Raw genomic sequence first — 144179 nt, forward strand, 5'->3', positions numbered from 1 at the left:
GTAGCCATGGCAATGAGAAGATTTTCCCTCTGCCTTCCCCCCCCGGTTGTCAAGCAGCAGTTAGCCAATGAGGAGAGTCAGTGAGCGTGTGTGTATGTGAATATACAGGTCAGGTAGTGATTGTTCTGAATGATTTAAGGCAGAGGGTTCTCAAAGTCTGGGACTGAGGGCCAACCCTCAGACAAAGCTTGGAAAAAGGTGCTTCCTTACACCCAGCCCACTATTTATTAGTTAGTTAATTTATTAGTTTATTTGCTTAGTTTTGCTCAGTTCCTGGATATCTGTGGGACCATGGTTGATAATGATTGTTATTGATCCAGGATTTTGGTTCTGAAACCAGTGCTATGCATGGAGCCCATTATATCTAGCCTCTAACACTTCCCCACCAGCAAGGTGATGTTCAACATCTCTAGGTCCAGTCTGTGGAGCTTGGTAAAAGCACGCCCAGGTCCCTGCCTTTGCCTGTCGTCTGGCTGATGAGGCACCCAACCTTTTGTGCCTATCCTCGCAAAGGAGTTCAAGTATCTTGGGGTCTTGTTCACAAGTGATGGGAAAATGGGGTGTGAGATGGACTGGTGGGTTGGTTCAACATCTGCAGTATTGCATTGTGGAGAAGAGGGAGCTGAGCTGGATGAATGAGATTGCGGATACAAGTGGCCAAAATGAGTTTCCTCCACAGAGTGGCCGCACTCAGCCTTAGAGACAGGGTGAGGAGTTTGAGGGACATCCAAAGGGAGCTTGAAGTAGAGCCACTGCTGCTTTATGTCGAAAGCATCCAGCTGAGGTAGTTCGGGTATCTGATTAGAATGGCCCCCAGGCGCCTCCCTTTGAAGGTGTTTTGGGCAAGTCTAACTGGGTGGCAACACCGCGGCAGATCCAGAACCCACTGTAGGAACTATACATATCCCATTTGGCCTGGGAACACCTCAGGATACTCCAGAAAGACCTGGAATGTGTTGCTCAGGAGAAGGACGTCTGGAAGAACCTGCTAAACCTGCTGCCACCACGACACGACCCTGGATAAGTGGAAGAAAAAGAACAACCATTTACTGAAAATCCCCTGAATTCTGCCCCCCTCTGATTTCAGGTATGGCCTTAAGCTGCAGGTTTCAGGCTTCAGTCACGTTAGGCTATTTACCCTTCAAAAGCTACATGTCCTGAATCAATGGAGACATGAACATCTTATGAATTTGTAATGAACTTTTTATTGAATTAAATCAAATCCTGCAGCGTTGACATTGAAAATATTTGTGGGTTTAGCTCAGTGGGATTCCAATCTTCAGGATTTTTCTTTTTTTAACTTTTAATTTGTCAAAAGTTCCATCTCGCATGCTCCACTTGAGAGGACCAGCCATCCATGATTGCATGCATCAAGTGCTCAGGTACACCACAGTAATCAAACACGAATGGTATCTAAGGGACATTCATGGTCTAGAAGTGCAGAGCCAATAGAGAAAAAGACTTTCTGATGTACTGAATGAAGAGATGGCTCTATTTCACATGTTTCAGTTTTTCAATAAGAGTAATGTTTGTTGAGTCGAAACTCAATAGAACCAGGAAAAACTGAAGGTGCCTGGCTTTGTTCAATAATTGAATTTCTATAACATCTGAACGAATGTGTTTGTGGCCCATGAACACCAATCAACACAATTAGTTTGAAAGCTGCTGTGTGTGTGTGTTTCTTTCCTAAGTAGGTGTAGTCACTGTGAAAGTCCTGAGTTATTGTGCAGCTTTTGTGTCTCTGTTGAATAACTGGCAGTACAGAGACAACACATAGAAGCTTTTGCCTTGTTCCCAGTGATGTTCAATATAAAATTGCCAAAAATGAAAATCCTTTCAGAGCTTTCAATAAAACACACAGGCATTCTGAGAAATATGGTTACTCAGAGTCTGATGAAGACATGAGTTTAATCTCTGTGTATTCAGTAGAGAGATGGGACAATGTCAAATACAAATTGATGTTGCTGTCTGTGAGATTTTGTTTGACAAGTCAGGAAGAATCATCTCTGTAGACTTCACCCCCTCCAACAGTGTAAACTAGAACTCAGGAGCTCAGGAGCTGCTCGCTGGAATCACTATAAATGTGTACTATCATGTGTACTTGAAGAACATGTCCCTCCAAGACTATGAGCACCAATCTGCTGCTAAAACAGTCTACACTGTCTTTAGGAACACTCCAAGACTAAATTATGAGTGAACAAATACTATATTTATTGACATGTGCACAATAAATACAAGAAATGTGAGTCTTTGGTGGTTAGACTCCATTGTGACGCCATTATATTCTAGTGTTTGTGCTATAGTCACTAACATAGAAAGGAGTCTTGGATTGGAGTCTAAGGCCCTGGTGATGGTGGTGGTGGTGAACGGGTTGAAGAGAAGGCTGAAGATCATGGATGGAGTGGACATCTGATCAGCTCAACCTGTGTCCTGGATATGATGAAGGTGAATAAGGTGGAGGGCAGAAAATGGCAGCTGACAGCAGCAATGAAAAGAACAGATTTAAAGTTTGAGAGCAGCAACATGATTGGCTGATTGGCAACATGTTGGGTGATAGGGCTAACAACAGAAACGGTGGTGCACAAAGGTACATATGAAGACAAGGGCATCCTGTAGTCTGGGCCATGAGCTGACTTTTGCCGATCATAGGAATGATTTCACATTTAAAAGTCCAGTGTGTAAGACTGGGGGCCTCTATATCTAGGCAGACATTAAATATAATATTCATAACTATGATTTCATTCATGTATAATGACCTGAAAATAAAAATCTTTTTGTTTTTTTTACTTAAAAAGTGGGTCCTCTTCCACGGAGGCCACCATGTTGAAGCCCGGAACAGTCAAACTAAATACTGACTCTAGACAGGGCCTTCGTTTCTTCTTTACACTAGGTAGGTGAGGGTGATAACACCACTACATGCAACTAAATCCTACACACTGGACCTTTAAGCTATTTTGCTTAAGACATTGGAAGCTATTGTGACAGTTGAGAGCAGTTTTACACTCATGACCTGCTGTATATCAGCATGCTTGTTCTGCCTGTGATCATCTTGCACCACTTCAGGTCACATTGATTTTTGTTTTTGTTCTCCACGGTAATCTCTCACACTCTCCCCATGTGTGCCGTCCTCTTCATCCTCCGCTTTCATATCTGTCAACTGCTCTGCTGTTTATGGATTGAATAGCAATGAATATGAGGGCAAACAATTTGCGACAACGCACTTGAAAAGGATTATGTGATGCTTGACTTTTGTGTGTGTGTGTGTGTGTGTCTGTGGTGTGTGTGTGTGTGTGTACATGCACACGCCCATGTGGATCAGAAGGTGTCCTGGTGGTCCTCTGTTTTCGGTTGGATCCTCTAATCCCTTTAAATCAGCTTTGTTAATCCCACTTTCTTCTCACAGCTGCTGTGGCTCCATGCAGGCACATACAAGCGTTCTCACTGCTGTGCATACAGGCTCATGAGTGAACCCATTTTTTTTGTCACTTCAGTGTCCTATGAGCTGTAGAATTTGAGGGAAATATATACATCTGGTATTGCAAAAGTCACTGCAGGCTGTGCAGTGTTGTGAGGGGGTGCTGGAGGCATGGGTGTGTTTAGTTGCAATGAACGTTACCGCCATGAAACAATCAGAAAATAACCTTTTATTTCTCTGATTCACCAGCTTTCTTGCTGTCGGTGCTCCCTCACTGTCATTCACTGTCTTTGTCACCCAGTCACAGCTGTTTCTCTCTCGAACCATCGGACACAAAACAAATGAAACTTCTTCTTCGTGTCAGTATTTTGCAGCGTAAACTGAGAGCCAGACACAGATGTAGAAGCTTGGTTCATGAAATAAACCAAGCAAGAACACAACCACATATAGCGCTCAGTTTCAAAGACATTTCAAGCTGACTGTGGAGGGTTGACCCATCTGTTGTCTGGTTGGCCACCGCAGACTGATGTCGAGTTGTGTTTCTCCAAAAGATAAATCGTGCTCTTACATCACCACCGCAAAAAAGTAAAAATAAATGCAATACCCCCCATTTAAATGAATGGGGACTCTCAAGACTATCAACTCTATTAGGATCAACTCCAGGAGAGAGAAAGAAAGAAAGAAAAAACAAAAAAAACTACAAGTTGGTAGAAAAAAAGTTGAGTCTGTTGCTCTTCAGCTAATCTGTAGGATCAATGTCAGGAACTGAGATGCAACAAAGCTCCAGACTTCATGTTGCGGTTAATGATCTCAAGCCCTGAGCCACAGAGGCACATCAGAAAAACTATTTCTGTGTGTGGTGTCACCTCACTTTAAAGTCCGTGAGACAAGCCAGGGGGGGGGGTCCAGGAAAAAGTTTTTTTTGACGTATGGGCTGTAGAACATGCAATGAATGGGAACCACCTTATAATCCATTACGTAGTTCTCAGAATACATCCTTGTGTGTTACTCTCCTTCTGTTTCAAAGTGTCTTTGAAACCTATGCATATATTTAGCCATTTTTTGTCCATTAGCATGCAACAACATTGATATCCAAAAGGAATCAGACTGTAGTATATCAAACTATACCTACATTGTACGCCTTAGACTTAAGCAAACAGCATGTGGTAGCAGGAACAGCATCAAAAAGAAAGGCTCGTTCTGATTTTTGATTATTAAAAATGGAAAAATTGAACTTGAACGTGTCTTTAATAATGTATAGATGGATGTAAATAGGTTGATTTTTACTGTCTCACATGTAAAATTCTTAAATGTGCAAACAAAACTGATTCAAACTGGTAGAAATGTAACAGAAATGGAGAGAAAAGGAAGGAGAAGTGGATGCGAGATACAAAGCCAACACAGCCACTCCCCTGTGCTATCAATGGGATTTCTTTTGCAGCTTTGCCCTTTTTCTCCTTCACCTAATCTCTCTCAAAAAATTCTCTCCAGCTCTCCCACCCCCTCCTCCCATCCCCAAGATCTGTTTATGGAGACAGAGTCTTTGAACCCCAGCAGTCTTTATAGTTCAGAGGCTGCAAGGTGGCAGCTGCTAATGTCAATGCTAATGACGCTTCCCCGACCTGGTGAACACTCAGAACACATCTGCACTGCTGGAGCACAGAGGCCAAGGTGCCAGCAGTCTTGAATTTTCATTTCAGAGAAGTCAGATGGGGGTGAAAGTGTGAGGGTGATGCTACCAAAAAAGTGAGGGGCTTCATTAAGAAAAACAAAGACGGGTGAGACAAACAGCCCAGAGTTGCTAAGCTTTCGAGATGCAGAAGCGCCAAGAGAGACTGCATTCTTCAGCATGTCAACACCAAATTAGCATGTGGAAGCCCCAGGGACAGAAAGACTGGGAAGCCCCCTTTTCCCCGCTAAAGAGAAAACCTGAGGAGTGACACAAAGCTGCAGGGAGAAAGAGACAGATCATAATGAGGACTGCTCTTATACAGAGCATCTGCAGCTGTGTCCTACTTCAGGCTCCTCCACCTGCAAAGGATGCAGCCTGTCCTTAAGAGGGCTGAAGGTCGGCGAGCAGAGCCTGCACGTTCTTCCAAATTAAACAGTCCATAGAGAATTCATCGTCATCAACAGTTCATGCCTTGGGCCCTCTAAACATAATCAGCCATATGAGCGGTGCTCTCTACATGGTGGGGCGCAGAACACAGAGCGGAGGTGGTGCAGAGCAGGTATATGTCATCAGTGCTCTCTGGGTTAGCAGGAAAGCATCACTGTTTAGTATTTGCCTAATCACAAAGCAGGTAGCTCTGTTTAACTGCTGACATTCAAGATCGCGGTGTGATTTTAGGGCAGTTTTGTTCAGCAGAAACACCAAAGAATGAGCCTTTTGATTTTCTGGGGACAAATTCAGGATACATCACACTGATGCAAGTTCAACTACAAACAAATTCAAATGTGAAGATGGTAGAATCGATGAGGTGTAAAGTTTGAATAGCTTCATTCTCTGCATAACATAAACATCGGCTTACGCCAGCACAATTCTAAACATGTGTACAGAGCTTCATGATGCCACTGCTGTTGCGGCACAGGTATGGCTGGTAAAACAATTTTCTTGTTAGATATAGGTGATTCAATTACTAGTAAATGTTCTAGCTATACCAGCTACTAACAAGTCCCAACATATGCTGAATGCCTTGGTTGCTGATGTCAGAAAAAGGATGGAGGCACTGATCCACTGTGCTGGTTAAGAAAGAATGTAGACAGAAACTAAATCAAAACACTTTAGGGATAATGATCATCATTCATTGTTCATCATAGTCTCATCAAAACAGTCTCTTTCTATCAGCAGCACACCAACTCTCCTCTCTTTTTTTTCTCTACCTTTCACTTCTTCATTTATCTCTCACATTAGAGTAGACCTGAGACCAATTCCTGACATAGAACAACATCCAAATCATAGTTTCAAATTTATGAAAAGGCAAATCAATATTAGTGACTTTCTGTACGTCAGCCAAATCAAAATCTACCACTCTCATCGGAAGGTCTTAATGGTCTTATAGCTCCAACTAGAAACTAGCAGAAAATAACTGCTCACATGCCTCTTTGAACATTGGTGAAATGTTTGGCTTTCAGTCAGTTGAACAAAAATGCAAACAAATGCAGTACATTTGTATAATTAATCAAAGGGATGTTTTAATACTGCCACTTATTGGCTATTGTAAATGTCTAAAAATGGGCTTATTGTTCTTTTATAGGGTAAGATGCTGTTAAGGTGTTTTCCAGTACTGACATTGCGACCTGTGATCGATGAATAACTGAGCATGTACAAATAAACAAAGTCTTTTCTTGGTTCAAGCAACATCTTTGAAGAGCATGTGTGATGATTCCTCCGTGAAATATGCACAATTAAACCGATTTTCTTGCCTTATGATGGCAGCACCAACAGGTTATGGGCCTAGAAAGGAACTTGAAAGGCCATGACGCCGGTTATGTTTCAACAGAGATGAAAAGTATTATGAATTATAGAGGACAAAGTTCTTGGGCCATGTGGGGTTCAAGAAAAACCATATTGAACAAGCCAGAGCCCAGTGAGGAGTAAGAGAACAGGAATATTAAGAAAAATGAAGAATCCTGCAGAGCTGATCCACAGGACTTTGTATCTTTCCCTGATTATGTGTGATCACACAGAGCTAACATCTCTCCATAGAACCACCAATGAAAGCGTAGAGGGCTACATCATTTGCCCAGCAATGGCTGTTGTAGCACTGAGAAATGCTGAAGAGGCTCTTAGCGATGGGCAGTTGGGGATGATTCAGAAAGGTTCATTTCAGCTGTCTGCCATCAACATAAGGCAGGATGAGGAGAGGCGATAACTTTGAGTGAGTTTAAAACCAAGCTGTGGAACTACGAGAAGTTAAATGTCAACTTCAATGATGACATGATGAAGGCAAGTGGCTCAACCACGAGAGAGATGGGGAGAGATAAAGTAGACTTAGAGATAACCTGCTACCGCACTGCAGCCAGAACAAACATAAGGCCTGGTAATGTATGTCAGGGAGAAAAGCCCAATCTCAAAGACAAATATATTTCAATGGATCTGTTATCCATAGAAACAGGTCAAAAAAGGTAGACCAAAAGTGAAAAGTTGGTTGGGTATGACGGAAACAGCCTATCATACTGTACATACAAGGTCTACTATCCAGACAGTGATAGAGAGTCCTTAAAGTTGGTGAAGTTTGTTGCAAAAAGTGTAGTTGAATGTTTAACACATCTGGAAATCTGTGATGATGTGATGATCTTCACAGGAAGAGAGTTGTATCCCCCATGCCAAAATGGAGAAGATAATTAGATTACACACAATCCAAAAAATGTGAGAAAATTCCCTAAATGACTTAGTGTAAAGTAGAGTGTGATGACCACACTATGTTGACGTCAGCTACAGAGTCATGTGTCATGAACCACAAACCTTCAAGGCAGCCATGAGTTCATCAAAATCAGAAATGTGGGTTTGTGCTTCAAAGGACGAAATGGATTCTCTTAGTGAAGATGATACATTCACATTGACCGCACCGCCAGAGGGCAAAATGCAGTGGAGGCAGATGGGACTATGCGATTAAAGAGAATTCTGATGAGACTGAAGCGTACAAGGCCAGATATGTAGCAAAAGGTTATAGTCAAGTGGTAAGAATAGACGATAAGTGAAAATATGACAGTATGTAGCATGATGCAACTGGCAGATCAGTATGACTCAGACTCACACTCGATGAATATTAATCCAGTTTATCTACATGTTTCAGTTGACTGTTAGGTGTGTATGAAGCAACCTGAAGGATCTGAAGTTCACTCACATGTTGCATGATCATCTGCAGTGAAAATGCTTTTCAAATAATCCAAGGATAATTCTCATAATTTGGATTGTTGATTGTTAAAAATCACTGCAAGTGATAGCCAGTTACTCAGTCAGGTGAAGAAAAATGGAAACATTTAATTTATTTTATGCAGAGAGAGAAGGAGAAATAAGGATGAACCAAAAAGGATACATAACAAAGCTACTGGGGAGGTTTGGTTTGTTCTGACTAGACATTTAGAAAGGTTACTGGCACATGTGGCAAGAGCCAAATGTAATCTTTCTTTACACTGTTGGGTTTGTTGCGTGTTCTGTAATACCCTTTGGGCTCAGAAATTCTCCTACAACATTTTAGCGCTTTGTAAACAAGGTGTTGGCTGGTGTGACAAGGTAGCCTATCTGGATGATGTTATATGGTAGTGTGATACATGGGAAGCTCATATTCAGCAATGTTTGACCGGGTGGCAGAAAATGTACCTGTCAACCTTGAAAAGTTGGAAGTCTGCGAAAGCGGTTTGTGTCATAACTTTTCAACTAACGTCTTGATCACTCATGTACAAAAGTTGATCTGTTCTGCTCTTGTCCCTGCAGCTCCTGATTTTGACAAACCTGTAGAGACACAGGTGGATGGAGGTAAAATTGGTGCTGGCGCTGTCCTTCTACAGGTGGGGAAAGTATTGAACATCCTCAATGTCCATGACATTGATGTCACAAAGACCCTGTTAGTGGGGGTCCTCGAAGGCTGGTGCATTTCAGCCAACCGCTTTGGTTCTGTTGGGTTTTTAATTGTGCTCAATTAAGCCTTTGTTCATGGTACACATTGTTTAAGTTAGCACCAACATTTCCATATTACCATACTTTGTTATTTTCCCTAATGTGTCAGGCAAAACATTAAAACAAGATCAACCCATGTGAACAGAAGCAAAACTTTGATGGTCATGGTGAATCCGTTAATCCAAAAAAGATATCATGCAGTGGTAGGCAGTGTGATGTATGTAATGTCGTGTTAAAGACATGATCTTAGTTGGTTTGTGGGAAAACTAGCAGAGCCAAATTCACTGCGCTGGATAACTGCCAAACACTTGTTGAGGTACTTAAAGCAGGGCCGGTCCTAGCTATGGGCAATGTGGGCGGCCGCCCAGGGCGCATTCTCCGTGGGGGGCGCACGAACGCCCGAAAAAGCAAAAAACCTCGGTAATTTTCGATACCGGTCATTAAGTTAGCGTAGCGGGCGCCCCGGGAGTGGGGTGTTGACAAGGCAGAGGGGGGCGTCGGACAGACCGATGGGGGCGCACGCATCCCGGGGCGCACAGCGCATCCAGGGGCGCACGGGCGGCCGTTAGGGCGCACGAGAAAATGTTCGCCTCGAGGGGGGGGGGGGGGGGGTTTTCGCCCAGGGCGCAAATGTGGCCAGGAGCGGCGCTGACTTAAAGGATACAATAAACCAGGAGATGTGTTAAAAGAAAAAACATTTGAGTTCTAGTATAGCATTATATTTCAGGCATTTAGTGATGCCGACTGGGAGAGTTTATGTTTTATTTTAACTGGAAATGTATCAGTTATTTGATGGATGTTTGAAACAGTCAGCTGTAGTTTTATCTACATGTGAAGTAGAGTTCAGGGTACTGGCTGCAACTACACAGTCTATCTTGTACAGATTTTGAATTGGATGGATAGTGAGTACAAATATACATGATTGGGTAAGATCTGTGTGGAATGGTAAATAGACTTGCATTATATAACACCTCTCATCCAATGACCACTCAAGAAGCTTTTACAACACATTCATACATTGATGGCACAGGCTGCCATGCAAGGTGCCAACTGCTCATCCGGAGTGATGCGGCGCTTCATATCCACAGCGCTCATGCTGATACTAAGCTTACCCATCCACACACCAACGTCATCAGAGCTCTCTGGGGTCCGGTATGTTGCTCAAGGACATTTGACTGGACTGGGGGAAGCCGGGAATGGAGCCAGCAACCCTCTGATACAAATGACCCACTCTTGCACATGATCCACAGCCTGTGCCTCTTTGTACCAGAAAACAGTCATCAGAGATATAAACATGACAATTCCATTACCTGCTCTTGGATATAGTAAAAATAATTGTTCAGCCTGGAAGTTGAAGGTGGAAAAATGTGTGTGTATATGTTTGAAATGTGAACGTGTGACATGAGTGAGTGGGGGTGTTAATTATGGCCTAAGAGCTGTTAAGGTGTGCTCTTGCACTGACCTGTGGATTGATGCATAACTGAGCAAATCATTCGGTTCAAGCGACATTAATGAGGAGTGCGTTTGATTATTCCTCGGTGAAATATGCGCAATTAAACCGGCTATCCACCTTTATGATGGTGCACCACAATCATATTAAATTCCACTGTTGTGTCGTCTTGTCTGTAAACCTCATAGCTATACACATTTACCTATTGTTATCCTTTCTGTGTCATCTCACTGAATGTTTCATTTAGTGAGTCATTCTTCTGATGACTCATAGTGATCAACCTATGCGCTTATGTTCACTCTTGAATGTCAAGAGTTTCCCGTTAAAACTTTTCCGTTATAACTGCTGTTTTAGTTCATTTCATTAATTTTTTTAGTCGTTCTGAACTCAGCTCAACCAGCCTGAGTGCATCTCTGAATCATATTATCTTCATTCAATTTATGCCGTGATTTAACCTAGTTTTCTATTCCCCAGCACCACTGTTCTTCACAATTAGTGTCCAACACTAACTGGCTCTTAGTTAGCAATTAGCGCTCTCCCACAATAAAGCACTTCAGTAATAACTGCAGGTCTCTCTCCTCTCTCCCATTTGAAAAAAAACAAAAAACAAAAACATAAACACATCAAAGCGATTCAATTATATGCCCACAAAACACAAAACAGAGATTATATATTAAGCAGACGAGGACGCAATGAGCGGTCTGGTCCTCAGACAATTAATTAGGAACAATCGCATTTCATAAAGATCTGCCACAAGAGGGCGCTGACTACGCATGGTTGCATGGTTTTTTGTAGCATTTTAGGTTGGGATTATTATCCCTTAGTAGAATCGTTGGTTGTAATGGAAATGTAAGAATACACTCAACAGTCTGAATCCACAAGGGGAACACAATCATCGCCATACGCCTTAACTAATGTATCCACAAGTGTGAAATCACGTAATGATGGATTTATGTTTTTGTAACCTTTTTAAAAAAGAGTACAGCAAATGGGTGAAACTTAATTGTGTGGGGGAATTCAGACAGAAGACCTCCACAGCCCAGAGTCATCACCTGGCGTGTGGAAGATGGTCAAAGTTGAAATAAAGTTGAACATGGTAGGGGCGGGGGTGAGCACATGCTGTGTCAGCGATGTGATATATGCTATGTAGCAGGTTTAGAAAACCCAGCCCAAATAATTTTGGATGAACTAGAGAATTATGTCATTTTGATTCTATTATTTTATTGAAGGGGAATAAAATGGGTGGTACCAAGTTGCGATTATACCATTGCTGAAAAGCGCTTTGTATTTTCTGTGAAGAAAATAAAACCTCTACTGCACTCAACTCTGACGCCTCCGGAGCCTTCCTTGAAGGTAAGATTGAATTCATGAACAAAATGTTGCAATAGTCAGGCTCTAACTCAAGATCCAGACTTCTGACACACAACAATACACATCAGTTTAATTGTAGTTTAATTTTCACTATGAAATGTTTGGAAGAGATTGATCTTTTTTTTTTTTCATTTTGAATAATAATATAGGCCTACATGGTCCTAAAGGTGCCTTCCTCTGTATAGAGATGTTTGAATTCAGTGTATCTCAGTTAAACACATTCTGTAGGTCTTTGAGGACTGTTTTTTTTTTGTTTTTTTAAGCGCAGGAGTGGAAAAGACGGTACAAACCATGCGTATTGTTGTTATCATGGGGGATGTAAGATCTCTCGCAAAAAGATGGAGAAGCTAACATTATTTATTTTTCCTATCACCTTGTAACTGTGACAAGTGGATTCCTCAGCATGGGATCAATAAAGTCTCTCTTATCCTATCTTTAACAGTTTGTGTATTCGTGTTAAACGTGTTGTCATGGTATGGGGGGTCCAATGCCAGACCATTATGTAAAAGCAGATTGGTGCTCAGCTACAACAGTAATGAAGCAAAAGTTGTGGATGAAACAAGGATGGTGGTCCGCTTTGCTGCACTGTTTTTTGTTTTCACCTTGATTCAATCAGGGGAATTTTGCTGAGAGCAGAGAGAACACTGGAGCAGTTGGGGTTAAGGGCCTTGCTCAAGGGCACCTCAGTGGTGGTAATGAGGGAGGATCAAGTACACAGGTAACTGTGTGCAACAACTCTTTAAAAAACAGAGTGGACTGACTTGAGTCAATGTGGAAATTCAAATGAACCCTGAAGCTAACTGGAAAATGGTTAAGAGCAGCAAGACCAAACATGAGATCCAGGACTTGTTTTGGACCTGGGTTAGTGTAGACTAGCTGGGACCAATGAGCGAATTCAGTTTGATCATGGAATGTTTTTTTCCAAATGGTTAGGAAATTAGACGTCCCTAATTTTATGACTCAAACAGCAGTTTTACACAAATTCAGGGACTCTTTGAGAGGCCACAGTAGGCACATGTATACTGCTCATTCATCCCAGAGGCCAAATAGTTTTCAGACAGCATCACTTTAATGTGTCCACCACTCATCAGCCAGAGGGGTATGACGCTCCCAAAAAAATAAAAAAAGTTATGGGTTATTAGAGTGTCAAAGGCTGTTTGACTAAGAGGGAAAATGCCATCAGATCACAGCCTAAAGGCAGAAAAACCAATCAAGAGCCACCATCTTTTTTACCTCCAGTGTTAAACTCAAAGGCTGAAGAGTTGGCAGTTGCAAAGCAATTAGGGCTCAGATAAATCAATACCTCTCAGGATATGACACGTGAAAGGCTTCCTGTCACACTAGCAATAAGTATAAAAAATATATATAATATATATAATATATATACACAGTGAAGGGGGGATGGGATGAAGACAAGAGCTCAGGCGTGGTTATCATGATGTATAGGCAGCCCAGAGAATCAATGATCAGTGTTCAGGAGCAGAATACTGTTTATGTAGCATGTGAGGCAATAAATGCATCCTGCATCTACTGCACTGATTATTGTTGGATTTATTTTTGAATTATTTAACCATGACAACGGCCACTTCACCGTAAAAAGGCCTTCTTTAATAGATACATTCAAAAACAGTTTTAAGTCCATTATTTTGAGGTTTCATTCAGTGAGTGAAATCTTCTGATGACATTCTTTTTCATTACCGAGGGAGGTTCATTAGACAGACTGGAAATCTGAGTTGGTTTAGTAATGGAACAGAAATTCCTGTCTTTGGCTGAAGGGTTTAATCCTTCAACCCTAAAAATATTCAGGTCATTTAAATTCTACACTGTAACTAATTCTATTGCCTTTTTAATCAAATATGAGTCATTTGAGTTTAATTCAGTGTTCTACCTTTTGGCAGATTTGTCATCCAAATATTAGATTTATTGGACTCGTTTGTCCAGCACATCCCATAAAAGCGCAATTGAATCGAGATCTGGATGCTATACAAGAAAACATGATTCATCAGACCAGGCCACCCTCTTCCATTGCTCTGTGGTCCAGTTTTGATGTTTCCATTGTTGTCTCTTTCAGCATGGACACCCTGACTGGTCTCCATACACAACAAACTGTGATGCACTGTGTGTTCTGACCTTTCTATCAGTATCAGGATTAACTTATTCAGCAATTTGAGGTACAGCCTTCACTCCCTTGCATCTATGAACCATGGCCACCCTCATTCCTAATTTGTTACATGTGCACGTTTCATAATTTGTATAAACATTAATTAACTTTCATAATTTGTTTTTTCTTGAGTGCAGTCATTTGTTCAGTTAATTGATATTATGTTTAGTGCTGTGTGGATTTTTACTTCAGGTAACAAGTCTGATTCTTTCTGACCACCTGCTGAAATCACTGCAGGGCATGGTGGAGATCAACACATTGCACTTGAAAAACACATTCAGTAAAACTTGAGTATAATAGCAGTATGACATCAATTAGTGGCAGCAGATTAATGTGTATAAATATATTTTATATAATCATACTGCCCATAAAAGAAGCAGCAACCTTGAAGCCAACAGAAATGTTAATATGAAAATAATTTGCAAAAGCAACTAAGTTCACTGGCAACATTTACTGAAGACATTCACCATTCATAAAGTTCCATATGAATGTCATTTTAGAATATGAACTTAAAACACATGATGGAGCCATTAGGTTCCCTCCTGAATCAACTCTGTAACTAAAGAGACTGTCCAATGACTGCAGCTCCATGTCCTCCACATGTCACCCATCGCAGCTGTTAATTATTTGACACATAATATCATATCAGAATGTATTTCTGTGCACTCCTACAATTTGTTTGATTAATAAGAATAAGAATAAGAATAGAAAATGTAATAAATAACAATGCTTTTTATGTAGGTATGTAAGTCATATAAAAGATTAGTTCAAATTGAACGATACATTAATGAACGACACACCACTAGTGCCCGGTGGGGTCCAGGATTATAAAAACTTAGTGTATTTGGATGTGAAGTCAGGTGACCTTTGTCATCATGGCAACAATAAAAAAAACATGTAGTTCAAGTTGTGAAATGGTTGCAGTTTGGTGTGTTTTCAGAAGTCTTTGGAGTAAATGAGCTCAGAGATAAGCTACATCATGCTTTGGCTGCTCTCACAGGATGAAGTCATTGTCGGTTTTAGTCTTTTTATGGGATTTGTTGACAATGAGACTTTTTGACTTGAGCACCACCAACTACAACATGAAAATACTGTCTGATACAATCCATTAACAGAAACTATTCTTCACAATGAGTACTTTAACAGTGATACTAAAACTTTTGAGTTTCAGAGTTTGACCGGACGTCCTTTACTTGTGTATTTTTGCTCTGTGATGTTGCTACTTTTAGCTGAGTGAAAGAAGCGAACGCTTGTTCAGCCTCAGCAAACAGTTTTTAATACACAGGTGAGGTGCACAGCAAAGGTCTGAAAATAATGATCACCCTCTCAATATAGGCCACATTAGCATCACATTAACCTTTGGAAAGTGTGTGCGTGCCGGTGTGTATGTGTGTGAGCCAAGGTTAGAGGAGAAAAGGGTCAAATGTTTTTCTTTCCTCCCTCCATTTCTTTCTTTCTCTGCCTCTGCAATTCTGTCATCTCCCGCCCTCTCCTTCTTCTTCTATATGTCTATCTTCAAGCCTTTGCCTCAAGATAAACACACAAAAACACAAAATGACACTAAGAAGGACTTTCTCTCCTCTTTTCTGTCCTTTTTTCTCCCCCTTCTTTCATTTTTTATAAGGCCAAAGGCTACCAACATTTAAAAAATCGGTTGTTTTCAGAGGTGCCTGTTACCACCTAAAATCTTCATATAATTCTGATGTATTATTTGGTATCACTGGTGGTGAAGTATGCAAATAATTTTAATCCAAAAGTGGCATCTTTGAAGTGTGATTGCCATGTTGGCTCATACATGAGGATGAGGAGGAGGCTTTGGCAAAGATTAGCTCATCCCTTGTGTGGGCATACAGAACAGCTACAACAACCAAACCTCACACAACCGCCCATTAAAGATCTTTCAGTACCTCACTGCAGTGAAATATATATGTGCATATAAACAGACAAAATGGTTTCACCAACTATAGCAAAACCTAATTAATCAAAAAACAGACATACAGTTTGATAAATTGCTCCCTTCAAAACATGGTGGAACCAGGAAGTACAAACACATCTTTTCGCCTCAGGACCAGAAAACACGTGTCAGCAGTCTTGTATTTGTACGTAGCTTTGTTCGTGTGCTTAGCATACGATCAAACAGTTGGTGTGTCAGTTTGTGAAGCCTTACTGCTCTTTTATGTTTCCTGCTATGAGCTTACAAATCCTTCAATGTTGTACAAGTACAAACATTAACACACACATAAATGCAACATCATAACCGAGGATTTTGTTACAGTGATGAAGTCGTTTTTTTTTCTTCCTCCACTCCTTCCTCCCTCCTTTCCAAGTGTTATTTCAAAAGTTTTCTACCTCAGTTCTTTAGTTCAGGGTTTTTTTTTACCAGTTTTTGAAAGGCCGTTTGAAAATCGGATGTCATGAGAAAAGGTTGTGTGAACATTTTGTAGTTTTACTTTTGTAAATATTTTTTCTTTTGGAAAGATTCTGAGCTCCTCACCATGAGGGGACCAGGCTCCTCTTGACTGGTTTGCATCCTACTTCTCAGACAGGAGTTTCTCGGCTGCCATTGATCACTAGGTTTTGTCAAGTGGTGTGCCGCAGGGTTCAACACTTGGCCCCTTTCTTTTTTCACTGTACATGCTTTGACTTCTTAATTAGTTTAACTTTGAGTGGCACATAAGAATTGTTTTTGAGATTTTTGAGCATTTGAGATTTTGTTTCCTTCTATCCTACTACTGAAATTTACTGCTCACCCTGAGTTGTTAACTAAGACATGCTGTAGGTCACATTACACCAGTGGTGGCTTCATTGGTTACCAGTTTCATGTAGAATTAATTTTAAAATACCATTATTCATCAATAAAGCACTACAAGGACTGGCTCTACTATATATTTCTGGAGTGGATAGTTTTAAGAAGCTGCTAAAAACTCACCTGTTTCATAAGAAATGTGTATTATTGCATGTTTTTTTTTTTACTGTTTTTTTTTATTTCATTTCCAGTTCTTTAACTTAGTTACACAGTTTTATTGTTTTTATATTATTTATTTTATTTCTCTAATGTTTATATTATACAGTGCCTTGTAACTCGAGTTTTGAAAGGTGCTTCATAAATAAAGTTTACTTATTATTTATTTACACTGTCAACATGTAACATATATTTGATTTAGGTGCCATATTTCTTTAAGAAAGACTATGAATGCATTTTCAAAAACTAATCTGGGGTTTGGTGGTTTAAAAAAAAAAAGAAGCATTAAATATGTCTGTGCTGCTGCTCCATCTCACTTCTCTCCCTTTGAAATATGTAGACGGTGATTACACCTCCCCTCTCTCATCAGACTCAGACTACAGTAACACACAGTCTCATACGTTCAGACACACACACACACACACACACACAGTCAGCAGGGGATGTCAGGGTGTCTCTAATGGTGTGATGAACTGTCCTTGTGTGTCTGACTGACAGTTTCCTCGCTGTCAGTAAATATGGGATTTATGGAGTACAGTAACTGGCCTGAGGCACTGCAGTGTACTGTATATATTTATGTGTGTGTGCTACTTTCTTCACACTTTGGCTGCCTATTTTATGGACTGACTGGATTACAGTTCAACCAGCTATGGGTGATTAGAAAGCAGAGGCAGAGTCTGACAGTTGAAGAAATATTTAAAGGAACACGCCGGCAAATCTGGGGAAACAAGCTTTTTGTCTTTTCTTACCCAAAGACGGGATGGATATTATTTTCATCTGTTTGATCTGCACAGAGAGATCCAGGATGTGTTTAGACAAAACGCAACTTCAGAAGCAAGCGTTGGTCGGTCTGGCAGGGAATACAATAGCCTACAGCGGTGGTTTCCTTGTCACCTTTGGCTCCTGGCATCATGAGGCTGGTTCAGTTTAGTTAGCTGGAAAGTCAGGAAAGTCTGTTAATCGCCTCAATAGTGTATCCCTGTTGGTCTCTGCGGCTGTGTTTTGTGTCCCCAGCCACCAAGGCAGACTACTGTATTATCTGTCAGACTGGCCAATGCTAGTTCACTGGAAATTCTAACCCCAAAACCCCATCGGGCACGTTTCTGTCATGTCGTAGCTCGCCAGACTTTGTTTACTTGCTCAGATTTAGTCATTTTCCTGGTTTATGTGCTTCCAAATATGCTTCTACATGTGTAGAATATCGACCGGATTCTCTATACTATTTCTGAGTTTGGCTCCCACCAGCTTGAGTATTTGCGTATTCAACTCGCTTCTGGGACACTTCTGAACCAGACCACAGGGGAGTCAGTGGGGTTTGTAACATTTTCTAGAACGGCTGCATATCACAGCAGTAGTGCTGTAACACACACTGCCAATTGGCTACTGTAAACGCCAATCGATATTCATGAGAAGCCCCTCTGTATCTGCCTGTTTTTACAGGAAACATAAAAATGAGGAAACAAACAGCACTCTACTTCCTGCTTGATGGAATAGTAATGTGGTAGATAGTTATTTATAAGTCAAATATTTAAACTTTCCAGTTGTAGACATGTAACCTGAGCCTTAATTGCAATGTTTCCTTGTGCTAAATCTTGTTCAATGCCATATTACCAACTCTGTAGAGTAGCTCATGTCACTTGCGAGTTTCCTTGTTGTACCACTAGGTTTGCACTGCTACAGTCTTAACAAATCTTAACTAATCTCTTCACATTATGACATGATATGTGTTGCTCCTGGCACATTCGATCAGTGTGTTGTCCATTACCTGCAAACACAGTACAGCTCAACTGCAGTGAGGTCCAACTGCTCTAATGTTATTTTTAAGCTCTATCTAAGTAGAATATACAACGTGCCTGTGTGTGTGTGTGTGTCTCCATCGTCCCTCCTCTCTCCTCCCTCCCAGTTTTAAGCCCAGCGCTGAGCCTCTAATGGAGGACAAGCCTGTTAGAGCAACACGCCACGCTTTACTAGCAGCACACCAGGGACACACACAGACCCAAAAACTCACACATGAACACACACACACAGATACACACACAGACAGAAAAAAGGAATAAGACACACAGGAAAATGCACCAAAGTCAGAACTCGTACACACAGATGAATACACGGGGAAACAACAAGCATTCATCCCTCACAAACACTGAACACACCCTCATACACATCCCAGTAGAGCACACCACCATAGCAACGGCTTGCAAACAGCTAATCTTTTCAGTGATGAAGCAGTCGTCTCTCAGCGTGAGCACAGCCTCCAATTATACCTTCATTTGTTTCTCACTTGTTTTGAAGTCAACATGAAAACCAGATAAAGGGCAGATCTGCAGTACGGAGAGGCTTCAGACCTCAGCACCACTTCATACAACATTTATTCTTTGGAAAGTGCATCAGGACAGAAGGACAATATGAATCCTCGTCACCATCATCAGACTCTGTGATATCGGCTTTGGCACAGATTGTCGCTCATATTTTGAAAATTCTAAATAAATAAACAATTCCAATATAAAAAAACAAGATGTCTTATTTTCATAAAAATGGTGTGTACAACGTCACATCTAGCAGTGCGTCTTCCATCAGGTCATGTCATATTCTAGTTGGTTAGTTTTGACATGCTCATAACAGTCACATTGAGAAAAACTGTTAGCTTGCGATCTGTTTGAACGCTTTATTTGTCGCCTCTGGCAACCTTGAGAACCGGAGGGAGTTAGTGCCAGACCTGCTGTCATGTGATGTTCAGTTTGACGGAGGCACAATGCCCGATGACCAATGATTTGGCTGCTAGCTGAACAGATTTATATCTATTAAGTATATCATAAGTTTTCAGATGTCTTGCACTTTCACTTTGTCCATAAGGTTTTTACAGTACTGTATACATTTTTGTCTCCTTGTTAGAGCTCGGCTTGAGCAAAGGAATATTTCCTGTGAACACGTCTGCCTTCTTTTAATAAAACTTATAAAAGCTGGAGGTCGATTTGGTTGATTAAAACATGCAGTGACGGATAAAAACGTTCCTAGCTTTACTGAACTCACATCAAATTCAGTCTCATAAATATCCAACTCATTCATCTCTTTGGGCTTCTGTTGTATTTGACACTTTTAAAATTTGTTTTATCTTTTCTTTTTGCTGCATTTTATTTTTCTCATGTTCAATTTTCTTATGCAAGTCTGACTGAAAATCACATCAGCACGTACTGATGGGGATCTCATTAACAACAAACAATAAAAATAACAAAGAATGCTTTTTCATCCAAAATGAGTCCATTCATTAACACAATAATTAACAATAATTTTGATAATAAAAAAATGTTGTTCAGTAAAGTTTTACTAATTTCAAACAGAGGACAGACAACTTTGTGCGGCAGGCTGTAAACATGTTTATTTCTGCTGTGAAATTTCTGCTAAGACATTTTAACATGGGGGCTTATGGAGACTGACTCGTGCTGTAGCCAGCCTCAAGTGGACGTTTGAGGGACTGCAGTTTTTTTTTTTTTTTTTTTTTTTGAAAAAATGTATGTACATGGTTTATTTAAATCTACATAAAATAATGTGGTACCATAACCAGAAAGAGATGGATAATTTGGATAATTTCTTCCTTCTGTAAAAACATATGTCAGCTTCAAGTTGAAAAAAAAAAGAAAGTTTTTTGAAAGCATGAACAAAAAGTAGCTCTTTTCCATTTTTTTCACACAGCAGTGGTTTGGAGTCTCACCACACTGATATCACTCACTTAGGAAGCGAAGAGAAAAAGGAGAGAAGGAAGAGGATGTGAGGAAGGAGGGAGGGAGGGTTTCAGAGACACAGCAGTGTGTTAACGGGAGCCAAGCATGGCAAATTGGACTGAATTTTCCGCCTGTGCGATTTCAATACACAAACGCAAGCATACATAACCATGCTTAATAAGTGCCGGGCTAATGCATTGTATAATCTCCTCTAAATTAATATGTTAGACACAATTGCCTGGTAATTAATTCCTGTCACAGCATATCCAAATGAGGAGATTTATTCGGTTGTGTCAATCATAAAACTCTGGAGCCTGAGGCTGATTATTTCCCCTCACGTCGTGGCCGTGTAAGGATGATGATGTGGTTATGTGCGGTAGTATATGTCTGCTATGTATAAACATCCATTACCCGGACCTTTAAAGGGCCGGTCATCAAACGAAGGTCATTGTGATGACGGGACCAAGGGAAAGGCAGCAGCCTTTTGTTTTACGGCTTCATAAAGAACATAATGTCTCCGCGGGCTCTTCAACCGACCAACATCCACCCACCATTCAGTTTCATGGCTTTTCCTTTCCCACACTTGCCTCTCACCCTTATTGTTTCTTTGGATTCCCTTTAGGTGTGACTGCAACTATTACAACCCACACAAAGATTTTTTATTTCTACAATTTAAGTCTGTGTGCTCTAGCACCAGTAAGTGTAAAATAGTGACTAATGACTGGGGATAAATGAAATTTACACATCCACTCATCAATTTGAGAAGCGTACAAACCCTGATATGGGCAGTTTTTGAATAAATAAAGAACAAATTTTCCAGAACATCTTAATAATTAGTTGTATTTCCACTTTATGTATGTACTGTGTGTGTATATATATATATATATATATATATATCCTACTTGTACAGTGGACACATGAATTGGTTATGTGGTGGTCTGACGTATTTGATGTATTTAATGACACAAAGATCAGTAGTAAAGAAAATCACCATCACCATCAAGTAATGCATGTTGACTACATGGCAATTCTTTTTACTTCTAAACCTTTTAAAAAATTTGACAGCAGATTTTTCAGTTCTTTGTTTAGACAAAGAGAATATCAGAGGTTCCTGTTAAAAGGCTTTGTGACAAAGATATGCAAGAAAACGGCGTCACGAGAGATAAAAAATAGGATCAGAACCAATCGACATCCTTCATGGCTATGAAGTGGAGGTGTCAAAAACTGCAGTTCCTCAAACCTCCACTTGAGGCTCGTTCCAGAACGAGTCAGTCTCCATAAGTCCCCACATTTAAATGTTTAACTTCACAGCAGAAATAAACATGTTTACAGCCTGGTACAAAAACAGTTTTGGTCTTTTTTTCCCCCTGTTTATGGCAACTGTACTAAGGGTGAACTTTTAAAGAACTCACTCATAATTAACAGCCTGGCCACTTTCATTAAAAGGTTGATGCTGTTACAGGTGGCTAGTTTGAGCAACTGGGCTTCATTCAGCCCGCCTCACCTTCATACAAGATCCACAGCGTCACCCAATTTTAGATCAGTCCCTCTGGAGACGGCAGTGGCATGACTGATGGCGACAGCCAGAGCCACCACACTCTAAACTTAACAACAACTCTTCAGAAAGCTGTGAGTGATATCATAGATACAGCATCATTGTTTTATATTATCTATGATTAGAACAACCATCAAGGGACCAATGATGATGGGTTAAACAGACGTTGCTTCATCTTAAGCGATTACAAGCCAAAATGGTTTGAAAACCACCGGACTAGAATACTGCAGTCCCATCCACACCACACCGTCCTTCTGGCTCATTTACGATCCAAAACCAAGGTTTAATGTTAAAACTATATGTTTTTAACAAGTAACTACAACATAATATAAACCTGAACTCTTACCAACATGAGTTAGCAAACCATCTCAGAGTCATTACTGTGGAAACAAGGCCAGAATCCTAAAATTTGGGTTAATCAATGCCTCATTGGGATTTTAATAATTGATTAGTTGAAGTGCTGAAACCATTAAATAAATTAATCAATACATTGATAAAGAAAATGATTTGTTGAAATGTTGCTGCTTCTTAAATCAGTTTAAAAATAGTGAAAAGACAAGTTCAGGATTCATTTGTCACTTTTAGGTTTCACATTTCATAGTAACTAAGTCAGACAGCAGAAACAGACAACTCTTCCCTGAATGCTATAAACTGATAGTCACTGCTCCTGCTGGGACTATTACACACTTATCGCACAGTGTCTGCACACACGGAACCACAACATATTTTATTTTTCAACTATTTGCTCATAATTGATGCTGCTTTGAAGAAACATGAGACGCGGGCCTGCAGGCGTGTGGTTTTTCTTTATTAAAAACCAGAATGCACAATTAGCGGCGGAATACGCTTAACCCTGTATCGCTCCCCGAGCTCGAGGATATATTGCTTCTTCCCCTCCATTATTAAAAATATCTCAGACCTGAGAGGAGGAGGGGAGCAGACAGGAAATATCACAGCTTCACGTTTAGCAAGTGGAGGTTGGTGAAAGTGTTCTAAGAAGGAAGGCAGGTGTCACTTTCTGTGCGTGTGCGAACGGTAGACTGAATGCATCTCTATGCTGTGTGTGTGTGTTTGGAATGTTGTGGAGGTGGTGTGAAATATGACAGCACCTGTCCCTCGATGACTGCCCGGATTAGCATGTTACATCGTCAAGCCTGACAGTAGATGAACAAGGTTCTAAGCAGGACACATAGCAGAAAACAAACCACGAGCATAGTGGTGATCCACAGAGGACGGCCAGGTCGTCCAGAGGTCCTGTAGGCAGGACTGATTGGTTGTATCAGTAGACAGGTGTGCTGGTCGCCGATGATGTGCAGGTGTGTAGAGAGCAGAGCGACAAACACAACCAGGACATCTACTGTTTAATAACGTTCATATACTGTTATGGTCATATTTCAACGTCAAAAACAAAAAGCTTAAAGTTCATTTTATGTCAAATTTGTCAATACATAATCATATGCTTTGTTATTTTGTTAATTAATGTTTTAATAAACTTTAATCAGTGTCTGTAAATCAGTGAGGCAAGTGAAAAATGTTTTAAAACAACATTGTGTAACTTTTCTAACATTAAAATTTAAATCATGTTGATGCTACACTGACTTGTAACCAGGTGAATGGTGTCTGTAACTCATGCATCTGTTCTTGCACGATATAACGTTGTGCTCCGGATACAATCACCTATGAGAAGTCACACTACCAACTATTTGACTGATTTTAGTGAAACTGGATCACATTTTTGGAGAAATTTTTTTCTGGTTTTCCCTCCGCCTGCTCCTAAAGGACAGTAAGGTAAACTGCTGCCAACTGTAGCTGCTGTTAGTTAATGTTAGCTCAGTTTAATAGCCGGGCTGCCCAAACTGTGAGCTCAGAGCCCCAGAGAACTGTTAGTTTTGGACCACTGGAAAGATGAGGTTTTCAAGCCTGGGTGTGGGCTAATGCTGACAGGGAGCAGAGCCGATGTCGTGCCAGAACCAAAGCTGGGCAAGTGGGCGATGTAACTAGGCTCAGGAGCCTCTATGGAGATAATGTCAGAGGCAAAAGACCGAGCAAGAAGCCACCAGTCAAGAGTAAATCTGGGACTTTTAGTGGTTGGTGAAAGCTTGGTGAAATAAAAGGCTGAAAGACAGACGCCGAGCTGGCCTGACTGCTGTTGGACTAGTCAGTACAGTCGTCCCTCGCTATATCGCGGTTCACTTTTCGCGGACTCGCTGTTTCGCGGATTTTTATCAGTGTAATTTTGCATGCTTTTTTTTTACAGCGTACTGTACAGTATGAGCGCGCATTGTGTTCTGCGTCCTAAATTGGCTAAGGGAGCGTCCTGATTAAGGAAGTACTGTACAAAATGTGTGTAAAAAGGTGTGTGGTTAGGGGTTTTACGACCTTAAAACATGTATAATAATTGTAAAACTTACTTCGCGGATTTCGTTTATTGCGGGCTATTTTTAGAACGTATCCCCCGCTATAAACGAGGGACCACTGTAACATTAGCTGGCTGCTATGCCTGCTGTTGTTGACCTTGCTTGATGTTCGGCTGTTACCAAAGTTGTGACCAACACAGTGAAGTCTGGCCCCAATTTAACCAATAAGTGAAGGTGTTCGCTCTCACCACGCTGTATGCAGAGTTGTGCCTGTGTTATTCCCTGACCTGTAGGTCCACCATGTCGTCACGGTTCACAGCTTGTGGTTTCACCCCTGTGTCTCTTGGTCGGGCAGAAATGTTCTGCTGCAGCCTGATGTGCAGTTCAGCCATCCAGCTGTGAGTCACACAGCAGCAGAACACGGTGTCTGTGTCGCCTCCCTCTGTTAGGTCCAGGGAGACTGAGACAGGTTGTGTGTTGTCCACCTTGACTTAAGGGTTCGTGCCCTCCTCAATGTGCAGAGGAGCCCTTTGTGTTTGTGATGTAGTTCTCTGGAGACGGGAGAGTGCTCAGGTCTCAGGAATGCCTCAGGGTCCCACCCAGTTACTCCAGTTTTTGCATCTGAAATTAAAGTTGAACCCTGACCTGGATTCTTCTCATTATTGAGTGTATTTGCACTATTGCTCGTTTGTTCAGATGTTTAACAGTCAGATAATCATTCAGCAGAAGATTTATTCAATTTTTAACTGTAATTTGAGTCTGAGTATCAAATAGCAACCAAACTGTAATCAGTAAAGTCCTGTGATGTCAGTTTTATTATTCAGGTTTCACTGCAGCTGAAGATCTCCAGACTATAGCCTTGCTATAGCCCTTGTTATCCCCGTGTCTCCATCCACCATCATGCATTCGATATCCTCCAATAACCTGCCACCATCCTGACTGCAAAACGCCCGGAAAAGGCTCAGATCTCTCCAGTCAGCCGCTCACATATTGTCTCTAAACACCCTTTCCTCCAACTGTTCGTTTTCTCGAGATAGAAATAATTAAAATAGAGTGTGAGCTTTCTAAATGAAACATTCACACAGCCCGGGGGCTCTGCACCAACCAAGAAGTGAAGAAGGCTGCGTGTGCACTGATACTTCCTGAACATTAAAAAACACTGATACAGATACTGCAGCAGGTTAGCTGGTTATATTTTGAACCATGTGCTCATATTTATGGTGATGTCTTCCTTATTGACCACACAAAAGAGAAAAAAGAGAAGAGAAACAACCAGAAATTTCATCCCAATTTCCATCTTTCCATTCCATAAAAATTTGTCTCCTCTCCTCTCCTCTCCTCTCCTCTCCTCTCCTCTCCTCTCCTCCTCGTGCTCTCCCTCCAGTCCTGCTCGTTGCCAAACCAACACAATAATAAGATTACACCACTGATGTGTGTGGAGCTGGACAGCAGGGCACAGATTTTAAAAGGTTGTGTGTGTGTGTGTGTGTGTGTGTGTGTGTGTGTGTGTGTGTGTGTGTGTGTGTGTGCGGCTTTTATATTTTGTCCTATTATGGTGTTTAGTAGTTTTAGCCTTGAAACCAAAAAAATGGAATTACACTGAGCATCCATTTTACTGTGAACTGTTTTCTCCCCGTGTCTTTCCCTTTCTCTTAATCCTCCCCGTGTATTCCCCTCAATCTTTATTTTGGAACAACGGAGGAGGCAAAGAAAGAGAAACGGCAGGCCGAGAGTAAAAGAGAAACAAAGAGAAGGAGGAGAATGAGTTGGAGGATGAGTAGTACAAGTAAGACTAGTAGCAAGAGTAGTAGCTGGAGGAGGTCTACCAGGAGGAGTAGGAGTAAGGGTAGTAGAATAATAATAGAAGCAGTCTTATGCACTGGGCCAAGAGGATTTCTACTCATACCTACAGATCCAACATTTAATATGAAATGAAGATCCCGGATTCTGTTGAGCCCTCAAGAATAACCCAGATACTTAATGATGCTTAGAATTTAATAAAACACTAAAGGCATCACAGGCAAAGTATACAAAGGCTTCAAATCAATGAAGAAAAATTCAACAAATTATATAAGACAGCGCTTGGAAAAGGAATCTAGCATGGCAAGTTTGGGAAAGTCTATGAACTCCCTGTTTTGGACGTATTTCTGCTGGAAGAAACTTTGTTATTACCCCCATCCAGAAATCATGCTCACATTTTTCTGGTCATGCCCACATGTTAAGCCTTCCTGGAAAAGTGTGAGTGTGCCATTTGAGATCCTAGACCTGAAATCTGATTTATCCTCTACCTCTTTGTACTTTGGAAATATTCTCTAACATCTGGGGGCTAATCTAAAAATCAGCCAAGACGTGGATCATTAGCAGACTTGACACCGGATGAATGACGCCTGGGTGCTCATCAAGCCATCTGTAACAGGACCCATCTGTCAATCAAAGCATCCACGCTGTTAATTCTGCAAATTTAAGTCTTAATATAATTTGGTGAGTTGTATATAAGTTCACCCTCAGTACAGTTGTCATGAACGGGGAAATTAGCTACAGAGACCAAAACTGTTTTTTGTACCAGGCTGTAAACATGTTTATTTCTGCTGTGAAGTTGGACATTTGAACATGGGGACCTATGGAGACTGACTTGTTCTGTATCCAGCCTCAAGTGGATGTTTCGAGGCCTCTTGTGGTCCACGAGCTGTACCTGCTGTTAAGAAATGGTGGTCTTAGGTAGCAGTTAAGATAGTAGTAGTAAGAGTAATGGTGGAGGTGGTACTGCAGATATCAGTAGTGGTGTTAATAATAGGTGTAGTACTAGTGGTGACTGACCTGGCCTTATAATGTAAGAATAAAGCATGTTAATGATTCTTTCACATTGTTTCATATCTCACAGAGACAATGCATGTGAATGTCTTCAGCCTCTTATAGACAATCAGTGATCGTATTGATCCACACTCCTCCAACCACCCCAACCCCCACGACACACACTTACACTTACACCATCTCCTTCACTCCAGCTCCCTCCTCCTTCCCTCTGTTCCTCCAGCAGCAGACTGTAAAAATCAATGGGGAAAATGTCCTGGAAAACAGCAGATCTAGAAGCCATCTGGCCCCTGTTGTCCTCGGAGACCAACAGCATGTCCCCTGAGGGACGAGACACAGAGAAGAAGCTGCAAGAGAGAGAGAGAGAGAGAGGAAGAAGAAGAAGCGAGAGAACACAAGAACACAAAGCAAGCGTTAACTCAATAATGCATACGTTGTCAATGTGAGCTTAACATCACGTGGCTGTTACACAAAAGACAGGAGAAAGACAGACTTCCAAAATTTAAAAACTACTATTTCAACATTTGATCTGATCCTTCAATCATCCGCTGTGTGACGTATAGCAGTCTAATTTATCATATATATATATATATATTTTTTACATGTAACCAGCCCTGCAACAACCAAAGAACAAAACCAACGCTCCAAAAAAACATGTTAACATATTCTTACCTCAACCTTTGCCATACTTGGACTGGAGGTGGAGCACTTTTACGCCTCTCAGGTGACATTTTGACCTTTAATAACACCTCCATCGCCTCCATCAGTAGTCAAGCTCTCTGTTCGATGCTGAAGCAAAAAGTGGGAGAACGCACCACAGTTCAGATTCTGTCAAAATTAGACAGGTGTCGTCTGAGATGTCACATTTGAGTTTTAAATTTCGACCTTTAATTATTGCATCCTCATTAGTCCAATTAATGCGCTTTGTAAGAGCAGCTGGGTGTGTTAGTGTCAGTCACGCTGTGGCTGTGAGTGTGTCAGAGGTTACAGCAGAAGCAGGGAAAGAAAGGGCAGATAAAGGAAAACTGAAGAAAGGAAGAGTGAAAGTGAAGGCGTAGGGAAAGAAAAAAAGGAAACGTCGCCACAGTAAATTGTAAAGGCTGACAGAATGAAAGAAAGAAAATACAAGAAAGGGGAAAGAAAAGATGAAAACAGGAGAAAGAAAGATGAGGATGGAGGATGAGAAAGAAGGAGAAAGTGAGAAAAGATGCAAGAAGACGGAAGATGAGAAGAATGTGAATTATGTGTTTGTGACAGTGAACAGCAAAGGAGCTTCAAACCTAATCATCATGTAAGAATTCACCAAAATGGGTTTAACACAACTCAACAGCCACAAACGTTTTGAAAGCCTGGAAATTATTTCTGACATCTGATCCTTTAAAAGGCTTTATGATTGTCTGACAAACCAGAGGAGGCATCCTGTCTGTCTGTCTGTCTGTCTGTCTGTCTGTCTGTCTGTCCATCCGTCCGTCCTCGGGGCTCAGGTCAGGAATCAAATAAAAACATCATATATGATACATCATATCAAATATCAGCGATCAATAAACAGGCATTGTTGAATTAACCTCCAACAGCTGATGTTCAGCACACACTTTCACCTGGAAAGCTTCGGGTCAGTTGTTGTGTGTCAGCTAAACTATGTTGCAGCTCATACAGCAGGCGTCATCGTCACGGTGAACACAGAAGCCACAAGAGTCTCTGATGTCACTTAAAAGAGCTAGTAAGTCATCAGTGAGTTAAGTGACTACAAAAGAAGAAGGGATATAAATACTGAGAAAAACTAGATTGTTTCAACCATGAAGACTTTTAATATTTTCATTTATTCTGTCTAGACCTCTTGTGGCCAGACCTGCACCTGCTGTTAAGTACTGGTGGTCTTAGATGATAGCAGTACCAGTAGGAGTGGTACAGTAGTTACAAACATTTGCAACTGCATCACCCACATGTGTGGAGCTGTCATGAGCTGCAGAGCTGCGTAAAGGTGGGGTCAGTCAAACTGGAGTTAGACAGTTGATTTCTGAGTTCATTCAAGGACATCAGACCTGATGACGATGGGACTCAACAGTGGACTTTGAAGTGAGTCTTAGGTGATAAATCAACTGTAGAAGCGAATGTGAAAACCTTCACCTGGTCTCCAGGAACACTTTTCACAGTAAATGGAAAAATGTTTTAATCTGTGTCTCTGTTCTAACCAAGATGTATCAAACATGGATTCTGTGCACTATGAGACTGCTATACACAAACCATCATATTCTATCATATGATGGTCAATAACATCTCAAAAATATATATATATATTTCTGCTATTTGTGAATTTCCACATTCTAAACTGGCTTTAGACGAAGGAAACTCTATTAATCTCTCAATGGAGAAATTCTTTTTTCACTCATATTTCACACACACACACACACACACACACACACACACACACACACACAAGATGGGTTGCCACACAGCACTCCTGGGAGCAGTCAAGGTTTGGTGGAGCTGGACTTGAATCAGCCACCTTCTGGTTCCCAAACCAAGTTCCTACAGACTTTCACAAGTCACCGTTTGCACAGTATGTCCTGTAATATGTGTGATATTCATAAATTATTCATTTTTTATGACTGAATTATTGTTTGTTTGTTTTTAAAATAGTGCACTGTCATCATCAGCCGTGGTGGAAAGTAATTAGGTACATTCACTCCAACAGGATTTGATGTTATTTTTATTTCTTACAGTGTAAGTACGTGAACTCTTCTACAGACTGTTTTCACAGTGACACTCAGCAGCAGTCGTAACGTGTCAACAGAAAGGGAACGTGGATTTATTCGAGCTCCTAAAATGGACAAAAGGGGGAGAGAAAGTCTCGCAGAGTGAGTGAACAGGTGGGAGGATCGTGTCGAGCTCTTCCCTCCACTGCGTCCCTGCTCTCCAGCATGGACATCCACCGCCACATGGGGAAGCACGTGGAGGAGCCTGTGTGTGTGGTTTTTGGGTGAAGCCATCTCACCTCACAAACACACGAAAACACACCATCTCATCATCTCCAACATCTCTGCTGCTGCTGCTTCTTTTTCTGCACATTCACAGTGCGTGTTTGTGTTTTTTTAGTTTCCCCGGCAGCGCTCGTGGTTTCTCTCCTCTCTGCCTGTGCAGCCTGTAATGACTGAGAGAGGAATGCTGCTGGTTTTATATAGGCCTCTAAAAATAACTCACCCCCTCACTGCCATGTACGGCCGACTGACAGCCCGCTGCAGCCAATAGCGGCTCAAAGCTCCACCCACTCCCTCGGTCTCAGCGCCTCCTTAATTGGACGTCAGTGACATCATCAACCCTATTTACCTTATTAGGTCACGCATGAAATTGACTGACAGCTGGCTCCTCCCCCTTACCTCCCTCCCCTTCTCGCGCCGGTCGCCTGGTTTGCAGCGGGGTCCAGTCTGCTGCTGGAGGAGCAAACCTGGCAACCTGGCATGCTTGCACGGAGCCCGATTGGCAATCTGGCAATGCGGAAATAGATCTGGCACCCCCGGAGCCCGGATTGAGGAGAGAGGCGTGACAGAGCGAGCAGAGAGGAGAGGGGATTGAATTGACAAAGATAAAATAATCAACTTTCTTTCCCTCCAAGCTTTTTCTTTTCTTTTTTTTTTTTTTTTTGAATTAAAGCGCTCAGGTGCGCTCCTCTGCACCAGCTGGGAATTTTTTTCTCTCCAGCGTTTGTTTTTTATTTTATTTCACAAGTCAGAGAAGAGCGGAGAAGAAGTGCGTCTTTTTGAACCGTTTGGACTTCTTTACTGAGTTTTCCTGCTTTTTGCATCAAGCATGGATGTGTTGGCGAATTACAGTATTTTCCAGGAACTCCAACTCGTTCATGACACTGGTTATTTCTCTGCGATGCCTTCCCTGGAGGAGAACTGGCAGCAGGTCAGATATGATGCGTTTTCTCTTCCTTTCCGGGAAATTGAAGGGGTTTTAAAAAGAAAAACAGGGATGAAATATCATGTGTGCACTGGTTTTGCTGGTTTGCTCTGTGTGTTTGGAGTGTTTCGCATCATTAGAGCGCTCCGGAGCGGCGGCAGCAGCCAGCCCCGTGTAGTTGCGTCTTTTTTTCCCCCCCCTTTCCTCTCGCTCACATGGAGCACGGCGAGGTCCGCTGACAGGAGAAAACACACACACACGCATGCACACACATAGATAGATAGATATGGGTGAGATAGGGGTGAGAAAGGGGGAGGAGAAGGGAGAGGATACAGACAGCTTTACGCACTAATAGATCATTTTAAAATGCGTAAAAACGTCTTTACCTTTACGCACACGCCCCTTCCCATCAACGATCCTTAAATATATCTTAAAGCATACTTAAGGCTTAATTAATGCTTAATCAGTATTGTAAAAGCAGGAGCATGACGCTGTTGTCCCGTGAACCCCCTCCATGGTGATGCTCAGATTTGAACTAAAGCCTAAAAAAAAGAAAGGATTGAAAGAAAACTGCATAACGCAGGTGGTGGAGCAGAAAATGTTGCTTTTTCTCAAAGATTTGGGGATGAGAGCTTCAAACTGAGCTGTTTTATCATTTATTCACCCCATGCATGTTTCCCTTAGTGATAAGAAGAAACCCTGATGGATGAAACTGAGACAAAAAATACTGTTCACCTTCGAACTTGACATTCTGGCTCCACGTTGATCGGATGAGAATCTAATTCAGCGTGAAGTTTCTTATATAATTCATATTTTACTCAATATGAATATGAAAATCTGAGGTTGGCTTAAAAACTAATTATTTCCCTTAACTTTCCATTGAGGTGTGTGTGTGTGTGTGTGTGTGTGTGTGTGTTTTCTTTTTTTTCCCTTTTTTTTTGTCCTGTTACATTGAAGCAGTGACTGTGGAGCTGCTTTCTAGTGTGACTGATCTGATCGATAGACCAGCCTGTCAGCCTGATATGTTTGGATCATCACACACACACACACACACACACACACACACACACACACACAGACACCAGGCCATGGAAGATGGACACATGCCTAATAACTAGTGACGTGTCCTTAAATAATATATCCGCATCTGCCACTGTTTGTTTGCACATAATCCTGCTGAATTATGCATTATCACTCACTATAGATTCACCAGACTCTGCATAAGAGCCCACAGACGCTCTTATGACGGCCGTCTGAGGTGTAAATCTTTACAGTGCCTGTATTCAAACACATTAAAGGGAAATGAGGGTGATTTCCTGTGAACGACACACCTGTGCCGAGAGAAAACATTGATATTGCACAAATAGAGTAAAGGTGTCAACATGAGACTGAGATTTAGACTGTGATATATAGTGCCTGTGATAAATCTAAGAGGATTTAATAATTGAGAGTCAGGTGATCAAGTTTCTGCCCTTGAACTTGAAAAATGGAAGCTGTTAATTGGAAGCCATTTTCAGCCTCATGTGTGATTGTATTGAGTGTGCCACATGCTCACCCAAAGTCCTCCAAACGGTCCCCTGCATGGGACAACGTCTACTCAGCGGTGCTGGTTTTGTCCATCGTGTGTGTCTGAAGAGGTCTGACCGTGTGTGTGTGTGTGTGTGTGTGTGTGCGTGTGTGTGTGCGTGTGCGTGTGTGCGTGTGTGTGTGTGTGCGTGTGTTTATGTTAGTCCTGAATGAAGGCCAGACTGCGTTTCTCCTCTACGACTGTCTTACTGACACAAATTCACACCGCCTCGTCCTATTTTTAGTCCAAACAGCAGATAGTTTCGTCCCCTGTAACCTATTTTTTTTTCTGTCTGTAAGCATATTGTTAATTGATTGAGAGCTTTCATGCAATTTCAGGCTTTGATGTCGTGTCTCATTTTTCCACTGAATGGCTGGAAAAACTGTTCAAATTGGCGCCTGGAGACAGGAATGTAGACCTGGGGGAAAAGTAATTCCACTCAGTTTATCAGTGCTTTTATTTCAGAAAGTAGTTTGACATATTTCAGCCTGAGACAGGGAGCTTTAAATTTGACAGCAGAGCTCGTCCCACTTACCTGAAGGGAATGATAGCACCTGTTTCAGGTGAGTGGGTAAACTGACATGACGTGGGCAGTCTCAGAGTTTGTTGCTTATTTGGATCCCCAGTTCTTGTTACCTTGGCAACAACTAGTGTCAATGAACGGCAGCTGAAAGCTGAAGATTAGCCTAGCTTAGCAGAAACACTTGAAGCGGAGGAAACTGCTAGCCGAACTCTGTCCACCCACTTCAAAGCTGCTATATTTATATGTTGTTTTATGTGCTTTTTATATAAATGAATCACATAAGTGCATTAACCACCAACTCTGAGGTTTTTGAGCCTCTTTTAGCTTGTTTTGACAGGATGTTTACTGTGTGGTGCAGCTGTGATAGCAGCTAACAAGCTAATGTATGCGCTGTGATAACACTGTACCTGCCCAGCACCCAACAGGCAGGCAGGCAGACACAGTTAATGACTTGCTGGTGAAGAAGCGTCCAGCAGCTAAGGAGGCAGACTGTTCGTGTTGGAGTCGGCCAAAGCAGAACAGTGTGTTCATCAGGACAGAAACACTGCTAATGAATGCTAATGTTGCTTCAGGCCCGCTAACACTTGTAGCAAGGAACTATTTTCTAATAGCTTAGCCTTAATCATTTACAAAGGCGTGATTTGTCAAGGTGTGTGTCTGTCTGCCTCATGTGGTGTTCTTTTAGCGCCCCAAAACAAATAATGAATTCTGCTGAGAATCCTGCTTTAATACGCAAAGAGCTCAGTTAAATAGAGCTGGTATTTGTTAAACCTTCGACAGTTTGCTTTAACAAACCCAAGTGATCCTTGGATGTCTCGGTGCCTGCTTGCTAAAAAGCTGATGGAAGAATATATTTTTCCTTCTTTTTGGTGAAAGCTAGCAGTTTCCTCCTGCTCCCAGCTAAGCCAGGTTAAAAACATCCTGGATCTGGACTCCGTATTGAATGCACAGAGATGAAACTGATACCAATATTCTCATCTGACCTCTGGTAGGACATCAAAGCGGCGCACAAAATGTCAGAATATCATTTCAACCGGACTCCTTCGTGGACGTATTTCATCATGATCATCAATTCCACTCATACAACTGCTAATATTTCCATATAAACTCAGATTTTCAGTGGTTTGTCGTGGTTAAAAGGCCCAAAACTAAGAGTGTCTTCTCAAATTTATCAGAGAGGAGAGAGACAAACACACACACACACACACACACACACACACACACACACACACTGGGACCAGGCACACCCACATTTTTTCCACTCTTGTTCCTTCTGTCTTCCTCCATCCCCTCATTCACTCCATCACACACACACACACACACACACACACACACACACATGCTTGGCTGGCATGCACTAATGGAAAGCTATGGTCTGGCAGGACTCATCCCGCCACTTTCGACAGTAATTGGCCGTTTGCTGTCAGACGGACAGAAACACACACACACACACACACACACACACACACACACACACACACACAAAACAACCAGATTTGTGTGTGTCATATATCTTTCCTGTCTGTCCCTGCATCATGCTCCTGGTCTTTGTTTTCTCATACAGGCTTCTTTTATCCACTGCTTTGCATCATGGCTAAACATGTAGAAAACACACACAGACTCTCTCTCTCTCTCTCTCTCTCTCTCTCTCTCTCTCTCTCTCTCTTTCGCCTGTCTATCAGCCTTGTTGCCTCTGACAGTACGAGCCCATGTTCTGCATATAATTGCTGCATCTTTGCAGGTTTGGAATGATGTGATGGGCTTTAGGGATTTGTGTGTAAGTGTGTACGTGTGGAGTGTCCAAGGATAAAATGGCAAATCCAGACTTCCCAATTAGATATAATCCATTTAGTTCAAAGCAGAGCCCTGCCAAAGTCTGATGGGAAAAATGGAGAGAGTGAAAACAAAGGGGTTGATGGAGGTGAAAGCTGAGCAGAGGTGGTTGTCATGTGGTTGTTGTGAATACAGATCTGCATTTACTGAGTAAACACACACTCCAGGCAGGTAACCAGCTTTTTTTAGAAGCTTTAAATCGTCTCCTCCTCTCACAGCCTCTTTCTCATCTTGTCTCTTAATTTACGTACTCTGTGTGTGTGTACTTCTTTTCAAGCTGATTGATTTATTTGCCGTGGTGTCGTTACAGCACTATGCTAGAGCAACCAGCTCTGTGTTACTGATATACAGTGTCTCCATTAGGCCTGGCAAGCCCGCAGCCCTGCAGCCCTGCATCTTTCTCAGGAGTTCATTCTGTCGCTATTGTACCTGCAGCAGTTTATGATCGAGCAGATTCAACCATTGTACGCGCTTCTGCAAAAGAAATGTTCACCAATCACTGCTGTATGTGCACATTTAGTCATCCAGAATGGGTCGTTCTTTCCCTTCAATTCGTCTTGTCAGGCAAGCCTCACCATCCTCCATCATTTCAACTGGCTGTTAACCATTTCTAACGCTGCTGTGTCTGAACTCAGTCATCAATAGCACAGTCTGAGCATTTGACTTATGGAGATTGTTGGACATGTTCCACATTTTGAGAGGAAATAAAGCCATGTAAAGTTCAATTTAAATAATTCCCTCCCCTCCTTTTGTGCACCAAACATTCTGACTGGAACCAGTTTTTAATTATTATCAACGATTCATCCAAATTTTCAACTGACTGACTCTTAGTTTCCTCCATCAACATCCCCCTCTGCCTTTTCGTCTCTGTCATTATGTCCATGGAGGCTGCTGAGCCCAGCTCCTGTTCCGGCACAACACCAAGAGAGAGATAAACCAAGATATCGATCATAGCATTAATAACATCAGGCTGTGCAGCATCTCATGTGCAGGGTCTATGTCCTACTTCCTCTCTTCTCTTTAGTGACCTGTTAACCTAATGCAGGGACCACTGGATCAACTGGGCTTCCTCTCTCTCTCTCTGTCTCTCTCTCTCTGTCTCTGTCTCTCCATGGCTTGAGGCCGGCCCTGGGAAATTTGACAAGATAATGAATTGCCATGCATGCTGCAGTTTTTCACATTTCACAGCCCAGTAACTCTGTATGTAGGCATGGAGGGAAGGGTGGAGGTGGTGGGAGGATAAGTGGAGGAAAGGATGAGACAGAAAGAAATCACCAGTAGACACAATACATGAGGTAAGATGAATATATGCAGGTGAAAGTTAGACCTTTTTTCCATGTTTTTCCTTCTTTTTGTCTCCCTCGCCATCCGTTCTGTTACCACAGACGCACAGACAGAGTTATGTAATTGTCTGTGGTGCACAGCTGCTTCCTCACAGTGGCAGCAGATGAAAAAAAAGAGGAAGACGAAGGAGATGAATGAAGGAAAGGAAAGGAGGAAAAAGACAGCAGAAAAGTGAGAGTGATACACAGAAAGACAGAGACATCAACAGGAACTTATATTCCTATTATATTCCTATTACAGTATTACAACATATTTATCGAGAGAAAACAGTAAAATTATGTAGAAATTGCCAAAGTTTCAGAGTGCAATATCACTGTGGTAAATATGGACATCTGTACACGTGAACTTCACTTCCTCCTTCAACGTCCCCTTCGCTGTTGTTGCCTCTGTCATCATGTTTACGAAAGCCACTGAGCTGGGCTTACATTGCCCGCTTGCCCAGCTCCGGTTCTAGCACGACACATCAGCATTCACCATTCCCTGTGCCTGAAAACCTCCTCTTCTTCTTCCCGGTGGTCCAAAACTCCTGTGGTACAAACACCAACACTCCCCCGGTGCACTGAGTTCACAGTCTGGGCAGCCCGGCTAACAAACTGAGCTAACAATAACTAACAGCAGCTACAGTTGGCAGCAGTTTATTGTCCATCAGGAAACTCTGTTAATCACACAGAGTTGATGTGAAGCACATCAGAGAGAAAACCAGGAAGATTTTCATAGAAAATATGATCCTGTTTCACCACATTATCTGCCAGGTAATCACAGTTTTACAGCCGTTTTCACACTGTCATTGTCAGAAATGTTCCATATCCATAACTTGAAAGTACAACAAAAGGCTGACATGCTTTTTACCTTGCATCTGCTTGTAATTTTATGTTTGACTCAACCTGGCCATAGGTTCATTAGCAGTCTGGTGTCAGCTCTGTGATTGACTGGCGTCCTGTCCAGGGTGACCTGACTCTTGCCCACTGCATGCTGGGACTAACTACAGCCTACTGTGACCCTGAACAGGACAAGCTTTGTAAAAAAATGGATGGATTATGATTTCCAATGCACATCATTATGAGGCACGGTGCCTTCAGTCATGACTGGGAGATACAAAAAGATGGAAAAAACATTTGAATCTATAAAAGAAGTCAGGTCTGTAAAAACAGAAGCCTTCAGTCACAACAAGCTTTTTCACTTCTTACAGTGTGGAGACTGGTGCCAATATTCTCCTCAATATGAGCCACTCTAATCACTGCATTCATTCATTTTTTATTTTTTTTATCATTCTCCCAAACACACACAGTTATTGTCTATTCCTCATAATTTGAAATCACTCGAGTCGAACACACGCACGCACCCGCCCGAGAACCCATAATTCAGTAAGTGAATAAGGCATTCAGTCTACGGCGGCAGAGATTAGATAAGAAAGTGAGCAGTCAGACTGCTGCGGCAGGAAAGCAGAACAAATGAACTGCACTCGTGATGGAGAGAGCTTATACTGTGAAAGCCATAGCCCTGATCGTTCAAGATGAGTGCTTTTCTATGGAGGGCAACTCTCCAGCACTATTCACCATGGAGCCTGATTACTACAGTTTACAAGGAGATTTACGCATTCATCTCTTCATGCTTCAAGCACACTGTGGATATCAACTATTGTGTAGTGAATCATCCTATTGTGCATCATGTGTTCCATATATATTGACCCCCCCTTGTTTGTTAAAGGAAAAGTCCAACCTTGTAGGAAATGTACTTGTTTGCTGTATTACACGCTGTCAGATGAGAAAACTGATATCAGTTTCATCTCTGCGGCTTTGGTGGAGGAAGGTGTGAAGCTTAGCTTAGAAAAGACAGGAGAAACTGCTGTCACAGCTCGGACCAAAGGGAAGCTTCAACAACTGCAGGAGCTGTCGACTTCGCATGACGTAGGTTCTGAGGTAGCACCTCCAAGAATCAGCCACCTGGATCCAGAGAAACCAGATCATTTTGCAGCTAATGCTAGTGTTTCCAACAGGTTAACTCCTGACAGTCATAGCACTGAGCTAAGATAAGCTATCATGAGCTTATTGGATCTGTTTGAATGGAAATGCTGCAATCACTGGATTTTCTTGCAGAAGCTTGCGTAAAAAGTTCAACTTTGGTAAACCAAAGAGCCTCGATAATTAGCTGATAATCGATAAGCCGTTTAAGTCGTTTTATCGTCTGTTTCAGATGTGAACTTTGCTGCGCTTCTGTCACATTTCAAGCAGGGAACACAAGAGAAAAACCTGAACGCAGACACAAAGGCTGAACAGGTGCAGATCAGTGGTTATTAGCTAAGTAAATGTATAAGTTAAAAACCAGGTAAGGCAGTCCAAACAAGCAAACACGACAGTTTCCATTTCATTTATTTATAAAAAATGTAACATCTATCAAGTTTTTGGCTGTGAACTAATTAATGGAGGGAAAAATCAGCAGATGAATAAATAATGAAAACAGTTCTGACCAATTCCAAAACTGTCCGAAGAAAAGGGAAAATGAGTTTCACTTTCAGTTTTATATAAGCTGCTCTGCAGTGAGCGTAGACTGCTTCACAAAGAACATGCAACCCAGCCTGCAGTCAGTCAGAGGCTGATGGTGTGAAGAAGAACCCCTTGACTGCGTCACCAAGTTTCCATCACCATCTTTCATGTATCGGATGCACAAAAGACTTGAGCTGCATCTCTTTCTTGTGTGACTTAGAGCACGTAGAGAAGTCATCTGCTGCATGTTAATGCACAATTTTCCATCCATTTAAAATACAAGGCTGCTAACACAGATTCTCTATCAGGGAAGCTCTGAACACCAAACAGCAGTATTTTTGACGGAGTGTGTTCCTGAGGCTCTACGATGCGGTATCCCTACATTAGGAATCTGCAGTATTTATTTATTTATAACGTCTCTGTCTTCTGTGATGAGGTTGGCTGTGCTGGTCAAACACTCTTGTATTTGGGAAGTGTTTTCAGACTAGAACAGCAGAGAGTGTTTGATTTGATTCTTTTTTTTATTAAGAGAAATCCTCCTGGTCATCACAGCCTGACCGGTGTTGACATACACACATACAGGTGTGTTGTGTGTGTGTTTGTGTCTCTACATCCTGCTGAGCCAGTGTTTGCAGACCGATCAGGGATAAAGCCTTGTGACCTGGCATCCATCCAACCCTCCCATTCTCTCCTCACCCAGCTCTCTCTCTGCCTTTTCTTCTCTCTCCCTCCTCCTCCCCTCCCTCTGCTTCTCTCTGCCCCCTGCTCACTCCCCAACATCCCTTTGTTTATGAATTTGAACGTTTAGAAAAACTCAATGGAAAGGATAGAAATATGGAGAAAAATAACCTAAATATACCAAAAAATCTTTGCTCTGTTCTGAGGTGGGAAAGTTGACGTGTCAGCAAAGAGAAGATGCAATAAAGGCTGATGGAAACACATTTTCCAAATAAACAAAGACATTGCATGGCCTGCTTCCTCTTCCTCTTCTTCTTCTTCGTCTTCTTTATTACTGCGAGGGCAGAGAGTTGTCAGAATTCCCCAAAAAATAGAAAAGGGAGGCTGACAAAATCATGCTGTGTTCGGCCAGAGGAGACAAAATAATTCATGAAAATAAGTACCAGCAGCTTGGAGAAGTCATGATGTACTGCCGCTTTTTTTTTTAAGAATGTTGTCATGATCTCTTGAGAATATGTCCACAGCTTGAGTTACTAAAACACACTTGATTCATATTTTGTTTTATATCGTCACACCTGGCCGGAAACACACCATCCTCCTGTGTCTTTAATTCTGTAAAAAAAAAAACACACACACAAAAAAAAAACAGCCATCAGGACACTTGTATGTACTGTGTGTTAGTAATGACATCATTCATAGTGTGCAGAGGATGTTGACAGTGGCAGAGGAAGTGGGTGTGTATGTGTGTGTGTGTGTGTGTGTGTGTGTGTGTGTGTGTGTGTATTAGCTTGGCAAGGCCTACAGTTGGCAGTACACCATCCAGGATATGAGCACACACATATTTGCCGCTAGTTTCACAAAGATCTAAAAGACCAGTGTGTAAGATCAGATCATGCTCAGCTTAGATGTTAGGCTAAAGTAAGTCAGACAGAGACACAAGAATGAGGTTCACCAGCCAGTGTCACCTTCTGACACCCTGCAAAAAGATGGACACATGGTTCCATCTGTGGTTTGGTAGTCGTGTTGATCTTTGGAAATGGTGATTTTTTTTTTGTAACTTTCCTAATTACTATAATTCTAACTTACTATATTTTGGTGGACTTGTGCCTTGTGAAATCGTTTCTGTCTTGGTGTTGACTCGGTCTCACCCTGCCTTAGTCTTTGTTTTTACTTTATCTCCACCCCTCAAAGTTTTGGTCTTCTCTCGGTCTTGATACACTTGGTCTGGACTTGGTTTCGGTCTAGCTTGAACATAGCAATAACTTCAGCCAAGCGGTTAACATTGTTTAATTTACCCAGAATTCTTACAAAAGTCAAGAATCATCTTGTTTGTCGGATCAGAGCTATGGATGGAAATGAGACTGAGCGATTCAGAGTGTAGACTGATGTAGCTCAATGTAATAATATTGAACTCATCGAGCTCTCCTCAGTGTCCCAGTCAAAGTGTGTCTCTATGAAGCCACCACCTGCTAAAGAGTTTCATCGGGGATGTCACATTGTTTCAGGGTATTTGAGCATAATTACTGTGTGTGTGTGTGAGTGAGTGTGTGTGTGTTAAGACAGAACAAGAGACAGAGTTGCAGTGAGGACGGAGCGTGCCAGCGTTCCAATGCGCCTTTATGCATGCATGGTTGGTTGTGCGAGTACTGTGTCTGTGTGTGTGTGTGCAGAGTGGGACACAGTAAATGGGTCATATGCAGGGGAGGAGGATGACCTTGGGAATTTGTCCTGTTTTTCTTCACAAGTCTGCCGACGCAGTTCTTTGTCTCAGACAGAGAGAGAGGTAGAAATACGACAGAGGACTGTCAACAGATACCCAAAGATGGATTTGTTGAGAAAATGAAAAAGTCTTCCCCAAACTGTTGAAGCACAATGTTTGAAATAACAGAGTATGATAAAGCATTAAGAGTTCCATTCAAGGTTCCTTGTGGAGTTTTAGACCTCCACTTGGAGGATGGAGCAGGTGGGTGTGAGGTGGGTCCCTGTTTTGTTCATCTGGTGCACAAGAAGAAGAGCTCGCCTGTAAAAACGGATGCCAACAATGCTGGAATTAAAATAATCGGCTTTGCGGATGTTTTATGGGGAAGGAAATGCATTCAACACATTTGTTAGAACTGGAACACAAAATATAAATATAACTTTTGTTTGTTTGCAGTAAAACTCCACAGGGCACCTTCAGTGGAACTAAGGAAACGCTGGAAAACAAACCCAGACCAGAAGTCCACCAAAGTCTGTGTACAGGACTGTCACACATTCCCTCTAATGTTTCCACGTCTCCTCTCACCAGCTGTCTTTGATGTCATGTGTGTGTAATGTCCAACACGAGCCTGTTCAACTTCCACCAGTCCTGCATGCGAATAACAGCTTAGTTATTCTAAAACTTTTACTTTTTGTGACTTCAAAAATTCAGCTTCGCTGTTATGTTTCCTCCAGCTCTCATTGGCTGGATCCACCTGATTCGATCGTGGGATATCAAACGAAACATGAAAACATCTGCAGGGCCAGAAATGTTAAACGTCTGAGTCACTAACTGAATCCACATTATGTCATTACCTCTAATGTGTTTCCTACTGCAGCTTTTGGTGAACTGACTCATTGTTCCGGATGAGACTGAAGTTTCATCGGATTGGATCATTCCTTTTTTTTACTTGCATTTTTCATCTTTTATCCAACTATAATCTCTTACCCCTAAATTCCACCAGGCATGACTGCGATGCTGATTGCAGTTATTCTAGACAATGGTTGTGATTCCACCAGAAGCACGGAAAACTGTTCTCTGCTCTGCTCTGCAGATAACACTCAGCTGTTTGTCTATTTTTGACAGATGCCATGACCAGCCACATGAAGCAGCACAGAGTAAATCAAGCTGGCTGGAAGTCAGACACCAAAACAACAAATCGTGTTGATTTTCAAAATAATACACCCGGTGGAAACTCCCATCATAAAGATGGACAAAATATTTAACTGCTTAACATATTTACTCATGGCAGAAGGAAAATGACCAAATCTAAGCAAGTTAACAACATCCGTTGGGCAAAACACTCACAGCGTCTGAGACCATGTAGAAAACCAAAATGGCGTCTCAGCTGTGCTGTCATAGCGTCGTCTCCAGTGGAATTTAGGGGTTATAAATTTCTAGAAGTTTCTCCTTCTTGTCGTCTAACTTTTCCAAATACCACCCAAAATTAATGCAGACAATAAAAATAGGCTCATCAGGTCGCCATTTTTCAATATTTGTCATAATTGCAGGTTTTGCAAGTCTTTCTAAATCAGGCCAGCAGCGTGCTGCTGCTGCTGCTGCATGTGGACAAATGGTTGTGGTGTCTGGCCCAGCAGTGCCATCTATGCCTTGCTTTAGTGGGATATGTGGGTCGTCAGCTATTTTAATCCACAATGTTGCCAGGAATACCTGAGGGAACAGACCAGTGCTGCTGCAGTGTGTGTATTTATGTGCTCCATATGTACATGCTCACAGACATGAACAAAGTGGAGTGTCTGAGAAAAACACAGGGAATTAGAAGGTGTGTCCGCAATAATGCCAAGTTCATTTGGAAACGTTGTTTACGTGTCAAACAGGGTTGTCGTTTTGTAAAATGGTAGAGAAACTGATGGACGGATAAATCTCTTCATTTTTTTAAGTCAGACTTCAGCTTCACACTCTTCCTCCTGCTGATATCTGATCAAACAGTACAGGTGAGGGAATGTTGACACAGTGTATTTTTATGTTGGTTTTATCGCTAGATGACTGCACAAATAAAAAAACAATGATTAGATTGGAGCTCATAAATGCTGCCAATGATGATGGATGGTGACGATATCAGTGACTGTATCTCAAAAGACAGCATATTTACTGCGGGACCAGATGTATCTGCATACAGGTTTAACCATTTTGGGGAGATCTGTGAACATTGCTGATCAAATATCAATGAAGTAAAGCTGTACTGTAAATACATCATTTGAATACTCCTCACCACTTACTGCTGTTACTACTACCACTTCCTACCTACTGAACAGTGTGTATCCTCCTTCTTTGTGGATGGATTCTACTTCTTTGCTGTTGTTGGTAGTGTTGGAGAGGAGGTCCTCTCTGAAGAGCTGGAGGTCTTCAGGAGGTTTTTGAAGGTAGAGAGGGACGCCCCTGATCTGGTAGGACGTTCTGCCAACGGGGAACAACAGATGAGAAAAGTTTGGATTGCCCTGAGCGTGCGGGTGGCAGAGCCAGGCGTTAGGGGTTTGAATTTAGGTAGCCAGTGGAGCTCGATGAGCTCATCTACAATGATAATCGACCATTTCAATCCATTTTTAAGCAAACACTCGCTGACTTCAGCTTTTCCAAATGTGGGAATTTCCTGCTTGTCTCTGTTTCATGTCATTGTGGACTTGGTTGGTTGGATAGAAATTTGAGGAGAACACCTTGAACGCTAGTACTGTACAGCATGTTCCTTCATAGACAAAAGGATTAAAAGATGAGTAAAGGAAATAATCGATGAGTGAGACAATGATAGTGTGGTTGAAGCTCTGTTTTAAATCACTCACTTTGCTGTGGAGTGTGTCCCCGTCCACGTTACAACATGAGAGAAGAGAAGCCCAGAGCAGCTTTAGACAAAATGCGTGCTTATTCAGATTTATACACATCAGTGTGCACATGGCCTCAGTTTCCAGCTGGATGAAAAGCAAACTTCACTTTGATGCCAATTGTAGACACTGTGTGTGTGTGTGTGTGTGTGTGTGTGTGTGTGTGTGTGTGTGTGTGGGTAGGTGTGTGTTTGTATGTGTGTGTCTCGGGGGAAGAGGGGAGACATCTGAATTATTTAAGGTTGAACTGCAGGACACAGCAAAGTGGAGAAAGAGAGGGTGTTTCTCTTTTACCCGCAAGACAACTTTCTGATGCAGAGAGGGTTTCATCAGACACACACACACACACACACACACACACAGTGGTATGCGTGAGTCATGTGTCCACCTGCTTTGCTCTCCAGCAAGGCCAATGAGATCAGTGGCTTCCTCAAAATACAAAGCCCTCTGGAGGTAAAAGAGAGAGAGACAGAGAAAGGGAGAGAGACCCTGGTGTAAAAAAAAGGTGTGATAACAGTAGAGGCTCCCCTGGAGTCATGCACACACACACACACACACACACACACACACACACACACACACACACTCACACTCACACACACATGCACCATCTTGTTCATCTATCCTATTAAGGGCTCTTCAGTGACTGCGATGAATCCATCCGTCACGCTTCATGTTAACCTGCAGTAATTCTAACATTTTCATTTCACGCCATCTTTTGCCAGTGAAGTTGCTGTTGAAGTTTTCTTAAGTGTTTTAGTTTCTGAAGATATGAGGAGGGATTTTTTTTTTTTTTTTACGATATTTTATTTAGTTAATTTCACAACATGCAAACAGGAAACACGACATGAAAGAAAAAACATGAAGATGTCATTTCATGCAGGACAAAAGCATTTACTTGATCATAAAACAATAAGGAAGATATCATTTGTAAGAAGAAAGCCTCACATGTATGTCTGAATGATCAAAGCATGTTCTCTCTGTCTTTATGCAAGTGAGGCCTGATCATGAAAGATACAGACACAACAATACAAAACTAGTCCAACAGGCCAAGTCAGTGAAACAAACAATGATGTTGTACAACAGCGTCTGTCCATCTCTGTCAGAGCCGGCGTGGGACGTCATGTGTGTGTGTTCTTGGACGAGACTCCGCTCAGGATGTTGTGATGGGCGTAAATCCCTCGGTGTGATGAAGATGTTTTGGCACGTTCAGTCTGTGATGGCGACATGTTACAGAATATAATAACTCACTTAATAATCCTGATGTCACCTGGCTCTCTCTGATGAATTTACATCAGTCTATTACAGCCAATGAATGAATGAATTTAAACGAGCCGAACATAAAGGAAGGGATCAGCTGCTGTTGTGTCTTAATGGATTGACCCTTTCTGTACGTGTGTGTGTGTGTGTGTGTGTGTGTGTGTGTGTGTGTGTGTGTGTGTGTGTAAAACAAAGAGAGTTGGGATGAATGATGACTTCATTCGTTATGCATTTATTTATGATCATTGTTACACCTCAAGCAGTGTGTGTGTGTGTGTGTGTGTGTGTGTGCGTGTGTGTTTCTTTGCTTGAAGGGAAAACACAGAAAAGAACATTTTATTTTCTGCTTTGTTGCAGTGATTTTAGACCATAAAGTCATAAATAAGTATGACTATAGTACAAATGCATATTTGGATAATGTTTGTGAATTCTCTAATAAAGGAACAGTCCAACATTTCTGGGAAATTGCTGTCAGATGAGACAATGGATCTCTGTCGTCCACACTCTGCAGCGTTATTAGTGTTAACTTGACTCGTGTCCATAAACTCAATCCAATCTGCTTATAAAAACCCAGTGTAATCATGATGCAATGAGGCGGGGATTTATTTAAACATTGATAACTCACAGCTTCATGAAAAGTGATTCAAAATGAGTCCTACATCTCAACTCCATTACTGACTCGATGCTTCACAGGGTTCATAACACAGTCAAAACCACAGATCCAAAACGTAATGTTAGCACCAGCCTCCTCCACACCTCCTTCTGTGTCTCATGATGTTGCCATCACCTGTCATGAACTTTATTCCAAACATAACCTTTGCCTTTTGTACTATTCCACATAGACTTTACACGTAAATAATATTAGAACATAAATAACATCTGATACCAAATAAAGATATGTGTGTGTCACAGGTGCGTTCAATGAGTGGACCTGAATGCAGACAAGGAGGTGTGTGAACGAACATAAATAACTTAGGCAGGGATGCAAACACGAAAACAACTAAAGGCTGCTCATAGTCCAGGCAAAAATACAAACTGTTTAAAAATCCAAAATGATCCAGGAAGGTCCAATAAACAAAATCTGACGAACTAACGAGGGACACGTGAAACAAATCACGGTGGAACAGAATCAAAAACTGGCAGGTAAACACAAAGGCAGGAAGTAGAAATACACAAGATGACCTACAAAATAAAACAGGAAACACAAAACAAACTCAAAACCATGACAGCATGCAGGACTGTACAGGACATGACTGGAAATTCATCACCATCCAGTGAGTCGAGTATGAGGCTTCATTCATTATAATGTACCCCAATATGTCCAGTAGTGACACCAGCTGTGTAAAGTCGAGGTTATTAGGGTACAATGTCGTTACATGGCTTATTGTTAAATGTATCCATGGCAACCTTCATTGACCTTAATTCAAAATGAGATATCTCTGGTCTACACACATGAAACATCTGACAAACTTCAAAACTGAAGTTACATACAAACATGAAGTCTATGGAGGTTCTCAGTCATCTTTCTTCAAGAAGGGATCAATCTGGGGCAACTGGACTTGAACTGAAGGCGCTTCTTGGATGAGAGGCGAAACGTCTTTGTGGACCTACAACCAAGTCTAGTTGCCGAAGATTTAAGCCTTCTTGAATTCATACACACATTTTACAGCCTTCAGAAATGTCTCACACACATTCATTGTGTGAACAGCTTCATCTGCAGTCAGTGTAATCCCGGGCTGTAAAACATTATCACATGATATATAAAGGTTTCATCTTTTATTAGCAGTGACATAAGTTTCTGATGCATTTTATCAACATGTAATTATGTGGAACCAGAGTGGGAAGTCTGTCTGTTATTAGACACATGTCTGCCAGGTGATGTTGTGCAATAAGGCCCTGGTCGGAGTCAGGACCCAGATGTGTGCACAGATGTGCTTTGATGAGTGAAAATAAGCGACAGTTTAGCATAGATTTGCACAAACTGAAACCTGTGGAAAAAGTGAGTGGATGTGACACTCGAGTGACTTTTCTCTCCTTGTTTTTCTTGAAATGATGAACTGCACTGAGATCAGCTGAGTGGCTCCTGATGAGATAAGAGTGCCGTGTTTGGAAGTCATCCACTCGGCTCACTTCAGCTGAGCTCTAAACCAGGACTTTTCTCAAGTGTTGATATAAAGCCTCTCTGAGTGCTTCTCTTTGGTCTGTAAACAATTCACCAAACAGCATCAGCTGCCGGTCAGCGTTGTTGTTGACTCTGTGCCTCTGATACACATCAGCAGATCCTCTGCACACTCTCCCTGTTAGCTCTGCGTTTTTTTAAAGTGCAGGGAAAGTTCCAGCGAGCAATCGCAGCAAAAAATAGTGTTGGGGAAGAGGTTCTGCAAAGAACCACAGTGACTCAAAGGACCCTCAAACCCCCTCAGAGAAATGAGCAATGAAAGCATCTGGAGGATCAACTGAGCAACTGAGCCCAGTACAAGCCAATCAGTGAGGGGGATTGCTGGGTTGCTCTCATTCACTGCCTATGTCTTTCGACCAAAGCTCGCGCTCTCTCTCAAACCATCAGACACAAATCAAATGAAACTTCTTTGTGTCACTATTTTTTAGCATAAACAGACACAGATCCAGAAGCTGGTTCATGAAATAAAGTAAGAACACAACAGGTAGAGTATCAGAGTTTAGTCCATGAATCCATGAGGATAGCCTCAGCTTCAGAGACATTTCAGGCTGTCACGCTGCAGCTGTGTCGGCTGCAGGCCGCACCGTTGCAGCCAAAACACACTCACCTCCCTCTAATGAATGGAAAAACATGTGTTTTTTTTGCCACAGCACCGGATTTGGTCTGGTCTGAAACTGGCCTAACTGCTCCCAGGGTGCCGCTATGTGGCAACCCATCACTCCCAACATCCCTGCACATTTGCATGTCTATAAGCCCTTTGTGAGCGTGTGTGTGTGCATGTATTTTAAGATTATGATGTGTAAAAATGACTTCCCGATTGAGGGATTAAATACATCTAATCTAATCTAATCTAATCTAATCTAATCTAATCAGTGGTTGTGGACAGACGAGTCTACAGAGTGTGGACAGGTGCATTCTAAATTATGTTTTTGCAACTGACATTGACGTGAATCCTCCTGAACTGTTGCAGAGACTCGTGTCTGTGTGTTTTTGTAAAAAATATGTGACTGAGTCTAACACTTTTTTATATTTTCTATAGTGTGAGCTTTAAATCATGATGTTCTAGTTTTCTGACAGGGCACACACACACACACACACACACACACACACACACACACTAACAGAGCTGTGATGTGACCTCACACAGGGGAAAGGTGGCGATCCTCTACTGCTACACTGTTATTGCTGAGTGGGTGCATCTAACTCTATTATTATCCGAGTGTGTATGTGTGTGTGTGTCTTTTGTTCAGCCCTTGTCTCTTGTCACGTATTTGTCTCAGTGCTTTTGGCCCTCTCATCGCTCTGAGCAGTGAAGATTAGCTTGGCACTAAGGACACACACACACACACACACACACACAAAATCCAGCGTCTTATAACAAGCTGTTAACCCCTATTTATAAGTGCGCTCTTTGAATCAGCTCGGTGAAAGGGAGTGTAATCCCTGCTGGACGATTTAATGGTAATCTCCATATCCTGATTAGATTACAAAAACACACACGCGTGCGCACTCACACACACACACACACACACACACACACACAAACACATGTCGTCTGCAATACGTCTGCAGGACTTTATCTTTCATTCAGTTACTCTCCGCTTTGCTCTATGTTTTTTTTATATTTGCATTTTATTTGCTTTGGTAACTGAACACAGAGTGACAGGAAACATGTAAGTCTTTGTCACCACAAGTGTTGTAGAGATGCATCAGTGCCTTTTTCTGATATATTCATTTTTATCTTTAACAGTTTACACCTTTTGCAGTCTGCGTCATGTGCAGCTCAAACTGTAACTGCCAGTAAATGTATGAACACATCAGTGTAGGAAGACGCCTCCACTTTTAGAGTGCGATACCACAATATAGACGGCTGTACTCGTGTATTTGTTATGATGGTAAATGGTAAATGGACTGTACTTATATAGCGCCTTTCTAGTCTTCCGACCACTCAAAGCGCTCTACACTACATATCTCATTCACCCCATTCACACACATTCATACACTGATGGCATTGGCTACCATGCAAGGTGCCAACTGCTCATCAGTTTGTGGAGCTAACCATTCATACACATTCACACACCGATGGCACAGCCTTCGGGAGCAATTTGGGGTTCAGTGTCTTGCCCAAGGACACTTCGACATGCAGACCGCAGGAGCCGGGGATCGAACCGCCGATCATCTGATTAGTGGACGACCCGCTCTGCCTGTGAGCCACAGCCGCCCCATGATCACTTATGATCAAAAACTAGCCAGTCGACAACTTTGCTAACAGCATCAGTCAAGGTCAACAACACAAGACATAACAGCCAGCTAATATTACTAAATAGTCCAACAGCAGTCAGCCCAGCTCGGCATCTGTCTTTCAGCCTTTATTGTGTGCATACAGGGGGCTGAGCCCTTCTACATTGCCCACTTGTCCAGCTCCGGTTCTGGCACGACACCAGATTTACTTTAAGTTTTGTTAGTCACTCTCTCTTTTTCTCCTCTTAGCTTCCTCCATCAATGTCCTCTTCAGTCTTTTTGCCTGTGTCATTATGTCCACAGCTGCTGCTGAGCCTGGTTACATTGCCCCCTTGCTCCAGCTCCAGTTCTGGCACGACACTGGCTTCGCTGAGTTCATAGACCAGGCAGCCAAACTGCTAGATGAGTTTACATTAGCTAACAGCAGCTACAGTTTGCAGCAGTTTACTTTACTGTACATCAGGAAACTCTGTAAATCACAGAGTCGATACACAGTCCCTGGAGAACTTTAGAGGCAAAACCAGAAAACATTTTCCCCATAAAATATGATCCAGTTTCACCAAAATCAGTCAAATAGTTAGTGCTCTGTGCTTACAGCTTACTGCTGTAAAGCGTTACGTACTTCTCCCAACCTGGAGCAGATGCAGTGTGAGAGCAGATGCATGAAAGAGACACCACTCACCTTATTATAAGTCAGTGTAGCATCAACATGATTTAAAACTATTTTATGGTAGAAAAATGACACAATGTTTAATTTTTACAATCTAAACAGACTGACTTCCACAACTTGTTCAAATCATTTCAGTGTCAACATCCCAAATGTTAATTGTCGGGTCACGTCTGTGGTTAAAGGTAAACAGATGCGCTGTTATTATTTCACTTTATTTATCTGCTGTGTTTATGAAATTTAATCTACTCCATCTGTTCTCGATAAAATATATGATCACAAAAGTTTTGTGCTGTGACCTCCACGCCTGGATCTCCTGACTCCAGTGTTGTTTGCACACGAACTGGCTGCTGATGCACACATGCACACACACACACACACACACACAAACACACACACACACACACACACACACGCACACACACACACACACACACACACACACACACATACACCCAGCAATCATTAAATGAATGTATTCTTCAGACTGCAGGCTGTCAGCAATATACCAGGAATACATCAGGGGGTAAAAGTCAGCATGTGTGCTGTAGTACGCTGTCTGTCCTTATACATACACACTCATGCACACGCATACACACTCATGCACACACACACACACACACACACACACACACACACACAAAGCACCATGGCGCTGACATCATATATAAACACCATCATCATGCAGAACATCATTTAACAGCTTGTGGTGTCTGCCTGTGTTCAGACTGATGTGCGGGTGATAAAATATCGCTTGTTGTTCTGAGCTGCAGACACTAAAACTAAATGATCGTCACCAACAAAAACCTTGTTTAACCCGATGAGAAATGTTCTCTTAATAACTGCCGGGTGAGCTTATGAGCTCTGCAGCGTGGCGATGAAAACACCTAAAAGGTGCTGTGAATATTTGTGGTCCTCAGAGGATGATCCCTGGTGATTCTAACACTCGAAAACAGCTAAATCATCTAACTTTGTTCCATGCTTTCATTTCTTGCCATGCTTTTTCAAAAGGTGCAGCTTCTAGAGGCCATGAGCAGAGCTTTAGACTTTTAGTTTAGTCTATCTCTAGAGACAATAACAGTCTGAGTACCATGTGAAGTCAATCCTGCATTTTTTTTGTGCAAGATTACCAAAATGAAATAAAGTACAATGAATTTACTGTAACAAATTCATTTTCACAGTGCAGGTCAGTTTTTTCAACAGAAACTGTACATTTTTAAATATTTTTAAAAAAATGTGATATTTACATTTACACTATACACACATACACAAGACTTCCTACTGCATCTGCAGCGTTTTTAAGGTTAATAACATTAGCATTAAGAGTGAAAATACAGGCTTTCATCACTGTTTAAATTCATATATTAAAAATTATTTATTAAACCCATTCATACCATAAGTTAGGGTGTGAACATTTACAGGGTGTTTATTTAAAACATTACTTACAGGCTTATATATTACACTCTCTTTATTGTTAATTTCCCCTTTTTTATATAAGTTTGCTTTTATTTTGGGAAGAACTTTAGAAAGAAATCTTCCGATATTCTGTTCTGCCCAACTTTATTTCTGTGATACAAATGATCCAACAGTTGGATGACAGGTTGAATCCAGTGGGTACCAGCGCTCTAAATCCACAAAGTCAGCAACTCTCTTAGCAGCAGGCTGGTACGGTCATAGTATTATGATAACAATGTTAGGCTTTGTTATATGTAACTCTGGGTCAACAGCATTGGCAGGCTTTCACTTTTTTTTTCCGTGACACCAACGCGACCGAAAAAATGTCCGTGAACTCGGTCACGCAATGCAGACCGCCCTCCAGGACCCACCATAGAGGGGTGGGATGGAAGGCCACACTCAACACAGCTTGACTGACCTTAAACAGGCTTGTACTTCATCAAATACGCTCTCTCTCTCTCTCTCTCTCTCCCACACACACACACACACAGTTATAGATGGGTTGTCATATTGTCACACGCTGTAGAAAATGGAGCAGAAATATCAGCATTTTCCAAAGCAGGATTCAAAGCGGTGCTACCTGCTGACAGCAGCTGATACTGAACTAAAACTCACCTCACTCCACAAAGCACAAGTATAAAAGTAATCAAATGTAAATTTGCATACTTATCATGATTGGACCAGCTGCCGTGCACACGCCGCGGTATGTCTTTCATACACCTAAATAAAGCCAGACACCCAACCCCCCGCCTGTGGATTTGAAAGATATAATGTGTGTGTGCGTAAGTGTGAAGAGTGTGCGTGCATACATTCACATGCATGCTATCTCCTCTCTGGCTAGTTGGCAGGAATGCCAAGGAATATCTCAGCATTAACATAATGTTCTACCTCAGTGGGTTCATTGGGTTCAGTGCAGTGTTGTTCAGCGAGGCTGGAGGATACAGAGACGATCTCTGTAGGACACGATATTTCTTCTTGAAAATTTGTTTATTTCATGTACAGACAGTATGCACTGAAAATATTATTACCATATACTGTATGTGCATTAAAGAAAAGACTGCTACACTGCAGCAGCAGCTTTATTCTCTTAAATGTATATAGTTTTTCTTCAGTAATGCACTTTTACAAAGTTAAAATGCTACCGCCTCTATATTTGCCTTTAGCAGAAGTATTTAGTTATTTTTCTGTGCCTTTAACAGCACAAACCCTGATTTCCCCCCTCAGAGTTCCACTGTATATTGTTTGCTGTATGTACTGTATATTGTATATGTTACATCCAAACAGTATTGTATAAACAGTATATGCTGCATTTGATACAGTATACATACAAGGAGAAAGAAGAAGAGTATATCTGCATGATCAATACTTGGTTGAAGTGATGTGTCTGTTATACTGCTTCATAGCTGCAGCATTTCTTCACATAGAAAAACTCCAGCTGTCTTGTGCATCATTTTATACAGTTTTCCCCAAAACTCAACCTGACATGTTTGACATGTTGGAGAATTCGGGCTTCCTTGTGGGATATAAACACATAGTGGATTTGAACAATTCTTGCAGTTTGTACAGTAAGAACAACAACATGTCTGCTGTTGTTACAAAGTTCATCTGTCACTGTCAGTGCTGACTCCAGGTCATTTTCAATTTAGGATGACAACAACAGCATATGTACCTGCACTAAGGCTGGTCAGGTTTTATCTGGAATAGTTCTGAATGGACACTTTCTAGGAAGACTACTCATAAACACACACAATGTGTTCTGATGCACTATGTTAACAGTCGCAAAACATTATAGATGTGACTTATGATGAATTTGAACTTCAAGTCTCTTATGGATGCTATAACACTTTATGACTACCTATACACACCCCTCAAAATCACCTGTAGTAAGAACTCATAGTATGCAGTGTCATAAGTTATAGCATATGTGATGATGCATCTATAATAAATCATGCTTCATTGTTTGTGCTAAATATAGTTGAATGTACTTTTATACATCTAAAAGAATCTATGTTGCCTGGACTGTTATAGCACACTATGTGAATGATATAATAATATGTTAACATCTAGTTTATAACCAGTCAAGAGCAGATATGTGAAGTTATGATTCATTATTAGTCGTTATTATAAGTCATTATGCATGTAGTCATGAAGCATCATAAATGCATTATAATTCACTATGAATGACCTATAATGCACAGCAATGTTTTACAAGGCTCGGTCTCTCTGTCATGACATTTAGAAGACCTTACTGTAGACATTTAAAACCACTAACCACTTAATCTACATCAAAACTGTGCAAAGTAGTCCAGCTATTCCAAATAAACTGTTTCCTTTTTGCTTCTCATTATATTCAGCTTTGAGACATTTCCCAAAGCGATATTGTTGAACCTGTTAACGAACGGTGGAACTGCACAGATTGATCCAGAATAAAGCAGAGCCAGAGGGCAGATTTCAGACCTGGTCCCAGAGTGTCTCGGCCCTGACAGACACAGGAGGGGACAAATGAGACAGTGTCAATATTGAAACAGGCTAATGGGCTAATGAATGTGGAGAGTTCTGCCTAATGTTCCCAACAGAGCTCCTAGCAAAACCATTAAAGCACTTTTATATGACTAGACAGGCACAATGCAGTAACTCGATTTATGGGGTACTTTCATGGTCAATTAGGAAGGAAGAGAGAGGACAGAGGCCTCATATGGGAGGTTAGTGTGTGTGTGTGGATGTGTGTGTGTGATATGAGCTTATTAGCTTTAGACAGGCTTATGCCTGTTTTTGTCAATATTGTCTTGAGCGACACGACTTTTGATTGTGTCATTCTGATCAGCATGTAAGACAAACCGAACCGCCGCACAATAAAAACGTCAGTCAAGCATCATCACATTTGCCCCGACACAAGGTGGACAGACTGGACATTTTGAGTAAAAGCCTGAACTAATATCAGTTCAGGTGGTCACCCGGGAATCCTCCAGACCTCCGTATGTCAGACTGAATAATAAAGTTTGACATTATTTTTATGAAAGCAGAAGCTCCCCATGGAACCATCTTATTACCTTCTTGATTATATTTTACACACTTGACTGCAGGTGTGGCCAAATGTCCTTTCATCTTCCAATATTTCTAGATGACTCCACTGTGGAGGGTCATATATCAAATGACGAAGACCAGACCTGCTGAGATGAAGTTCAAACTGAACTCAAGTCAAATATGTGTTTCGATTTAAATATTGATCTGAAAGGACCAATACAACCATACTGAGACTCTTTAGACCGTTTAACACCTATAGTTTGTTGCTGTCAGTTAATGAGCTCAGTTTTCCTTGTCCTGTGTTCTGGACTAGTCCATATTTGTAAGAGAGAAACATAGTTATACAATCTGACATGGAGCAATGGTATGATAATCATCTGGCCATTATTACAGCAAAGCTGTGCCGGCAGAATGCTTGAAAATACCTTCGGATACATCCCAGAATGCAAAGAACACCTGCTTCAGGAGCCATTTAACTCAAACTTGGCTTGTCTTAGTTTATCTGGTAGTTGGGTTGGATCGAGGTTGGATCATGTTCTGTTGAGTTACTTTGGGACTGGACCAAGACCACCTCTCCTCAAAACGCTCAGTGTTTTGATTCGTACTTGATTGCAGTTACTGTGGTTGCAAATGCCCAAACAAATCGCGGCAATAGGAAAAAGAGTCTGACTAACCAGATAAAATAATGCAGGTGTACAGTATAAAACACCCTTAGAGGTGAATTCTGGGTTGTTTATGGTGGGGATACAATCCAACTTCACATAGAAACCAGCTCACTGACTGAGTTGGGATCAGAGCAAACAAACATAGGTCCAAAACGCAACTGATGACGCACTTTGATGGCAGAATCTTGAATGTAGTACCTGGTCATGTTAAAAAGTCATGCAGCAAAATTCATTCTCAGACTGAAATAGGTGGTGCTGGAAGCTTGTTGAGGTAGTGACTAAGTGTGCCCTTGTTTTCCAGCTGGACATTCAGTTGATAGAGCTGATGAGAGTCAATGTGTTTATACCATCCACTGGTGACTGATGCTTGACTGCCGACCGTGCTACATTTCTTTTATTGAGCGGGGCATGCAGGCTTATATAAAATAGCATGTTGAGATGCAACTTTCATCACTCCTCACTCTCTGGTTTTCCATCCCCTACAAGGTCAGTGCAGGTGAACTCTATACGAAAGCTCAATTCAGATTTATTTTGCCTCCACCGGCCAAATCCACCAATCAGTTTTCGGTCCGAAATTTCCCTTTTAACACATAACTGCTGGTGCTGGAACCTTTTCCTGTGATCTATCAGGGTAACAGAATTTCAGACAGATTGGTTCTATAATTGGCATGACTCCTAATCTGACAAACTGTTTTGGAGGTACAAGAAAGAGACTGTGCTAGGCAAAAACATGTTTATGACTGCACAGATAACTGGATGCTCCACAGAATGCTTCTCCAGAGAATCCTTTGTACCCTCAGTTGTGACACTTGTGAATGAATTGCGATGTCGGACGTATTTTGACATTTGAATCTGAGGTGTTCGATGAGATATGCATGTAAATTGTATTTGGTCTTGTTCAGTTGCATCACATGTCCCTTCATTGATGGTATTTTTCTGCATTCAGCCATGATAGAGAGAGATTCATGGTTCGTGAGACCAAAATCACGAGATCTTGCGTGCATTTCTTTTCATTGTAGCTGATAAGAGCCTCAAACGCTGACAGCTACTGACAGCTTCAACCCAAAAGTGTTGCACACCTTTCACACGCAAACCTCTCCTCTAAGTCAAACTGTACATACTGTTTCACACACACTCCACCTCTCCACTCTCTGTTGCATTACTGTAGTTTTCCTTAGAGGGTTGTTGCGGCAGGCAGCGGAGGATATTTTTAGTTTGCAACAAAACAAATCATGTAGTACAGTTTCTCTTCTCTCTTTCTTGTGATGCATTCAGAGACAAAAGGGTTCAAATGAAGAGGTTTAGTGGTTCGAGAAGCAGTTCAGTGTGTAGCCCTAATGACTCAATAAACCATGAGGTGTAAATGGTAACTGTCATTTCATGCAGGTAACATAGATTTAGTTTTTGGGCTAGCTAGTAGATCTTTTGGTTTGTTGGTCTAGTAGATGCTTGGTGTGTTGGTCCTCAGTGGTATTGGAGCACTCGCAATGATTTCATGGTATCATCTGATGTAATGTTAATAGAAAAATGCTGTTTAATGCATTTTTAACTCACCAAACCTTGAAGCAGCAGCATATTTGTTAAACCTTTTTCAAAAGGCAACAAACATCTCTCTTCTTAAGGCACATTTCTGTGTTTCACTTGTTACATAAATTATGAAAACATTAAGTATTTACAATATCAAACTGCAAAGTTGTTATGGTTGAAAATATGACTTTCCCCAGGAGGCAATACTAACAAGCATATTTCTCCTACCAGCGTGTTAATGATGTGTTCAATGCTTGTGTGTGCCGTGTGGAGGCAAACTTTCATTTATTCATAACATCTTGAGTCAAGTGTTTAATTTTTTTTTGTTTTGTTTTAAAAGGCTGCGCTCTGTGTGGGTTGAACGTTTCATGTTTATATTTTTTCAAGAGCTGTGAATGCACAGTCAAAAACTCATCAAGAATCCACAACAGGCCGTGACATTTTTAAATGAAACCTCAGAAAACATGTTTTTTTTACAAAGCAATGTGTGAAAGCAGCATAAGTGTTTTTCTAGCTAAAACTAGGATCTCTGTCGTTCTTTAATAAAGCCTGTTTATGGCAATATGTCATGGTAATATGGTAATATAGGAGATGGACAGGCCTGGAATCATGTCCCAGGCCCAGTCCCTGTTTTCTAAATGTATGTTAGGCCTCTGCACTAATTCAAAATGGCTATTTATTGACTTTCAGGATTGCCTGATAGATTAATTTATCTATACATTAACTTCTGTATAGTTGTAGGTTGTCCAGAAAAAGTATTTCTTGGTACAAATCAAAATCCAACATTCAACATTCCAATTCTGGACCATATATTATATATTATATTCTTCCATCCATTTTCAATAACCACTCATCCTCATCAGGGTCATGTTGGGGCTGGAACCAATCCCAGTTGACTTTGAGCTATAGTACTCCAGTTCATCACAGGGCACATTCACACCTACAGCCAATTCAGAGTCACAGTTAACCTGTTAAGTGTCTTTGGACTGTGGGAGCAAGCCGGTGAGAACCCACGTAGACACGGGAAGAACATGCAAACTCCACACAGAAAGGTTCCAGCCGAGGTTCAAACCAGGAACCTTCTTGCTGTGAGGCGACAGTGATGAGACCTTTAACGAAAAACTGCAGCTGTAACACTCATTCCCTTCAGGTGGCCTTCAAGTACTGTAGCTATTATTTTGTTTGCCTGTAGATGGAGACATCAGTGACTGAACCTGTAGATGTATAACGTGTTGGTCTTACTTTTGACATGAAATAGTATGTAAACACAGGGGTTACCAATGATACTAATTAAGGTTCGGTTCCATTCAGGTCAGACAGAGTCACCTTCATTAGTATCATTGGTAACCCCTGTGTTTACATACTATTTCATGTCAAAATGGCTGCTGGGAAAAAGGTCTATTGACAGGTTATGTAGAAGTGGTGACAGTGACAGAACAGCTTCCCCTCACAGAGCCTGCAAAATGTGAACGAGTGACTTTGTGAATTATAAAACTCCACGCGGAACGCCATCATGTCGTTTATCTTCATGTCATTCTTTGTCCTCTGTCAGGAACCGCACAGAGCTTTTAACAAACCACTTGGCACAAGTGTCTCTTTACCTCTCACACTGACTCTTATTTAAGTTTGGGAGTCAATGGTTTTCCTCTAGTCGAGTGTTTAACGTTCACTTTTAGTCCGTGGCTCCGAAACTGATGTGAAGAGAACAAAAGCACTCAGTGCTTCGAGTATCTCCGCTTCACTGCGGCTGATAAAAAAACATGAGAAGAGAAACATTGATGAGATTTATTCAAACACTTTATCCGCAAATTAGATAAGAGCAAGTTTTAATGATCCCTGTGGGGAAATAGAGTCACTGCAGCAGAATACTGAAATGAGACACAGCAAAGAGCTATAAAATATAAATAAGAAACTAGTTAATGGGCAGATTAATATCACATTAAACCATCTCAGCAAGAGAACATGTTAAATCGACATCGTTCATTATAGTAACAGTGTTTGCACAATAACAAAGTTGGAAAAAGGAAAAAAAAGAAAATGTTTAATGAAAATACAATTCTCGCAAGCAAAAGATTAAATCTACATGAAAGAAAAGAGGACAAAGAACTCAAACATTAGTTGGCCTATTATAGTATGAGGGCACAGTGTTTATACTGGAAGCAGTACTGATACAATACCAAGCGGCAACTTCTGTGGCTGGGAAATGAATCTGCAGTTCCTCAAACGGCCACTTGAGGCTGGCTCCAAAGTGAGTCAGTCTCCGTAAGTCCCAATGTTCAAATGTCCAACTTCACAGCAGAAATAAACATGTTTACAGCCTGGTACAAAAAACTGTTTTGGTCTCTATAGCTAATTTCCCCGTTCATGACAACTGTACTGAGGGTTAATTTATATACAACTCACCTGTTCACATTATATTAAGACTTAAAGTTATGCAGAGTTAACAGCTTGCTAACAGATTGCAGTTCAGTGCAACTGCCCTGCAATAAACCCTACCTGTCATATACCTGTTCTAATGTTCAATTTATGATCAAGCATCTAGAGTTGATATGCAGCTGTGACAGATACAGAAGAAAACTGTGAAAAATATGACTTGCACTGAGCCTCAGATGGTTGGGTCTAAAAATGTTTTGCAAAAAAATTACGTCGAATATAATAGTTCAAAGAACAAGTGCTACTAAAGAGGCCATTCATGTACAAGATGACTTAAAGGTTAGACATTATGTGAGTGTTTCTGTGTGTGTCGGTGTGTGTGTGTGTGTGTATGCACTGTCTGGATTTGATGTGTGGACAGCAAGCCCATCATTTTTCCAGGCTGGACAAATGCCTCATGGTGGAGGACAGGCCGTCCGACATGACAAATGACCTGCAGAGAGAGAGAGAGAGAGAGAGAGAAAGAGAGAGAGAGAGAGAGAGAGAGAGAGAGAGAGGAGCTTCATTAACAGAAAGCACAACAGACAGAGGAACAGATGATTCTGCCACAGATTTCAATCACTCCATCTCAGCCAGTTAATGAAATAGCCAGGACACACACATGCACACACACACACATACAGCAAGAGAGAGACAGGGACAAAGAGAGAGAGAAGGGCCATAAGCCTGGTTAAGCAGTATTAAATTATTCTTCAAATTAAAAGGCCGTACCTGCCTTGTCCTTTTAGAGCTCTGTGTGTGTGTGTGTGCATGTGAGTGATTAAGCTGTTAATTAATTTTATGTCCTTGTATTTAATAACCGTGGACAGTGAAAATGGAGTGTGTGCTTGTGTGTGTGTTTGAAAGAGAGAGAGGGAGAGAGAGGGAGAGAAGGATGGGCGAGTGTGTTCTGGATAATGTCTTGTTGTAACAGTGTCTGGAGGAGCTCTGAACGGTTTCTGGGAAGTTGTTGAATCATCCGTGCCTGAAAAAGTTCCACTGTGAACCATTTGTTTCACCCGTACTGCCGATTGCCCTGAAATGGCAGCGTGGCGATGTGTTGATTTTTTTCCCCGTTGTGATTTATTATAAATCTGATTTAGAAACAAAAAGCAGAAAACACAGCAGCAGATGGAGTTTGCCTCTTCCTTTTGCAGGAGGCGACACCTACAGACTCTTCTCGCTGTCGTTTCACGGCTTCTAGAGAGGTTCTGCTAACTGGATCGCAGTGACTCCACTGGGACACGCTGAGTTCCCAGCAATGTCTTGGCGGTGATCCTTAGTCAGGTCACCCACTCTCTAGGTAGTGCAAAAGTCTTAGAAACTGCCACGAGAATAGCTGTCAGTAAACAGGAAGCTGCTGTGCACGTTGATCTTGAACCGTGGAGCCGGCGAGGAGCTCTTTTTTTTTTTTTACTTTTATAAGTTACTACCTGAATAAGGCTGAAAACCTCACTGACCGCTTGACATTACTCTCAAAATTACTCAATGGATCTAACGTCACAACATCTGTAGGCTGTCAAATACTAACGCTCCACTGTAGCATCAAGTTCAAAGGTCCATTTTAATACATAACAAATGTTTGGCTTGTTTCTGTTCTTTATTTCATTGGGTGTTGATTTTATTTCCATTGTCTGTGCAGCCAGTGAATCAGCGTCAATTCCTGAAGAGAGACGATGTTCTGTTAGGCTGTAAAATGGCTCCTGTAGTTTAACATGCCGCGAGGTTGAGATGCTTCAGCTGTTTCACTAAGAAACCGGAGGATGGGATGCGAAGAGACGAAGAGGAAAAGTGATGAGAAGGTGGGAAAAGGAAAGGTGAGAAAGAGAAGGAGACCTTTGCTTTGTGAATGAGGAAGGAGGAAATGAAATGTGTGCGATGAAGAGGAAAGAAAGAAGGAGGGAGGAGGTGTTTATAGAGGTGAGAGGAGGGAGGAGTAGGAGAAGGAGGAGGGGGGGGGGGGGGGGTGCTCAAAAGCATGAAAAGATGGAGAGACAAGAGAGAATATGGAGAAAGAGGGAGAGAGAGAGCAGTTACACAGCAGGAGAGTCTGAGTGCTCCTCCATCAGAGACTGTTGATTAAAATTTCATTGGCTGAGGCTGGAGGTCGGAGGTGATGCTCTGTGTGTGTGTGTGTGTGTGTGTGTGTGTGTGTGCAATAAAAACTCAGAGCCTCCTCTCTCCGTGCACTCACTCACTCCTGTCCTCTCCCTCTCATTGGCTAATCATCTTTCTTTGTCTCTCGTTCTCTTGAGCTCACTGCTTTCTAATTGTCTCTCGACAGTTTCACTCTTTCCGTTTCTCGACGTCTTATGGTGAGATTAAAAGCTCTGATTTATGCAGTCTTATGTCTTATTATGTACTAATCAGTATTTTGGTTAGTGTGTGCATGATAGCTGCCCCTGTGTGTACTGTTTTTACTTTCTGTCCTCAGACATGAAGCATCTCTGACACACAGTGAAGCACAGTCAGTCAGTGCTTCGGGATTGTTTTTTTTTTTTTAATTATAATTATTCACATTAAAATGTTCTAACAAAGTCCAAAAATGCCCTTCTTGTTCCTTCAGAACAGAAGAAAAACAGTAAACAAGTATTATGGATATATTTATGGATATTTCTCTACCTTAATATTTCAGTAAATCCAGGTTATTATGACCCATAAACAACCAGTTTGATACAGTCAATGAGACTGATTCATACCTGGAGATTCTGACTAAACTATTTCTCATTTAGTAATAAATGAATGAATGAATAAAGATGAATCAATGGAAATTGCTAATTGACCAAATGAATTAGGTACCCAGTAAAAATGTTGATTCCTAATTGTAAAGATTTACCACTTTTCTCAGGTTAATTTGAATAATTTATTCTGTATATTTGTTGTTGCTTACAAATTCAGAGATACTCTTTTAACTATGTGTTTAAAAGTGTCAGGAAGTCTTAAAACGCGCAAGAAATATTGGAAGAAAAAAATATGGAGCAAGCAGTAGTTTTAAGAAGACCGTTCATCGTTGGCGTGAGCTGGAAAATAAAGACAGGTCGGGTTTGTAATCTTCTCTCGAGCAGTAGACTACGACAGGCTGTTAGCAAAGGTTACACCACTCATCACAGGGACTGCATCTCTCATTTACCACTAATACTGATCATGTGTGAGCTGCGCTGCTATGAATACGTGTACTGTATGCGTACCGTTGGGGTAACTGTCCGTTTGAAGGAATGGCAAACTTCATCAAACAAAGAACAAACATGGATTGAACATGACCAAACATCTCCAAACAAGGACAGACAGCTGCAGACAAACATCTGTGTTTGTTGGAGAGTGTTTGGTTTCTTGGGATGTGCCACGACCTTCAGTCAGATTTCTGAGTGAAAAAGCTTTTTGCAGACATTTCTGTGGGCTCTGCTCACTTGTAGTTGGTATCTATCCATAAATGATTAATTAGTTCATTGAAAAAAAAAACACAGATAAATTAATTAGTGATGACAATATAGATTTGTTGGAGCTCCAGACTGAGCCGTGCTGACTCTTCAAAGATTCCAGCGATGTCACCTCGTTCTTCCGTCGGGTCTCGTCTCCATTAACCTTTTTTATTGAAGCCTCGTCCTGCTTTTCACATCAGACCCCGCAGGGCTCGCCTCTGTTTGCGGCGCCGCTTTTTCAATTAAGGGAAGAGTGAGAGGATACCTGCACACGCTGACGGCACACACAAACACAGCGTCGGCCCCCGTCGGTCACTGTAGCATGGTTGTGTTGTGTCAGCGTCTTCATCACTGCTGTGAGGGTCACCCAGTGACTGATCCTAATGTCTTTGTCTGTCAGCGTGTCGGCATAGTCAGGCGAACCTGGACATATTGTTATTGCTCGGTAGTGTCGTGTATTTGATGATGTAAGATAAGACAAGGTAGACTTTATTGATTCCACGCTGGGGAAATTTGCTTGTTACAGCCGCTCAAGTTACACAAGACAGACAAAATAGACAACAAAAAATGAAAACTACACCAGAAACAGAAGATAAAAGAAGAGTTCTATACATTATAAACTTCTTCGAGCACACAGGTATGCATGATGGATCATTTCACAGAAGTTATTACACAGATTATTGAATACACACATGGTGTGTAGAAATATCACCTCAACAGATAGATGAGTTTGCACAAAAAGCAGCAGGAGGTAACTGCACAGCAGTATTATTTAAATAAAATGTGTGTTGACTGATGGGGCTTATGACACATTATGACTACCTATACACACTGATACACACACAGCTCAACAATCAACTGTAGTAAGAACTCATAGTGTGCTATAACAGTCCATACAGGGTCATAAGTCACCATTTAAAATAATAGGTAAGTATATGTAATCATAATCATAGTCATAAGCAGTCGACCTCTAGTTTATAACTAATCAAGAGCATCCAGGTTATAATTCATTATAAGTCACATCTATAATGCTTTATGACTGTTAATATAGAGCATATTGTTTTTATGAGTGTAGTCATAAAGCATTATGAATGCATTATAATTCACTATGAGTGATGTAGTCTCCATAGACAGTGTTGCCAGTATGATAATATGTCATGAAAGAAAATTTACAATCTTACATTTCAGAGAAAATATGAAGATAGATTAAAAATATGTCAAAATAACATAATATAATAATAATAACAGAATATGAATTAATTGTATTAATAAAAGCTAAAGTGATGTTTCTGTGAACATTTTGGAAACCAGATAAAGATAAAAGTCTGTGTTTGTTCTGTTGGAACATAGAATACTGTTTAATGTCAAGTATATGTTCTCATTACAGAAACATCACAAGTTCAATTTAAAGTCGGTTTAGGTGATTCAAAGCTGTCTGTCTGCAGTTTGGTGATGATGAAATCACCCTTCACTTAACTCTGTGAGTCAGCTGGTTGTTCTGAGTCACACACACTCCTTCCACCAGAAAAGAGGTCTGATCATTGATGAGATTAGCTGCTGGAGTTTCTCTGAAAAAAAAGGGGGTTTTCACCAAACAGCAGTTTATGTTAGTGATTTGTACCTTTTTAATCAGACTGAAAAAAGAATATTGTGTGCTCGTATCTTCTGTTTCAGTTTCCCTGCAGCGCCGCCTGCTATTGAACTGTAGAACATTTCTACATAAAACACTAAGATAGAGGAAAACAAATCTATAAATAGCCAAATGAAGTATAGCAAAGAATAGCAATGAAAATTCTTGAGCAGTGAAACAAAACCACACTAGTAACTTACTCAACTCTCCTTTCTTTGTGATGTTGTTTTTAGGATATTGATCAACTCAAACACAGAAGACTTGCTTTATTTAGACTTGCCGTGAAGTTTTTGCTGCTAATTGCTTACTGTTTGGGATATAAATATTTCAGATGGATTTCAGTGATATTGGAAGGAGAGGCAGGGTGTGCTGGGTGGTGACCATGTCAAACCATGGTCACCACCCAGCACAATGATACTGGCTCATGACTGCAGTTCTCTCTGGAACCAGTGCAGTGTAGCCATGAGGAAACTGGTGTCTCCAAAATGGCAGCTGTCCATAAACAAGCTGAGGCGATGGTTTATCTACTGTATGCTGCTGCACTATGCTACAGGGTCAAATGTATTTGGACACCACTGTCCATACAGTAATATTTTTCGCAGGTTGGTGCTGAAGAATCTGACTGTCCTGCACATAATCCTCAACTCAACCTCATCCAACACTTCTGGAATGAACTGGAACTCTGACCTGATCAACCGACATCAGTGTCGGACCTGGCTTATGCTTTAAATGGGAGCAAATCCCTGATGGTGGAAACAAGATTTTACAATCCAGAGGTGGAATGTTCAGGTTTCCACGTACATTTAGACCTTGCAGTGTATTTGGGCTCAGAAGATGCTTGTGATCTTCGGTTTGCTCTGTCTGGAAAATTTCAACACTCACCTTAATCTAGAAACCTGTTAGTTGAGTGCTTAATCTCCTTTTCCAAAGGTGTTTTCCAAGACATTCACTTCCTCATTAAAGTAAAGGTCAAGAGCAAAGTCACCACTTCCTAGTCATATGTTCAACATCCTGAAGTGATCTGCTTTTAAAACAAAGAGGCAGTAACAAAGAAAATGATGCTGGTAAGACTTAATCTACTTCGGGTGACTGTTAATGCATCCTATTTTGATGCAGTTAAGTCAATGTGATCAGCACAACACTGCAGTAAGTCAGACGCTTCGAGCTTGTTCACACAAACTGCTCAAGAGTCTGTAACAAAGCACCAAACACACTCTGCAGCACTGATGCCTGCTCCAACATAAAGGAAGCAGCTTGTTGCCAATAGCACCCATTTGATATTGTACACACTGCCGAGCATGAGGTATTACATATTCACACATCAGTTAAAAGTCATTATGCTCTTCTCACTCTTACAAACACACACAACCGCCATGTACACAGCCGCATCAGCAAATTAGCTGAATAAAGAGCCTCTTTTTGCCTTTTCTTTTGAGTGGCTAATTAGCCATCAGAGCCCGCTGTGTGGAGAGAGCGAGAGCCATCAAGAGGTAGAGCTTCAAAGAGCAGTTTATGGAAGCCAAAGCACTTTAATTAGGACCTATTTGTACGAGAAAGCGAAGAGAAAAACATCATTTGAAGCCAAATGCTGTATAATGCAGAGGGAAAATAAACACTCTAATGCACACACAGATAAAGCGAAACAGGAAGAAACTAAAAAGGATTAGACTGGAGGAGACGAGATCCTGGGGCGGCTGTCTACGGCGGTTTGAAGGAAACTGACTCCAAATACTAGAACATCAGTTTTCTGTTGGATTTAGAGAGGAGGTATATTTAAGATGTGAGTAAATCAAGTGGTTCTTCATGTGCATGACTTTAATTGCAGTAACATGTAGATACAGGAATGTTGATGCAATTAACAGAGACCTGTCATGAGCTGTCCACACTTTAGTCTTGTTAAGGAACGTGAGACCAATTTTGCCTCTTTGTACCAATTATCTACAGATTACATACTGTAAAGCCCCAATTGCATAACTTTCCTGCTTTCTACTTTACTGTGCCTCAACCTTCTGTGAGTTTCCTGATGGACAGTAAAGTAAACTGCTGCCAACTGTAGCTGCTGTTAGCTAATGTTAGCCAGGCTGCCCAAACTGTAAGCTCAGAGCCCCGGGGCAGGGTTAGTGTTTGTACCACAGGTGTTTTAGACCACAAGGATAAGGAGGTTTTCAGGCCCAGGGTACTTACAAGGGAGGAAAGTTGGTGTCGTTCCAGAACCGGAGCTGGGCAAGTGGGCAATGTAACCGGGCTCAGCAGTCTGTATGCACAATAAAGGCTAAAAGACAAGAGTGACCTTGGTGAAATAAAAGGCTGAAAGACAGACGCCGAGCTGGGTTTCTCGCTGTTGGACTATTTAGTAATATTAGCTGGATGTTATGTCTTGTGTTGTTGACCTTGCTTGATGTTCGGCTGTGAGCAAAGCTGTCGCCTCGCTAGTTTTTGATCATAAGTAATATAATCATAACAAATACAGAGTACAGCTGTCCATATTTACCACAGTGGGATTAAACTGGGTAACACAACACACGCTATGTGACAAAAATACCAATTTCTATGTAATGTTGCTTTAAATGACTGATGACCACTTCCTGGAACTACAGAATTCTTCTGATTTTTATTGAAAAACATTGTGAACTGTGAAATATTATTTTTACATCCTCAGCTTTACCATGTTATAATCCAAATATTGGATGACTGGTGTTGGACATATTCTCTTTGTGCTAAATCACTTCTTCACTGAATGTAGAATCCAAAAGCTGTTGATGTCCTCCATGTTTTTCAATCAGTGTTTATGGGAAAATAACATGTGAAGCAGAACATTATAAGAAGTGTCACTTCACAGAATCACGTCAAATGGCTTAATTTCGCAATTGTCCTAATGGAAATGTTGGTAGCAGCCGCATAACTGCGTGCATGCAAGCACAGACGGAGCATCTCCTGCTGAATCCACTTCAGTCTGTTTGCCGAGGTTCGTCCTCGGTGATCTTTTGTCTGTCAAAAGCTCTTAGCGTTTCCATCCAGAGCCCTCTGCTCTCTGCATTCATTATTAATGGACCTCAGCAGGCTGAGAACACACACACATACATGCACACACACACACAGGCAGAACCTGCGTGTCACTGGTAGCTTTTTTAGCCCTGATATTAACTCAAACACTCAAAATATAAAATTGGGGGGGGACACACATTTATTGAGGGAACAGGACAAAATGAATAGTTCCCATTGTTTTGAGCCTCGGCTCTGTGAATGAAATATATCCACAAATAAACAAAATATATTGCTTCTATACAAACGTTTGAAGCTATCAAATATGCTGCAGACAAACACAGATGACCTTTACTTAAGCAGTGACACTGCATTTGAGTTTGACCTTGTTTGACCAACACAACAGAATTGTCTTTAGATTTACTTCTGCTCAGTGTCTCATTGTTTGTGCTGTTGATTCGACCAGGACATTTTTTATAGTGAAAGGCTTCAACAGTCGGTCAAAAACTGAAAAGGAGTGCGCTGTGTGTGTGTGTGTGTGTGTGTGTGTGTGTGTGTGTGTGTTTTTCGATGTGACCTTTCTCCATATGGTGTGGGACTGAGCAGGGGGACATGAGGTGAGCCCCACACATGCTATCAGTCTGAGCTGTTATCCAGCAGCTGACACACACACACACACACACACAGACACACACACACACACACACACACACACACACGCTGCAGGCCATACATGTCATTGTTACCTGATATTCATGGTGTGTAGGAGAAACAGACCAAGGAGAAGGTCATTTTTGTGATGTCAGAGGAGGTGCGTTCACTGCCAGCCGTGGGTTTGATTGCCGCTTGCTCCTCTTCCAGAGCCTCGGGCTCACTCTACCCTCTGTCCTCCCCGCCCACCTCTCACAATCCTCAGCATCAGTCCAGCCCCCGACAGGAGACACACATACCTTTCTATTTTTGATTTCTAGTCCAAGTGAAAACAATGATAGAGTACGGCGTCAGAAATCACTAACAGAGCCTGTATTTACTGCATTAGACACAGCTAATATTCATGCTGCTGTAGTTGTGTCTGGGGATGATGAATAATGTATATAACACGTAGTGGCAAAAATATAATTCTACAGAGGAAGGATAAATGATGTTTTAGATATGAGAAAATCCTGTTTTGAGTTTTCTTTCAAAACAGAAATATTTCAATGATGGTACAAAACAATGGCAACTTCTTGATTGTATTATTGTAATTTTTTTCACACACATCAGTTACAATAAACATTCACGTAACAGCTTAATTGTTGACATATGACTAAGCAATAACACAACTCTCTTAAATTCATGTCAGATTTATGCCATATTAGCTGTAAACATCAAGACAAAATATATTTCATTATCTGTGATAAATTATTCTAAAGCCCAGGTTCACTTGAAACAGATTTTTAAAATATATTTTTGGCATAGACAGGAAATTCATGGGCATATAGAGAGGGGATGACATGCAGCGAGGAACCAAGGCTGGAACTGAATCTGGGTCGCGGTGGTAACGAATTTAGCCCTTATATATGGGGCGCACGCTCTACCAGGTGAGCTACCATTGTGCTGTACCAGGTGAGCTACCAAGGCGCCCCAAAATTTTTCAAGTTTTCAAATGTATCTAATGACCTTCTTCAGGTGTCATCACATGCCAACAGGTGTTTTTTGTGGGATCAGACTGAAAACTCGACTGATAAAGACAAGGTCTAGATTGACTCTAGTTTATATGTGCTGCCATTAATGACTCTTAATTCTTAACTACTGTTGCTATGGTTACATGCAGATTTATATATCTTACACATTGAGACCTTAATGCTTTCTGTAAACCCCTGATTGTAAGGGAACATTTAAAATCTTCATCCTGACTTAAAAACCTTAATTCCCTGGGATTTACTCCTTGGCTGAACACTAAACGCGGTTCTTTCATAATGAGGTGCATAACATCATAACTTTCATTGTATTAAGTTTAGAATTGTTATGTGTGTTGGTTGGGTGCGTGTTGCTCTCAGACTCTTGTTCAGTCTATTCAATTGTTGTCGCCAGATCTCGGCGCAAAGCTCTTGGCTGTGTAAGTTCCTCTCTGGCTAACCTGATGTCTGTTTGATAATCTCCAGTATTGCTTTCCAGATGCATTAGCAATGACTGATCTAATTTAAACAGAGATATAATAGCCTCCTTTAGCATGCTTGGCTAGGTATTGTATTACACAAGGCAATTACTGAAAGGAATACCGGTGCTAACAAATCATAGCGACAATCCTGACAAAAGGCTAACCAGAAGGTTTTCCTCACAACACTGCTATCAGCTTTGTAAAAGACATTGTTACTAGGCGTCTTCTGAGCTTTTGTACATGCATGCTTTTCTTTTTCAAGTTTCCTTATGAAGCAGTGTAACCCCCCTAAGAGATACCTTTGATTTATATTCACATGCAAATGAGCATTCTTGGGGAAAAAAAGACATTCTTTTAAATGGAAGAAGAAAGAGAGAAAGGAGAGAGAGGGGAAGTTCAGCTTATCACCACTCAACAGATGTTCAGACTAAATGTGTTGGTTTGTCTGTCTCGTCACCGAGGCTGAGCAGAGCAAAGCTCCAGCGCTGGCCTGTCTGAATGGACCAAGTCAACCAGCTACAGCCAAGAAAAAACATTTCTATAGTGGCTGTAATTTGCTCCGATGGCAGAGGTGGAAAGAGCCAGAGGATCAGGATGAGAAGCTTCAGCTGCCAAAGACCTTTGGCCAAACAGAGGAAATCCATTTTCCAAGTATACAGTAAAGACACTGTGCTGCAGGGTAGTGCTGGAACCAGGTAGCTTGCAAAGAAAGTGCTGAGTGAACTGTTACAAAGCTGTGGCCTGCTGTCTTTTTCCTCTTTCTCTCTTTCTCTCAACAAAAAAAGAGGACAAATGTTGCAAACACAGGATTTGTTTATTCCCTTGATTTTAAAATCTATAACTTGTAAAAGCTATAACAGCAACATGTGTCTTTTTTGCCCTGTGGGATGATGCAGACGGAATTTCGATAAAAACGAGTGTTGCAGGTGTGAGAGATCAAAGCAGAAGCTGGATCGACTAAACAGTCCCATGTTAGACCTCAAAAGTGCAGTTGGTAGTTGTAGGTAAAGAGTGGTAGGGAATTACAGAAAACATAAAAGTTTCCAGAGGAGAGGTGTAGCCTTTAGGTTAGAAAAGTAGGTTAGGGACCTAAAGGTTTCTGGCTCACACCTCTCTGGGTAGTATAGCAGGTGTCCTTGACCAAGGCACAGAAGGCCAGCGGAGCAAACACTGTAGTGATGTTGCTCCACTGCCAAAATCTGGAAGTGTATAGCACAAATGTCTGTGTAATCTCTGGATAAAGGTTAAATAAAACAATTCTAGATATACTCGCTTATTTTTCTTTGTCTCTCTCTCTCCTTATCTCCCTTCCCTCTCCTTTGTTTCTTTGTTTGACTTTCCCCCCGTCATCCCGCTCTGCTTCCTTCCTCTATCTTGTAATATAACTTCCATGGCTGGTTGATTTGGGTGAGCAGAGGGAAACAGGCAAGGCTTCCACAGTTCAGGGCTCTGGAGAGCTCGGCCAGGCAGCAACAATCAATCACAGACTAAATCCCTCTTCTCACAGGACTGCTGTGTGCCAGGTGACATGGTCAACAGCTGCAGAAATACAAGGCCTACAGTGGGTGTCTGAATTTATATAGACTAGTCAACAGAGTCTCTGAAAAGTCAACAATCCAGAAAGAACTACTGACTATAATAATGTCAAAAGAAAATGGTACGAGGCGAGACTCTCCTTATGTGAAACCATGATTAAACCAACTTATGTTTACATTTTTCTGACAAATAATGGCAGGTTGTGCATATAACACTTTGACTTTGACATTGGAGCTTGCTCTTGTCCCAGTTCCAACAAAGAGTCAAAACTGGTTTCTTTTAAGCACCACCATATGGTCTTCCTCTACCCACATTCCCACAAGTAGTGCCATACTATTCCATTGATCTTTAACTCAGTAGTTTTGTCAAAACTTTACCAGACCTAGCGGGCACAGATAAAAAAAAAAAAACTAAAAAAAAAACTCATATTCTTCATATTGGTCACATTGGAAGGCATCAACAATGACCTATTTATGTCACTGAAGTTGAATAAGTTGTTTGGTGATTAGAAATCCTGGAAAGTCATGCAGAAGTCAACCAGAAAAGAGTTATGCTGCTGTTCCTGACATTGTAGTGAGGTGCATTGTATCCTGTGTTTTGTATGAGCTAATGATGGATTACTGTTTCAGTCAAAGACACAAAATGAAAATGTGTTTACAGACGGAGCTCTCAAAGACTGAGCAACAACAAATCCTCCAACATATCCATCATAGCATATGTAATTATATTGTTCATGCATGAACATTAGATAATAGCAAAGTCAACAATACCAAAACCTTCAACATGATTGGTTCAAAGTAGTAGGAGCTTCAACAGTAGTAAATGGTGTTGACATTGAGGTATCATCAGATGAACAAGACCCTTCAGTTCATAAAGACCGTCATGAATACAAATGTATGTTACAACTCAACTGGTTGTTGTATAGTTGCTGTGATTGTGGGTTATATAAATAAAACTCCATCAGTGGTGAAGTGTGAATGAAATACATATGGCCAATCAATGAATACAAGTGCAATTTTAGTGTTGTGCCTGAACTATCATGTCTTGTATGTGAGAATTGTGTTAAACCTTGCAGAGGCAGTATATAGATGGTGTGAATAGAGGTGTAAGAAACACTGAACTAATAAGTGTGAAGTATATTATGTCTCACTCTGGGACCTTTTGCTGTCTTTTTTTGCAGACATGTCTAGAGTTGGAGCGGTATCTCCAGACAGAGCCCAAGCGACTCTCAGAGCTCTTTGATGAGGAGCTGGACTGTCTCTTAACGCCAGCCTTCATGCAGGGTGGTGACAGTGATGAGGACCTGATGGACCCCCTCCTACCCAGCCTCCCTGACCAACCCAGCCCACCTCCACTACTGGTAACTCTGCCCAAGGTCCAGACCAAAATCCTCCAAGTTCCCAACCCCAGCAAGACCCAAGCAGAGGCAGGCACTGAAACCCCCACAGCAAAGGACCAAGTCCTCGCCGGAGTCAGTGCAGCACAGCTTAGTGCCGCTGTTACATCCCTAACACCGCCATCATCGCCAGAGCTCGGCCGTCACCTCGTCAAACCCACACAAACACTGACTGCAATGGCAGATGGTACGCTAACGCTCAAACTTGTGGCAAAGAAGGTAGGGTTAGGGGCGGCTAAACTGGTGGCAGCACGAGCGTTACCGTCGCCGCCAAGCCGAGGAGGAGCCCTCAGTGACAGCGAGCAGGGAGGAGGAGGAAGCCTAGGAGGAGACGTACCAGAGAACAAAAAGAGGGTCCATCGGTGCCAGTTTAATGGCTGCAGGAAGGTTTACACCAAGAGCTCCCATCTGAAGGCGCATCAAAGGACTCACACAGGTAAGATCTTCAGTACTCATTACAATTACCTTCAGCACAGTTACTTTTAAGATGATTTCAGCTCTGTACTCAAGTACTTTGGATTTTGATTATGAGGTTAAAGTGCTGACCTCTTATGTAGGACTCATAAACCTTCTTATACATACAAACACCATGTTGGTGACCCATGCATGAACATGCAAGACACTCTCCACTACTTTCAAATTTGTTCCACCATTTGTGATCTGTCTTTAGGCAGTGCTCTCAAATGTTTCAAATGGGTCGCAGGTCCCCCAGATTTAGGACAATGCCAAAGATTAAGTTTTGTGACCAAACATTGTAATGTTCTTGGTTGTCCAAGTGAATCACCAGAAAATGTCAAATGTAAAAAAAATAAAATCCAGCTGTAGTACTGGCCTAGCAGAGCCTTGTCAATCTGTCAAACTTCAAATATTGAAAATTATGACTTTATTTAAGTTCATATAGCTTTTAGACTTCTTCAGTTACTTTCTGTGCCCTAAAATTACGGGACTATATATAGAATCCAGCACAGTTGACACACTTAGATTAACTCTGGTAGTCAGCATTTTCCCCTCATAATCTCTGTTCTAAACCCAATGTGCTGGGGTTCAGGAACACCATAATGAGAATAACTGGATCAACAATCAACTTCAATTAGTTTAACTCTCAGAGAAAAATGACCTGGACAACTTAGAACCTTCAGACAACATGGGTCAATGTCCTAATACCAGCCACTGTTGTCTTAGAAGATGTAGTAACTTCATTAATGTGCTTAAACCTGGAGCTTTAAGTAAGGCTTAGCACATCATCAGGCACATACATGACAACATCAAATGTTACTGGGTTGAGCTTCAGGAGAAATCTGTAAAAAAAAACATCTGATTTTTAAAAAGATACCACGACCTCTCTTCTTCCTCTTTTGCTTTCGATCTTCTAAATTTAATAATTTCCTTGTGATTCTTGGTACCAGTTCAGTGCCAAAAGGCCTTGCTCAGTAATTGCCTGATGATTAATAGACTGGTAGTAAATGACATTGCAAATTCAGCCGTGTCCAACTGGCTCTGACATGCAGCTTTAGCTGCTAACTACAGCTGCCCTATCAGTGACCCTCAGACAGAACACACACCAGGCTAATGTGTCCAGGGGCTGTTTGCTGAGAGCTTTCCAAAGCATTAGCAGGTGGAGACACATGAGAAGATTGAGGTGGATTTAACTGATGCAGATTATGATGAATTCATGATTGGCTTGAGTTTAAACAGAATTAAGGAACCAACTCACCCAGAACGTTTACATCTGTCAGAGAATTTACGCAGGAAGAAACAGCCTGTTAACCCATTATCACTCATAACACATGGAAAGGAAACCATTTAATCAGTTCCACAATTAACTCTGTATAGCAATTAGAAGGTCTTTGCTGTGTACAAGGTTTTTGTTCTTGGATCTTCTTGCTTCTTTCTTAAGTAACTGGAATAAAGAGCAGATTTCATCAGTAAACCAACCAAAGTAGAGTTGAGACCAGACCAAAACATCCCTCCTGCCGAAAAATAATGACCACATCCTTGTTTGGCCAAGGCAGTTGCCTGATAACATGGCCCTGGATTACCTGTAATGAGTTAGGTAGGTGGGACAGATTTAGCTCAAGTCCATTATTATCACATTTATCTTTTAGTTAATAGCTCTGTATTTGCAACTCGCTGCACAGCTGATGGAGGATAATCCAAACATTTCATTGTGAAGTCCAAAAGTCAAAATGAGTTTGATGTAAGGTCCAGGTAATCATTTCCAAAATTAACATGTTTTTATCGAAATAAGTATTCCTCTTCGGTCCATATTAGTCGACCTTTAGTCAACATTTTCTCTGCGCTCACTGAACTGTTTGACGTGCTGCACACAAACGAACTACACACCTGTTTTAACGAGGTGGTCTAACAGCTCCATAAAATAGTAGAATATTATTTTTAATGATAAGTACGATGTCATCAACATCAAAACTACTTGTTGTATAGGTTGTGTTTAAAGGTGGTGACCAAAGACTACCAACAAAGCACTGGAGTTTGTGTTAATTGTTGCTTAGAGCTACTTTTGTACTTTTAAAGTGACCTGAATCAGTGTAACAGAGATTTGTACATTCTTAGACATCCACACATCTGGTCTCAAGTCTTCTGGATTGGACATCTCAGCCCGAGTAACTGAGGCTGAATCCATCACTTATCTGCAGCATGAGGCCTGTGCAGACAGCTACCACCTGCAGCTATCATTATTCAACTTTAGCTTCAACCACAGCATCATTTACAGTAGCTGGAGTGGTTCATACCCTCCAGTAGTTATCATCCACTGTTAGCAGTTTCCACCAGGATCACAGTACACTGCCAGCGGACATCCACTGTATTAACACTGGCATCATTAATCCAGCGTGTTACAGGCTTATGTGATCCCGGTGACCATCACACGGCTTTTAGTAGCATTACATTCCAGGGCAGCACCTAGCACAGCCGGGGGAGCCCACAGCTGTAGATTTATTGTTGCTTGAATGGAGCAGGTAGCTTTTCTGCTTGCATGGCCACGAGCTGCAGTATCTTCAATCTTTTTACAGTCGAGTCATGCTAACCAACGATGAGCTTTAAAAATCATTGCCTGAAAAAAAAAGATACCCTGAAGAGACTGCAGCTTCCCCACTTCCCTGCGTGTGTGTGTGTGTGTGTGTGTGTGTGTGTGTGTGTGTGTGTGGTATAATGTGGGGGCGGAGTATTCCCTCCCGATGTGTTCACTACAAGCGCAGCACTGTGGTTTAATTAGCTTAATCCTCTTTTTAGGTTATTATGACCATAAATCATTGAACATACATGTCGGGATGGATTATAACATAGCAGAGGCTACAGGGAGGAGCAACTGCATAGAGCCTTCACAGCATCAATACACTTACTGTCACATAGTGCACACCGGAGGTCATTATAAACATCATTACAGTCAGTTCTATCAGGATTGTGTCCTGCAATTCCAGATAATGTTGGTTATAATATTCTCTTTATTTCCAATATCTGTGGAGTGCAGCTATGACGTGAAGTCAGGTTGATTTTCTTACATGAAAATGTCCAATTAGGGTTGAGTTGTAACATTAATACATGTACAAATTTAGAGTCAATAAATCTCTAAAGCACCCAGTCAGAGTCGGAGCCAGGCTTTGCTGGTTTTTCGTTTGTTGTTTTTCTTGGATTTAGTCAGATCTCTAAAAAAAAACTGTGGATGGCTAATAACTGTATTCTCTTTGTTATTCAAGCAGTGTTCCAAAACAACGCACTTAACTGCATCCTTGGCATCTGAGAGAGCAGAATAGATGAGCAGCATTTTGGAAAGAATGTGAGAGTGTCTTAACTGTACTTAATTACATTTTTGAGGGGGTAAATCAACTCAGTGTGCAGGCACCTTTTTAAACATTACATGTAGTTATTTAGCTCATACATTTATCCAAAGTGACTCACACTCAAGGTACAGTGTTACAAGGACATGTTAGTGCAGCAATAAGTGCTGTATTAGTTGTAGAGGAGGATAGATTTATCATGTCCAGTTGTTGGTAGTGTTGGAGAGGAGGTCCTCTCTGAAGAGCTGGAGGTCTTCAGGAGGTTTTTGAAGGTAGAGAGAAACGCCCCTGATCTGGTAGGAACTGGTAGGACGTTCCACCAACGGGGAACAACAGATGAGAAAAGTTTGTACGGGTGGCAGAGCCAGGCGTTGTTCATTAGAGGAGGTCACATATGTCTGTATGAGGACATTCAAGTAGGTGGGTGCAGAACCAGAGACTGCTTTGTAGTCAGCATTAGTGATTTGAATTAAATTTAGGCTGCTACAGGTAGCAGGGTAACATGACCTTCTGGGCTGATTGAATTGTAATTGTATACTATTACAAAACGTATTTGTTCCAGTATTTGGATGTACATACAATACAATCTGTTTCATTCTCATTTTATGTAAAAGACATTTTTCTAAACAGTTTTAGTATCTTAAATGAAATAATAAAACAGCAAGGGGAACATAAAGAGCAAATGTCTGAACTCGACTGGAGTAACATTCTCTGAACCCCACAGTCGACCTCACCTCCAGATATAAACCGCCTTCACACAAACTGATTTTAGACCTTTAGCTTGTCAACATTTTCAAACAGCAGTGAAACCTCTGACAGTTCACAGCGTTGGGTGACATTTAAATGCACCCTGACATTTAATGTTTGCAAACAGAAATCTTTTGTCAAGTCAAAAAAGAATTTCCAGCTTCAGGTTCACTGAGATGATTTATATACCTGAAGCCAAAGATGCCTATAAAATTCACTAAGAATCAAACAATATGTAACACAAAATGTCCGGCTGTGATATGAAGTATCATTATGTGATATGTAGTTGATGGTTGTAAACCACCGGCATGTCTGACTTTCCGAGACCTCAACCCCCCGCCCCACCCCCACCCTCAGTAGGTACTGCCACAGCCTCATGTGGATTCAGGAAAAACCCTGCTGTAACCCCAGACCTCCACACACACATAGAAAACCACCTCTACACCCACTGAGTCCAACCTCCACCCTGCTCCCTCGCTCTCTCTCTCTCTCACTTGCTCATTCAGTTTGGGTTGCCAAGCAACTGCATCACACTCTTCCATAATTGGTTGGTGGCTGTTTGATTGTCCATGCCTGTTAATCTCTCTCTCTCTCTCTCTCTCTCTCTCTCACTCTCACCCCCACACTGCCCCCCCTCTTTTTTCTCTCAGTTGCTAGGTGACTTTATCACGCATCCTTGCCTTGCCGTGCTATAATTGGCTGGCGTCATGGTTGCTGTGGCGTCAGGCCCAAGCTGGCCTTGCTTCATTCCTCCAACAGTCTGTGTGTATGTGTGTGTGTGTGTGTGTGTGTGTGTGTGTGTGTGTGTGTGTGTTTGAGGGGGGTCCTATACTAAAGGAAGATGAGGTGCTCTGGCCAATTACAGAAGACGGGTGTGAAACGGCCGCCTGTCTGGCACCTGCGGCCCCCACTCATACCCCATATCACACACACACACACACACACACACGCGCGCGTACACACATGCAGGTTGAGAGTGTATCATTTCTCCAACAGGATAAGCTGCCAAGTGGTTTGCTATTGTATGTTGAAAATATTGGTTCGGTATTGAGTCCAGAGTGAGAGGGACTCTGAGGCGTGTAGGAGGATTCACACTTACAGATACTACAGCTTCAACATGGAGGATTTCTGCCGCTTTACACAACCTCAAATAATCTGTTGTATAGGGTGACATTTTCACAGCTGCACCAAAGAATTGTGAGCTTTGGTGAAAATGAAAACTTCTTGTTGTACCTTCAAAGTGTGGTACATGGAACTTACCTCTGTTTGAACAAAACACATGTAACATATGAGGTGAATTAGAAACATTAAATAGAGAATCAGTGGCTATCAGTGGATAGTTATTATTATTATTATTATTAATAATAATAGTAAATTTATTATTTCTTATTATATTTTATAAGATAAGATTTCCCACACCGGGAAATTGACTTGTTACAGCGGCTCACAATATACAAGGTGGATAATAAATCGGTCTTTGCTCTCCTGTCTGCTCTCACAAGTTGAAAGTCGTCCAGAGTTACCCAGCAAATCCAAAGTGACTTCATTCAGCCACATACTGGTAGATAAAGTCTCTCCAGTTTGTACCCCAGAATCTCCACCAAGCTTTTCCTTCCAGCCTCACTCGGTGTCTAAACCGCCCCACTTGGTTCCTGTCAAAAGGACAGAGTAGGACTCCCTGAACGCACAGCTGCCATGCAGAGAGATCTCATGTGACTTCACATCACGCAAACCGTCATATGTGTCAACATTTCCTCCTGCATTATGATGAGCTGATACAAAGCCTTCATTACTGCAGCTCATGTCCCTAATTGGTAGTCAAGCTCAGAACCCTTTGTAAAAAACCCATTAGGCTTTGACAGCATGCCAGTGTCTAAAAGCATTCCACAGATTTGGCCTTGCACTTCTAAAACACTGTCAGATTTTTAACAGACAGTTTTTAAAAAAAGTATTGATGTGGATGCAGCAGAACCAGAGATATGTCGTTTTTTATTTCACATATTCTTCTGCCATGTCAAGGTCTGTTTGAGTTCCAGGTGTGTTGTGCTAGTAGTGGGTGATGCAGCCTTGAGCTGCCAGCCTTAAAAATTTTCATCAAGGCAGTTAGCACCTGGACACAGACTGAAATGTACGTCCCTTCTATAAGACACAGGAAATGTGTTCAGTTATTGTAGAAAAAAATGTGTTTTAGCGTTTCAAAAAGACCAATCGAAGTAACCTTTGATGACAAAACCCAATTAATTACAACAGAGAGAATACTCAAACTCCGGTCTTGTCCCCTAACAAATCTCAAACTTTAGACGAGGTAGCAGAGGAAGGTTTCATCTGCAAAACTGCACAGCAGCAACAAAAACCAAATCCCTGTTGTGGAAATCAGCAACCGACTGCATGAGATTTGACTGGGAGAATTTGAATATGCAAACCCAGGAGAGCACACGCTTGTGATGGGGAATTTGTGTAGTATGAGAACAACTGCGTCACCTTGTAGTCACGTTGTGTCTGTGGATGAAAGACGACTCCGATCAAAGAGACACAGGAACTGGGGGGGGTGGGGGGGATAAAGGGGTATCATTCACAGTTGGATGTTCCTGTAGCACATCATCTTTTACTTGTCGTTGCATCACCTTGCTCTCGGAGCTGCTCTGCTCTCAGATATTAGTCCATGTGAAGGTGTGATTTCTACACTCCTCTGCCATAATGATTCAAGATGGTGACTTAAAGTTAAAATCTTAATTTTTCAAAATATAAGTGTGTGTTTCCATCAAATGCTGCACTAGAAAGATTCCAGGAATGTGTAACAAGATTGTTTAAAAAGCAGCAGTCACTACACTTACTCCTTTTAATTCAGGTCAGGATTATTGTCAGGGTTGGGGGTTAAGGTTAGGGTTAGGTTAGGAAAGAGCTCTTAATTTCAAATCACAGGCAAGTGACACTCAGGATATTTTCCATATAGAGCAGGTGTAGACCATTCTATTCACAGAGACCCCACAATTTCAACTTTGGGCAAGTATTTACTGACAGTGGGAAAGAAAAACTTTCTTTAAGAGGCAGAAAACTTGAACAGAACCTGACTCATGGTGGATGAACATCTGCCGCAACCGGTTGAGTTTAGAGAAAGACAAAGATGCACAGAAGCAATAATAATGATGCTAATTATACATTTTAATGTAGATATGACTAATAGTAGTAATAATGATAATGATATTATAAGTATTTATACTGGGCATCAAGCAGGACCACAGCAACGGGTGCAACCACAGTCCTTGATCTAGGTGTAGCCACGATCCATGAGAACCTGTTAGACAAGGAAGCTATCTTTAGTGAAGTCAGTGACATGCATTGATGGGGCATGTGAGAGAGTGAAGACGAGAAGAGGTCAGTGCATCATGGGAAGTTGAGTCCTATGGCTGTATAACTAAGGGATCATTCAGGACTCACCTGAGCCAGTCTTAACTATAAGCTCTATCAAAAAGAAACGTCTTAAGACGACTCTGGCTCCAGATCTACTTTTGGGGACTAAAGGAACCAGAAGGAACCCTACATTCTGAGAGTGCAGAGTTCTAGTGGGGTACTCAAAGCTGTTTAAGATATGATGGTTAATGAGAGCAGTTAATGTTTTTCTTTAGCTTATCCAAGTTTGTCGTTTTTATTCTGGCTCTGGCACCGGTTGTTTTTCCAGCTGGGGAAAGAGACATCAGTGAACACACCACCAGAGCTGTTTAAATTACTGTAAAAAAAAGAAAAGAAATGTGGGTCTGGAGCCAGGTTATACTTCATAATATTGCTTTCACTGTCAGAATTTTTTGGCCACATCTTTTTCTATTGCATCCAATTATGTCCCCACCATATTGTAAAGTGCTTCAGTTTGCACATTAGTTCCACTTTGTTTTGGATTGCTGTTGGTCTCCTTAAGAAGATTGGTGTGTTCTGTGACGGGAGTGGAGGGGCTGCTGGGACATCTGGTTAACTGACTGTAAGCTGCTGTATTACTCCCCATTAGGAGTCATTAAGACCCCAATTATAGTTACCACCCCCCAGTTCACACACACATGCACACACACACACACACACACACACATGCACACACACACACACACACACACACACACACACACACACACACCACACACACATTAGGGGTCTGCAGTTTTCTGTATGCAGTGAGAATGATTTTAATGTGTTTCCTTTTTAGCAATATTTGAAACACTGAAATTAAATTGATTTATATAACAGTCATGTAATGAGACAATGGGAGTCCTGACTCAGAGAAAAAATGCACGTATGTCCGTAAAAATGACAAACTAGGTTCAACGTTTTCGCAAAGAAAAACATCATCCTGCAAACACGAGCTCAAAAGTAAAAAGTTAGCTGGCCTCTTCCAAACAGCAAGCAGGGTGACTAAATTTGCTAGCTAGACAGCTTTACTAAGGAACACTTCACTAACTCAAACACTAATCTACTTAGCTTAGCTACATTTCAGCCTAATAATAAATGAATGCGACTATGTAGCACTAGCATAGTAGCAGAGTTACTTATTTTAAATTATATTCCAGTAAGCTCATCATTACCTCATCAATGTCATTATTATTACTTATTTCCATTCCAAATGTTGTAGTATTTTGATGGAATAATATGTTTTTAAATGTATTAATTTAATTAAAAATATACATTTCAGGGATTCCTCTCAATGCCACTACAGGTTGTGTACCACCAGAGTTACACGTACCACAGTTTGAGAACCAGTGACCGACTGTAAAAGAAACAGTGTCATCCTACTTTACTTGTCAGGACGGAGGATAAAATAGTTGCTGCTGTCGCAACTTTGAAAGTTTGTCTGGTGTGATCGTGAATCTCTGTGAGAAGCGTCTCCTCACTGGTACCTGAAGCAATACAACGTATTCCCCTGTTATAACCTGGAACCACTCCCGCTCCTTCAGGTGTTTGAACCAAAATGAACAAAGTGACATCCAAAATGGAATGAAAGGCACCGACCTACTACCAAACTTTTAGTGTTTCCTGTGAAAGACTCAGCAGCAGGAGGTTGAATTGAAGGATGACGAGCTGAGTCTGAGCACCGAAGTGCATGAAAAACATTTTATTCCTGTGTCATATATAATCCAAATATTTGCTTGTTTGTTGTTTCTGTTATAGATCTGGTAACTTTATTCATTCAAGTAGCCAAAATCCCAAATGTTGACATATTCAACAGCATTCTTTTCACTTGTAGTGTTACTTTCTGACTTTTTATGGTGGTCTGTGATTTTACACGCTCGTGCCCACAGAGAGAAACACACTCTCATGTAGGCGTTTACACAGGCAGACATCATCACGTCCCATCTGAAGACAGTCTGCTCCTGCACACACACACACACACACACACACACACACACACACACACACACACCTCTGGCCAAAAGACATACACACACACACATGCACGCACACACAGCTGGAAGGCTTTCTATCATGGAGAGATAACTACAGGCTGAGAACAATAGACCATCTCTTCTCCCATCTGGTGAAGTGGGGGATGAAACTTCATTTACATTTCAGATCCCACCACCTCAGGGTGTGTGTGTGTTCGTGTGTGTGTGTGTGCGGGCGGGGGCTGAGATGGGGTGATAGAAGACACAAAACGAGATTCATTTCAGGGTGAATTTGGGATTATGAATTAACACGCCTCACCGCTGAAAGACTTCATTTACAGCTAATTGAGTGTATTGGCTCATTGAAATGGCTGTTGTGTTTAAACTGGTCTGCCTGCCTGGCCCCTGGGCTGTGTGTGCTCATGTGTGTGTGCGTGTGCATGTCAGTCAGTCTGTCTGTCTGGGTTTGGAAGAAGCCAGGGGTGGTAACCTGTATATTAGTGAACAGCTGTAGTTTAGACGTGTGAAATTGGATGTAAAAATTATAATAAAATGTGACACCTCCTCTCTTTCTCTCTCTCTCTCCCTCTCTCTCTCTCAGGTGAGAAGCCCTATAAGTGCTCATGGGAAGGCTGCGAATGGCGTTTTGCCCGCAGCGACGAGCTGACGCGACACTACCGCAAACACACCGGAGCGAAGCCATTCAAGTGCAACCACTGCGACAGGTAAACACACAGTGACTGTAAACATTTGCAGGACGCTGATGCCTCAAAATAAAAAAACAAAAAAACACTTTGTCAAGTTATGTATCATATTCCCGGACAGGTTTTTGTCAAGATTACGGCCGAGATGAAGTGAATGTTTTGTTATTGTCACGTCACAGCAGGAAGAACACAGGTGTGAAGAGTACAATGATGGCTGATTACATTATGACGTGGCCTGCTGGGACACCTGAATGGAACAGAGCCATCATTACTGTTATTAGTAACACCTGTGCTTTGTTTCTGCTGTGATGGTTCAGACTGTCTGCAGTGCAGAACATCTATCCATTTGTTTCATTTACACATTGTTGCCCTCATCATTGCCAGCTCTGCTGTTGGCCTGTTGAGTCGTATACATTGTAGTTAGCTAGAAGTCAGTCAAGAAAGTGTACAAAGCTGGGAACTACAGTTCAGGTGAGTTCTTCTTGGGACTTCTGGATGATGAAGGTTCAAGATTGTAGCATCTAGGGTCATCAGTTTGATGACAAGGGATGTTTTATCTGAAATGAAGTTGTGTCCTAAGGCCAGTTTTTCTATTCATTTTAATGGTGGTAGGGTTAGGCGGTGTGGGCCGGCAGTCGGTCCATCAGTCAAACCTCCACAGTCCTCACAGAAACTGAGACTATCCAGGTGGATTCATGGACTAAGCTCTAAACTCTACCTTGTTGTGTTCTGGCTTTGTTTATGTCATGTACCAGCTTCTAAATCTGAGTCTGACTCACAGTCTGTGCTGCAAAATACACCAAGAAGTTTCCTTTGAGACTGAGAGAGCGAGCAGTGGTTGAGCGACATAGACAGCGAATGGGAGTGAGCGAGCGCAGCCTCGATAAAGCCAGTTAATCCGAGAAATGAAAAGTCCAGATTGTTTCATGGCGGTTACGTTCAGCACAAATAAACACACACCTAACCCTGAAGTGATTCACCCCATATGATCAGAATACAGCCTGAGGAACACATCTAAGATGAGTTCAGTTAAATTTTTCAGGGGCTCATGTCCGACACTCAATAAGTAGAGCATGCTGTTCACTGATCACAGGGATGGAGGTTTATTACCCACCTCCATGTACTTTTAGCTGTAGCTGCCATCAGTGTGTGAATGTCTGGAAGAAAACGCAAAATTTGTAAAGTGTTTTGGATACAAGCGGCGTTTAAATGCAACCATTTACATCATCTCTGTTTGATGTTTGGTCCTCAAGGTAGAGTATGTGGTTGTGTTTGTGTGTGTGTGTGTGTGTGTGTGTGGGTGTGTGTGCTCGTTTGTTTCTGTGCTTGTGTGTGTGTGTGTGTGCTTGCTCATGCCCTGTGCTGGCAGTTAAATGGATTCTGGCTATTGGCAGACTGGTCGCAGCTAATTGAGTGGCACCAGATGCCAGCTCCACTTTAACATACACTCTCTCTGTATGTGTGTGCGCCTGCACTGCCTTTCTGAACAACATACACACACACACACACACACACACACACACACACACACACACACACACACACTTTGCCCCAGAGACAGTGTAATTGGCTGTTGTGGGTTCCCTCTAGTTTGGATTTTAGACATAAAACCCTCCAGAAACCTGCTGGAAGCTTCTAATCCTGGCTGAGAGCTGGGACTGTATTAGCTCCTTTTTGGCAAACACACATGCATCACACACACACACACACACACACACATTACACAGAGACACAACACACACACACATACAGAACACAAAGACCGTGTTGAAGTTATTTTAGGCGTCCAGTGCTCCTGAGGTGACTGTCCTGATCATTTTCAGCTCTTGAAGGCTTGAAGCACTCCTGATTGAATTGTCACTGCAAACATGTGCAAAGAGAAGTAAACTACAACTCCCAAGAGGCTTTTTAGGAAAAGAAGAGAGCGTAAATTCTGTTGCTACTGATCTGAAGCCAAATTTGTTACAGAATTTGTTACAGCTCCGATCGGGCATTTTGCGCTATAGCAACAGCTACCGTGGCTGATGGGTAATGAAGTATTCAGAGCCGAGGACGATATTTGGCTGACTGATATTAATGTTGCGTACAAACTATTTTAGGATTAGGCTTTATCTGTTAGCTGCCTTCATTAATACTCCAAGTTTACTACCACAGCCAAGAAGCTTTATTTTCGACTCTAAGGTTTTGAGTTTTTACCCACTCTAGGGTGACTCTGTGGCCTGTTGGTCCACCTTTATACTCCAGCCTGACATATTGGATGGATTGCTGTGAAATTTGCTGCAGACACTCGATCCCTTGACGTTTCATCTTGTGCCAATTTGTCCAGAATTTTGTTTTCCAATGCGACAAATAGAACAAAGGCGTCTGCCTCTCTCGTGAATGTGCAGGGCTCTCAGAGGCTAGTGCTACAGGTATTCCCTGAATTATAAACCTCTTGAACAAACAGATCGATGAAGAGAAGCGCCCTTGGAGCAGCCTCATCTTCAGAGTTTGTCCGGTCCAAAACAATAAACAAAATTTATGCTACGAGTTAGAAAAACTTTCTATATTAATCACGCTCATATTGTGGTCCTATTTAAAGCCACAGCCTGCTCTATTTAGCTGCATAATGAGATGAGAGGAGGTGGAAGCAGCAGCCTGTGGTGTGCGGATGGTAGACGGGCGGTACACAGAGGCGATGCTGCGTCCTCAAAGCGCAGAGCACCAATCTGATTTCATCTTGTTTTCATACTTCCAGTATTTCCCGTCCCGTCTTTTTGATGCTCAGATTACAAAGCGGATGGAAACGCGCTTAACATAACCAGGATTCGTCTCAGCTCTTACTGTAGTCCACTCACACATCTGTGGTGGGAGGAGCCCTCCCAAATATTACCATGAGAATGGCAAAAAGTGGCAGCCATGGAGAGGTTAACATTAGCTAGAATGTTCAATCTGACACAGTTTCTCCTGGGGAAACACACACACACACACACACACACACTCACCCGCACACACACCGCAGTCTGTCATTAATCCTGCCTAATCAAGCGGGGACCCCCTGATGTTTCCATGGAGCTGCTGGGAGGAGGAGGAGGAGGACAAAAAAGAAATAAGGAGGAGAAGGGAGAGTTTGGAGGAGGAGTAGAGGATGATGGGAGGGAGGGGTGTGCTGGTGGTGGTGGTGGTGTTGGTGGGGGAGCTTGGGGTGTTACCAGCTGGTCTGGCTGCTCCACACCCCCAAACAGTGACACAGTAACTGGCATGGCCATCTGTCCAGTCACCCCCTCCGCTCTCCACACACACACACACTCAGATTGGTGGAGGTGTACAGTAGGTACCACATGGCCGGCTAAAGGTTGAGGGGGAAACACTAGACCACAGAGAAAGGAGCAAAGTTCAACTGTACGCTGACACCGTGTTCACAGTCATGCATTGAAATCTGGAAAGCTGTGAATGAAGTCAAACCGGGCTCTGTCCACACTTTGTGTTCGCACTGAAACAGCCGGAAAGACACGCTCGGCTGCTGACGTCAGAACATCAACACATCCACAGCGCGTCGGCACTTCTTCACGTGCTGCGCCACTTTGAATTTTACACCTTTGCAGGCGGCTGATCAGAGTTTTAGCTTGAAGCTGCTCAAGTTTTCATCTGCTTTCACCACACTTTGTCTCACTCTTAGCGTACTTTGAGGTTTCCTGCAGGATCTGCGGTCTGACAATAAAGATCGAAGTCGAAGAGATGACAAAGTTTCTATTGTGCTTTTAAGGGCTCAGCTCTGTCTTCCTCTATCTGGACAGAACAACAACATGCCCACACACACACACACATACACACATACACGCATAGACTAGCCTTGGCTAATTAATAATGAATAAGGCCTCTGGCAAATTGAATTTTTAATTTCTCATTTTATTCTCACCCACATTTTGTTTTGCCTCCTCTAGTCGTATCGTTTGTGATTCATTTGATTGTTGGATGTTCAGCTTTAGTGTCCTCACGACGGTGTCATAAAACGAAAATGCTTGTGACATTAAGATTCATAAATCACACATCGCCAGTGCCTGGTTTTATGTCTCTCTCATACCAGGTGCAGTCACTGCTGAGTTCAATGACCCGCCATCACAAAGTACTGCCAGCCCGTGTGCATTAGTGTCCATGTTCACGATGCATATCTAATTCGTTTCTACAATAGTATTCTACTCGGAGCTCGAGGACTGACTGCAGAGGTCCAGCTGTGATTCATGGTCGTGTTTAAGTCGTATTTAGGAAATCACTGAGCTTAAAGTCCGGGCTTCACTGGTGTGCCACTGAAGTAAGACTACCGAAATGTACCGTACATTTAAAGTGAAGTGGTTGAAGCTCTACATTACTACATGTGTGTGTTAAGCTGCGACTAATCTCCCTGTCTGACTTGACATAACACTCTGTAGAAACATCTATGGCAGTCATGGAAACTACTTTTGAGGGACGTATATATTGGATTTTGATATATTATCACTTGTTAGAGTTCTATCAGTACCACCACCCACACCCCCAGCACATACTAAGGCAGGTGAGGTGGAGTCACACTAGTTAAGTCAACATTAGTCTGTATTCAGACCAAATCAGGCATTGTGGCTAAATCACTGCAGGGCTGTGCAGCAGTGCATGGTGTTGGGGATCTGTTTATTTGTGCTGAACGTAACTGATATCAAACAATCAGAAAATAACGTTTATTTCTTTATTTCACCAGCTGTCTCGATACCGGCGCTCCCTCGCTCTCATTTATTGTCTATGTTGCTAAACAACTTCTCTCTCTCTCCCTCTCTGAAGCCATTGACACAAACCAAAGGAAACTTCTTAGGTGTCTCTATTTCGCAGCATAAATTGTGCGTCAAACTCAGATTTAGAAGCTGGTTTATGAAATAACCAAAGCCAGAACACAACCGGTAGAGTATCAGAGTTTAGAGTTTTCAGGCTGACTGTGGAGATTTGAGCGGTAAGGTCACTGCTTTTATTTTATTTATTTTTTTGTTAGAGAAACCACTACAGAGAAAATGGACTATTCAAATTAATTGAAAAACTTGCTTCTGGGTTTGGTCTGAATCAGGTCTTAGAAGCTGAAGTCAACATGTCACACTTCATCCATTGTGTTCCACTGGCAAGACAAGTGTACTGTTCAGTATTTGTTAGACATTGATCGGTATCTTCAACAAACATGAGTTTTTCTAAAACAACAAAGTACAATACATTATGTATAAAAGAGTTAGTACACAAATAGATATATTACATTATAAGAAAATGTTATAATAACAAATACAAAATGTTTTTATGAAAAAGAATTCATGAAAAAATGCTCATCACTTATCATTATTATGAACAAAAAATGTCTTTTCTTGGATTTTTGGATTTCTGGAGAAACCAAGCACCACATTTTTCCATCCTATAGAAGTGACTGCAGAAATATAAAACCATCTTGGCATCACTGGTGATGGCACCATTAATATTTAGGTTATTTTTGGTATGAGCAGAATGAGAATGAGCAGCTCTCTTCGCCTTGCACCAATGTAAGTCATCAAACTGATCTATTATCTGAGATGTCATCAGAGGGTAGTTATCTTAAATAGCTAACACTTGCTATTGGCATCACAGGTCACTTACTGCAAACAGAATTCAGCAAACTACTAGAGTTTTCAACACCTTAAAGAAATACAGCATCAAACTAAAACAGAGCACATGCTGGAAGAAGAAGAATTCCTAGTCAACACACAGAGCCCGTTTGCAGTGTGGGAGCCTGGAAGTGTGGAGAACTTCCAGCAAATACACACTGCCGGTGGGAAGTTCAAGGGGCCTGAGATTATGGAGAGTTCCCAAGAAATAAACAGAGCCAGTGGGTATTTCAGGGGGCCTGGGAATGTGGCCCATTCACAGCTATTACACACAGCCAGTGGCATTGATCAGCTACAGTCTTTTTGTATTCTTCATTAAATGTCTCCTGTGTCCTGTTTTTTTCTTCGCTGCTGCACCGATGCAGATTCTAAGCATTAACCTCTCATTTCCTGCGTTTCGTCGTACACATTTCACGTTCATGTTTGCGATGTAATTTGGGATATTTCTGACATAGTTTCTCCGATCTCTCTGCAGGTGTTTCTCTCGGTCGGACCACCTGGCCCTGCACATGAAGAGGCACATCTGAGGGAGGAGGAAGGAGCAGGAGAGGGGGAGAAGCAAGAGGAGGAAGAGGAGTAAGGAGGAAGAAGAGGAGGAGGAGGAGGGAGAGGAGGAGGAGAAGGAGGAGGAGGAGAGATAGGCAGTCGAGCTACCAACCACCCGTCTCGTTCACCTCGTCTATAAACCAGTCAGCGGCCGTGACGCCTGCAGATCATGCGCCTCCATCTGAGCGGGCCGTGACTAAGGGGGACTGGAGGAAGAAACGAGGAGTAGCTAGATTGTTGTTTTTCTTTAAAATTACACATTCACACACCTGCAAAAGTGAACACCCGTCTTTGAATGCATCATCCCGGTGAACCCCGGCTGCTCTCACGCGGCTCTGGGGTCTTGGACACTGCCAAACCAACGTATACTTTACTTGCTTGATGAAAGCTTTTTTTTCTTTCTCTGTATTCAGTGTGTTTAAACCATAAAGTCACTTTGGGTGAGGAGACAGTTCAGTAAGGAGACTTTAAATATTCATATAGTCCGTTCTTAGTGCTTTACCGGCTTTTGAAATCAAATACTCAACTTTTTTCTTTGTGTTTTTCTCATATACGGAACATAAGAAACCATCATCTGCCGCAGTCAGCTTCAGTAAACCTATGTGAAGAAAACAACTATGCCAAATCTGCAGGAGAGAGACCGCATGGATCCACTTCTAGCATAGCTGACAATCGAAGCCAGGGTTCGGACGTTGGGACCTTGGTCAGCAGGTCAGCAAGGTGCTTCTGCAGATCTCTGGCTCTCCTCCAGTGGGTGTTTTGCATCTCTCACCTTCACTGAGACGCCTGCCGCCTCCGCAGGCCACCTGACAGAAATGCGCAGCGACACTTTCTTCGATTTTTTTCTACTTAGAGGACGATAATTCTTCTTAATGTTGTTATTACAAAGAATGACACTTTGTTCTTTTCTCTCTTGGAGAAAATGTCTTAAAACTCACTGAATTGTGTTTTGATGGGGGGGGGGGATAACTGAAAATCTGAGATGACTTCAGCAGAATGTGTGGGACGAGAAGGAGAGCGTTGTCGGTCTTTTTAATCCCCATGTGCACCCGGCTGTGCTTCTGCAGTCTGTAAGCAACCAGTGGATGAACAACAAACAGAATCACACCAACTCTCACAAAAGGGATTTGTGTTCTTCTTTTGGACCAGAATAAAAGCAGAGAGCACAGAGGTCTTGGTTTTTTGTGTTGCGCTGCTCTTTCTGCCCTGCTATTCACTCCAGCTGGAAAACAAAACCCCTGCATGACCCTCCGTGGTCTCACACTCTAGCGGAGTCAGGCGGAGGACTCGCTGAGAACTGAAAACCTGTTTTTTTTCCTTATTATTTAGCTTTTTGTTGATTCTGAAAAGTCATCCTGGAGCCTCTTCACAGACTCTTAGATCCCATCTACCCTGGCAGCACTGCAGGGCAAGAACGGAGGCTGAAGAAGAGCTGCTTTCCGGTTAACTTACGTGGGACTCATGACACCAACCGACCTTCGCGTGGTGGTGGTGTCGAACAGACACGGTCACGTCGGCCCGGTCAAATTTGCCTGTTTTCGTATCCATTGACTGCACTGACTTTTTTTCAATGTTATCTGTGCTTTTTTTTCTACAGCGAAAAAAAGAACACAAAGAAAAAAAATCATAAAAAAGACTTGAAAAAAATACAACACAAAAACAATTCTGTCTCGCTTTACACATTGTATACAGAACAAGCACACACACACACACACACACACACACACAGACTTACACTACAGTTTCTTTGCTCACGGCTCCTCTTGAGATAAGACTAATAAGATTTAGGAAAAATAATTATTAAACTAATGAACAGAGTTGGAAAACAAAACACTGCATGGCAGGCTTTATTGCAAACACACACATACACACACACACACACACACACACCAGCTCATGTACACACACAAACACACACACACACACACATACATGCACGCACACTCTTCCTGGAATTATATGTTCTGCTCCCAGATCTTTTTTCACAGTAGGAATTTAGCAACTGTTGTTTAGTAGAAGAGTGTCTTAGCTCTCGGCTGGAGGTAACAAACGATTCCAAATCTTTTGAAGTGAGAAATCAGCTTGTTCTCAGTTCCAACAATCACCCGCATATCCCTCGCCACTCTTTGTGCCTCTCATTTAATCAGCGTTCTTGACTTCAGAGACTCGCTGGTTACATTCGTGGTTACAAGCGATGGCACGAGCTGCTGTTTTCATCAGAAATGAATAGAAGTAAAATCAATCGCAGCAGGTCATTGTTGAAAACATGTCGATAATCCCGCCTGAATCCTGAATGTCCTCAGGATGAACCCCCATTGGCCCAAACAAATACGGCATTATCCCATCAGATTATGAGTTATTTGACATAGAAATCAGGTTATCAGGCAATCTGTCATTGAGATCATGAGCTCCTTCTCATGTGTGATGTCTGCATTAATGGCTGACTGCATATTTGAAGTGACAAATAAGTTTTGAAAAAAGAGTAATTTCTGTGAAATTCCCCACTATAAAAAGTTTTTACAATTTGTTCATATTATTCCATTCCCGTCTCCACAGAGGCAGTAACATAGCGTGTTACCATGCAGCGATGTGCCATTTAAGGCAAGACAACTGCTGGCTAGCCAGCAAGTCAACAGTGTCAAAAATGATGGCTATAAAATAGCTCTAATTTTGGCTTTGTCAGTGAGTCATGAGGGAGGAGATTAATTTTCCTGGACCTCAAACATGCACAATGCATTCTGAAAGTGAAAGTAAACATAACTTTGTTTAGAAGAAATCTATACTAAATCTATCTTTAGTCTTGCGCAAAATGAACTTCTTCTGGGTTGACTAAAATGTCCTGGAAAATGATTTCCACCACAGGTGAAAGGTTCAGTCACTGTACATTGAAGGAAAATTCCCAAGTTTAAACTTACTAATAAGCAACAGATAAAAATAAATACATTTTAATACCAAAGTCTTATGGGTTCAGTACATACAGGACATTTTATGGGCATGTCTTCAAAGACACAGTTAAGTTTTTTAAAGGTCCAGTGTGTAACATTTAAGGGGATCTATTGACAGAAACAGAATATAATATTCATAACTATGTTTTCGTTAGTGTATGATCACCTGAAAATGAGAATTGTTATGTTTATGAGACTTTTATATCTACAGAGGGAGCAGGTCCTCTTCCACGGAGTCTGCCATGTTGAACCACTATGTTACTACAGCAGCCCAGAAGGGACAAACCAAACACAGACTCTAAATAGGACCTTTTGAATTTTTCACAAGTCTCACAGACACTGTAGTTCCTCCATCATGCTTGAACCAAGACAGAGAGGTGTTTTCAGTTGGTTGCAGTCTGAAACTTCACCACTAGTTGCCGTTAAATTCTACACACTGTACCTTTAAATGACCTGCTGCTTGTCAAAGAGATGTTTGATGAAAACAGTGACTTTCATTTGTGAACGTGATCGCTAAACGCTAAAATGTGAAAAAAGATATATGAGAGGTAAAAACTGGGGTGAGCACATATCCACAGCATCCGCTCCCTTTTGTTTAATGCTTGCAGAAGGAAAAAAAAAAAAAAAAAACTCGCAATCAGAGGATTACTGATACCGCCAACATCAACACCAACACTGACACCGCTGCTCCATCCGCCCACCACCACCTATATGCCCCGTAGCACATGCAAACAGTCTAACACTCACTGCTGCTGACTGGTGCGGCTGGGCGAGGGTGCAGGGTTTCCTGAAGCTAGCGAGGGATTTCACATCCCAGCATGCCCAGTCATTGTGTCAGTTGGCCTTGCCAGCCTTCATTAGGTGAAACAGTGAAAACATTCCCCTTCGAGGGGGTTTATGGTGCAGCTTCGAACAATCGATACCAAAAACCTCCAGCATGGAACTGCCCTTTAGCCACGGGCAGAGTCTCTCCGGTCAGGGGAGATCAGCGGGAGACCGCCTCCATATGAGGCCTCTATATCCAGCGGCAGCTTTCTCTACTAACCCTCTCTTTCTGCTAAACGCGACATAAAGCAGCCCACGTTTGGGATGAATCCAGTGTTTCACTTTTGATTTTCATTTCATCGTTAAGTTTTCTGTTACAAAAGCTGTATTGATGGTTGTTTTCTTCAGCTTGGGTGATACAAAGTCATGCCAAAATGTTGAGACATGCAACGGGATGTAGAAGGACCCCTCCTATACAGGACGTACAATCATAGAGGGATGGGGATCGTAGCACTTTTGTGAGGCTTTTGATGGCATGAATGCGTGTGTGTGTGTGCATGTGTGTGTGTGTGTGTGTGTGTGTGTGTGTCCCAATTAGGCACGTGAGGGAAGCAGTGACTCAGCAAAGTGGTTGATAACAGATTTTAAACTGCTGAACATGTGTGCGACCATGTGGGACAAATGTTGGTTGATACATTTGCTTTTGGAAAATGCTTTTAATCTGAGCAGTGGCTGACAATGTGTTTATTGGATTTTTTTGTTTCGATCCTTCATTTCCCTTCATACATTCATGCATTCATTTATATAAATCACAGAGCTTGATGAGATGCAGAGCTTATAGTTTTTCCCAATAATCTCAGAATTATTTGTTCTGATTATATAAAGGGGGTTCAAGAAAAACAATAAAGGCCAAATTCCACCGGGCAAGGATGCACCGTGTTCCGTGGTCAGTGTTTTAAAGTTTCAAACCCCACTGGTCCCGCTTTCAGAAGCGGGTCTGGCATGTATTCTGGGCTGTTCTGTTTTTGACGGAAACAGCATAGAGAATCCTGGTCGATTTTCAAAATAAAACACCCCAGCATAGAGAATCCTGGTCGATTTTCAAAATAAAACACCCTCTGCAAGCTTCAAACTGCAAACATATTTAGAAGTTTATTTAGGAGCACTTAAACCAGGAAAAATTAGCAAATCTGAGCAAGTTAACAAAGTCTGGTGGGGTCTGAAGTCATGTGAAGAATGGACCAAAGCGTCACGTCACATGCCCGGCGGAGGTTTTCAGCGTAATAAAAATATCTGTTTGTATACCGTTTGCAGCACAAACACTGCAGTTAACCATTTAAGTCAAGATGGTCAAAGATCTCGTCGCTCATTTTGTGCTAACATGACGAGGATTTACGCATCAGTGTCTTTTTGTTACAGGGAGCAAACTTTGGCGTGCACTGCAACTTCAGACTGAAGTTGAACTGCTTCTTTTAAAAATCATTTTAGGTGAAAATTAAAAAAAACAACGGACATGACGAGCCTTAATTTCACTCTAAAATTCTTTCAGCACATTTCTCTTGTCTTTTTTGGACAACATATTAGACAATGTGTCCACAGCGAAGCTTTAATGTGCCATTTTAGAGCCTAAATTTCCAGAACTGAAGTGCTGCCCTGCATGCAACAAATACAACTCACAGTTCTTCTCCTGTTTAATTAAAATCACTCTCGACATCCAACAGATCTCAGTCACAGTTTCACATTTCATGTCTTTTGGCCTGTTGAAGTAGTTTTCCATCACAGTTTTAGCTCCAGGTCTCCTGTCGTCTCTCAGGCTCCTCTAGGCCAGCTAGCTGTCGTCCCACAGCTCTGATTAACATTAGCACTATTGGGTCCTGTTCTCCAGTTGCAGTTTTGCTAATGAGATAGCTCTGAGTCACAGGGAAACTGAGTGGTCTGGGAAAAATGCAACAACAGGGACCTTGAGCCGGACCGACTCCAGCGCACCGTACCCTGTGGGCACATTTGATGTGGAGGAATACCAGGAGACAGCGAGATATTCGTCAGAGATACTAAAAGGATTTAATAAGTCATTTACGCACATGAATATCCAAATCATTAAATCAACCCTTGCATTTTATCTCATTACAGATAAAAATAAATTACCGTTTATCTGCAGACTCCCTACAGATATTTAATCCACTGCGTGTGCCCCGACCCTCCCTCTTCCTTCACAGTTCAAGTGCCATTCTTGTTTTCCTTCCTTCCATCCCTCCATCCTCACCCCCATTTCTCCCTCTCTGTCCACAGCAGTTGTCCATGCACTATCAGCTGCAGGAATGCTGAATGCACACTTTACACGTTTTGCCCAAAGATTTGCATATTTGCAAGTTAACTGCTGTGAATGTAGTAGACGTAGAGGAAAAGAGCGGAGAGGCAGAGACGCAGAAAAAAAAAAAAGGAATATTGGATGGAAGGTGGAAGGAGAGGGATTGTTTTTCTTACATGATCGTCCCATTAAATCTTAATTACCGGTATGTTCCGACTGTTCACGCTTCATAACATTCTCAGTCTCTTGTCTACTGTCAGCTGGAGCTGAACTCGTTATTCACAAATGTAAAGTAATGTTCTCATGGTCTTATAGAGTGCCCAGTATAGTGGCGCTAGCAGCTTAAGCAGGAGTGAAGAAGCTTTAGTTGAAGTTAACTTCTTAGCACGCTGAAAATAGCAACATTAAGTGTCATATTTTGAAGTCATAGGTGGGCTGGAGTCTTTGGAAATGTGGGAAGCAATGGTACATCACCAACCAGAATGGGTTTACCATTCCCAAACATCAAATCAGAGGAACTCCAGAAGTTCTGGGATTTACTACTAGCTGCTTTCCCAATGGCATGTTAGTCCAAACTGGGAATGGTTTGTCTAAAAACTTGGTTTTCTTTCCAAAGTGCACCTGAAGGATGGTCGTGTGAGATCAGTGCCAGGCAAACTGTAGTACCGTTCATTACTATGACAGCTTTCTTACTGGCATTCTTGCATTGTTAGCAAAAGATCAGATGTATGTATGTGTGAAATTAACTGTACATGACGACAGACATTTCAGCGTTTCTATAGATCTGCTTTAGTTCTCGCAAACATTGCACTACATGATCATACTTAGCTATCGCACTCTCCATGTGCACGCACTGCTAGCATAGTCTGTTGGAGCACTCTGTCAAATATCCACTTAACATTTGTCACATGTCCAGGATGCTACCAAGAAACATTGACTACAGGTCGTGTTAGATTAGAGTGACATATCAACTCACACCTCCAGTGAAATGCCTTTTTCATCACCGTTATTCTGGGGGGAATACGTTGTACTCGACAAAAGTGCGGTCATGCCACGACTCGGTTAAACTTTCTTGGTATCAGTGGCATCCCAGTGTGACTCTGTCTGTCTGTAACTACTGTGTTTGTCCATGCTTGATGTGTCAGTATATAAGAGATTCACAGATCTTTACCCCTCTCCTTGTGTCTGTATATTTCACCTCACCTACACCGAACCCTCTCCACCAAAACCACAACAGTCAGAGCCATCTGGGGCAGAACATGCTTATCGTCTTCACATATCCAACTGTACTGGGAAGTGTTCACAAGAGCTATGGGTGCACCATGCAGATCTTTGGTGAAACTGCACATCACTTTCCCACCTTTCCACCTCAGTGTCTTCAACAGGTACAGTTTGTTTTAGTTCAGTCCACCCCTTGTAGGTGCTCTTCTATCTCTGTCAGTTTATCTGCTTAGTTAGACCCTAATGCCTGATGTATTCTTGTAGAGTACTTAGAATTTAAGAACAACTTTTTGGAGTTTGGCCACTTATTCCCCCTCTCAGTTTGTGCCAAAAGGATTGGTATCCAAAATGTTTGTTTGTCTCATGGCTTTGTCAAACAGTGCAGTACAGTATCTAAGGAAATCAGAAGTGGTGATAGAATTTGGCATTCATTTGCTGTTGGTTAACCGGTTTTAATTCTCGCGCAAACAAAACAAGATATGCTCAAACCCTCACAGGACCACAGATCTTCATCTTGGAAAATGTGTTGTTTCAAATTTTACAATCCTCAACAAGTCTGGAAAACATTCAGACATGTTTGGATAACTAACCATCTGCCCGCTCTGCTACAAGTAAAGAAAAATGCACCCTGCACACTGCAAACCCTTTATTTGACTTTCAGACGAACAATGATTTTCCAACAGGTAACAATTACTACAATGTTCTTGCAAACCATACAAGCCAGATGTAACTAAAGAATCCATCATATTGTTGTTCAACAACATCAATTCTTACTTAAAATTTAAATGTGTGGTTACTTCTCCCAGCGTAGGTCTTATTTTCATACTTTTGCCCATCGTTCTTATTGGTTATGACAACAGCCAGCTGCTTTCCAGCAGAGATCTAGGACAGGATAGGGAAGACACAAGACAACTGTAAAATGTTTCCTTCAGGTTCAAGTGCCAAAAAAAAGTTTTACGGAATTTGGGTTTAAATTTGAAGTTTTAGAAAGATGCATGATGATCATCTTTGCTTGTCCAGGCCAGTGTAAAGCTATATTAAATGGAGACCCCGTTTCTGGAATCTCTGCAGTGCATCTGGTGAGTAACATGTAGTCATAATCAACAGGAAATATGGCCCCAGCAATGACATTTAAAGTTAAATGTCATTGGGGAAATATTGAGCATTAACACAGACATAATCTGGTAAAATCTGGTGGAGCCACAGACAGGACTTTGGTACCAATCCTCATGTCACATATTGAGAAAGGTGACCGATCCAGTGTCGTAAACTGTATTTTAGCACCTTTATATCACCCAGTGTGTGTACACGACAAACTCAAATCATAACTGTTAAGAGATCACAACGATGTATTTCCTGGGATGAGTTGACATGTGAAAAGAGAAGACAACAGATGTGTTTTTACCTCTCACCTGTCCTACAGGGGCTCTGTTACTCTGATACCCTTCATATCAACCTTTGATCCATAAACCTTCACTCCACACCGCCTTCCTCTCCTCTGTCACCGTCACTTCTGTTGAGTTTTGTTCTTTTTTTATCTTGAGTTCTCTTGTTTTACTTACGATTTTTTGCTGTACAAAGTGTTTAAAATATTATTTGTATTATATGATGTTAGTATGGTAATGTTCTTTATTAAGGAAGAAGAAAATTTATTTTTGTTACTGGTCTGTTTCATAATTCTTTTCTAAACTGGTATTGTAAGATATCTATGCAAGAACTGTTAAGTGGAGCATTTTTATTTAAGAATGTAATATGTGTAATAAATGGTAGAATCTGATTACGGCTCTCTTGTATTTTATTCCATCAACGGTTATTTAGAATAACTTCATTTTAAATGGTAGTTTTTGCACTGTAGACAGCGGTACACATGTATTTGTTATGATTATATTACTTATGATCAAAAACTAGCGACTCGACAACAGCCAAGTGCAATAACACAAGATATAGCAGCCAACGTACTCCAACAGCAAAAAGCCCAGCATTCATGGACTGATTTTTTTTTTTTTTTTAAATAGACATATATTAAGAGAGTTATTAAAAGAGGAAACAAACAGCAGTCTCTGGTGGTAAAGTTTATCCATACATGTCATGACTTGACTTTGTGGCTCTATAATAACATCACCTGACTTCATGACTGCTGCAGCTGTTGGAAACTTTGTCACTTTAGCCTAAACAAATGTCATTTGGGGTACTTGAGACTGATGTACTGTGAGGTCTGTCACACTCACTTTGGAATTCATTTCCACACAGCACTATGGATTTTGTCCTCTCATATGACATATGAGTGCTACATTAATTTGACTTAAAATATTCTAATTTAACAATCAAACACTGGTGTCTTCTTGACCTGAGGCATTAATGTGCATTGGCACATCCAGGCTAGCTCATCATCACTAGTTCTTCTGTCTGTACGGTACATCTGGTGTATGTTGGAATGATGTTTCCAGTTGGCGGTTGGAGAAAGAGACACGTGGAAGAAAGAGTGGTGAAAACTACACCTGGTTAAACAGCAATAATGAGACCTGAATGATTATTTCCATTATTGATTATTCTGCAGATTACATTCTCAATTAATCACTTGCCTCCTCCGTTAACAGCGTTTTTCCAGTTGTTTCCCTTCCCATGTGTTTCTGTCAGTCTCTCTCTGTGTCTGGAGTTGCCATAGTGGAAACTTGCTCTGACCGACTGTGATAGCCCCCTGTGCCTCAGGAAACCTCATCTGTCAACCTCCTGCCAAGTTCAGTTGTATTTGTTCACTAGTGCACTCTCTTGGACTCCTGCTGCTGCTGCTGCTGCCGCCACCACCGGACACCCCCACCTCAGAATCAAATTCTCCCCTTCACATTCCCCCTGTGTTAAACTGATTCTGTCACTTGGTTTGTGTTTGCATCTAGAGTCCATGATCGTTCAACAATCATTGATTTGGCCTATAAAATGTTTTTAAAAATGTATGTATAAAAATAATTATAACCCTAAATTATTAAATTTAGGGTCACAAAAACACGAAAACACTGATGAGCTTCAAGTAAGAAACATTTAGGATTTTTTGCTTGAATCATTTAAATTAACCTTTACTTCATCTAAATAATTGCTGAATAATAAGTAATTTCATCTCTGGAAATGATGCACTTGAACATATTTAACTGAGCCACCTAAACAAAATGCATCTCTTTTATTTTTGCACCAAAATGCTTCATTTGCATTTTAAAAAGAAAACCTCTTTCATCACACTTGAGTTTTACATCCCTTCACTTCAGACGTGGCAGACAGAAAACTATAACCTTCTGCAAAATGACTGGAATCACCCCTGTATGGACACCCAGATGACTTTAATTACGAGTGCCATGGTAGCACATTATTCTTTCACAATAGCCATTTAAGGCAGATGGACACATCCTGTCCAGCCGCCAGCAAGCGTACAGACGTACGGAGAACCAGCATCACATTAGCGCGACATAAAGGCTCATATTCTCAACACTGCTGGTAATTTGGGTCTTTACTACAGATTAAAACAATCTCATGAATATCTATGTCTCTCCCCTGCCTGTAAATGGCTTCTCCTAGGCTGCGTATACTGTCCCGCTCTTTAATTAGAGCTAACTTGTCACCGACTGAGCTGACATACAAACCAACGACACGCACACTGAATGAGGTAATCAAATAATTAATGGCTAATTGGGGATCAATTAAGCAGAAGTAAAGGAGCTCATATAGAGCATATCTGCTCTGTCATTTTGTCCTCCTACAGAGAAATTGCTAATTAACTAATTAAAAGGGAGCAAAATTGTGATTGTATTTCCTCTGGAAGGACACACTTGACATTCATTCGTCAGATTCGAGTCATCTTAACTGGTCACTTGGCTTTTCTGTAAACACACAGACTTTGCATTTTCAATGCACGCTTCTATTTTCTTTGCTTACAGAGTGCTTCAGATGCTGGATGAACACATTTCAGCAGAGCCAACGCAGAGGATTATTATCATTTCTCAGCAGTGGGCTGTGTTGGCTGGAAAATGGGAATTCACAATGCTGATTAGTGTGGGCATTTTTGAAGTTTTGCAAGCTTATTCAGTTCTTGTCAGAGGTAGAGAAGGGAGGCGAGTGAGCTGTTTATAATCTTATTCAGCAGCATTAGCCTGTGTAGTGTTGGTAAGTGTTTAGAAAAACAGCAGTCATCAGCTTTCCTTCACAGCACAAATAAACAGAAATGTGGTGAACTGCCCCATGGCAGATTCTATACTTATCTCCCAGAAGAACCATGTCAGCTCATTCGGGTGATTCTTAGACCGCATTGTCCGCCACCAACTATCCGTATAATGCTGTTAAAAGAAGAAAAATATCACGACAGCTGTGCAGAGAACAAAGAAGCTGCAGAATTATTCATTATGACTGAAAATGATAGCTGCAATAGCTTTGTTTGTGGAACCACTTCAAAGGACTGAACCATATCACAGGATGAAACCGCTAATATCAGACGATTCTGCAAGTCCTGATTCTTTCTGCCAACATTATTTTTAATGGTCAATAGCTGCCTTTTTAAACTCTTGCTTTCAACACATGGCAGTTGTGGTGGCAGTAGCGCAGTCCGTAGGGACTTGTCTTATGAAGCGGAGGGTGGCCAATTCAAGTCCAGTATGGACCAAAGTATGGAAGATGGACCGGTAGCTGGAAAGGTGCCAGTTCACCTCCTGGCACTGCCATGGTGCCCTTGAGCAAGGCACCGATCCCCCACAACTGCTCTCAGGGTGCTGCCCCGTGTCTAACAACTGCTATACATCTTTTACTTATGGATTTGCTTGTTTGTTTATTTAGTGGCTGCTACATGGTTTTGGGTGTCTTGTTTAGTGTTTCCTGTTTTATTTTGTAATTCTCCCCTCTACTCATGTCCATAATAAGCTGCAACTTCCATGGCCGTGAAATGAAGCCAATGTGGAAGTCTCAAACTGCAGTTCCTCAAACGTCCACTTGAGGCTGGCAACAGAACAAGTCAGTCTCCATAAGTCCCTATGTTCAAATGTCCAACTTCACAGCAGAAATAAACATGTTTACAGCCTGATACAAAAAACTGTTTTGGTCTCTATAGCTAATTTCCCCGTTCATAACAACTGTACTGAGGGTGAACTTATATACAACTCACCTGTTCAGATTATATTAAGGCTTAAAGTTAACAGCGTGGCATCTTTGAGGGTGGGTGTCATTACAGATGGCTTGATTGAGCAACCAGGCGTCTTTCAGGTCCACGGGACAGTCCTGCAAGGACAGCCAACATGGCGGTGGCCAGGGCCACATATTTTGAGATTCAAAACAGCTCCTCAGAAACCTGTGGGTGACGTTATGCATATACTGCCCATTCTTTATACTGTCTTCCAACTTGATAAGTTTCACCTGCGTCTTGTTATCCTGTCTTCACTTGTGTATTCAGTTGGTGTGTTCTTTGGTTTCAGTTCATTTTCAAGCGGTCCAGCCATTCCTTGTGTTTTGTTTTGACTAATACTTTGTTTTCTTTGCCTGTTTTATGGACTTTGGATACCGCCTGCTACTTTACAAATCTGTTTGCTTGTTTGGAGTGTCTCGCTTGTTTGGTTTTGAGCTGAGCCAGTCCAAGAATCCATAAGCTATTGTACATTCACTTTTGCAATTAATCGATCTGGACCAGTCAAGCCTCCTTCTCTTGTGTTCCCTGTTTTCTCTGCTTGAACTGAGCAGAGACATATCATTAACATAAACACCCTCACCTTTTTGAAGTTAATTTGTCAGAGCTAACAATTATATCCAGCAGTTATGTAAAGTGGCTTTTGGGGGTATTTACATTGAAACTGCTGCAGCCAAAAATGACACTATGAGAGTGCTGAGAGTTTCAGCTCATTGTTTAGCTGTCTGCCCACAGCTGAAACTCATTTTAAAGCTCCATAAAGCCGAAGGGAACTTCCCCCTGTCACATACTCAACTTGTTATAGACGTGTTTCCATCTATGTATTTTAAAGTATCACATTAGAAAAGTTTGAAACTGCATAATTCTTAAATCTTTACACATAATTGAGCCGGTTTTTGCCTTTTTTGAAAGTGTTAATGTTTTTATTAAAACCTTTTTCACAGCAGCCATTTGAAATGAAATAGTAGGTCAACACAGGTGTTACCAATGATGCTAATTTAGGTTCAGTTCCATTCAGGTCAGACAGAGTCAGGGTGCTGCTGTGCTGCATGTTGGCTCACTGGAAAGTCTCTGCTGCACTAAATGGAACTGAACCTTAATTACTATGAATATACCCTTCATCATATCAATATATGAAGCAAACACTAACATCATATTTATCTGAAACTTTACAGTACGGCTTCCACCAACAGCTTATCTCATAAACCAACTCCTAATATTCACGTAATGGAAGTGGATGATAATTCATTCATATTTTTTTCAAAATATAAATATAAATATTCCATATTATTTTGTCAAATTACTACAACTTAAGTTAAAATTTCAGTTAAAATTAAATAAAAATATAATTTTAGCTGTTTTTAAAGGTCCATTGTGTAAGATTTAGGAGTATTTATCGACCGGTATCATCTATTATTTGTTGGGCTTATCCTCATCAGGGTCACGGTGGGGCTGGAGCTTATCCCAGCTGACATTGTGCGAGATGCCAGGTACACCCTGTACCACTAGGTGCCACTAAGTCCTTCACACTGGACCTTTAAGGTCAGAGATTGTGGCTTTCAAGTGAAGTACAGTAAAGGCAGGTTTAGGTGACTAACTAACACTAGGTTAAAGAAGGATCATGAATACTAAAAATAATGATGTTTATTGCAGTTCTGTGACAGGAGGTGAACTCAAGTCTCCTACATGAAAGTCAGACATGTTGCACTATCCACCGCCCTGACCCAAACACCCTTACTTTCTGCCTCACTTCATAAAGGACAAACTACTTCCTCCATTGGCACTGGACATAAATCATGAGGTGCGAAATCCTCGCTTTCTAAGGGATACTGGGCTTGTTATACCTTTGCCTTGCTGCAGTGCTGTAGGAGTGTACATTACTGTTGGATTCACCTTTTAGAGGTCAGTCAAACAATGCTTTTAAGCCTCATGTTACAATAGTATCATCCTAGTTTATTAGCCAACAAAAAGCCCAAGTGTGTGCAGTGACAAGGAAGACTTCCTTGAGTCCATGAGAGTGACAGCTTATCAGATGCCAAAACGCTGCACATGCTTGAAGGTCCCACGTCAAACATGACCGGAGATGATTCAGTAATTGGGTTTTAAAGGTGAGTCTGGCTACCCTTGACCACAGTCCCCAGACACACCTCGCTGGTTTGACTTCAATGCAAATCCCATGCTCTGTCCATTGCTACTGGTTCACTGACGTCACCTCAAAGTGCAGCACATTTATACATTTGAAAAATGTTCCACTGAATGTGTGCTACTTTTGATAGATTGATTTAAAGTGGAGAAATGCTAACATACTTTTAATTGTCTTCTCTGCATATAAAAGATAAATGAGGTCTGGATTGAATTCCAAACATGGATACGGGAGTGTTGTGCATGTGTGAAAATTCCATTCATTATAAACTGTGGAAGCCGCGTAGTCATTTTTGTTTTTCTCTTGTAGCAACTTAGCGACATATCTCATTAATCTGCTGTGTGCGCCTGTCTGCGGAGTTTCTACCAAATGATGGTTTGAAAATATAAAACCACATGCACAATCTCCCACACACACGTCTAATCTACTACCTGCTTGTCTTGCTTGTCAAGCTTCACGTTTCAAAATTAGAGTCACAATAAGAAAGAATCAGCCTGGTAAAGTTGAGTGGGTGTGGATGCTGTGGGAGATAAGAATTACATCAGTTTGTATTGTTGGAAACTGATTTTCATACAAAAGAGACAAATCAAGTTGTCTCGTTATACCTTTCATACAGAGCAGGTCTAGACTGTACTCTTTATATTATTTACTGAGACCAAACAATTCCCACCATGAGCAAGCTGATGGAAAGGGTTTTTTAGCACAAACAAGCAGAAACACAAAAGAAACATGGGAGGTACTGTATACTTTTTTTGCCATCTGACCTTGAGTTTAATGAGAAGATAAGCTCAAACTGTTCAGAAAGAGCCCAAACACCCTGTTATGAGGACAGAACTTTGTGATGTTGCAAGTGTTGTTCAATAAAAAACAGCTGTGCTACACCTGGATTTGTTCTTGAAGCAGGAATTAACAGTAGCTCTACCAAAGATAACCACAGAGTAGGTTTTTATTTATAGCTCAGCTTCAGATTTCATCCATTGATATGAGAACCACAAGACTAGATGAATGTGATTGTGCCATGTCCTGTTTAGATTAGATTCCCCCAGCAAACGGCATTTGTTATTTTATTTTTGTGGCAGTCCTTGACTTATTATAGAAGACAAACACTCTTTCATTCCCTGTGACAGAGGCTGATGAGTGTGCGTTACTGAAACGAAACAATAACTTTGCTTCATGTTCTTAACAATCTCTATCAGGATCAGAAACCTGTAGGAGGTAGCATAAGCAGCCAAGTTTGACCCGTCACAGTTTTTGCGGTCTCCATGCGGCATCTCTGTAGCAGCTACCCCCGATGTGTTGAGGAGGCACACATCAGCTACAACATACCCAACAATGGTTACATGTGAGGGCCGCAAAACTACATCTTAAACCATCTTTCCTACATGTTCTCTTTCTGCTAAAATACAAAAAGTAACAAGTAAAGCAGATGATTCTGGAGTTGTTGGATATTTTCTTTTTGGGTCTTCTGACTGAGCTGAGCTTCTGAGCTTTCTTTGTTCCAGTTTTTGAACGAGACTAAACAAGTCCTGGACCTATCTCTGTACTGAATGCACACAGATCAAACCGATAGCTATCTGTTCATCTGATTCGGGCAGAAGATTCTTCACAACAGTATGCACAACATTCAAAGAATTTTGAATTTCCTTTAGGCCTTTGTGCACACACATGTTTCAGTATTTCAAAATGGATAAATGACTGCAGGAAACTGGTGCATTGTTTGAAAGGTTGCCATGTTACAGTTTACTTGCTTATACCCTAAATATGGTGAGTTTTAGTCCATTTAGATTTTAAACCAAACAGAGGAAGCACACACACACACACACACACACACACACACACACACACACTGAAAAAGAATAGTAAGATGTTGATTACTGATCCCTCTATTTACTTAAACTAGACCATCTGGACCAGATGAACATTTATCCACAACAAAGTCTTCATGTTTATGACATTATGAAGTCATTTATGGATGTGGAGTGGATGTGATTAAGAAATTAAGATTTTACTTTCTTTGGGCTCTAACTCAGTGAACATTTAAAATAATAAATTAGTAATAAAATATTGGGTTGCTAAATTGCAGGCCTGCATAGATCCAAGACTTATTATGAAATATTAATCAATGCCTTTGACCAGGTGCTTTGCAGTCAGAAGCTTATTAATCCTTAATAAATACCCCTTCTTGTTTGTCTGGGTGCACTCGTGATGTGTTTGTGTGAATAAAATGAACCCTGAGCTCCCGCCGCGTTGCTCTTGGACAGGTGTGTTTCTCTGCTGTTGGTTTCCTGGTGTTCTGGGTCGTTTCAGGCTGCCAAACTCAATACAGCTCCCGCTAGCTTCTGGAGGTGGGAGGCCTGATTAGTTGTGACTCTGTCTTCCTGAGTTTCAAAAAGCAGCTACGTGATGGAGTCAGTGCTGATAGCCTTTGCCTGCTCAACTCCTGAGCCAACTTTTGTTGCAGTCTTTGCTAAAGCTGTTTTGTGTTTTGATTTGTGCGGCATTTCTTCCATCTATCAGTAGCAGCTTGCACATATAGTGATGTTAACGTTGGTGGGAGAAGGCACTTCTCTAAGACCCCAGGAGCTTAGTCTGCAGAGGTCAAAGGTCAAAAGTCTGGCCTCCCGGGGGTCACCGAAGCGGAGAAAAGTGCTCTGCGTAAATTCTGTCTTTACATGTTCAGATAGATGAACTAATTACAGCGAGTGTGTGCAGAGGTCCACAGACAATCAAGTCTTTAGCTTATCTGCTGCTTACAGCCACTCAGGAGGTCAAACACACATTAGCCTGCTATCACGGCTAATCTCTGTCTCCCTGTCAGTCTCTGCTTTCTCCTCACTCCACTCCAGTAGCTCTCTCTCTCTCACACACAGTACCAGTCAAATGTTTGGACACACCTTCTTATTCAATGGATTTTCTTTATTTCTGTTGTTTTCTTCATTGTAGATGAACACTGAAGGCTCTTTATTTCTGTTGTTTTCTTCATTGTAGATGAACACTGAAGGCATCAAAACTATGAAATAACATGCATGTAAATGCATGGTAAATAAAAGAAGTATAAACAAAGTCAAATATGTTTTATATTTTAGATTCTTTAAAGTAGCCACATTTGCTTTGATGACAGCTTTGCAGCCTGTCAGTCAGCTTCAGGAGGTCCTCACCTGGAATGATTTCCCAACAGTCTTGAAGGAGTTGCTGGTCGCTTTTCCTTCACTCTGCGGTCAAACTCATCCCAAACCATCTCAACTGAGTTTAGGTCAAGTGATTGTGGAGGCCAGGTCTCCTTCCTGGTCATTGTGTTTTGGGTCATTGTCCACGCTTCACAGTGGGAACCACACATGCAGATACCATCTGAACCAAAAATCTCATTTGTACTTATGTCCAGATCTTCACTTGTGTAAGTTAATCTCTTGTGTTTGAAGCAGTTCCCTCCTTTGTGTTGGCTTTTCCAGTCATGGTTTATTTCCGTTTCTTTGTGGTCCCATTCCATTTATTGCAGCAAAGACTTTCCAATAAGCACCACAGCAGAACCCTGACTCTGTTTGACCTGAATGGAATTGAACCTTAGTTAGCATCATTGGTAACACCTGTGTTTACCTAGTATTTCATGTCAAAATGGCTGCTGTGAAAAAGGTCTATTGGTGATTTTTGAGGCTGGTAACTGAAATGAACTTGTTTTCGTGGAGAGAACCAGCCCCATCAGTGTTTTATGGCGTTTCTTTTTACTTAGTTGAATGGCTGCCATAATATGGATTACTACAGCAGTTGAATAGCTACCTCTGAACTACAACGCATTAAGAAGGCAAAGAATTTCACTAATTAACGTTTGACGAGGCAAACCTAGTTAATTAAAAACCATTGAGGTGACAAGCTGACTGAGAGAATGTCAGGAGTGTTCAAAGCAAAAGGTGGTTACTTTAAAAACATATTTGCTGTCTTTCCACTGTTTTTAACTACATAATTCTGTATGTGCTTTTTAGATGCTTTAATCTACAATGTATAAAATAATAAAAAGACGACAACTGAATGCAAATGTGTGTGCAAACTCAAATAAAACAGGAATTCTTGGCCATGTAGACATGTAACCAGTTTGTCAGTGGGATATTTCATGTGCACGTGTAGGACAAAGACTTGAGCCATAGCGACAGTACCTCTGTCGTGGCATTTTGGGAATAAAATGAAGCAATCATTACTCATATTCAAGATTTAAAAAGGTTTCTACAGCCAAATAGGAAACTAAATATAAAACTGTGTAAAATTCAGACACAGTGACAAAGTACTGCATAGCCTGTGGGCTCTTTCACTTCAGTGCCTGTCGTCTCACTGCAGCATCAGGTCTTATATCATTAATACATTTATAATGAGCCATCCTTGGTTAAAAATGAACGGTGGCGTAGTATTTTAAGGAACAAGCTGCAATGTTATGAGAATAAAGTTGTATTTTCCAGACAGAAGGTGATGGTGTTCCAAAAATAAATATAGAATTTTACAAGAAAATGTAATAAAAGAATAAAAATACAGCCTTAATATTTCAAGTCTGTTGTAGATTTGTGAAGCTCAAAAGTCTCTAAAAAAATCCTCAATAGTATTATGGAGGTGCAGGAGAAATCAGATTACAAGTAAACTGCATGTAAACGCATGTTTGCTTTAACTTCATTCCTGAAAGTCATTCCACTGCAAAGGCACGCTCCTGTAATGTAATGTCAACATGCAGTCACATACTGCACAGGCCTTCCCTGCTTTACGTACCCCACTGACACTCTACATCAACATCACATACGCTAAAACCCAAAGGTGTATTTCCTTGAATCACCCTCACCGAATGTCAACATACAATTGAGATGTAATCAGGTAACATTACAGCTCTATCCGGGAAATCGTCTTCTTTGTGTAGACAATGAGCGCTGCATGTTCTGCTTATCACAGAGAGTCAAATATCGAGCAGTGATGTTTCTACCTTCGTCTCATTCTGTCTCAGTCGGAGCTTCTGCCGTCTGGTTGACTTTATCAGTTGTACTGTAAAGCTTTAAATTATTCAGTGCGTGCACAGATCGAGAGAAAGCAAGAGGGTGAGGGGGGGAGAGACATTATCTTTGACAGCAGCCTCTATTTCTCTCCCCTTCTGTCTCACTGCACATCAGTTCAGACAGTGTTTACCAGAATAAACCCTGTCCTCCTCCCTCGTCTTTGCTATCCTGTGGGTGCTCTCTTCCCTTGTTTGCTCTGGAGTTTTGTTACTGGACAGAAGTGTTAAGTTCACTCAACAGCTGTAGATTACTATGGACTGATACAACCAGACTGGTTCACACCCCTGTCTTACTCACCTAAAATATGGTATGCTGCAGTAGGGTACTTATTATCCTTTGCAGTGTCTGATTCACCACATTATTCTTAGCTCACGCTTTTTCAAGTCTCCAAACTATTCACTGCCACTACAGAATATGCAAGTGGCACTTTGTCTTGGAAATACTGTCTGTGTGGTCTTATTTCCACTGCAGGAAATCATTCAGACAAATGTGTAGTGCCCTATGATGTTTTCTCTACGGTCATATGTTCTATAGTTTAGCTGTCTAGTGTCCTATAATGCATCTATAATTTCCTATTGTGTCTTAGAATGTTGATATAATCCATCTATCAGTTTTTCTGCCACTTTCAGGCCACATCAGGCTAAGATAGTCCAGATACCACAATGTGCTGCTGCCCCTCCAAGGTAGTCCTGAGGCATATCTAGGCCTGATGAGATATATAATCTTACCAGTGTGTTTTGGGTCTATCCCAGGGTCCACTACCAGTTGGGGGTAGCCAGAAAACCCCTAAAGGAAGGCACCCAGGAGGCATTCTGATACATTAACCACCTCAGCTGATACCTTTTTGACATGAAGGAGCTGCAGCTTTGCTCTGAGCTCCAATGTTTGAGCCCAGCCAGCCAACAGAGGAAACTAATTTAATTTGTACCAATGATCTCATCCTTTTGGGGACTGTTGAAAACTCATGATCATGGGTGAAGGTTGACATGTAGACAGAGTGGGAAATGAAATGCTTCGTCTTCCAGCTCAGCCTCCTCTTCACCACAATGATCTGGTACAATGCTTCTGCATTACTGCTGATGCTGCACAAATTGACTTGTCAAACTTGCACTCCATTTTACCCTCACTTGTAGACAAGACCCTGAGATATGTGAGCTACTTTAGTGCAGAGACCCTGTACTACTGTATGGGTCTATAATTTGGTACTTATTCTGTAGGAAAAATGTAGACACTGTTGTGACACATTTTCAGTTAATTATTCCAAATCCAGAGTCCTAGAGAAACATACATTAATACAATCTACATATTATTCTCTCCTCCACTATGTCTTGTCCCAAATTCTGTAGCTTTGTACACCCTTAAAAATAAAGATTCAAGTTAGAACCTAAAGTGGTTCTTCATGGTGATGCCATAGGGAAACCTTTTTCGGTTCTGCAAGAAACATTTAACCTACTGTTTTTTTCAAAGAACCATTTTAAGTCAAAGGCTTTGGCATATAGCAGCCAGTTAAAGTCAAACAGGTTCACAAAAAAGGTTCAAAACCAGGTGACATTGCTGCAAAGGTTCGAGTTATAGGAACCCTTTGGGTATGCAGGATTCCAAAGAACCATTAAAAGATTAACAAAAGGTTCTTTTAAAGCACCTCAAGTTCTGTGATTGTGACGTAAAGAAATCTTTTATTTTACATTCAGTTCCTCAAAGAACCTTAAATACCAAAATAGGGTCTTAAAAAATGGTCTCTATAGAACTCAGTGTTCCAGAGCACTTATCAAATCTAGTTCCCTGAAGCCTAAAAAGAGGACTGAGGTCAGGGTTTCTTTAAGACGTGCATTTCTTCTCTTAATGGACCCTGCTATAATAGTGTCGCTACATCCTCTGAATTTGTTGGATTGGTCATTATTCCTTTGGGATATGAAAAGCTTTTGCTCACTAACTTCTGACGTAGGTTGAGGTTGTAACAACAACCATCAATTTTCCTTTAATCAAGAAACTATGACTAATCTCAGATGTAAGTTTGCACTGGTACTTTTGCCTTTGATAAGAGACCTGAAAGAGCATCATGGATTCCTCTTGTCCGTGCAGCTAAAAGCCTCGAGCTCTTTGTGTCCCTTCTGTCAGTCTGTAATCATCAAACATGAAACGGTATGAAAAGAGTGAGGGACAGAGCAGCTGAAGGGCCAGTTTCTCCTTGCAGGAAGACAGTGAATGAGCGCTTACACAATAGAACCCTATAAAAACAACTATCCTTTGTATCCATTTACAAGAGTTAGTGAATATTGTGACTAATGATGCAGATTGTTTCATATTTCATGTCAACTATTATATTGTGCAGCAATATATAGTCACTCTCCTTGCATGCATGAATACCCCCAAAGGAAAGATGCAGCAGGGAGAAGATAAGCAATTCATTCATTCAGTTATTCAGTCTTGTGTTGCATATATCCTTCAGTTCTTTGTGAGCGTTGTGTTTTCTGCACCTGGTGCATCCTGCAGCAGCCCACTGTGGAAGAGGAAAAGGAAGAGGAAGCCTGAACTAACACCCACACCCACACATATAGCCTATTCACACATGTGAATCAGCTTCTTCTGGGTCAAGGTCTCAGGTCATTGTTGGAGGATCTGCTCTGATAGAACTGGAACAAAGAGCACAACAACAACAGCAGCAGGACTCACCAACACAACACAGTGCTACATTCAGCACAATACGTGTGATGACTACATCTTCCCACAGTACATGTTCATAAACAGAGGAAACACGGTTCAGGAGCGCAAAATGATTCTCGTGCAAATGTGAGCATGTATTAGTTATAAGAATGCACTCAAACATTGAAATTAAAAAGTACAACAAGGGATTTGTTGTGGATGTTGATTAGCGTTTACAGTAACCAATAGCCAGTTGTGTCACACCTCCACCGCTATGCACTTCAGATAGTGTCAGTGTCTTGTTTCCAGTGAACACAGAACTTGGACTGATTCAGTTAGCAGCATTATTTAGTTGGCTACTTTAGCAAGCCACTATTTGTCCATCAGGAACTATTATTGTGACAGATAACGGAGTGTCGATTGCATATAGAATCAGACATATGTAAAACACCTAAACATCAATTTGGACTTCATCGGGATTTTAAACATGCTGTAGCAACTGTTAATATAATAAAGTCCAACAATGTAGTACCTGCCAATAATGTCTTTGAAATTAATAAAGTCTTTGAGCCAATGATGAAATAACATTGTTATCCCTCCCTGTCTGCAATGTCAAAAATAACATCGGCTTCAAGAGTTTTCAGGAGGTTCTCATAAGTATGATGTATTTGTATAACAGGCTGTAAGGACAAAATAAAGAACTGTCAGTCACTTATGTGTGTAACTAAACTTAGATCATGTACATACATGTAATAGGACTCAAGTTACATAACCAGCGTAACTTTTTGAACTAGTTAAAACTAAACCTAACCAAGTAATTTGTCATCCCTAAACCAACCAAGCAAACTGCAACTGTTTCACAATGTTAACCAAGTGCCCAAGACGGACTGAGATTTAAACAAAAAAAAGAAAGATTTAATAAGAAACAGAAAGTGACAGGCAGGCATCGTACAGCCACACGTTAACACAGTCTGAAAAGAGAGAATGTTTAAACACTGTGTCATTTTAAAGGTCCCGACTGAGAGACTTGCATCTTGACAGTTAACTTCTGAAGACTTTGAGACTTGACTTGCCCCTAAAGATTTAAACACAGCTCAGCAGCAACTCTTTCACACCACAGTGACTCATTACATACAGTGATTGTGTCAAAAAAAAAATAAACACACGCGCACGCACATACACACACACACACACATACACATACATGATGCAGCTTCATCGTTCAGAATAGAATAGTTAGCGCGTGCGTGTGTGTGTGTGTGTGTGTGTGTGTGTGTGTGTGTGTGTCTGTGTGTGTGTTACAGTGCTGTCAGCCTGTCCTTGCTGTGTCCAGCGGTGACAGTGGAAGCTTTGGTCCTGTCACTGCTCATCGCTGCTTCACGTCCGCAGCGCTCACAACGTGTCAGTGTTTCTGTTCCACATGAAGGCCAGTGGGGCATCATTACCATCTGGCTATAAGGCTATACTGATGTCAAATATAGGCCAGTGAGCACACACAGACACACACACACACACACACTGATCAGTGTGCAGTTAGCACTTGGAGAGCAACAGGGAGAAGGAGGCGACGTGGACATGAGGCGAGCCGCTGTGTCAGTCCATCCAAACTGACCGCCAGCACTCCGGTGGCAGTTGGCCTGGTTCCTTCTCATTGCCCTGTGACATTCCCTCAATCAGCACTGTAACACACACATACACACACACACAGACACAGACACACACAAACACACACACACAAGCTGACACTTGCAGAGTGATATCCTCCAGCGGCCCTGATTGTCTCACTGGACTATCCATATGAGTCATTCTTCCCCTGACTACAGCTTCCAGTAAAAACACACACACACACACACACACACACACACACACACACTCCCCAATGTGTCTCTTTTATATGCAGCAATAACAAAACAAACAAGCAAACAATGTCAGCTGTTCAAAATTATTATTTTTACTTTTGTTTAAGTTCAACATTCTGCTTAATATCTTTCATATCAGCTGATTATACCTGCAATAATTTGTTTTGTTTCTTTTCACCTCATCACATTTCACTAACAAAGACCAGGCTAATATGAATAAAGATTATATTATACACAGACATGCAAGAAGTAAATAGACACCTTCATTCAAATTCAAATTAAAGGTGTCTGTTTACTTCTTACATGTCTGTGTACATTATGTAGAATGGTTTAGTGGTTTTATGGATTAATTAACTAAGACGATGTACTGTAGGAGGGATGAGACACTGTATGAAGGGAGTAGGGACAAGGGATGAATGGAGAAATCATGGTCGTAGATGGGTGGAGTTCACAGATGGACAGTTGGCTGGTGGTGGCCGTTGAGACTCTGAGTGAGGTGGTCATTTTGTCTTTGCTCTATGAAGATTAGAGCCCCAGTGGTTCAAGAGGGAGAGAGAAAGGCTGGGATGTGAACACTGAGTCAAAGAGGAAGTGAACGATAAAATATCATTGATTTGTAGCCACCTGATAAAAGTAAATCTCGTTTTTAGCTCTACTTTGGTCGCCTCCTGAAGGAATTAGTTGGTAGCCTTCATCACAGCTGCCTTGTTCTTTCAACACGACTCCTCTTTAAAGCTGATTTCTACGCCACTTAGGGGCAGAAGAACTCTGCAATAATCATATTAAATATTATTTCCTCCCACATGTTATCCTAGCAGACAGTTACCAAAATCCAGGAGACACAGAGCAACACAAGTCTTCATTCAGAGTCGTATTTGCATCCACCTGATGAATGTAGGTCTCCTTTTAGCTCTGCTTCGGTCTCCTGAGAGAACTATCTGGCTCTTTATAGATGTTCCATTTACCCCACCAGCTGCTCACTAACTGTGTGTGTGCTGCTTGGTGCTGGGCAGGTGAATGGAGGTTCATCAGAGCTGCTTTAATGAAAACAGCTGCCTGCAGCTGCTGGACACGAGGTCAATGCTCTCAGCATGAAGATCAAAACAGTAAATGTGCTGTAAAACCAAAACTGGCGGCTAAAAGAGGCTAAAAAGCTCCAGAGAGAGCTGCAGAATTATCTGATAAGCCTCTGTGGGTCGTCACCGCGAGCAGCCATTCTCATTTTATATGCAGTCATGGATTCACGGTAAGATACCGCTTTCAAGTAAGTGAGTGCATTTGCATATTTTCAGATGAAATTTAAATATTCCAGTCACCCGTCTGCAAAGCTCAGCGTGTTTTATTTTACAGCTCGACCGAACCAGGCTGAATGATGAAAGATCAGCTCTTGTATTGAGCAGACTCTAAAAACAAACATAGTTACGATTTATACGTTGTTTTTGCATAACTGCTAGAAAACAGATGAATCTCAGCACTTATCCCTGGTGAGTTTCACCTTGCCCGGCAAGAGTCTTCTGAGAGCTGTTGTTCTCATTAATCTCTTGTTTTCTCTCCCCTGCCTGCTTTCCACTCCTTTTTTTCCCTCCCTCATCCCTTGCTCCTCCTCTCTCCTTTCCAGACAATGATCCAATTAGCTGCTAGCTGCCGAGGCACCAGTTGCCTACAGATGACAGATGCCTGTGTGTGTGTGTGTGTGTGTGTGTGTGTGTGTGTGTGTGTGTGTGTGTGTGTGTGTATGTGTGTGAGTGTGTGTAACAGCCTCAGTAATTACCAGTCTGATACTCCTGCAGCTCAGTAACCTTGTTCTGAGTTCTGACTTCATGCCTCACACTGCTGGTGTGCAGCCCTGTTTAAAGGATACCTGGAACGAGTACTATCTGTAATCAGCTACACTGCTGCAGAAGTCATGGATGAACTCACACTTTGGTCCAGAGTGAAACAAACACAGTGAAGTCATAGTGAAGTCAGAATCAGAATCACAGTTGCTTTTATTGGTCAGGTATGTGTACACACTGACTCCAGTTTTACTCTCATTGTGAATACACAGATATAGGCACACATACTGTACAGCTGAAAGCTATATATGCTGCAGAGTGCAAAGGATGCTAAAAATGAATATGATTTATGTAGCAGGTTGCTTAGTGTACATCAAGTAGGTGGATATGAGAGTATATACAGTATGCACAGTATGTTTTATAAAAACAGAACTGAATTTAAACAGTGCTATGTTAATAATGACCTACTGATTTATTCTCGGAGGGGCAAAGCAGCTTATCCACATGGTATAAACAGTTGACGGATGCCGTACAGTGATTTTTCTTGAGTTAAATATGAAATATTATCACAGCACTGTATAGCATCCCTTAGAAATTGTCGGTCTGCATCATCGCAACAGTCGGCCATAAAACCACTCATGAAGTATGAAGCAGTGCAGTACAGAAAAAAATGCAAACTTTATGGCCATTCTTTGTGCAAAACTGTACTCATTGCACGATAGGGTACCTCAGTTGTGAAGCCTGTGTAAAAGTGAAACAGCTTTGAGTCCTCTTTGAGGATCACCATGGGTGAATCATTTCACATATTTGAAATTAAGATAAATTATATTAAATTAAGATAGCTGTATTAAAAAAATAAAAAAAAACTGCTGCAGCTCATACTGCTGCCAAAACTTGAATCTCCTACTCGGGGGGTGGGGGTGGGGTTGCAGCACTTATGAACACTAATGCAATCTTGGACCCCTTTGGCTATCGTCTGACGATGATTTGGCCTCTGGGGTCAACTGCCAGTGTTTTGGGTCTGCTGGTGGAGCCAGCAGATATCCAGATGACGGATATCCAAGCCAAGACTTCCTCTTCCATGTGCCAGTCATTGTTTACAGTCCAGTTAGCAAATAGAAACGTGACAATGGAGTCTTTGTCCGAATTGTTTCACAAGATACATTTTTTAAAAGTTAATAAAAAGCTAATCTTCAGGTGATTAACATTGAGCCTCTTCTGCTCTTCATAAAGACTGTTTACCTGCATGAAACCAAAGCCCAGTCACACATCAAAAACCTTGCTTGTCCTTGTGGTGAATCCAAGTCTCCAGAGAAGGTTACAATGTAAAATATCAGGAAAGAATGAAAGAAAGGTTTGGGGTTGACAGGCTGAGTACTATGGTACCCTCAGACCTTTATCATTTAATTCAGTTCATTCATTCATTCTCGTGATGTTTACTGAAGCCATTCATTGACAGTATTGTCATTGTATTCTGGTTGTTTTTACTAGGTCATGCACAGGTCTTCACCTACACCTTCTGAAGGTCTCAGTTTCATCTCAGAATCGATCACATTTTTCTTTGTCTCAGACAAAGAGGACTTTGGATTTTGTTTCAAGTCCTGTCAATTGAGGAAAGTAACAGAAACTGGGAACAAAACACTTCATTGACTGAAAGAAAAACACTGTCTTCAGAAAAAGGTTTTATTGTTTTCTGGGAGATGTTCAGAGTTAGTGCAGTAGAATCAGACATGCATCTACTGTATCTACTGCAGATGCAATAGTCTTTGAGATCTGAGAGTTTGATCTTCTATTCCAGTGCAGCCCCACTGTACACCTAGATGGAATTAGGATACTAATAAGTAACACTCTCTTGTTCCCCCCCTTCAGACTTCAGCCCCTGCATCTTTCCAGACATTCTCCTTTCTCACCGGTCCACCAGATACCCTCAGTGTGTTCCCACCTTTCATCTCCACAACCACCTGCGTACCTGCCCTTCAGTACCTCATTAACCCCTTTACTGTAACCTGCTATTTTGCCCCTGAACCTCAGGTTGTTCATGTTGCTTTGTTTCCATAGCCATTCCAGTCAGTATCCTGCTCCTTCTACAACAAACCTGCCTGTGTTCTCTAACGGGCTACCAGTCCCTGACTTGCTCCTTGCTTTAGCCTGGTTCGGTTTGTTTGCCTGTTCAATGACCACTGCCTCTTGATTTGACCATGACTTTTTAAAATATGGTGTTAGCACATCAAGCAGATCCAGACCAATACTATCATTTATATGGAATTCTGCCAATCCAAACAGGGTTGCAAATTCAATATTCTTTTCCCTTCTAGCTCTGCCTGTAGCCTCCTGATGGAAATATCTGCTATTGTAGCAGCTAAATGCTCCACTAAGCAGTCACTAACTTCATCTGTCTGAAATTCGGTGCTGAGCGGGTAGTGTACGATCAGTTTTTGGAGCCTTTCTCTCTGAAAACAGCTGCCTCCTGTAAAACAATGCTTAGGGCGGTGAGGGTGAACTAAAAGTCACAGGCCGGAAAATCCAAAGAATGAGCTGAAAGATGCTAAAAAGATCTGTTCATCTGAGGTGGACTGTAGGTGTATCGCTCCAAGCAACCCCTCCAAAATACGAGCTGTCATGTTCTATATTACTGTTAATATAAAAACAGCTGTTTTGATTCAACCTGCTTTGCCTGCATGTGTCTCAAAATATAAGGGGAAAACTGAATAAATATGCATATATACAATAGTGCTAAACTGGACTGCATTACATTGAGAGATGTTTGTAATATTTTGGTCGTCTCATGTTTGTAAATTGGGTGGCCAAAATAATAGAAACACCTCTTGATATAATGCAGTCCAGTTTAACACCACTACAAACTACAACCTCAACGGTAAACATAATAAATATCGGTCTGACAGTGTCAACAAAAAGTTAAATATTATAAACTTCATAAAAGTAGAATTTATGGCAGAGTTGTTGTATTTGATCACATTGGATTGTACCTGTCAGTCAGTGTATATGTTATGACGTATATGGAGTGACTAAAAGTGCATTGCATATACACACATGGCACGACTCACACTGCACAATCCAAGCAATCCAAACACACCTCCAAATTCAATGGTCTGTTTAAGCTGCAAAGAATTCTCACTACCACTGCCGCCCTGCATTGGCATCACCGCCTGTTCTTCAGCCCCACCACCACACCAGCACCCGCCTACAGGCTACAGGGGATTTAAGATATTTGCTCATCACTGCATATTTGCAAGGAGTGATGAGGTTGGAGCCTAGACGCCAAACTATATTCTGCTGCTGCAAAAACATTCCAAACATAAGGTGAAATAAATGCATACATTCAGTGTCAAAATCATAGAAGTGATCTATGTCTTTGTTTTTGAGTGTGCTGATGATGATTTAAAAAGCTCTGTTCTCTGGTCTGCATTGAAAAGCAAGGCCAGCATTCTCAGTGTATTCACCATGAAGAAAAGCAGAGAAGCTTGGGGGTGGAATATGCAGGCTGAGTGAGGACTGAAGGCCAAATTAGAGAAAAGGAATCAATTTAAAATGTAGTATCTGCATTATTATGTGCACTGTCATCATGTGTGCACAGGCAGAGACAGATGTGTCTTCATCTGTGTTTGAAGATGCATTTCTGATCTATTGTCCATTAGTCTTTTCCTTATTCCCTCTCCTTCCTTTGTCCTCCTTCTTTTCTCTCCGTCCTCTGAGTCTCTTTCATCAAGGTCCTCGGGTCAAAGAGGGGCAGCTGCTGCTTGAGGCTCTTCAAGATCCTGAGGGTTTGACCTCTGACCTTAATGTTACAGCACTGTGCCATCCATTTATACTCAATTTAACACAGCAATATGAGTGAAGACAGAACAGAGGAGGCAGGATCAATGAGGGAGCATGTCCAGAGAGGAGGGGTGAGGTTCATTTGAGCTTTCATAGTCCCAAAACAATTTTATGTTTGGGGATGGAAGCTCTCGATATGAAAAGACGTTATTCAGTGTTTTATTTAGCGGTTATGAAGTCATGTGTCTCGCAGAGACATCAAACTACAAGACGCTAACACTGACTGTCTGACACAATCTGTTCATTCATTGATTATTTGATGGATAGGACATTAATTGGCAAGAATTGATTGTGATGATTGATTAATCATTTGTCATTTATTGAGCAGTTTTAGATTTGCTTGTTGAATATCTTTTGGGGTTTTAGACTGTTGTTTGTAGATATCTGTTTCTGTTGCTCCTGGGTTAAACACCTCAGTAGCTCAGTAGTAGGCTAAGCTCCTTTAACATGCCTTTTTAGTTTAGCGGGTTAGCATGCTAACACTAGTGAACTAGTGTTTTTCCTAATAATGGTGCTAGATTAAATGTTAAGAGATCATCCTGAGGGGAGCATGAATGTCTGTACATAATGTCTGTTCGTCATGGCAAATCCATCCAATAGTTCTCAAAATATTTCAAAAACCACAAATGTTAAAATCACAGTTGCGCTAGATGTAAAAGTCAGGAGACCATAGTCATTAAGATTCAATGGCTGGGGACCAGGACTGTCTGTGCCAAACTGACTTTGACCTGCTGTTGCTGGGATCACAACACACTGTTCATGGTTCATCCTCTGGGATTTCATTCAATGGTTACTCAGGGATTTTAGTCTGGACCAAAGTAATGGACCAACCAACCTATATTGCCACCCCTAAAGCCACAATATTGCTAGTCACAGCACTAGTATCAATAATTCTCTGTTAGACATTAAAGCATATGAAACTGGAAGACACGGTCCCAATTCCCACCCCTAATATCAAGGTCCAATATAAGGTCTGTGTATTAGTACAACCCCAATCCTGTCCTAACCCTAGGTCACTGATTTCCATCCTTTTTGGTTTGTGACCTTTTTATAGTCAACTCACAACCCCCCTCACAGGTTATATGTGTTCATGAGCTGTGAGCAGTTCAATCAAAGATAATGTAACCGAACCATCAGATTTATGTGGGAAACCCTCAGGGGTCCCGACCCCCACATTGGGAACCACTTCTTTAAATATATATGCCTCAGGCGGTAGTTTATATTTGGTGACTTTATACACCTTATCAAGGCCCAGACCTCCATCATGTATTGATTTATTTCAAAATAAATCAGCATCGGCATTGCTTTGACATGTCAATATTAAGGCAGCTATTCAAGAATGTATTTAAAGAAGAATCAAGGACCTCTTCAAGAGTTTTTCAACAAAACCTGCAATGATAAAAATCTGCCACATTCAATATATACACCAGCTTAAAGAGATGTTTTGTCAAGCCCACATGGGTTTTTGGTATTTGGGAATTTCCCGGTCAGGTTGGACTTGATCCTATACCGCAGATCAGTTGACATTTTGGGCCAAATATCATCTTGAAATTGGAAATATTAGAATCTAAAATATTAGAGTTAGAGGCAATAATATTGCCATTTTAAAAGGAACGATTCAATAAATGTGTGTGTGGGGGGGTTAGTGTAGGTGGGTGTGTGTGTGAGTGGGTGGGTGGTTACCAGGGTTAGTGTAGGTGGGTGTGTGTGTGAGTGGGTGGGTGGTTACCAGGTGTGGATCATGCAGAGACACAAGAAACATGCACAGATGGCCAAAATCTCCAGAGTCTTTCATATGCATGTGTTTTCAGCCAACATGCAGCAGGAATACTACTGTCTGTGAAATATAATAAAATATACTCTGTCATAAACTGAAATGTTTGTAGCAAATATTTTGGGGGATTTTTATAGTTTGCTCTGTCTCAGTTGAGAGTCTCTTCTTGTTGTGTTCCTCAAACATTTCCTGCAGTATTGACACCCTGACTGATCCTGACTGAGTCCCATACGCAACAAACTGTTGCAGGTTCACCACTTTTCCTTCCTTGGGCCACTTTTGATCTGTTCTGACCAGTGCAGACCGGGAACACCCTACAAGAGCTGTAGTTGCGGAGATGTTCTGATCCAGTCGTCTATCCATCACAATCTGGCCCTTGCTAAAGTCGTTCAATTCCTGACACGTGTCCATTTTCCTGCATCTAACATCAACTTTGAGGACAAAATGTTCACATGCTGCCTAATATATCCCACGCACGATGATAACGAGATAATCAGTGTTATTGACTTCACTTGTCAGAGGTCATAATGGCTAATTGGTGTATATCTACAGACGCTGTGGGTCATCCTTCACAGAGGCCTCCATGTTGAACTGCAATGTTTCTACAGTAGCCCAGAACAGACAAACTAAACACTGATTCTTGTAAGGACTTTTCATGTTTTTCACACATTTCATACTAACTATTATACCGCTTATCCTTATCAGGGTTAGGGTTGAACTGGGATTTGCCTGTGGTAGTCATTCATGGTACAGTAGGGACACAATACTTGAAGCTGTATATAGGAAATCATGAAGTATATCCATACATATGAGTTTGCTGTCAAAGTCAAACAATTGCCAGCAGATCAACAGTTTATAATAAGGCCGGTAACCCTCAGCAATGAGCACTGATTGGTTCCTGCTGCTGTGGTCTAAAGTCTTTAATTAACATGTCTGTGTGGCAGTGGAGCATGTGTGTGTGTATGTGTGTGTATGCTGGCAGAGGAGTGTGAAATTGGCTAATTAACGTGACCTCCCTTTGATCCGGGGAGAATACACATATGACATCTGAACTGGGGTGAGCCGGAGGGATGGGAGGGATTTCTGCAAATTGTGTGTGTTTGTGTGTGTGTGTGTGCACACACATGTGTGCGTGTTTGTTCCCAAGCTTGCCGCAGCTTTGAAAACTTGATTTAACCCAGTGTTAACCCACAAGCTGCAAAGCACAGTAAACAACAACAACACAGGCTGACTTTTTGTCGCACAGGACTTCAGGGTTAATTCTCACACTTATAAGTTGTTACATAAACCTAAAGCTTCAGCGGAAGAGACCAGGCAGTGCTGTTACTGATGTTGCGCACGTCTAGCTTTTGACTGTAATTGCTGTAAAAAATGATACTACAGTATCTAGCCATGGCAGCCACCTTTACGGAAGTCCCAAGTGGTCAAATGTTGTTATCCTTTAGATTTTCTCAAGATTTCAAGATAACAACATTATTATTTGAGATCTCGAGAAAACAAAAGGATAGTCTAGTATATAAAATAATTGCAGGAACATCATCCAGTGTACCAATGTCAGAGGAACAGGAGAATGTTGCAATTGCAATGATTTAATATATTAGACTATCCTATTTTTTTTTAGATCTCGAATTAGTTATGTTGTTATTACGGGAAAACAAAGTTTTGTTATCTTGAGATCTCAAGAAAATTTTGTCATTATCTCATTGTTATTTCAACACAATGACATAAATAACTGGAGATCTCAAGAAAACAACTCTTTATAAAAAAAAATATATGAATGGGATGCTTGGGACTTCCATGAATTTCTCTTTCCCTTAACTGCCATGTTCTTCAAGTCCTATGACATATTTACCTATGTTAAAAGAACAATGACCTTGATTATTTAAAATAAATCTTGTTCTAATATTATCCCAGAAAACATATAATGTTTTACATGGTGCAAAATGAATTATTTAGCAATTAAATTATAAAATAATCAGGATGGTATTTGTAGCCTGTGGCCAAACCTCAGTACATAGTCACAAGTCACAATTCAGTGGATACAAATGACAAGTTTTATCACTAAAAATGACACATTAACTTGGTTTAGGAAGATGTAGGAGTGAAGCAACATTGAATAAGAGAAAACAACAAATTAGCTGTTCTATAAGCATAGCTGCACCAGATGGAGGGAGTTAAACACAAAACAGATGGACAATGAACTGCTTCATCACACCAATATGTAGGAACCATATTCATATCCACAATGTGTTTCTTCCAACAAAGACACAGAGGCCGACAGCAGTAATACCCAGAGAAAACATTAACGTCTCACTGGTATTAGTGTATTTTTTTATCCTGCCATGGTCAGTTAAGCAGGCATTAAGGGAAACTAATATTCTGTTCATGTCAAAGAGAAAACGAGCCTGTAGCTCAGATTCTGAAATCATAGAAACTCTAAAAGCATCAAACTCTGTAAAGTGTAAGATGACAGGAGACTGTAAAACAAGATATTGTGGTTCTTTCATTGATTAATGAGCTGCTGGACAAAGGAGTGAAACAGTGGGGGGAGGGGGGGCTTGTTGTGATTTGAGGCCATGAAGTAACAAGATCACGTAGGCCTCAGTATCTGGGGAGGGAGTCTGGAGGGAAATAAAAGTGGTCAAAGAGCGAAGCCTTGAGGGACTCCATAGCTTAAAGGGGGGAAATGAGACTTAGGGAAAATTATCTTTCTTTGCCACACAAGATATTCCAGCCTAATTTGAAAATATTGTTTCTGTTTCTAAATGTCTTTTTTATTTATTTTTTAAAATTTTATTTCATTTTTAATCTCCTATTGTTTTATTGCTCACTTGTGAAGTACTTTGAAGCACACTAAACAACTCAAGGTGCAGTACAAAGAGCAATAAAATAAAACATTCAGCTTAACTTTAAACATTTCACAGCTTTCTGTCCAAATACTGGACTACTTTTTATTTTTCACTTGAGCCTCTTGTTTTGCTCACTGCTTACCTTCCTTTCCACTTCTCTACCTTCACCTTCCCTCATCGTTCCTCTCTTTTTCATCCTGTCTCTCTGTCTCTGTCACATCAGGTCTTTTCTGCAGTCTCTCAATGTCTCTTTCTGGTTTCTTCACCTGAGACTGTCACACCGAGGACTCTGCTCTTTCTGTCTCTCTTTTCTTTTTCTGTCCATCTCTCCCGTTTTCTCCCTCCTTCCTTTCCCCCCCTCTTCTTCCTCCTCCCCCATCTCTCTCTCTCTCGTTCTCTCTCTGTTCCCCTCCATCACCTCCTGGGTAATGACAGGGGGGACAGGTGGAGACCAGACCATCACTACCAGTCTGTGTGTGTGTGTTTGTCTGTGTCATTTATACACACACACACACACACACACACGCACACAGATGGTGGACAGGGGTCCCTGCCGGCCAGCCTGCCTGTCTGGTGATGGGGTGTTGTTGTTGTTGAGTGCACTCAGCCACACACGATTAACTAGACAAACACACACACACACATATGTATTCCTTTCTACGTAGCACATATGGGGCTCAGCACCAAAACAAGTCACCTGCTATTCCAGTCACACACACACATGCACACACACACTCAAAGGATCTGAGGGCTGTGGGACTGTCAGTACTGATTATACATCATTTTGTTTGCTTTATGTAACATTAATATCATGATAACTGTGTTGTGCTACCAGGAAATTACAGTGATTTATATTTTGTTACATGTGACCCTATAGAAATACACAATCTGTTGCCTAAGTCTAATTTACACTACAGACTAATTAGCCATTTATGTGTTAAAGTCACCATTACTGTGGTGGCATTTTAACGTGTGTTAACATGTACCGAAGTAACCAGGTTACACTCCATGTATTTACTGTTGCTAAGCTACAGTTTTCTGGTCAGTGTTATATTATATTATATAGCTATAATTGTGAGACAAAGCATATCCCTTGTCACTGTGTATACTTGGCATAGCTACGTACATGTGTCCTTTCACAAAGCTGGCAGTTGTCCCATCTGACTGCTGACACTTTGCCATGGATTACTTTTCCTGCTGAGATCATGGTATGTTGTGTAATCTCAATGGCTGTATCAAAAAAAAATGCAGTTCCTCAAACGTTCACTTGAGGCTGGCTACAGAACGAGTCAGTCTCTATAAGTCCCCATGTCAAAACGTCCAACTTCCCAGCAGTGAAGTCCATGTTTTATACAGTCTGTGGTTGTAACACTGTGTGAATTTCCTTCACTCTCTGCTCGCTGCATGTGTTGTTGTACACTACGTGCTTTGAAAAGGTCAGCAGCAGCAGTAGAGGTCAAAGTTGAAGTAATTTAAACTTTAAGTTTAGAGCTCGATGGCAGTTTCGAGCGATGTGCACTGTGCTTTGTCTAGTAGGGCATCAGCACTCTCCCCATGGGAAAACAATGGCACAGCATAGGCACAACAGAGCACTTTTACCACTGATCATAGCTGTGTTCAGGCCTGTCTCACAGATGTATTCCAGCTCAGGGCTGTGAAAAAGCTTTTTTTATGGTCCTGAATTTGTGAAAAGGGGAGGCTGAAATGAGCTTCCTCCTCTGGGTGGCTGGGCTCAGCTTTAGAGATAGGGTGCTTGGAGTAGAGGTGCTGCTCCTTTGTGTTGAAAGGAGCCAGCTGAGGTGGTTCGGGCATTTCAATGGAATGTACCTCCCTACATAGCCCATCTAGCCCACCTAAATTGGGTTTCTAGTGAATTACTGTGTGTGCAAAATTACTTACAGAAAAACAAGTGTCTATGTCACGTTTTATAATAAACATACCATTGGGAATGTATAACTGTATCTACTTATATCTAGTTTATACCTAAAGTGATGCTGTAACTATATTTGCAGCAACCATTTTTAATTTTAGTAGTGCATAAATCACAATATAGTAATAATCTTCTATATATCGGAGACAAAGAAATTCTAAACCTTTGAGGTAAAAATGAAGATGATGCAGAGAGGGTCATCGGTTTGTGTCACCTTCAAACGACAATGGCGACCGACACATGTGAAAAGTGGCCTGACAGGAAGATGAGGGAAAGTGATGAAGATACACTTCAATATGTCCGCTCTCCGCTCTGACAATCTGCTTCAATGCGTTTCGCCAAGCATCAGTGATGACAACACACTCATCAGTGAGCAGGTGCAGAGCAGGTGTATGACACCCAACGATGTGTCACCTTCACATCAGAACTGTTGTTGTCGCATGTCAAACAGCGTGTTTGTCACAAAGGAGGCAGTCATGTTATGGATGGAAAGGTGAACTTGGACTTTGAGCAGAGCACAGACTGACCTGCGACTGCGACAATGTCAGAACAATGGCGTCTGTTCTTCTGAAGCTCATTAGCTTCATTACACATCACGTTAGTTTGATTTCCTGAATGTACTCTCATTGTTTACTCAGCTGCTGATGTTGGTAAGTGACATGTAAAACTCACCATCACCATATCTGGGGCGGGTTGTGGACGTCCTTCTCCCTAGCAACACATTCCAGCTCCTCCTGGTGGAACCAGAGGCGTTCACAGACTAGACGGGCTCTGCAGTCCATGCAGCAGTTCTGGGTCTGCCCTGAGGTCTCCTCCTCCCAGTTGGATGTGCCCAGATCAGATGACCAAACCACTACCACAAGCCCCAGAGATACTTACCGGCAAACGGTGGAGCATTCCACTGTTTGCCGGCAGAGAACCAAAATAAATAAATACATAAAATTAAGAAAAAGAAAAAAAATATATATAAAACTCTATCAAATTATTGATATAGAATTAGTTATCCTCATTTTTATACAGAAAAATATTATTTATACAGTAGTTTTTCTGCTTTCTTAAATTACATAAAAATGTATGTAAAATGACAAATAATTATTTGTAATTTAAGTTGTGGCTCATTTACGTCCAGAATAAATAAATAATATAAATAAATAATAGTTTCTTTTTAATTTTCAGGTAAAAGTTATGAGATTTTTTTTCTTTCTTTTTTAATTATTATTAGCTAGTATAATTCAGGGAACATCTGTAAAATAACGGTGTTTATCGTCACTTTGTTGAAGGTGATTGATCTGTAAAATAACAGTCAATTTATAGTTTTTGGTATTTATTTGAATTTAGATCATTTACTTTACTTTTGTTCGGCTTTGTTTGGCAGCCACTGCTATCAATAATTTTAATTTTAACAAATTTTAGGATTCTTTGTGATTCAGTGTAACCAAGTTGTCCAAACTTCAAGTATTCTTCCACCAGTAACTTACAGTGATTCAGGAAGGAACGACTGTCACATCATGAAACATTTTGTTGTTCTGACGTTACAAGCGACGTATTTTGACATTTAATTTGGAGGACTTGTTGGAATACTCTGCCATTGTACAGCATCAATTAAGCACATATTAGTGACACTCCTGAATCGTCTTTGGGATTTGGAGGTGTTGCAACAAGACAGGAATGATGGTGTGTGTGTAGCTCGTATCTCTCCTCTCCACAGTACATCAGCAGGAGCTGTCAGATCAGCATCAGGCCTTGCCAGTCAGATTAAAAATGTTACAGCAGCAGCATTCTGGCCAGCAGCCGAGCGTCTGCAGATGGATTTCACGTTCTCTGTGTTTATCTCTCTTCTGTCTCTGCCTCAGTTGCTGTCTCTCTGTCTTCTGTGTCTCTGCAGGACACTGCCGCTCTGTCGGCTCAGGTCCCAGGGTCGAATGGAGGTGAGCTGAGCTAAGTGGAGAGGTGGCGGGACAGGTGGCGCGACGCCACAGTTTCACCAAAGCCACCAATGAAACATAGATCACGAAAAGTCCCATTAGAGTATAAAATAAACCCATAACTCTGTGCCAGGTGGTGCAAGAGTGCAGGAACAGCAGATACCGACGAAGAGGAATTTGACAGGGTGGAGAGGTAAAACTTCAAAAGCGTATTTTGCTGGTTTATCACCGCTCATAAAATCACATTATGGGAATACCTCATTTAGTTCTGATTAATTAACAATTTCCTCTCTGCCAGACACACTGGTGGCTCCATCTTCTATCGACTACAGAAGTTAGACATTACACACAAACGTACACAAATCATGGATGATGAAATGTGTCTAAACTGATGCACAAGACATTTAGAATATTTCCATCTAATGGAGAGATGAACTTCATTCAGTTTGCCTTTAATAAAAATGTTGCCACAAACAGTCACATACATGTTTAAGTACGTGTTTAAGGGTTGAAATGGCGCCTCGTAGAAAAGGTGTCTGGTACACCTTTCGTACAAGGCCATAACCCCATGGAATATGAAAGACAACTTCTTCTTCTTCTTCTTCTTTTACCACAAGGACAATTTTATTAATTTATGTTGTACTTCTTACATTATTTGAAAAATGTAACACATATGTTACATTGGTAAAATAAAAAAATAAAAAGCTATGGCTGCCAGAATTTTATCGTAATAAATACAGTATGATCTTTTCTAATATTAAGGTAAAAGAATACTAGTACTGTTGGTTTTACATTTAAGGTTGGGATTTTATTGCATATCTTAAAATGTCTGGAGATTTTGTGGTGAAAAACTGCTAAACCATGACAGTAAAAGACTGAATAAATATGACATAACTATGACACAATATTACAGTGTTTTACTGTGATGATTAACAGTGTCTAATATAAAATACTACTTTATTCTGTATAAATTCTCTTAACATGGTGCATAAATAAAGACTGTAAAATATGCAATGACAGACATTTTTTACAGTTTATTCTGCTGCTCATGGAGCTCCACTGGCTACCTGTAGCAGCCCACATTAAATTCAAATCACTAATGCTGACTACAAAGCAGTCTCTGGTTCTGCACCCACCTACTTGAATGTCCTCATACAAACATATGTGATCTCCTCTAAAGAACGACTCCTGGCTCTGCCACCCGTACACTCAGGACAATCCAAACTTTTCTCATCTGTTGTTCCCCGTTGGTGGAACGTCCTACCAGTTCCTACCAGATCAGGGGCGTCCCTCTCTACCTTCAAAAACCTCCTGAAGACCTACAGCTCTTCAGAGAGGACCTCCTCTGCAACACTACCAACAACTGGACATGATAAATCTATCCCCCTCTACAAGTAATACAGTACTTATTGCTGCACTAACATGTCCTTGTCACACTGTACCTTGATTGAAAGTCACTTTGGATAAAAATGACTAAATGTAATGTAATCAAAGACTCGTGTGAAGACAGTCTATCTGTTATACTGTATGCACTTTCAAATTCAAGCCTCATTTTCAATGAGAATTGTTTCTAAAAGGCTTCAGAACCCTAATCTCTAACAAATATATATAATATTAATAGCTATGCTCTGATACTTTTCATAAAACTTATCCAAAGATTAGAGATCAGATCTGAAATATTCTCACATAAAGTCTCTTCTTAAAACTGTCGCTTTTAATGTCTTTGCCGATATTTTTAATTAACATCGCTACTTTATATTAAAGGGCCCATTAAACAAGTCCTCCTCAAAGGAACAGTCCAACATTTTTAGAAATTCACTTTCTTGCCAAGGACTTAGATGAGAAGATCAGTATCACTTTCATGTCTGCATGATGCTGGAGCCAGCAGTGGGTTAACGTAGCTTAGCATAAAGACTGGCCTTGCTTCGTCCAAAGGAAACACAATCTTCCTAGGAGCACCTATAAAGTTCACTAATTAACGGACTACATCTCATCATTTAATATATGTATGTATAAAATCAAAGTCTGAAAACGCCCTATTATGGAGGTTTACGTTAACATTACTAGGAGAGATTTACTGTTTTCTAGGGGGTGTAGATATATATAGTCTGGACAATGTCTCCCAGTTCTGTACTGTCCTTTGTTTATTTTCATGGCACCCTGGAGTATATTTAATACATCACATCACATTAGCAGGCAGAGCCTATTTATACTACAAACCCTCGCTGTCATATGAGGTAGTGAGACTTCTGCGTGTAACACAAAGCTGTGGTGATTCTCGGAGCTCCTTCACGAGGAAACATGATATTCATGCCAGTCTGAAAGAGGGGAGTAAAAAGGCTGAAAACTGTGCACAGTTACAGCACGGAGGGTTTTACTGAGCGTGACACGACCCTGTGAAGGTCACTCATCCATGTAAATAATATGGCATCTATGAACAAACACACACAGTGCAGGGCAGTGATACAGCGACACACATACACACACACACAACCACACGCACAAGGATACTGGAGTATCAGATGTGAACATGAATAAATCCATAAACTTGCTGTGAAATATGAGATGTGGAGATGACCCAAGAAAAAGAGTTCATGGTCAAAAACACATTGAAATCTCAATGAGGTGCACACACACAAACACAATACATATAAATGCAAAGAGACACCCCAGACAGAAGAACAAAACATCTTTTAATCTATAATGAGAGAGCCATTTTCAACATAAAAGTAAACAAGTATTTGCACTGACACAAGTTTTGTTTATCTATCTGTAACATTAAAGCTGCACGAGTTATTCATATCAAACGTAATGAACTCTTTGATTACAGCTTTGATTAAGCTAACTAAAAAAAGAACCAGATGTTGTTGTAATTTTCACTTTGTTTTTCTCACTTTGTGTTACACCTGAAATTTAATCAACTGACTGCCAGTGCTGCAGTATGCTGCATTGTGCGGTTGCCATATACTAAGGTCAGGTGTACTGTCAGCATAAAGAACGAATGGCATGTGTCATGATGTCACACACAGGTTTCTGAAGAGCCGCTTTAAAGCTCAGAATCTGTGGCTCTGGCCGCCACCACGTTGGCAGTCCTGCTTCTTTCTTCTGTCAGTCAAAGCAGCCATATTGTTCTGCATAACCTTAAGCATTAATATAATTTGAACAGGTGAGTTCTATAAAAATTCAGAGTCAGTACAGTTGTTACGAACGGGGAAATAAGCTATAAAGACCAAAACAGTTTTTTGTACCAGGCTGTAAACATATTTATTTCTGTTGGACATTTGAACATGGGGACTTATGGAGACTGACATGTTCAGCTTCAAGTGGATGTTTGACGAACTGCAGTTTTTAGCACTTCCACAGTGGTTTCATTTCACAGACACAGAGGTTACTGCTTGGTCAGGTGTCACCCATAACTCCCCCTTTAAAATGACAAGATAGTTTGACATTGTAAAAATTGTTCTTCCGCCTCCCACTTGGGGAAACTTAAGCCCAAAGAGTACGAAATCGACATTTTAGCCAGCAGTTTTGGTGTTCACCTGATGATTACCCAGTGAAGTCCAAAATTCACTCCTCTTGTCTCTTGTCTCTTGCTGATCTTATTGTCTGTTTGTTGCAAACAGCTGGCTGCTGCTGTTGGAAACTGCTGGTTGACGAGAGCTGAGACTGAAGCTACAGTAAACATACTATTAAACCAAAACTATGAGCCAAAAGAGGCCAGAAAGCCCACGGGTGCTGCAGAGCAGAGCTGTGGGTTTGTCACTGTGAGTGACCCCTTACATATTTGATTTATTCTTAATTTATGATGACCTATGGGTAGATCTTTAATGTGTAAAATAATTCATATTCCCCTTTAAGTTCCTGGTTAAGGATTATATTATGTTAGTGAGTGTTCTCATAAGTATATAAGTGCAAACAGTACAGCTGTGTATGGCGTCCCCGCCTCCGTCCATGCTCCTCTACTGGGTCCATGAATAATGCAGAATTCACATTTTCATACCACTTCCTCTCCCCTCCCTCCATCCCATTCTCTCCTCCCCCTCCTCCTCCCTCTGTGCCGTAGTAAAAATAGAACCGCAGACCTGCAAGCTTTCACTCTGGTGTTTACACCATCATGACCCTCCCCACTGCTCTCTCTCTCTCTCTCTCTCTCTCTCTCTCTCCTGACAGTAGGGTTATTACTCTCATTCATCTCAGGCTGTTCTCTCTATCCTCCACGGGTGCTGGAGAGCAGAAACAAGAGAGGAGGTTGTCGGGCCAGACTGGGAGCAGAGAGAAGGTCCTCAGGTAGCATATCGATGCTTCATCTCCATATCTTTATTATCTGCCTCATAAAAATAGCCCTGTTCGGGGCCTTCGCAGCTCGCCTCCTCTCGCCTCCCACTCCTCCTCTGCATGCACTCAGTCTCTGCTCAGGGGAAATGATGAGCAGCTCTTCCCAGACATTAAATGTAGAAACTAGGATGCACAGACAGAAAAATGAGATGCCTGCTCTTTCTGTGTGGATGCAAAGCAGTAATAATCTTCCCTGTCAGTACACAACTCATACGCATCAGGGATGTAAGATACGAAAAACCATAAACAACACGTAAACTCATTTCATCGAGATTTTTGTTTAGTTAATGGATTGTGTCTACTTTTTAGCATTTTACATAAGAGAGAGTTTGGAGGGTTGTGTCTTTTTCAGCACCAAAACCACAAGAACAAAACTGTGTTTGTCATTAGCATTCCTGGCTAACTATATAGGAGTAACCAAGCATTACTCTAGGGTCAAGAGTCAGCATATCGTTAGCTATTGAATTAGAATGTAGGGGACTGCCCATTATAACAGTCCAATATTCCCAGACCCCAGTAGTCTGAAAAATGTCCCATTGGACCAACAGCTCGAATGCCCATTTGCCCCATGCCACATGCCTGAAAACCTCCTCGTCCCAGTGGTCCAAGACACCTGTAGTACAAACAGTAACATGCCCCTGGTGCTCTGAGCGCACAGTCTGGGCAGCCCTGCTAACAAACTGAGCTAACAGCAGCTTCTTGCGGCAGCTTCTTGCTTGGTCACTTTCTTTTTCTCTTCTTAGCTTCCTCCATCTATGTACTCTTCAGTCTCTTCGCCTTTGATGAGCCCAGTTGCCCATTACAACGTTAAAACCTCCACTTCCTTGACTTAATTAAAAACGAACGTGGTACAAACACTGAAACAAACATCGTTTTGAGATCACATTCCAGAAAGCACGGCTAACAAACTGAGCTAACAGCAACAGTTTACTTTACTGTCCATCAGGAAACTCTGTAAGTCACAAAATCACAGAAACAATTGGTGGTGTATGGGTTAGTGCGTTATATCGTGTGTTATATATTAGTTATAAGTTATATAGTACAAGGATAGTTGTACGGGCTGCATAGTGGGAATCGCAGAGACACCATTCAGTTGATTACTAGTCAGTGTATCATCAAAATGATTTCAAATCTGTTATTTTAGAAAAGTTACACAATGTCGCTTTAAGGAGAAATCTCCCACTGATTGAACACCATGGACAAGTCTGGCAGTCACTGGACTAACAACTGCAGGGAGAGTGTGTATTTCCAGACCAATGGGCCTTTACAGCAATGGGTGTTTGTTTTCAGGATAATGGGCAGTTAGATAAATGAGCTTTCAGTCCAATGGGACATTTTTCGAACTATTGGGGTTTCAGAATAATGGACTGCTGGAACAATGGCCTGGCACAAGTATGTGGGGGTACTAGGTTATAGAAAAAGCCCTGTCAGTTGTAAACTGCAGACGAACAACACTCTCCCAATGTTTTGTTGATCAATCCATTACACCCCAACCTCCTCTCTGCATGGACCTCTTTTACTTCCGTTATAATTACTATAGCCACTAGAGAGCTTTGTCACCTGAATGTAAACATGCTGTTTTGTAACATTGCAAGGCAAGATTTGTGAGATGACGAGATCATGTGAGAATAAATCTTGCCAGGTTTCAAGCTATACCTTTATGTCCAGACCAATCAGGCAGCTACAGCATAAGCTAGGGGCATTGTGCCTTAAAAACAGAACAATGGAAGCCGTGTAGATGCCATTCATATCATTGTTGATCTGATTGGATGAAATTAATGGCTCTCCAGTCGGGTCTGTGGAACAAACCATCTGGAACAGTTAGGTTAGATGTTTTGGGTAAATGGCTAACACATGGCCGCCAGAGCTTATCATGGCTGTTCTAGTCAATGCTTGTAAATTCACTGGAAGCACCGTGGCGCGTTTTCAGAAACGTCCCAGAAGAATTTGTAGTTGTGACCGTGACAAACACATGACACATGGGGTCCTGGCATAAAACTAGTACCATATATACTCTATTGAAAACATGTGAATGACATGTCGTTATATATATATATATGGTAGTATATACCATACTAGAAAGAGAAGTTAGAAAGAAATAGCTGACTAACTATGATCTTGTGAATAACTGGCTACTCAATATATATTTAGAATCCATTTGTAAGGTTCTCAAAGAAAGAAAGAATGATTCAAATTACCTGAAGATTTCGGCCAATTCACAGCTAGCTACTAGCTAGTTCAGCTGAAGAAATCCAGACACACTCAAAAAAACATTTTGGCCAAAATGCAGGACTTGAATTACATAAATTCACAAAAAAACGTAATGAAGCAAGTAATAAGATTTATGTAATAGTACTAATAAACTCAATGTGCTTCCACAACATAGTAGTAGTAGCCAGGTTTATGCATTCAATATTAATAAAGCCAACTTGTTTGCCCAAACCCAACAGCAAAAATGAATACAGTCATTTTGAATGAAAGTACTATTACATAAATCTTATTTATAAGTGGCCTAAACATTTTTTTGAGTGTAGCTGTCATTTCAACAAAAGCGATCATCTATAACTAAGAATGAGTAGCTACCTTTGTGGTAATTAAAGTTAGTACTTAAGTTTAATAATATTATTGTATCTTACTATGAATATTATTTTTCTTAACTGTATATGATCTCTACTACAAAGCTTATCAGGCATAGCAACAGTAACTAAGTGGGATGGAGTTTAGCAAAGGGTCTCTTTGGAATACCTCGTTCATCCACCCATTTTCCATAGCCACTTATCTTTATCAGGGTTGTAGGGAGGCTGGAGCCAATCCCAGCTGACATTGGGCGAGGGATGGGGTACACCCGGGACAGGTAGCTTTCTTATTAATTTATCTGATGCTTCCATCTTCAAAACATTTATCTCCTCCATGGATCATTTACTTCACATCGCTGACCTTACTTAATGTTTGATATTATAAATGTTAAGCTATTTATACTATGAACGGGATATAATAGTTTTTACACAACAGGGAGCACCAGTCTAGTTAGTCAAGTTTTAAAGGAGACAATTATAAGATGAGGATACACTCCATTGCTAAAGGTCTCCTGTTGGTTCTCCTCCTCTACTCTTTTAAAGGTCACAGTGGAAACAGGGAGAAGATGGATGGAGCAGTCCGAAGGAGACTATATGCTTCATATGGAGGAGCTGTTTGAAGAGTAACACTGAGTACCATGCAGGATTCCCTCAACACACACACATCATCCAGCAGATCTGCGGCTGAGAGAGAGTGTGTGACTTCAGGTATGTTGGTATGAGTTGATTAAACGAGTGTGTATGTGTGCTGTGCAGATAGAGGAATGTGAATAGTACATCTCGGAGACTGTTTGAGCCCATGAGTCAGTTCAAAAAGCAGAGACGGAGAAAGATATAAACACAGGAGATTATTTAGGCGCCTTTATATTTATTACTGTTTTTATTGTATATGACATAATTTTCCAGGGAACATATAAAAAGCACCCCTGAGCTCTTCAAATTGTCACTAACATGTATTTTTGTCTAATATTGTTTATTGTAACACTATGACAGCTAGGAGTATCACAAACCTGACATTATAAAGGCAAATTATACCTTGCACGTCTGTGAGGAATACATTTCATCAGCTGCTCTCTGCAGACTCTACCTACAGGCATGCTTGAGGACTGTCACTTTAAAAAACAAACAAGCATGTAATTTATTCATTTCACTGTAATTCATGCCACCCATGTAGTTTACTTCTAAACCACACTGTAGTTCAGTCTGTTCATTCACTGTGCCTCCGCTGCCTCACTGTTTGACAGGTGACTTTAAATTTGTTGTCATAAAGGGACTTGCAGGCACAGCTGCATCTTTAAGAGACAGCAAACAGACTTAATCTACGGTTTTCCATCTAGTGCTGAATGTAAAATACTTCCTCATGGTACTTCTTAGACTTCTTGATAATTATTTGTTCAGCCCAACTCACAATCAGCAACACAATCAGTGTTTCTATGAGGAACTACGGCGGCTACGACATGAGCTTGGGGCAGTGTGACTTAAAAACAATGGAACAGTGTCGATGTCATTCATATCAGAATTCAAGAGTATTTCTTGATTGACAGTATTACAAGTACACCACTGAAGGCTTTTCTCGATTCACGTCATTTTTACTAGTTTACTTTACTCCATAGGTTTACTGGAGTACAACTGAACTGAATTGAGACCACTGACAGTATAAAGAATGGACAGCGTATCTGTGACGTCACCCACAGATTTCTGAAGGACAGTTTTGAAGCTCAGAGTGTGGTGGCTCTGGCAGCCGCCATGTTGGCAGTCCTGCCTCTTCAGCCTCCTGGCTAATCTAAAAATCAGCAAAGACATGGATCATTGGCAGATCTAGTCGGGCCAAATGAAGCCTGGTTGCTCAAAAAGGCCATCTGTAATGGCACCTACCTGTCAGTCAAAGCAGCCATGCTGTTAATTCTGAATAACTTAAGCCTTTATATCATTGGAACATGTGAGCTGTATATAAAAATTCACCCTCAGTACAGTTGTCATGAGTGGCGAAATTAGCTATAGAGACCAAAACAGTTTTTAGTACCAGGACATTTTCCAAGGCTATAAACTCCACCAGGAGTGTTTCAGTTAGCTAATAGTGGTTTCATAGTTAAACAATGTAGGGAAGTGGAGAGAGAAGGCACTCGTTTAAATATCACATCCTCAGAGTTTTGCCAAAAAATTTGCCCTGAATCCTTTACATAGAAATCAGTCCACAGGCTGTTAAAGGCAACCCAGAAATATGTTACAACCTGTTTACCCATTAGCAATGATAAGTGATAAGTGATTAAATGTTAAATTAATACGTAAAAAGCCTCAGAATCTTACATACGGAACCTTTAAGGGTTAATATTGACTGGCTGAGATGAGGTGAATGGTTTCTCTGTTGTTCTACATAAAAAGCTGTAATAGTTTAAAGTTGTGTCTACATTCCTCTATAAAAATACCAAAATGTTTACTTGCATCCCTTTTCAGCTGAACCATATGATTTGGGAGGGAAGATGAGAGAGGCAGAGAGAAAGAAGTAGACAGACAGGATGAGTTAAATGCACTTCAACCAGTGACTGAACAGACGGTGTGAAGCAGCAAACAAACACGCTGTGAAGAATCGACCTCCATGGCATTATCTGAAAGGACAACAGAACAAAACCAAGTCATGTGACAGACAACACGGTGAAACACGATGAAACAGGTGTTGTAAAGAAATCAAAGCCTCTTTGTGAATATGAAGCGTATTGCAGTCGACTGTCACACCTTCTCTTTGACCGTTTCCCAGAGCAAGATTTTTAAATTACCCCCCGGACATCCTGCAGCTTTTCAAAGAGCTTTTAGTTTGCCATTTGATTCCCTGCTCCCCTTTTTTTCTTTAGACATATCTGTGCTTCTTTTCTCCCTCTGAAAACACCTTGGCTGCTGAAAGGGACTGTTGGAGGAGGTAAAGAGAGAGAGAGAGAGACAGAGAGAGAGGAAAGAACAGGAAATAAGGAGAGATAAAGGAGGAGACGAGAAAAGAGGAAAGATGATTTGAAAGTAAAGGACATAAAGGAGGACAGTAAAAGGAAAAAAGGACAGGAAAAGAGATCAAATAGAGGAAACAAGGAGAGGGGAGTAGACAGGGAGGGAAGAGGGGTAGAAGAGAGGAGAAAAAGGAGGAAAGAACAGGAAACAATGTGATAAAAGGGGAGATGAGACAAGATGAGAGGTGACAAGAGGAAACAAGTGGAAAGGAAAGGGACAAAAAGGAAGAAACACAATGACAAAAGAAGAGAAGATGACATAGAAGAGTCAATAATAAGAGGAGAGAACATAAAGGAGGAGAGGAAACAAGGGGAGGAAATGAAAGGGGAGAGGAGAGGAGATGGAGAAAGAAGAGGAGATGAGAGAAAGCAAGGAAAGGAGAGGAAACAAGGTAACAAGAAGATGAGAGTAGACAAGGAAGGAAAAGGAAAGGGGAGAGAAGAGGAGAGGAGAGGAGAAATGGATGGAAAGAACAGGAAATAAGGAGAGGAGATAAAAGTGGAGATAAGATGAGACAAAAGTAGACAAGAGGAGACAATTAAAGGAGGAGAATAAAGGAGGAGAGGAAACAAGGGGAGGAAATGAAAGGGGAGAGGAAAGGAGATGGGTGGGCAAAAGGGGAAAAAAAGGAGAGGAGAGGAAACAAGAAGAGGAAAGAAAAAAGAAGGAACATGCTCATGAGAGCAGAGCAGTGTAGATGAAAGCAGGAAGGAGGAGAGGAATGAAATGAATCAGAGAAGAAAGAAGAAGAAGAAGAGAGAGGACAGGAGGAGGATGAGAAGCCAGTCGTTCTTTACCCAGGGGGGAGGCACAGTGGGGGGGTGAGGGAGGTGAAGGGGGGAGGTGGGCTCCTCATCCCTCTCTCCTCCAACTGAGCCTCCTTCCTCAAGGTCAATCACACACACATGCACACAGACACACACATACAGGCAGGCAAGTTGGCAGACGTGGTACACACACACACACACACACACACACACACACACACACACACACACATTTAGCCAAGCTCAAGTAGAAAAGACGCCGTCTGCCTGCTTTTCTCTCTCTGACTCTCTGTACCAACCAGCCAAGTCTCAGTCAACCATCTGGAGATAAAAACACCATTCTTCACACACACACACACACACACACACACACACACACACACACACACACACCACACACACACACACACACACACACACACTGTGTGTGTTTATGATAATAGACCAAATGCCTCTATTGATTCTTTCTGTCTGTCTGTGTGTGTGTGTGTGTGTGTGTGTGTGTGTGTGTGTAAAATCAGTTTTATTTCAACACGAACACACTTACTTCTTTACAATCGTCCCCTCTGTTCGTCAAACATTTAACACTTCTCCGTCTTTCAATGTCTATCATTAAATTCTAGAAATACATTTTTCAGAAATTCTAAATGAGCGCACATATTAAAAAAAAAATCTAATAACATGTCTGTAGCTGCTGAGCGGTGCTGAACACACACAACAAACAAGAGCGTGTCAGGAAAGGTAACCTTTCGCCGTTTGTTGTGAAAGTGTCATCAACACTCCACGCGTTGGTGAAAATGAGCAGCGGGGGTTTGAATTTAGTGAAAATTGAAAAACCTCGTCTGCCTGGAGCACGAACACACAGACGCTGCTTATGAAAAATGTCAGACATGAAATATTAGGCTGGCAGTGGAATGCTCACCTGTTTGCATCAGCACGCTGATTCTATAAAACATGATCTGATTTTCACAGATTCAACACTGGACGGCAGCAGACGTAGAAATGTTGGTGGACTACAGCCACTAAAAGAATACCCCATTTATACCACGTGATAGTCTGGACATAGAATTAATGCTGAACACATTGCACATATTCTGCCATATTTCATCTTTTTCACATTTCCCGGTACTGTTGGCTGTGTGAGTAGCATGATATTGTCATAGTACGTTGGTCATGCAATCAAACAAACTTGTCCAGAGAACAGTGGCAGCAAATGCAGTATCTCCGAGGAAGGCTACACATTAGGTCATGTTTCTTTATTATATTATTAATATTAATAAAGTCCACCACAAGCATCCAGAGCAGCCTTGGTGCTCCTTGTCATAGATTCTCTGATCTTTCCTATAGGTGTGTAGTTGATGAAGTTCATGATTTATATGACTCTTAAAGCAACATTGTGTAGAACTATCTGACTGATTTTGGTGAAACTAGATAATATTTTACACTCTGCACAGACTGCGAGTTCAGAGCACTAGAGGATCAAGAGGGCAGTATAACCGGGCTCATCAGCCTCTATGGACATAATGAGAGAGTCTGTTTATGACAAAAATCTAAATCACAAAAAATTCTCTGCAATGTTGCTTTAACCGTTTCCTTTGATTTGTTTCCTGTTTGTATATTTTTATATGTAGGTTTCTTCTATTGGGATTAAATCAAGAATATAGATTGCATATCACGAAATGGTAATTAAAATGTTGCACTCTTGTTTTGTTTTTTTACATAAATTAATGTTGACTAATGGATGACAAAACCAGAACACGATTAAAAACCAGCCACTTTGAAACCTCTAATGGGACATGGAGAACAGGCTTCCTCCCCCTCCCATAAAATATTCCTCCTCTCCTGTTTGGTCCTTGGGTCAAAACTGTCTCCCCCCCTTTCAGCCCCTCCTCTCTCGCTCTCTCTCTTTTATTTTTTTATAACTGGCTGCAAATTCACTGCTGTTCATTACCCAGGCAGGGTCAATTCCCCAAACAATGTGTTTGGTGTCACAATAAAAAGGGTGTTTTTTATGGCGTGTAGCAGAAAAATGCTATTAAACAGATAAAACACCGGCAACGAGCATCAGGAGGATTATAAAAGGAATTGCCTTGATAAACTCCACATATCTGCGTGATGACACACCAGCTCTCTGTCGCTGGGGAGGAGGAGGAGGACGGGAGACGGAGGGTAGGCAGAGATGGAGGAGCACATGGTCAGAGAGTGTACACAACTCTACAGCGCCACTACATGGGGAGATCAACAACATGCTGCCTTTCTGTCCTTTTCTGGTTGAGCTATGGTTCCATAAAAGAACCAAGGAAAATACTGTCACATTACATTTGATATTTTCCATTCTGAGCAGTCAAGACTAACTAAACCGAGACCAAATCATGACCAAGACCAGAGCGTATCGAGACTGAGACAAGACCAAGACAAAAGCAGTACGATACCATGTCAAGACCAAGACCAGGCAGTATACAGCGTTCTTAGGTAGCTAATATTCACAAAAATTCCTTGGCTGAAGCGTGGTTGCTACATTGACTCAGCTCTTTAAGCGTCGCCTTGCAGTATTTACAAACTGCTGTGTGTTCTGAACTCTTTGTGATTTAAGAAACCACATTTTATTCCAGAACAATTGTCTGATGTCTCCTCCCAGACAGTTAACAAATAAATCAGACAATACACAGACAATTAAGTGACATACTCGAAGTTGTGGTCTTAACCGCTCTTGGACTAAAATCCAGATTCCTTCTTGTTTGAGTAAAAATGCGGTTGATTCCAGGACAATGCCTTTAAAAAGTGGTTTTGAGCCCGGTGTCCAGATCAAGACCGATTTCGATTGCTACAACACTGATTCTGAGGTTTGACATACATAAAAACCCCACTTCAATTCAAATGGAAACCTTTGTTGAAGTTTTTGTTCTGATTCTTTTTCTAGCTTTTCCAATGAGAGCGTTGTATTGTGGACGTAAACAGACAGAAAATGAACTATTTGAGTACAGTGTATACACATGTTTTTGTTAATGTGGTAATGCTCTTACTATAGTACAAATGTAATGTAGTTTTTTCATCATTGTCAGTTGTATGGTGGAGAATCCTGTTATCAAGGTTTAGTTAAATATCCCCTTTTGAGGCATTTGTTGCTCAAAATTCAATGCAAAATAGCATTAAACTGCTTTGTGCCCCAACTATATATGGTTATGTGGTCAATAATAAAATATTATATAATATAAAATATGTATCTCTTTAAAGAGACATTTTTATGTTTTGTGGCCAGTCTGTGCATTAAAATGGTCTTATGCTTCCCTCTGGTGGTCACAGTGACAACTCCCAGCAGACACTTTGGCTTGTCACTCCATGAAAACAAATGCATGTGTAAGAATGCGGTTGCAAGATGTGTGTGTGTGTAGAGCATGTTCACTTAGTTCATGTCACAGTGATGTACACAAGCCAGATGGTGTCGCAGTAATTTGCAGACAGCAAGAAGGTTCTGGATCTTAAAGGTGTAAGCTGTAATATACAAAGCATACACCTGCAGATAAATGATTTATCTTGTAATCTACAGATCAAGAGCAAGTTCTTCATTCTCTCAAACATCTCCAGCCTTTATAAGAAGAACCTGTAAGCTGTAACTACACTGGTCTAATGAAATAATGGCCATGAAGCATACAGATGTCTTAATATTTTATTTCTCTCTCTCTCTGTCTGTCTGGTTATCAGACACCATGAAAACTTTAAAGAAATATAAACATTTTCATATATACAGCTCCCCAGCAAGTGTCGGCAGACAGAAAAGTGATATCAAATAAAATTACTGAAACGTATTACATTGTACATATTACAACACATAAGCCTTTACATCATACACAATATACACAACTAAAATACAACTACTGTGTGCGCCTCTTGGACCCAATAACAGTATAAAGGATGAACAGAGTATGCGTGACGTCACCCGTAGGTTTCCAAAGTGCTGTTTTGAAGCTCAGAATCTAATCTAATAATAATAATAATAATAATAATAATAAGCTAATCTAAAAATGGGCAAAGACATGGATCATCAGCAGACCTGAGGCGGGCTGAATGATGACTAGTTGTGCAATCAAGCCACCTGTAATGGCACCTACCTGTCAATCAAAGCAGCCATACTGTTAATTCACGTAACTTTAAGCCTTAATATCATTTGAACAGGTGAGTTGTATATAAATTCACCCTCAGTACAGTTGTCATGAACAGGGAAATTATCTATAGAGACCAAAACTGTTTTTTGTACCAGGCTGTAAACATGTTTATTTCTGCTCTGAAGCTGGACATTTGAACATGGGGACTTATGGACACTGACTCATTCTGCAGCCAGTCCTGCAGTTTTTGGCACTTTTGCTTTGGCTTCACTTTACTGCTACTAAGGTTATTGCTTGCTTGGACCACATGCAGAATCAACGTTACAATGGGGCAGCAGGTCTTCTCTCTACATCCATGCTCTCTCCCGCTCACAATGCCACAATTACCACTCAACTAAACTCTGGTCATGTGACCAATTACTCTCTGTATTAAACAAACATAACCTTACAAAAAGGCTTTAAATATTTGAATTAACATTTTTAAAGTAGTACATTTTAATGCATTAGAGAATATTTGTGTTAACAAAGTTATTTATTATATTTTAATCCTTTATGAACTGAAATAAATATGGATTTTATAACACAAAATAATATAAACAACTGCATATAATGGACTATTTCTGGTGTTCTAAGGCCAAACTCCACTCAAAACTAAACTCCACTAAAAATTAAAAAGATGTGTGATTTATCTGTGTGTAGTTGTTAAGGAACAGATTCATGTTGTTATTATAGGCGAATTATTAAAGTGCTTATTGTAAAACGTTGCCAAATGATTTAGGCGCCAAAGACAGTGTCGTGAGGATCCGCTCCTCCTCGGTATTTTCCGCTCTTCTCCGTCCGCACGTCGGTAATTTTCGGCCAGCGTCGCCATCTGCTCTCTCGTCCTTCTCCAATCTCCGTGTTGTTGTTCCCGGTGACGCGGCGGAGGTGTAGCCTGACGCGGGCTCTTACGTGTCGGCCAGAATAAAAGTGGAGCTCCGGAGGCCCGGGAGTGACGAAGGGAGTCTGTACCGGTAAGGACGGAGCGGTGTCCGGGGCTCTGAGAGACAGGACGCGGCTGTAGAAAGTGTCGGTGTGGTCGGGTTCGGCCCGGAGGAAACAAAGAGATCATGGCGCCGCGGTGTGTTTGTATGAGGACGGACGGTGGGAGGGGAGGGGAGGCTGCGGCTGACTGGGACAAGCACGGTGCTGGTGTGTGTGTGAGTGTGTGTGGACCGGGGGACGACACGGTGTGTGTTAACACGTCACAAAGTGTCACAGCACTTTAGCGCCGTTCGCGCGCTCAGCTGTCAAATGCTGCGGTGGTGGACAGAGCTAACCCCGCACACGTTTGCGCCGTTTCTACCCTTAACGGCGCAGTGGGACCATTAGCCGCTATATGTTCATTTATTTCTGTCGCTCACTCGACTTAATTTGGATATTTCCGCTCTCATATCGATTATTCATGAGTGTACACGCCCTCTCATGACCCCGCTTTATCGATAACCGTCTCGGTGCTGTCTGTCATTCATCGGTCCGGACGGTGTCCGCCGTTACAGGCCGCCGTGCTCGGTTGAAAACATGAAGTGAGGCCTGGAGACTGAACACCGCGTGTTATTTCTGCG

General features: G+C 41.3%; 2 protein-coding genes and 1 long non-coding RNA gene across 6 annotated transcripts in view; 2 read left to right on the forward strand and 1 right to left on the reverse strand.

Annotated features, from left to right (window-relative positions):
• Window positions 1-27186: 27186 nt before the first annotated feature.
• LOC113747148 (uncharacterized) lies at window positions 27187-30733 on the reverse strand. 2 transcript variants are annotated; one of them, XR_003463384.1, is made up of 4 exons: window positions 30420-30733; window positions 28097-28213; window positions 27600-27771; window positions 27187-27308 (listed from the first exon to the last, which is right to left on the reverse strand). It is a non-coding gene; the product is annotated as an uncharacterized LOC113747148 (long non-coding RNA). The 2 variants fall into 2 exon arrangements; XR_003463382.1 differs by having other exon boundaries at window positions 27594-27771.
• Window positions 30734-30865: 132 nt separating this feature from the next.
• On the forward strand, window positions 30866-90122 carry klf7b (Kruppel like factor 7b). Its single transcript, XM_010736736.3, has 4 exons — window positions 30866-31333; window positions 72648-73299; window positions 83372-83495; window positions 89577-90122. The coding sequence occupies exons 1-4, from the start codon at window positions 31232-31234 to the stop codon at window positions 89626-89628; spliced, it is 930 nt and encodes a 309-aa protein (XP_010735038.1). The 5' UTR covers window positions 30866-31231; the 3' UTR covers window positions 89629-90122.
• Window positions 90123-143245: 53123 nt separating this feature from the next.
• creb1b (cAMP responsive element binding protein 1b) overlaps window positions 143246-144179 on the forward strand; it is a 10538-nt gene continuing 9604 nt past the window's right edge. For 2 of the 3 annotated variants that reach the window (XM_027284635.1, XM_027284642.1), the window contains exon 1: window positions 143246-143588. The gene's annotated coding sequence lies outside the window, so the exon portion shown is untranslated. The remainder of the gene's footprint in view (window positions 143589-144179) is intronic. The other variant, XM_027284646.1, reaches the window with a different exon arrangement.

The sequence above is a fragment of the Larimichthys crocea genome, chromosome I, assembly GCF_000972845.2.
Source record: "Larimichthys crocea isolate SSNF chromosome I, L_crocea_2.0, whole genome shotgun sequence".
Lineage (NCBI taxonomy): Eukaryota > Metazoa > Chordata > Actinopteri > Sciaenidae > Larimichthys > Larimichthys crocea.

What these genes read in the sequence shown, in the direction of transcription:
- klf7b (XM_010736736.3), top strand. Translation starts at nt 31,232, where the DNA reads ATGGATGTGTTGGCGAATTACAGTATTTTCCAGGAACTCCAACTCGTT. An exon ending in TGGAGGAGAACTGGCAGCAG is followed by an intron (nt 31,334 to 72,647) that starts GTCAGATATGAT and finishes CTTTTTTTGCAG; the next exon opens with ACATGTCTAGAGTTGGAGCG. An exon ending in GCATCAAAGGACTCACACAG is followed by an intron (nt 73,300 to 83,371) that starts GTAAGATCTTCA and finishes TCTCTCTCTCAG; the next exon opens with GTGAGAAGCCCTATAAGTGC.